General features: G+C 39.2%; 2 protein-coding genes across 4 annotated transcripts; one reads left to right on the forward strand and one right to left on the reverse strand.

Moving 5' to 3' along the window:
* The first annotated feature begins 9039 nt into the window (after positions 1-9039).
* On the forward strand, positions 9040-16769 carry IDNK (IDNK gluconokinase). 2 transcript variants are annotated; one of them, XM_090274211.1, is made up of 5 exons: positions 9040-9167; positions 11108-11138; positions 11476-11562; positions 15256-15299; positions 16066-16769. In XM_090274211.1, the coding sequence occupies exons 1-5, from the start codon at positions 9118-9120 to the stop codon at positions 16409-16411; spliced, it is 558 nt and encodes a 185-aa protein (XP_090130337.1). In that variant the 5' UTR covers positions 9040-9117; the 3' UTR covers positions 16412-16769. The 2 variants fall into 2 exon arrangements, with proteins under 2 accessions (XP_090130337.1, XP_090130338.1); XM_090274212.1 differs by having other exon boundaries at positions 9142-9167; positions 11480-11562.
* Positions 16770-23298: 6529 nt separating this feature from the next.
* Positions 23299-76683, reverse strand: UBQLN1 (ubiquilin 1). Of its 2 annotated transcripts, XM_090274213.1 has the most exons (11): positions 76218-76682; positions 48286-48437; positions 46339-46454; positions 41981-42243; positions 41130-41288; positions 40730-40964; positions 31874-32016; positions 28999-29082; positions 27706-27821; positions 26847-27015; positions 23299-25305 (listed from the first exon to the last, which is right to left on the reverse strand). In XM_090274213.1, the coding sequence occupies exons 1-11, from the start codon at positions 76395-76397 to the stop codon at positions 25153-25155; spliced, it is 1770 nt and encodes a 589-aa protein (XP_090130339.1). In that variant the 5' UTR covers positions 76398-76682; the 3' UTR covers positions 23299-25152. The 2 variants fall into 2 exon arrangements, with proteins under 2 accessions (XP_090130339.1, XP_090130340.1); XM_090274214.1 differs by lacking the exon at positions 28999-29082 and having other exon boundaries at positions 76218-76683.
* Positions 76684-102293: the final 25610 nt, after the last annotated feature.

Below are 102293 nucleotides of genomic sequence, written 5' to 3' on the forward strand. Positions count from 1 at the left end.
TCAACTGCCTTATATCTAGGCCAGACTTTGAATTACAGGTCATTGTAATGGAATGTATTTTCTCTTAGGGCAATCAACTATTCTCACATACTTACTCCTTTTAGCTACCCTTTCAGTGCTCATTAAAATAAAATTTTCCTTTAAAATGTTTAAATGTTACATGGTTTTAATATTTCCTGTAAGACCAGTAATATAACCAAAATTATTTTTAAGAAAGGCTTTTTATTTGTTTTGAAATAGGGTGGGTTCTAGTCCCCTATATAACTAAAAGTAGAATAACTAAATACTATAGCATAATATCCCCTGCCCTGGCTGGTTTGGCTCAGTGGATTGAGCGTCGGCCTGCGAGCTAAGTGTCGCTGGTTCGATCTTCCAGTCAGGGCACATCAGAGAAGGAAAACTCTGACTCCAAAAAACCTCCGCTGCCTTGTGGCATACCTCTTCAGGGGAAAGGCTAAGGGAGTAAACCCCGACAGAAAATCCGGAGCCGGAGTCCCTAAGGCGGTTTGACGTTGTAGTCATCACCGGCAACTCCTGCGGCGCACCTGAAGCCAAGCTATATTGACTCCGTCTTTCCCTTGGACCCTTCAGCTGCGAAGAGAGGGGGGGTCTGCTGCATGGGCAACAGCAGACCCTCCATATCACCCTGCCCAGGCTCTGTAGCTTCAGCTTCACTGGAGAGGACACTCCAGCGTCATCGCAAGATGTCGATTCAACACGGGAGGAGACAGATACCGTGTCACTCCCGAGTCGGACTGCACAGCCATTCTCGGCGGTGCAGATAGACTCTTAAGAAGCTACACCATCGTCTCTCGAGACGGACGGCTGCCGACGACGAGATGGTGCCCGATGGGTACTAGGCTTATTGGGGTGTGGGGGTGTCACTTTGTAAAGTATATGATTGTCTAACCACTATGCTGTATACCTGAAACTAATACAAAATAATACTTAATGTAAATTATAATTGAAAAATAAAAAATTTTAAGTTTTTTAAAAAGAGATATTTGCACACTCATGTTCATGGCAGCATTATTCACAATAGCCAAGAGGCAGAAGCAACCCAGATGTGCATAGACAGACTAATGGATAAACAGAACATGGTGTATACATACAATAAAATATTATTCAGTCTTAAAGGGAAAGGAAGATCTGTCATATGGTACAACATGGATGAACCTTGAGGACATTATCTTGTGTGAAATAAGCCAGTAACAAAAAGACAAATATTGTACAATTCCACTTGTATCTAAAGTAGTTAAGTTCTTAGAAACAGAAAGTAGATTGGTGGGTACCAAAAACTGACGGCAGGTGGAAGTGGGGAGCTGTTATTTCATGAGTACAGAGTTTCAGTTTTGCAAGATGAAAAGTTCTGGATGTACCTAATACAACTGAACTGTCCACTTAAAACTGGTTAAGATGGTAAATTTTATATTATGTGTGTTCTACCACAATTTTTTAAAAGGAAGACAAGCTTATCTTTTTTGCTGATTTGCTCAGTGTGCTTCCATTCTCAAGCTGAAAGAAGCTGGTGATTTCATTTGGAACCTGTGGCATCCCAACCCTGCCATTCAGGACAGAGGAGACATTTCGCCTGCAACCAGTGTGGGTAAGAAAAAACTGAATCACCTGGTTTGGATGTCAATAAATATTCAGAATTTGAACAAAGAACCTTTCACGTGCATGATAATTCTCAGATTTCCTTCTTCCTGACTGGGATTGCCAAAAAAAATTGTGACTGCTCTCCTTGAATACATAGTCAGAACCACATTTATGAGACAGCACTTTTTTTTCTTTTTACTTTTCTTTCAACATCAACTCCCTTATTTTCGAGGGCTTATGACAACGTACTTACCACACAGAACTAAAGACGCAAAAACTTTAAATAAAGTGTTTTATGTTAAGGATCCAGGTTATTTAACATACAGTGTAACTATGCAGGTTAATGGTGGGAGCAGAGGAATATAGGTTAGTAAGCCAACATTTTTCTAGTTTGTCTGAGGCCTAGCAGCCTTTTTGGAGGATTCATGTCACATTCACTCTTATTCAGTGATGGTTGCTTTGCTTCCCCTTTCACTCCCAACACAAAGGCCACACTAAAGGGTTTTTGAAGTGTTGTATGAAGTTAAAACAAAAGTTTGGTTTTAATGTCATATGATAAAAGCCAGAAGTTAAATCAAGAAACAAAACTAGTAAGAATGTATAAAATAAAGTGAATTTTCCAGCAATTTATAAAGTGAGAAACTGTTCATTCCAGTTGCCACATATCACCTCACATCCAAGTACAAGAATTGAGTTAAATTTAGAAGGTAATTACACTTGCTCTGTGACCTTAGGAAAACCTTTGACTTCCATCTAATTTTTTCCACCCACAAAATGATCATTAATACTATATCCTCCTGACTGAAAATATCTGACCATGTTTAAAGGAGAGAGGACGAGCCAGGGTTACCAGAAGCACCGAAACAGCTGTGTGACTGCGCCGGCAGGCTGGGAAGGGCCTCGTTTCCCAGGTCTGCAATCATGGGAGTCAAGAGGCCTTCCTCACTGCTGCCCGGGGCAAAGAAAGGTTCTGCTCCAGGGCTGTGTTCCTCCAAATATTATCCACATGTTTAGGTGGTCTCCAAAGTCTATCAAGTAGCTTTTGATAGTGTGGCCATTTCAGAGGAAAATGTGATCTAATAACTTTGTTTATATAAGATTTGAGAAAGTTGACATTAACATTAAATCACAATTTTCATGGATATCCTTCTAACACTTTTCTAAAGATTTTATTTATTTATTTTTAGAACGAGGTGAAGGGAGGGAGAAAAAGAGAGAAACATTGAAAACATTGATCGGTTGCCTCTTGTACACGCCCCTTGCAGGGATCAAACCTGCAACCCAGGCATCTGCCCTGACAGGGAATCAAACCAGCAACCTTTCACTTTGCCAGGAAATGCCTAACAAGTTGAGCTACACCAATCAGAGCCCTACTAACATTTTAAATATTCATTATATATTTTAAAGTTATATATATATATATATATATATATATATATATATAGTTTTAAAGATTTTGTTGTTCAATTAATCTTGGAATATTTTCAACTCACTAGTATGTTACTACTGGTGTAATATAGTAATAGCTGCTGTAGTAGTTAAGAATAGATTTAAAAACTGAACAATTTTCTTCTAAATTGGTATCAGCTAATACATGCCATTATTATTTCTGTAACATTTTGCAGTTTACAAATGCTTTCAGCTTCATTTCAAACACTATAAGGTAGGTAGAATAGTATTCCCCATTATTTGAAAGAAAGTAAGCCTCCCAAACTTAAGTGGTGTGCCCAGGGTTGAGATAGCACCTGATGCACTAATGGCAGCTCCAGCAAAAATTGAAATATATTTCAAGAGGACAGAGATACTATCATTCTTTTTTACAAAGGTGCATGATTTAGAGAATCTGGTTTTGTTTTTCTTTTAGCACATGATGAGGGAATAATTCCAATTAAACTGCCATCAGAAATGGATTTTTTTGTTTCATTACACTGTTTATGAATTATCTCATGCATAATACTTCTGAACCCCCTGGCTGGTTTGGCTCAGTGGATTGAGCGTCGGCCTGCGAGCTAAGTGTCGCTGGTTCGATCTTCCAGTCAGGGCACATCAGAGAAGGAAAACTCTGACTCCAAAAAACCTCCACTGCCTTGCGGCATACCTCTTCAGGGGAAAGGCTAGGGGAGTAAACCCCGACAGAAAATCCGGAGCCGGAGTCCCTAAGGCGGTTTGACGTTGTAGTCATCACCGGCAACTCCTGCGGCGCACCTGAAGCCAAGCTGTATTGACTCCGTCTTTCCCTTGGACCCTTCAGCTGCGAAGAGAGGGGGGGTCTGCTGCATGGGCAACAGCAGACCCTCCATATCACCCTGCCCAGGCTCTGTAGCTTCAGCTTCACTGGAGAGGACACTCCAGCGTCATCGCAAGATGTCGATTCAACACGGGAGGAGACAGATACCGTGTCACTCCCGAGTTGGACTGCACAGCCATTCTCGGCGGTGCAGATAGACTCTTAAGAAGCTACACCATCGTCTCTCGAGACGGACGGCTGCCGACGACGAATACTTCTGAAATGAAAGGATTGCTTTATGACAATGCGAAGTAAGGATGGTTGTTATTATTTCAATTGACCTGCTTAATGGTTCTAAAGTGAATTGTTTTACCTAATCCTTCAAGTTTTAATGTGGGGAAAAGGGATATCAACCTATTTTAAGAATAATTGACCATGTGCAAACAACTGATTATGGAGTTGGGCTCTTTCACAATAGTTGAAGGGTCTTCGTTTGTTCAAGAATAAAACCAATGGCATGTGGTTGGGCATATATTTACATCACATGCAAATGCTTGTAACAGAACATGAAGAATGACTTTCCAAGGCTGAATGAAGCCAGATTGGAATCCTTCTCTGTGGCAACATATGTGAGCCATGCTGGCTGAGTTAGCATCTGAATGTTGTCACCAATGAGCTGTACATCATTTCTGTACAATCCAACACCATCTGTCAGAGCCTCCTGAACTTGCTGTCAACCTAATGACTTAGCACTGTGAACTTGTGTTCTCTAAACTCATTGAAGTCAAATCTTAGGAAATAAAGCAACAAAGTGTGTTAAACTGTAACTTAAGCTTTTAATCTTTTTATATAGATGCCTCATAAAAGATATCAAACAATGTCATGCTTCCCGTTAGTATTCAACCGTTATCATTTTTACCATCAATTTTTAAAGGTCCAGCTTTACTTTTATTATTTAAAAATTTAAGCTATGGCTGGTGTGGCTCAGTGGATTGAGCACCAGCCTGCAAACTAAAGGGTCGCCAGTTTGATTCCCAGTCAGGGCACATGCCTGGGTTGCAGGCCAGGTCCCCAATTGGGGCCATGCAAGAGGCAACCACACATGGATGTTTCTCTCCCTTTGTTTCTCCCTCCCTTCCTCTCTCTCTAAAAATAAATAAATAAATCTTTTAAAAATAAAAATTTATGGCAAATATATATTTTTAACCAACTGAAAAAGTTTGGCCTTACAAAATCATGGGTAAAGGGTCCACCCAAAGTATGAAATAGTGAAGGAATTTTAATGTAAGAGTACAAAGAGTTCATTGGTATGGTTTCAGATTCCACGATGGAACTAGACTTGAAGAAACTACTACTTATCAAGTTTGATATTATACTAAAAAAGAATTTGGACAACGCTCTTAAAAGGCTTTTATACTAGCCCCACCTCCACGCCCAGTTCCATGCACATGTCCATGTGAGGGCACATTTCCTTCATCCACTTCAAACAAAACATATTGATTAAATGCAGAAGCAGGTATAGGAATCCTCCAGTCTTCTACTAAGGCAGACATGAAAGAGGTTTGCAAAAATAATGCCACTCTTCTCATGAATAATTTTTTAGAAAATAATAATTTTCCCTAAAATGTGTTATGTTACTATGTAATGGGTTTATTATTTTTATTTCTAAACAAATTAATAAATATTTTAAAGTTTTTCAGAGTAAAAAAGAGTCCTAATACCCAAAACTTTCAGCAGTGCCATCTTTTTTAAATTTTTTTTAATAGATTTTATTTACTTTTAGAGAGAGGGGAAGGGAGGGAGAAAGAGGGGGAGAGAATCATCAATGTGTGACAGATACATGGATCGGTTGCCTCTTGCACACCCTCAACTGGGGGCCTGGCCCACAACCCAGGCATGTGCCCTGATTAGGAATCGAACCAGTGACCTTGCAGTTCGCAGGCCAGCACTCCATCCACTGAGCCACACCTGCCAGAGTTCAGCAGTGTCATCTTAAAAGAATGATGGGAGGAAGCCAATGGAAAACTGAAATAAGTCATCTGTGGAGCGGGAAGGAGACTGTGGGCCAAGAGTAATTTAATCTGAGACTCCAGAAAAGGTGAGAAAGTTTGAGATGGTTGCACACAGAAAACCAGGAGGGTGCTGGAAACTAAAGGCTCTCTAGGTTCCTCATAAGTGCTTCCCCTCAGACACCCTTTCTCATTGCTGACCAAGCAGGGGCTTTCTTACCTACAGGCTGCAAGCCCTTAAGCCAGCCTCCTTGTGCCAGAGCCATGCATGTAATAACACACACAGCACCTCACTGAGGATCTCCCAGTCTCCAGGACACCATGGACCTCAGCTGGTACAGCAGTGCCTGCAGTAGACAGACAGGACCTAATACCAGACCAATGTTCAGCCTCAGGGTGGCCCTTGAGTCACAGCAGGTGGCACTCTCTGGAAGCCCTCTTGACCCCACCCCCAAAAAAGTAAAATTTAGTTATTAGGGCCACCTCTGAGTTCTGCTGTCCTAGAAGCACAGAAGGATTATCTCACTGACCAGCTATTTTCAACAGTTATCATCTCATGGCATACATGAACTGTTTACTAAAATTCTGCAACACAACAAAAAATACAATTTTTGCCGACCTGACAAAAAAAAACAGGTATAATTTTGATTCATTCACACTGGACAGCTATTGTTGTGTTGGTTGCTGTCATTTTTTTAATTTGACAGTTTAAGGGAAAAGAGGTCCCTGCCCTTGACTAAATAGTCAGGTAGTGCATGTTTTAAAAAGTTCTGGTGGCACACTAGTTGAAAATTGCTGTCACTGGCAATTAATTGAGAGCAGAAAAGTACTGGATGTCTTTCCTTTGTCCCATCAGATACACTCTCTGCCCTTCTCTTCCCTGCTATGTCCAGGAGATTGGCATGTATGGGCCAACTCAACAGACTGCCCAGGTCTCTGCCTTGCAGTTGGGTTTGGCCACTGGGGTTTGGCTGCTGGCAGATCAGAGGGCAAAAGAGGGAGAGATAGTCACCTATTCTTCTGATTCCCACCCCATTGAGTCAGCAAAGGGTGTTTGCCTCTCTTCCTAAGACATCTCTATCCACTCTGGCTAAGTAGGAAAAACAAAGTCAGTGCAGGGGTAATTGACATATTTATTAGATAAATGCTTTATGTCAGCTTTATCATTTCAAGGATGCCAAGTAATATAAACTTGGGTAACAAAGGAGATTGAGCAAAATGTTGTGGGAAGTGCTTGTAGTCAAACATTTTATCTATCTATTTATTTATAATCATCCTTGATCACTGAAGTAGGATACTCATCTCTGTGTCTTCTGTATGATCCAAGCATAGCATTTATGATGTCTTGAATGATACCACACAATCTTAGGATGGCCCACTGCCCATCAGTAAATATTGACTGCCCTGTTTTCTCGAGATTTCTGTGAAATGCATCCCAGGGCTTTGTTTCAGGTATTCCACCTGGGACAGGACAACCTGGCCGGTAATTCTTCATAGTGGCACTTATCTCTGTTGCACGGTATAAGGCAGCTGATGTAAGTTTTGGGAAGGAAGATAGGGCTACCTAGGCAGCCCCTGAATGTAGCCTTGGCATATAGAAGTCACTTGGGTCCAGCTTCTTGCTCCAAGTGTCTCCAAGCCTCGTGAAATTTTGGTATCTCATCTGTAACTCCAGGTATTAAAATAAGAGCTGAGTCAACTTCCTTGAGAAACGTGTTGATGGCCAAAAGGGAAGTCATCTGTGCTACCATGTAAACCTGGACCATAAACAGTTGGGCTATACCACCAACCTTTGTGGACAAAATATTAATTAGCATACGATGGGACCAGTTGTTAAGTGGCTATATTTGCTACATATGATGATGTACCTAATGGGGAGTAATTTGTATGCATGATGCTCAGGACAGCTGTTGACTTGAATGCATTAAACAGGTTTCCTGTGGCTCTTCGGTGTGAATTGTCTCTGGAGTCTTGATACAAAGCCACTAGTATGTGCATGGTGGCGTGGCAGAGTCCAAGGCAATGAGATGCATCATCAGGTATGGCTGCAATCCTACATGAACTAGATTCATACCCTGTGGACAACCATGATACAACCGAGCCATCCTTTCTCTTGGGATGGTTTTCAATTCTAAAAAACTGACGAAATGCAGGCACCACACTATATAATATGGTTGTACACAGAGTGAGTCAAGAGTGTTTTTGTCAAATGTCATTATACAGGATGAGGACAGCAGGAATATGCCCCTCAGGAATAGGTGGTGCAACATGTTCAACTCGTAGACCAATGACAGGGAGACTTCCCCCAAAAGCTTCTGGTCCAGCATCCTGATTCATCACTGTACAACTGAGGGTATTAAGTGTTCGTGTAAGCAGGTTAGATTCTATATCAAATATTTTAAATGCCACATAATTAACACATTGTTTTAAAGCAAATGGACCCTTCAAAGAGGTGTTCCTTCTCCTTAATTTACCAGAGAACAGGAGTGGATGAAATAGCACAGGCCTACAGCCATGATATGTACTACTATGCTCTCATCTATCTTTGACACCAAAAGATGTCCGCCTCATATTATTGTAACAAATTGCCAGGTTACAAAACACTATGTACAGCAAGATCCCAATGTCATATCCGTCTACCTGTATGGGAGGGGGGATCATTTGAGGAATGGATACTTATTGCCACTGGTGTGGGAAAAGTGTGTATTATCTGCTTATTCTTTTAAAAATAACATTTAACACTTTTTAATTTATTGACTTTTTTAGACGGAGAGAAGAGGGGACAGGGAGAAAGGGAGACACCAATTTGTTGTTCCACCCATCCCTGCGTTCACCAGTTGTTTCCAATGAGGATCCAACCCACAAACTTTGGCTTATTGGGATGACGCTCCAACTGAACTACCCAGTCAGGGATGCCTGCAATAACATTTTAAATAAATCAAATATATTTCCATTTGGTGGTGGACGAGCAGCAGAGTCTGGCCGTCGAGGGCGAAGCCCCAGCAGCCAAAAGGGACCCAGGGTGGAGGACAGCAGGTGGCAGGTGGAGGGGCTGCGGGCCGGCTTCCCGCTCCCCACCCCCACCCCCGCAGGCGTCGCTTGCCCGCCGACGCAGACCGGGGTTTAGCCAGGGACGCGGCGGGGCAGGAGGACAGGGTGCGGCAACGGAACGGGGCGCGGCAGCAGAGGTGACGTGTCCTGACCGCGTGCTGCTCCTCCCTCCGAGCCCGGGAAGGCAGGGCACACGGGTCCCCGGAAGCGGCTGGGAGCCGCACTGAGGCCATGGCGGCGTCCGCAGCGCTGCTGATCATGGGCGTGAGCGGCTCGGGAAAGTAGGTCCGGGAGGGCAGGGGGCAAGAGGGACGCCCGGGAAGAAGCGGTACGGTGCGGGACAGCGCAGGCCAAACCCGTCTCGGCTCCGTGCCCGCGACGACCGGGAGGCCCTGGGAACAGCCCCTCCGCCTTGCAGTAGACTGAGGCTCGGGGCAGCTGCTGCCTTTCCCCACCCTTCAACCTGCTCCCCCCGGGGCCCCCGGCGCGGCACTACATCCGAGACCCGGCGTCTCCCTGCATGTGCAGAGAGGCTCTAGCGAAAGCCGTTTGTTTGTAAAAGAGGGGCCCGCTGGGGTACCTGGCGTGGCGCGGAGGTCACAAGTGCCCGTGTTCGGGGGTGAGGAGGTCAGGTGGGCTTTGAACAAGGTGGAGGGTGCAAAGCCCGAAGCGCGGGGGCAAACCTGGTGCCAGGCTCCTGCAGACCTTTGTCAGGCCAGGCAGAGCGGCAGCTCCCTCCTGCGACGCCCTGGGCTTTCTGGGAATGTATATATTAACCTTGTTTCCCCTTCTCTGATCAGCGTTTATCAGCTAAAGCTGGAAGAAGCCAGTGTTGTGAGGGAAGAGGAACACTGGCTGCCACAAAGCCTCTGCCCAGGCCCGTCTGGCCAAGTTGGGGCTGGCTGGGGGCGCTCGCCTTGGCTTCTTGATTAGACCAAAATCGAACTGTGCCCTTTATCAGGAAAGACAGCCACTGCAGCCTTTGGTGAGAGGAGGCAAAAGACAGAAGTTAACTTAACTTTCAAAGGCCCACAGTATTCTCAATCAGGGACTGCCTGTGTGGTCAAGACTCTTGCTCCAGGAGGGCAGAGCTAGCTTTCCAAAATTATTGTGGCATTTTTAGCCTCAAATCTTGAGAAATTAATTTGGTGAATCTTAACTGAAATGAAAATAAAACATGTTGGCTGAGACTTCCTGTGTATGAGTTGAAGAAGCTGAGGATGTTAAGACTGGCGTGATGTAATAGGAGCTCTGGGTCTTTGTTCTGCTGCTGCTTGTGTGAGTTTTGGGAGCACCCTGTTCCGCCTTGGATCAGATGAGGGGGTTCTGAACCAGATGATTTATGTGGTTATAATTATGGTTATGAGAGTCATGCACTCAGTAAATACTTATTCAACTTGGCCCTTACTCCATGCCACTGACTTGACACAGTGACCAGGACAGAGAAAATCCCTGCCCTCAGTTTACATTCCAGTATGGGCAACAGGCAGTAAGTGAATAAACATGTCTGGTGTGCCAGGTGGTGGTAGGTGCACTAGAGAAAAATACAGGAGCATAGGTGGAACAAAGTGCCAGGCAGAATGGTCAAGGAAGGCTCCTCAAAGGAAGTGGTATTTGACCAAGACCTACAAGAAGTGAGTGAATAAGCCACAATGATAGCTGGAGCAAGGGCACTGTAGGCAGAGGGGATGGCAAGGGCAAAGACCCCGAGGCTTGGTTCCTTCTTGGACCAGGAAGGACACCATTGTGGCTGAATGGTGGGAGATGAGGTCAGAGGAACAATGCAAATGAAGAGCAGTGGTCATACGCTGGGAGGCATTTTGAAGGAAAAGCCAAAAACGTGTTGACAGGCCGGATGTAGGGTAGGAAAGAGGGAGGGAGAAGTTGAGGAAAGTTTCAAGATCTAATTGATCCAGTTTTTCAGTATTTTTCTCAAAAAATAAACATCTATAAAACAGGGTCAAAAAAACTTCAGTTTAATGAAATCTTATATATTGCTTTTTGGGGAAAACAATTACTGGTAACTGGGTAATTATGTCACTTAAATTCCTGGAGGAAACTAAAGTCAGGCTCTAGATTCCAGGGTCAAGAGCATCACTCTCGCTCCTTCAATATCAGTTATTGGTGTTTTAATACCAGCGGGGGCAGCCACCCTTGGATGGAAAGAGGCGCCGCGCAGGTTAGTGTAGAGCAGTCACTTGAACATATGTTCTTTCCACAGATCGACCGTGGGCGCCCTGCTGGCATCCGAGGTAACCTGTTCTAATGACCCCCACGTACAAGTACCATTGTGTTGTCTCATTCCTCTCCCTTTGCCCACCCTTTCTTCTGGCCTGTAGTGGCTTGTAAAACTCGCCACAGCACCTCCCAGGGCTTGTGAAAACCACTGGAGCAATTTTGTCTCTTTGGTGATTACAACCAGTGATGAATGAAAAAAGGAGCTGCAGCAGCCTGTGAGCAGGGATCTTGAAGTGGCATTCCAGACCTTCCTTCTGCACCTGCGGGTTGTCCTTGGGCTGCTGCTGGTGAACAAGTAGCAGGGTGGGCCGCACTGCCTGCCACATACATCCTTTCACTTTGTTCTTAAAGCTAGGATGGAAATTCTATGATGCAGATGACTATCACCCAGAAGAAAATCGAATAAAGATGGGAAAAGGGATTCCGCTGAACGACCAGGTAATCTTCGCTGTTTCCAACACATATATTCCAGCTGAGTGACGCAGATTGGTATCTTTGCGATGTTTGGGATAGTTGAGCTCCTGAGTCATGATGTAACTCATGGACAGTGCTCCACAAGCCAGGCACACAGTGGGGCCTCAGCGAATGTTAGCTTTGGCCCTGACCTTCTCTAACCTCAGCATCGGAAGCAATGCACCCACTCTCTGCTCCGGCTCAGGCAGGGTCTGCCAGAACACTTCGCTGAAGAATTTTAATGTGCAGAATGTAGCCCCTGAAAGAATCTCAGACATGGAGAAGTTCATCTTCCCTTCCCAGGTCCTATCAGCCTGCACTATCACCAGACTTTAGCATCTACCCCAAGCCAGTGATCTTTGGAAATTCAAATCTGGCCCTTTGGAAGTTTTCCAGCAATCTCAGGGTCGATACCAAACACCCAAATGCCTAATCGTGCATGGTTAGGCCAGAATGACCTTGACCCACTCCACTCTCTTTAGCTGATGTGCACCCCTTCTCTATCTCCCTTGGTGCCACCATGGCCCCTTTCAGCTCCTCCAGCCATGCTCCTTCCCAAGGCCTTTGAAATCTGCTGTCCACTGCCTGGAATGTGCTTCCTTCACCTGGCCACCAAGTTAACCCTGCTCATCCTTCACATCTCAGCTCCTGTGCCACATCTTCTCCTCCCTGACCCATTTAAGTAAAACCTCGTAATAAACTCTCCTGGTGACACACCCCTTACTTCTCATGTCCCAGCTACAACTTAGCATTTGATGGTGTGAGAATTTGATTACTATCTATATATGCAACTAGATTTTACCTCCAAAAGGTCAGGGATTGTGGCCCTTTCTATTAACCACTGTACATCCCCAGGGCCTGACACACAGTGTCAGAGAATATCTGTGGCAGATTTGTGAGTAAACGAATGAATGAGAGAAGGAATGAATGAATAATAGCCCTTTATTCGTATATCCACTATCACAAGACCATTTCCTAGAGGTCTCTCTCAAGCCAGATTTATAAACTATGGATTCATTGGCTTAACCAGCTGTAGCCCAGGAGATACTGTGATGCAGGCAAGGTCAAGATCTGGGTCCAAAGGGCAGGGGCCCCAGCCAGGCCCACATACCAAGTATGTCCAAAGGACAGGACCAAATGGAACTGGCCAAAGTCCAGCACTGTTGTTTTTACTTTGTGAACTTGGCTCACACTCAGTTGTGCCCCAATATCTCACTCTTTCCTCTGTCCTGCCTTGAAGGACTTCAGTCACTAAACCATTAAGTAGGTCTAATTCTAGAGCATTCTAAGGGTGCTCTTCTCTGTTTCGGGGAGTGAAGCTTGAGTTTGAAATGATTCAAGCCTTGAAACATCAGAATTAAGTTTGCAACGTTTGACTCTAGAAGATAGGAGTGAACCATAAAAGATAATTTAAACATAATACTGATATTATACTAGAGATAAAAAACAATGTAGGTAACCAAGCTCTACCACTAAGCCTGTGTGACCTTTGGCAAATGGGTTAGTCTCTCAGTAGATCATTCATTGTGCCCACTACTTTTAAGTACTGGGTTAGGTCATCCTTGCATGTAGGAACTATCATAAATGAGACAGCCTTGAACATCAGCTCCAGCAGCATATTATCATAAATCACTAAAACGGTCAGAAGCTATAAAAGTAAAAGTGAAAAATAAAAATCAACATTCTTAAGTAATGTGTAAATTAAAAATGGGAATACAAAATATTTTGAAATGTACAACAAAAGTGCTATCAACCAAAACTTGTGGGATGCAATTGAAACATCACATAGGAAGAAACTTACAGCCTCTACACTTTTGGAAAAACAAGAGTGGAAAATAATGAGCTAAGTGTTCAAGTAGGAAAAAAATAAATAAACTAAAAGGAAGAATGTGATAAAAAGTAGAAAATAGAAATGAATGCTGAAATTAATGGAACATAAAACTAGGTGATAAGCAAAACTAACTGTTTAACAAATAGACAAATCCCTGGTGACACTGGCAAGAGGGGGAAAAAGCATAATTAAGATTAGGAATGAAAAGAGGGTCATGAACAATTTTATGTCAATAAACTTGAAAACAAATAAAATGGACAATTTCATTGAAAAATATAAATGACTATGAGAAAATGGGTTTGGATAGCAGTGATCTGATGGCAGAGACAGTGCTCAGGGACACACAAGTCTGCTTTCACCCAGCAGTGAAACCATGACCTTGCTGACGCTGCATTTGGCTGGAGATCAGAATACCCAGAGATCTGTATATGTGCAGTCTCTTCCTGTTCTCTCAAATGTTGCAGGTACCAAAACTGAATAATGGAAGACCTGAATATAACAATGCTTATTCAAGACATTGAATCTATAATTGGAGATCTCCCCTCAAAAGAGGCCCCAGGCCCAGATGACAGACATTTCTCACAGTTCTAGAGGCTGGAAGTCAAGATCTAAAACAAGGTGTTGGCATCATCATATTCTTGGTGAGAGCCCTCTTCCTGGATTGCAGATGGCTGCCTTCTCACTGTTTTCTCTCCTGAGCAAGGCAGGAGAGAGTGAGCACTGGCTCCTTGGTTTCTTTTTAGAAGGGCACTAATCCCTGCATGAGGGCACCACCCTCATGACCTCATCTAAGACTAATTACCTCCAAACACCATCACTTGAGGGTTAGGGCTTCAACATATTAATTTTGGGGGAGACAAACATTCACTCCATAAAAATAATATATGGTACACAATATACAAAAATAGAATAAGAGGGGAAGCTACTCATTTTGTGAGGCTAATAGTATAACCTAAATATCAAAATTTAATATGGACTGCACAAGAAAAAAATGCAGGTCAGTCTCCTTATATAAATGTAGAAATCTTAAGTAATATGATACTAATCAAATACGTAAAAGCAAGGATTTTTTCTAATGCATCGTTTTTCTGGAACGTGCATCAAAATAATAAAGGATGGGAGCACAGGTGGGGATATAGTTGGGATATAATATAAAACAAGATTGAGTTGAAAATTGTTAAAGCCATGTTATGAGTACATAGAAGTTTGTTCTATGCTATTTTGTCTGCTTTTGTATGTTTGAAATTTTCAATAATAAAAAGGTTTTTAAAATAAATGCATTATGGCCAATCAGTATTTACTCCAGGAAGGAAAACATGTCTCAGGAGGATGTCTTTGTGAAACACTGTAGGGTTTGCAATGTAAACGTCCTCTGTCTTATCTTTCGAAAAATATAAATTCCTCACAACACTTTTATCTGACTGGAGTTTTAGTTCAGGGGGATTTAAAGAATAAGGACCAAAGGGTAGCTGTCCTTGGGGTTCCTGTGAATACCTCCCTGCATCTCAGACCAGAGGCACCTATAGAATCCTGCAATACAACAAAAGGAGATTTGTAAGCATATTAAAACCAGGTAAAATATACACACAACAGGGAGCTTAGATGAGGGAGATATATACCGGTATTTCAGGGTAATTTTTATTATTGTGAAAAGAACCCTCGATGCCTGAATCAGGAAAATGTTTCTGTGCTTAACTGCCCATGACTTGACTCTCAGCCTTGTGTATAGTCTACTTCTCAAACTACTAAGAGCTCTCTGGAGTTAACACTAATGGAAAAAATTAACTATATTTCTGTACAAACAAACAATACCTGGAAAAGTCACTTTGTGTTTGCTTTAATTTCAGGACAGGATTCCATGGCTTTGCAACTTGCATGAAATTTTACTAAGGTAAGAGCATCAGGCCTTAGCATAAGCCAATGAGTAAAGAAGACCCCTCAGAAAGTATAGGAAAAAATATATACTCTTGAAATCACAGCTGACTGATGATAAAGAATCCCAGAAATGGAATGTTTTTCTATCAAATAACCAACCATGATTTTAATCAGCCACAGACATACTCTTATGGTCTAGTTGGGTTCTGGAGACAAAACTAGACAGTCCCACAACTACTACGTGGGAATCTTAGCCATTTGGCTTCTAGGAGCCTGTCTCTTCATTTGAAAAAGGGTTTTAAATAGCTCCTAGTCACAGATTATTGTGAAGAATTAACAAGATGAAGCATGAGTAGTACTTAGAACAGTATCAATATGTAAGTGCTCGAAAAATTTAACATGCTACACCTGAGCCGACCCTCATCCACAGGAGCCAAGTCAACACTCACAGAGCACTTCTGGTATACCCAGCACCTTGATAACCCTTTTCCTTCCCATAGTACTATGGGCAGGTCCTCTGAGCAGCCCCACTTAACAGATGATGAGCTGATGGTCAGGGAAATATATACCTTGCCCAAGATGGTTCAGTTCACTAGTAGATGTTCTTTACCTCAAGGCCAGGACTGCCTGAATCTTGGCCACCGTTCTGTACCACCTTCCACTTGCAGGAAAGTAGTACTCGACTCAACCTAGAACTGACATCAAGTATTTTAAATGTCTTCATTCTTTAGCACTTCTTCCTCCTCCCCTGCTCTTTGTTTTTTGTTTGTTTGTTTTAACAGAGATGTAACTTCAGGACAACATGTGGTTTTAGCCTGTTCAGCTCTGAAGAAAGCATACAGAGACATCCTAATACAAGGAAAAGATGGTTTACTTGTGAAGTATGATGAGCCAGGGAACGAGGGAAAGCTGGCTGAGGTGAAGCTCCTTGTGGTCTATCTGAGTGGGACATTTGAGGTCATCTCTGGACGTTTACTCAAAAGAAAAGGGCATTTTATGCCCCCTGAGTTATTGCAGTCCCAGTTTGATACTCTGGAGCCCCCATCAGCTCCAGAAAATTTCATCCAAATCAGCGTGGACAAAAATCTTTCAGAGATAATTGCTATAATTATGAAAGCTCTAAAATGAAATGTAAGTCGTTTCAGAGCAGCAGTCGAGAATGAACTGGCCATAAATTTCTATCCTATTCCAGACCATGTTCCTGCATCCCTGTTGGTACTAAATTCTAATGCAGGTGAACAAACCATGATGTGTTGAGAAACGGTTGTTTGGGTGTCATTTTAGTAATTTGTGATGCTCTTGTCATCCTGCTCTGGCACATTAGAGGAGAGGGTACTTTGAAAGTAAAGCTTCAACTGAAATTGAAATTCATGTGACCCAATCAAGTGGTCAGAGGATAATATATAATCAATGCTGAGATCATTACCTTATTTAGAACATTCCTGATCATGCTGTATTCTGACAAATAAATGAATCTTGGCTATCATTGCGATCCCTTGGAAATTGGTCTTAGGAGCAGAAATGTGTCTAAAATCAACCACTCACCAGTAAGTCATTTCACATCACATACTTCCTAATCCTATGTCCTTGGGTCACTTCAAGATAAGTACATTAAAAGCCCATGTACTTCAGATATAAAAAACTGCAAAGACAGAACTTGAGGGAATGAAGTGTAGGACTCGCTGACCCAGTCCTGCCCGTCTCCATTTTACAGACACCTCTGTGAGACCAGGCTGGTGTCAGCCCACTTGCCCTCCTACTGTAAACACCATCAGTGATTAAGACACCTAGTGTGGAAGAAACACTAGAGCTGCTACAGCCAAGACACGAAATGAAACCTTCCAATGGGCAGCCACGTGCCAGTGGCAGCACCTGAGGTTGGAGATGCTGCTGTGCTGGGGGCACGCAGCTTGCTGGGCACCAGCTGAGGAAGCTGCAAACTGGCCAGCACGGGCTGAGTGTGAGCCCTTCCCCCCACAGGGCTCCAGGAAGAAGTTTTCTTATCCCTCTGTTCTAACCAGGGCCATGGGAGGTAGCCACTCTATGGGGCTACTGGCTAGCTCTGGCCAGTAAGTGAGTTTCGGAACCAATTAACTTTCTTTCACACAGCCATGCAGTTTTTGTCCCAAGAACTACAAGTAGAACACCTGCATAGGGTGCCGAGTATTGGAAGGGCCCTCTGGATGGATGGACCTTGCCTAAGAAAATGGGGAGCCCTGGATTTTCTTCTCTGGCAGAGTATGTGGGGCACCTCCTGCCTGGCTTCAGTTTACATCAACCCTCATACTTAGGGTCCAGTAGATACACTCCAGCTGGATGAGTCACCCCCAAGCCATAGAGGAAGGGCTCAGTCAGTCCACTGTCCTCAGTGACTCCATACTGGGTACTGTGACAGGCACTCTGGAGGGTTTGAGGGCCTGTAACACAAAGCCTGGCTCTCAGGTGGCTTAACTCTGCAGTGGGGAGATAGGGCATCTCATGTCCTCCAGTACAGGCTGGAGTTCTCAGTGAAGACACTTCTTCCCTCCCCAAAAAAACCTTAAAAAAGAACTGGTTTTCAAATATCCTGCTGGACATTCATGTAGGACCAAATGAAGAAACCTGCTTATAACTGTAAGAGCACAGAATCTAACTCTATTTTATACATAAATAGAAATACTTTTTGCAGTTTTAATATTCACTGAAATTCCCAAGAATGTAATGACAGCACAATTTTATTTTTAACTTTAACAAAAGTTGTTTATCATTTCAGAAAAATCACACTAATTTGTCATGACTACAACACATCAACACCCACCTGCATTTGTAATTCTTCATTCATGGTGATCCACCGATGGGCACAAACACTCAACTACTCAATCACGATGTTTGTCTAGTGTAGCCATTACATATTGAAGCCCATTTGTTTATTACATATTACTTTCTCTTTTTTGTCCTTTAGAGTTAATGCATCATATGTATTATTTGCTTAGGTAAGCTTTATTAAATGGGACATTAAAAAATATTAATAGTTGTTTTAAAAAGACATTGAGTCTGGTGGGGTTGAGTACTATTACTGCTCTGTTCTGAAGCGTGGCCGCAGGGAGGCCAAGGTGTGAGTAAGTACTGCCCTCTGGTGGCCCAGGGGGGTACAGCAAGCACAAGCTGCTCTCCCAGTCCTCAGAACCCCTCCAAGAAGCCAAGGGTCAAGGCCCTGGGTCAAGGGCAGTGAAATGTTGCTCCCCACCCAGCCCTGACCACACCACTGCCCAGCCTCTATGAACTGGGAAGGGGAAGGTGGGAACTGTTTGAAATGACTCAAAATAGATGCCAATGAAAGATTTCCTCAACCCTGCCAATACCACCCGCCACCCCTTCTGGCAATAATTTCCACATTGCCCCCCTCCACTGTTCAAGTTAAACATTTCCCGCTCCTATAAAACGGGGACACCACTTGTCCCATAGATTGTGATAACTGATATACCACATGCAACGTGCTAAAACTAAAGCCTGACACACAAACTACCCAACAAACATTAAATCTTGCTGTACTTGTAGTACCCCCTGGAGTCTGAGGAAGTGTGGCCATAGGCCAAAAACTCCTACTCCTGTTATTCTGACTGTGGGGGAGCTTATAAACGCCTTCTAAGTTTGTCTTAAGTCTTCCTTCTTAATCACTGCCAGGGTCTCCTCCCACCCCTCCCCAACCTCTGACCAGGTCAAATCAGATGTTACAGCAGTGTTATTCACAATACCCAAACGATGTAGGTTTCCATCAGCAGAGTAATGAATAAAATGCAGTACATCCATACAATGGCATATCATTCAGCCTCAAAAGAAAACGAAGTACTGACACATGCTACAACGTGGATGAACCATGAAAACAGGCTAAGTGAAGGAAGCCACACACAAAAGGCCACATACCATGCAATTCCATCTATATGAAATATCCAGAATATGTAAACCCATAGTCAGAAAGCAGACTAGTGGTTGCCAGGAACTGAGTAAGAAGGTCATGATGAGTAACTGCTTAAGGGCTACAGGGTTTCCTTTCTGGGTGGTGAAAAAGTTCTGGACGATTACATGGTCGCACAACATTGTGAATGCACTTTAAAATGGTTTCAATAGTGAGTTCTGTTACATCTATATTAGCATAATTTTTAGCAAAAAAGGAGCTCGCTAACTTTATTACCATATGCTAGAACAGCAGCCTAGAATTCATGCTACCTTTTGGAGACTTTCCCAAATAAAAGGGGCTCAGTCAAGTGCACCTAGTTCCTTCTACAATACTCAACAAAGTAGTTAAGTCACTACTGCCTCAGAAAGAAAAAAAAAAAAAAAGTGACCATTGGAGAAGAAAAATGTGCTCCTTCAACATTTTTCCCCTTCTGGGATCTCAGTGTGTAGTAGATTAAAATCATAAATTCACAAATTTTTTGCAATTCTACCTATCAAGCAGCGGGGCCTATGACCCCCAACTCCGGGCAAGGTAAAACTGCTTGACCATTACAATATGGGAGAAATGATACTGGGCCAGTTTTGGGCCCAGACCTTAAAAAACTGACAACTTTCATTTTTCTTGAAACCCACCTAACCAAGTAGCCCTGTGGAAAGGCTCACATGGAGAGAAACTGAGACCCCAACTGCACTCCCAGATGAAAGCGTGTGGCAATTACTCAGCCAGGCAAATAAGCCCTTTTCAAATTCCCCAAACCCAGTAGAGTTGCTCCAGTGGTATTCACACCCAGCCCAGCCAAAATGCTCATTTGGTAATAAATGACTGGTTTTGTTCTAAGTCCGCAAGCTGTAGGGGTTTGTTATAAAGCACTAGGTAACCACAACACACGGGAAAGTCCCTTTGCTTTCTGGGAAGTATAAGGAGTGGAAAATGTGCCTGAACAGTTTTTTGGTTGGGGTTCGTTTTTGTTTGTTTTTTTAAATCTAGCCCGAATACACAGCAGCTACTTTTCCTATCCCATTAAAGAATTAGGTCCACCATGAGTTTTGGTCTTCTGCGGGAAATTATACTGGGAGCTCCTCTATGCACCTAGCTATGTTCTAAGCATTGACTGGTTGAGGCAGACTGGGTTGTGGATCTGGAAGAGGTTACCTAATAATTAGGGAGGTTGAAATACAGATGTTAACATGTACGAACTGAAATTACTCTCTGAGGATGTGCCTCACCACACTGTCCCGGCTCTGGAAGAACCCTCAAGCTTATTATGTTTAATCTCACTGAAGCGAACATGTTGGGAGGGGGGTGCTGTCTCTACTGCTGAAAAGGGTTGAACACCAAAAGTAGTTTAGATGGGCTGGGAAGGTACCACTCGTACTGACAAGGCAGCTCTACGCTGAGAAAAAGAAACCTTTTTCCCTCACACTTTACTTCATGTAAACAGGTGCTTGTTTATTCATTTGTTAAACCTATTCTGGGGATAAAAAACTAGTGATAACTGCTTTATTTCTCTGTATTTTTTGCTAGAAAACAATTACAGTACTTAATACTCTTCTAAAATCAAGTCTCCCCCCCCCCCCCCCAACACACACACAGGTTCATTGCCATTACTATACAAAATGCTATATAGAAGGTAGGGCAAAAGCAGGTTTACCGTTATTTGTATGGAATACAATAATTAATTAATAATACAATAAACTTTCATATACTCACAACTGTAAACCTAATTGAATTTTAAAGGAAGAATGTTGATAAACACATTTGGTGAAGGCTGAGCGCTGGTTTACTCTAACTTGCTCTTCAGGGAGATGAGAGGAAGCTAACAAAAGAGATCAACAGGCTGGTAGTAAGGTGAAACCCAAGAGAGGTCTTGAAAGCAAGTGAAGAGAGCTTTTCTCAAGAATAAAGATGGTAAGTGAACTGTATTAAATGCAGTTACTTCAGATCCTTCTCATGGATCGGATATTAAACTATGGAAGGACCGTCATTGAAGACAGAGGTTTATAGTGATGAGGGTACAATTCTGGTGAGAATGAACCAAGGAGACAACTAGCAGACAGTCTGTCTTTATCCCACTGCATATCCTTGCCTCCTGTGTCAAACCTTTACCATATAAACAAGGATTTATAGGACACAAAGAATGGGGTGTTAAGTTCTCCACAACACACATCTAAACCAGTCCTTTGCTCCCATCTCTGCTTCCACAGTCCCTAAACCACTTTCTCCCTTGCACAGTCATACCGAACTCCTTGTGTTCTAAACATCCTCAAGCAGGACACTCACACTACAGAGCCTGTTCGTTAGCTGTTACCTCTTCCCTGGAAAACTAGTCACACTCCCAGATAGATATTCTTCAGGTCTCTATTTAAATGTCACCTTCTCATTGAGGCCTTCTCTGATTGCTCTACAGAAAATAAGAACACCTTCTTCTTGAACCAGTCTTTATTTGTCAACAAAGCACTTGTCACTAGCTAACAGAGTACCAGTGTATTGTGTTTATTTTGTCTCTCTACATTCTACTGTGTAAACCCCATATGGACAAAACTTTAAAAGTTTTATTTACTGCTATACTTTCAACAACTAGAAAATACCCTGGTACTCAACAGATGTTCAATAAATGTTGACTTTCTGAAGCAATGGTAGCTTATGGTTGATTATAGAGGAAAGATACAAAGAAGGTGAGGAAAACACAGTGTTGTTTAAATGACAAGAAAATTTCAGCAGAAAACAAACAAAGCCCACCAAAACTGTAAGGTGAATGAGAGGAACAAAATGCAACAGCTGACAGTAAAGGATAAGTAGTTCAGAATAAATCAATTACTGTTTAGCAAAGTTTAGGAAGACTTCGGAACTGAGCCCAGAAGGAATGCAGACTTTATGTAAACTGAACAAGATAAGATGAAATTCCAGAGAAAAGAATACCATGTATAATACTTGAGAAGTAGAGATTTGCTAAGTATAGTTTTCCCTAAGTATGTTCATTGGAAATAGCATTGAAGAATAGTTAAGAATGGGAAAAGATAGGAAAAGGCTGGATTAAACAACTTTAAATAGATTTCTTCAATGCAAGACTTCTTATTGACTTTAACATGTTTAATTTACTATTAATCTCTAAGAGAGGAAATACAGTATGCAGTATTTCCCTGTCTAAATCACACAACCGTTTTTGTTTTGGTCAAGCACACAGACACATGGCCTAGCTTCATTTTTATCAGTAATGTCAGTGACATATTTATCTGTCCTATTTTGCTGTAATTTGCCTAATGTCTCCTCAAACAATAGACCCCTTTCATTACTGTATTTAAGCCAGGTCAAACTCCAATTCTGAATACAAAGAGGCCTGCCGAAGAAATCCCAATATCACAAATATTTCACTTGGGAAATAAATTCCTAAATTATTTTCACCACTCCTTTCTTTATTCAATTTGTAATGATCCAATATGAGAACAATTTAAGCCTATAGTATTTTTAATGCCTTTGAGAATTTTAAGTATTTTGAACTCTTTAAAAGATATTCAGATCCAAGATAAATGTAACAAACAAAATAAAAAATCATACCACTGTTAAGAGCTCACCCAGGGCAGTGCACCACACAGGCCTTACCACCACCTTTATAACAAAGAAATCATGATGCCTTTATTCAAAGGCAAATAACTAGTCAGGTACCAAAAGAAGCAAGCAGAGCCTAGGTCACCTAACTTCCCAGTTGCCTATCTTTTTTTAAAGATTTTATTTATTCATTTTTAGAGAGAAGGGAAGGGAGGGAGGAAGAAAGGGAGAGAAACATCAATGCGTGGCTGCCTCTCGCGTGCCCCCAACCAGGGACCTGGCCCACAACCCAGGCAGGTGCCCTGACTGGGGATCAAATTGGAGATCCTTTGATTTGCAGGTTGGTGCTCAATCCACTAAGCCATACCAGCCAGGGCCCCAATGGCTATCTTTTTAACACATAATACAGTGTATGCATATATTGAAACTGAGGAAACTTTAAAAATTGGTAAATAATCACCTAAAGCATGATAAAATTTGAGGTAAATCAAGTCTTAAAGACATCTTTTTTCTACAAAAGAGGCAAGACAAACCAAGTGTAAAAGCTAGAGATTTATTGTTATTTTGTGATTAATAAACTGTCAGATTGGTTATGACACTATCCCACACTGTTTATCACCATTTGCCAGTACAAAAGTTTTTAAATCAGACTGAGGCATAGGGCAGGAAGAGCAGACACAAGAACATCATCCTTAACAACAACCTCTAGCCATACCTCCACCTTGACCTTCATACATGTTATCCTCCTGGGGAAGTGTCAGAACAGTGTGCGAGCTGGTGGGCAGCCTGACCTCTTGACCCTTTTTAATAGCAAGCAACTTAGAAGTAATGGAATTCACCTTGTATCTCCCTTGCTTTTATTGGTCTGAACTCATTTTAGGTGACTTCAACATTTTCATTTCCTGTACATGAGAGACTACAATGACCTAAGAGAATACTGAACCAGAGTCAGCCAAATTATATTACTGACCCCAAAGTTATGTTTCAATTGGTCCTAAAGGAATGTACCACACCAACAAGTTGAGAGGAAAACAGAAGTTCTCTGGGGAGGAAAGAAAAAAGGCTGTAGAACAGCCAAATGTACTCAACATTGTTAAAACGGCTCTTTGTTTTTCACCCCTGAATGATACTTGTTTACTACACTATTAGCACAGAAATCCTAACAGAATCTTGGTTGCCAGTATTATTTAGGCTGGCCCAATCCAGGATAGATCCCCGCCCCCTCCCTCAAGTTCCCCTTCTCTGAGGCTCTGAAAAGCACAATATTTAACTATTTCTTAATAAAACTACCGAAAACACTTCAGAAACAAGTAGCTCACATATCATTTTAAATTCATGTATTGCCTGTGCATAAGAAATCTGAAAACCCAAAAAGATAGTTCTATTTTTATATGGTGATTAAAAATAACTGAAACATCAAGACACTTTCAGTGAAAGCAACATATTTCAATTACAAACTGTAATGCCTGTTAAACTACCTATGGGAGAAGCTGAAAAGTCCTAGGCAAATGCACTTTTGGGTTATACTACAGCGCTCCTTCAGTCAGCACAAAAATTAAGATAATTTACAATCAATCAGTGAATGTCGAGACAATGTTACATTATGTTGTCTGTACAATTAAATGTCCTGAAAGAGATAATCAGAATCAGCTTTTCTACTATATACTCAACAAATTTGACCAACTGGCATTTTGCTGAGAGATGTTTTATCAGATGCTGTAAGATTCTACACATTTAGGAAATATTTAAATTTAAAGTATTTCCTTATCTTTACTTTTTTGGTTACAAGTGTTTTGTTCAGATAATCTACTGCAGAGTGTTTCTAGAAATGCAGTTCCAAATGTGCATAATATATTGTATACAAATAAAGTAAAACTGTCAGTAGTATAAATCTTACAGCATTTTGTTTGCAAAAAATACATGCCAAAGTCACAATAAGCAATATTGTATCACAAATTATAGAGCGCAAATGATTTGCTTCTTTTAATGCTTTTATTCTACATAAATTACTACTATAGGCTAATGTTTAAAAAGCAAATAAACTGGACAGATGCAGGACAAAAATCTGTTCACCCAACTATAAATGGTGATATATTTTTTAAAACTTACAATAAATGCAAAAGTGTTTGATGCATGCAGTAGCCTTAAATGAAAAAGCATTGATTCCCATTGTTCAACAAAAAGAAAAAGAAAAAGAAAAAAAAAAAAAAAGAACAACAGATAAACCCACACATCTTACTGCACTCCACCTTAAAATGCATCATATTGGGTTTGTTGATAACAACACAAGAGTTCCAAAAGTCAAAATGAAATAAAGCAGGTATTTTAAAGATTTAAGAGCCGTTATCAAAAATAAATTACATTTTTTCAAGGTACAGAAATGCTGCTATGATGGCTGGGAGCCCAGTAACCTTTCAATAGCTGCATTGATATCACCTCCCGTTGCTATCAGCGCCTGCAAGTTTGCTTCACGGTTCAAAAATCCCATTGCACTGAGTTGTTCCAGTTGTTGCTGAAATCTGACTTCTGGATTCTGCAGCTGTTAAAAGAACAAAAAAAAAAAAAAAAAAAAAAATCAACCACAACTCCTGAGCTACAAAAGCACTGGCCTCTCTCTTGAAACTTTTTTAACATACTGAAAAGTCCATTAGCACTTTATTTTGTTATTTTGAAGTAGTCTAATTTATACCTAAACAAGCATGTCAAATAGCTCTCATACTTAAAAATATAGTTTAATAAACCTCAACCATTATTTTATATATATTTAAGTGGCTCTTGAACAAGCAGGAAATCTGTATATGCAACAGTTTAGAATTAGATGATTTATTTTGTAGCAGTTGACCAACTGGGTGATTATAAAAGCCAATATCCTCCTGTATAAAATTCTAAGGTTTTAATGAGACTTAGATTATGGATTCAATTTTTGCATTGGCCAGTCACAGTCTTCAGAAAAGAGTTCCAGTTTCAGGTCCCAAGACTGTACTTCTGACAATTCAGCTGACATATCTTTCTTCAGAAATGAGGTAAGACAAAAATACATAAATAATCAATCAACCTGGCCCACCTGATAATGGAGAGGCCTACAGATCGTTCAACTTTATATTAACAACTTTCTGCCCAAAATCTAAAATCCTTCTTTCGTATAAAGTCCATGAATATTTACTGAGTCAGAAGCTATGCTAGGTATCAGGATACAAATACCTGTTTAACATAAAACCCTCCCCTGTTTATTGTATTTAGTAATGCTTAAGAAATCAGAAAGCATGCTATATTTTTGCCACGTAGAAGTTTGGAGGCAACCTACGGTAAAAGGTTTGAACTGCAATAATCTTTGTATAACTGCAGACTCTTGGCCAAACCAGTAAATGTTTCCAGATGCAAGAACATTATTATCAGCCCACATTTTTTAGACATATTTATGAGGTATATATATGTAACACAAGTTACCACAGGAGGTAGTAGAGGGCAGAGAGAGGTAGTAAGGATTGTTTTCCCTTTATTTTTATTGTTGACACTATTGCAGATGTCCTCATTTCCCTCCGACTTGGCCCCCCACCTCAAAGCCCCAGATCCCCCTTCCCTCCAGCCATCACCACACTGTTGTCTGTGTCTATGGCTTATGCATGTATGTTCTTCGGTTAATAATCCCTTCACCTTCTTTCTTCCAGTCCCACAAACCCCCACCCCTCTGACTGCTGTCAAGTCTGTTCCATGCTTCTGTTTCTAGGTAGTCAGGAAGTATTTGATATAAGAGTTTCTCATTCCTCACTGACAAACCTTTATAAAATCAACATATTTCAAATAGAAATTCCAAAAAAAAAATACATTTTAAAGGCACCTTATAAAAAATAAGGCCAAGTTTTAACACGTCTTCTCTATAACTGAAATATCTCCTTTAGTGTCTAATATAGTTCCAAAGTTAAGAATTTTTATAATGCCTGCTTTAGAATCACTATTAAGACTGTACTTCTATTGAAGTCTAAACCCTAAAGGACTGCCACTTTCTTTCCTTTTTCTTGAGAGGGGGAGGGGATTTCTAACATTAAGGAATGCAAAACACCAGGAGAGAAGAACCACTACCTGAGGATTTACTCCAGCAAGAGCATGCAGCATTTGTTGGATAAACTGCTGGTGTCCAGGTTCGGTGGTGGCCGCCGTGGGACTTGGGTTTTCACTAGGGGCAGAGCTAGAGCTGTTGGTTCCTGAAGAGCCTCCAGTGCTTCCTAATGCCCCCAGGCCAGGAGTAAACCTAGGGAAAGCACAAATTGGTAATAAACCTAAATTCCTGCAAAGCAAGAGGCCAGATCAGGCCAGCCGTTAATAAATCAGCCACATTTTAACATATTAGCTAAGTTATACTCTTTAAATGAGGGTTTTTAAAAATTATTTATTTTTAGAGAGGGGGGAAGCGGGGGGAGAGGGGAAGGGAGAGAGAGGCAGAGGGGGGAGAAACATTGATGTACAAGAGAAACATTGCTCAGTTGGCTCTTACATGCCTCCAATCGGAGACCTGGTCCACAACCCAGGCATGTGCCCCGACTGGGAATTGAACCAACAAACCTTTCAGTTCATAGGCCAGCACTCAATCCATTAAGCCACACCGGCCAGAAACAATCTCAACAAAAAGGCAAAAAGTTAAGTCTAAAACTCTCCAAGAGAGCCCTGACTGGTGTAGCTCAGCTGGTTGGGTGTCATCCTGCAAACCAAAAGGTCACCAGTTCAATTCCTGATCAGGGCACATGCCTGGGTTGTGGGCCAGGTTCCCTGTTGGGGACATGCAAGAGGCAGCCCACTGATGTTTCTCTCACAAGTCAATGTTTCTCTTCCTTGCTTTCTCCTTCCCTTCCTCTTTCTAAAAATAAATACGTAAATCTTAAAATTCTCCAAGAGAGAAAGTTAACTGCTGTACACTTTTATCATCTTCCTCAAATAAGCCTACCCTGGGATGAGGCCGGGGGCTTCCGTTGCTAATGTCTGTAAACCCTGCTGAATCTGCAACAAGGCCTGCATTGCTCTAGGGTTTGACATTGCCGACAATGTATCAGGATTCTGCATCTAAAAAAGAAAAATAAACAGTGGTTATAGGGGAATTACGATCAGTGACAGTAAAATTTAAATGTTTTCGCTGCTATATTTCTGGAGAAAATAAAAATACTCCTTGCTAGATACCAATAATCCATAATTCCTTTCCCAAAATAAAGACAAGCACCTCCTCTGTAACAGCAAACCTAGTATGCAAATTATTTGATCTCCTCCTAAATCCATCATGAAAGCCACTTTTCGAAATACAAGACAATTAGGAGTTCCTCTAGAAGCCACACCTGGTTCCCTTTCTCCAACAGAAGATAAAAGTATTATTTCTAAGAGACAACTTCAAATGCAGTTAATGTAACATGGTAATATGGTGAAAGCCACATATTTCTCCTGACCAAGTGTTATTTGTTGCTTATGTAACAATTTTATCACTAAACTAACTGTAAAACAATAGTTCTCACCTTGAGGTTAATACATGTCCTGAGTTCAGCTTCACTACTTCCAATATATACCACCTGACTGACCAATATAACTAGGTTTACATTATTACAATAGATCAAATATTGGATAATGGTTTGCAGGCTGAGAATCATTTATATAATATTGATAAGCCCTAGAACTACCAATACTGACTTCAAAACATCAAGACTGACTTTTTTATCTTTTTAAATAATAAAATACCATGGCAAGCTGAAATACTTGTTAATAAAATCTGCCTCAGATAACAACACTGACAATTTTAATCTTGCTAATTCTGAGTTTGAGGAAATGAAATCTATCCCCTTGAAAAACAAGTGTTCTAGTAACTTGAAAGAATTAAAACATAACGAAGAAACGAAACCTGTAAAATAGGATAGGGTAGCTCTTTCCCACTTAACTCTAGTTAAACCATAACGCATAACGTAACACAATGAAGTGAAAGAAAATGGTTTATGGTATTAACAAAGCATTCAAAATCCTAAATCCTCAAAAACAAAAACAAAATGGTCCTTTCCTCAGAATCTGTTTAAGAAATATAAGCATAAGCAAAAGGTCAGCAGTGAAATAGCGGTCAGTTAAGATCAAGCTGAATCCTCTGCAAAGCATTGTCAGACTATCCTACGTTTTGCTACCAGCCAAAGAGCAAAGGAAAAGGTTTGTCATCAAACTTTTTCAAACAAATCATTACCAAAGACAGCTAGCATCTTTTCTTACTCACTTGTTGGAGGAAAGTTGGGAGCTGTTGTCTCATTTGTTCTTGAAGCTGAGGATTTCCAGCAAATAGGGGATTATTCAGCATCATCTATGGGGCAAGTGTTCAAACAATTTTAACTGGAAATATCTGAAACAAGCAATGTACCTTGTTTAATAGTCTACCTTCCCCCAACTGCCTAAACTAGCATTTAAAAGGGAGGAAGGTAGAATGTGAATAAAAAGGAAAGGGAAGATACTATCCATAAAAGCGATCTCCAGGAAAAAAAACCAAAAGGCATCTTCTCTGTCAATGAGAATGGTGATTATGATGACATTCAATATCCTAAAGAATAAAAACAATCGTTTTCTTTGGCTTTTCTTTGAGCAAAGGTGAATATCTGTCCTTGAAAGAAAAATGGGAGTAACTGGCATTCACGGGATACATTTTCTGCTACACTGACAGAATAACCAACACATGAAACTATAATTGGCTTGCTTAGACACCTCAACACACAAGTAGCAAGCATGAAGAAAATCTAGATCTGGAATCACTATATCTACCTGCCTACTACAAAACAGCTAATATTAGGTCCAGAAAAATACCACAACAGAACAGCAACCACCTTGCCAGAGAAATGGAGCTGCTAGGTGAAAATCAGCCCAGGACTAGCGTCAACGGATCTCTGGGGAAAGTATTAAAATACTTTAAGACCTGAAAGATGTAAATCCACTTAAGAACACCAAGATTAGCCTCTGGATTTCACCTCACTATCACCAGAGATGAGAAAACTGTCATCCTCCCTAACCTTCAAATAGGTATTAGAATTAAAAAGTCAGGGTCAATATTAACATGATGCTAGATACCTCAAAATAAAATTACAATACACACTCAGCGTAACAGAAACTGGTAAATTCTCATAGCTTTGAAAAAGATAAATTTTGTATCGGTTTTCCCCCAGAGTGAAAAGTCAACTAAGAATGAATTACTGATAGCCTATGTACTGGCCCAAAGTTGCAGGGAAAGATCCTTGCCCTCAGTAGTTAACCATATTTAAGAGTAATTGTGTGTAAATATTCGAAGTACAGAGAATTCTTCTCCCTCCTTTACTTAATTTTTTTTGCAAAGTGGATTATTTAATTTTTTTTAAAGTATCTAAAGCAGGAAGATGTCAAATGATGTTTTATAGATATACAGTATTTATTTCCAAGTGACCAATAAGTTCACAGTAAATAAAATAATACCTACTTGAGATCAACAAACCTGCTTCTCTATTGGCACTGGTCAAAACTTTTTATTATGAACATATTAATGAAGTTATCACATTTATCTTGCAGAATTCATGTTATTTAAAAAAGCATGTCACCTTAATCATTGCTTCCTCAGAAAATCGTGTATCATTTGATTAGGATATCTCTCCTAACTTACCTGTTTATGTCTAAAAATCACAATCAGAATAGACAACTACAAACTTTTAAACTGCTAATAACCAGCGTACATTGTAAATGTTTCTAAATTGTCTATAATAAAAGACACTCATATCTAGCCTTTTTTGTCAACATTTTTCTTTAAAGTAAAATTTCAATAGAAGAAAGTGCTCAAGTTAATTGATAAATGTAGAACTGTTAGTTAAAATGGCTGGGAATGTGCCTGTTAAAGTCAAATTTTAAAGCAAGATGCATATTCAATGTTAATTATTAGTCAAATATACATTTAAAAATGCAAATAGGATCACTCTACATACATAATTCCAAATTTATTTTAAACAAAAGTGCATGTGAATAAAACAGTAGAATTTACCTACAATATAAAAAAACTAAGTGTATATAAAAATTCACCTAAAAACTTGTTCTTGGGAGGGAAGGAGGGAGAAAGGGAGGAAGAAAAACTTAATTCTCTATTTCTAATTCCACAAATTTTAAGAGGGCAGAAGTTATTGCTAAGGATTACAGCTCAAAGATATATGCTATATACTTGAATCAATTAATGTTACAGACTTGAAAACCATTTCATCTCACATAATGAAGAAAGTGATTACCTTCAAAAGCTTTTAGTTTTAGAAATGAAAATAAACTATAAAGCAAACTATTTCAAATTCCTAACACTCTACCAAAGCCATTCTTAAAAAATAGCAAATATAAACTACAGGTAATCAAGGCTTGTTTCTCATTCTCCAAGGTTTTCTAAGCCAATGGTTCTTAACCTAGGGGTATATCAAAATCATGTAGGGGACTTGGGGGGTTTAAAAAAAAAAAAAAAAAAAAAGACCCAATGCAGTTATATAAAAATCTCTCAGGATGGGAAGTTCCCCAAATGATCCTTAACATTCAGCTAGGGTGGAGAGCCACTAATATTTTCTCATTATGATTTCTTTAGTACCAAGTTAGAAAATGAATAAATAAAAGACCAGTATTCAAATTTGTTGGTGGTGGTGATCCATAATGGAAAGAATGAGAATACTGTCCCACAAATTCTCTCTCTGACTTTAATAAACAGTGTCAGGTTACTTTATAACAGCCACTTCAACATGACTATTACTCAGAATTTGTGTGATCTAATAAATAAAAGTATTTCAAGTGCATTAATACCATTCTTAATCACTTTCAAGACTTACATTTAATGAAAGAATCTATCTTTAAAACAGAAAGCAATCCAAAACTTTTGTATTCATCTCCTAAATCAACATATGTACATACAAAGTAAATCAACACCGCATGTCTAGCCAGTGAATAACAGAGATGAGACTGCAAAGAAAGACTCTCCAAAAAATGGAGATGCACGTTACCTACTTTTCTAGTGTGTTATGGTAGTACACAACATAAATAAGTCAAAAATCACAATTATTTGATTAGGCTATTTTAATTCACAATGCACATCCTTTTCAATACACTTACAAACTCACCTGTGCAGCAAGATCAGGGTTCTGGCTTAGTGACTGCATCATGCTTCTCATGTAGGGGGCAGACAACATGTTTTGCATAAGTTGTGGGTTTTCAGTTATTTGTTGCAACAAGCTCTGCATTCCTGGTGTGTTGAACATACTAGCTGAAAGTTTGTTAAAAAAAAATTGTATCAAGGAAAAGATATGTAAACAAAAGTGAAGTTTTAAAACCATATATACTCTGTACATAATTTTAGCAATTGCTAATGAGTATACATATTACTTATTAATTGAACTAATAAAGAATTTTAAAACGAAGATTTCCAAAACTACATGCCCAACATATACCAATAAAGGAGATCTCATGGATTTTAAACATTCTGGTTGTATTCTCAGTAAAATCACACCCAATGGAAAGGTTAAGTTCTATATAGTCAATTTAAGCAAAAATTGGGTATGGTCAAAATTACTATAGAAAAATCCCGTAAGTGAAGAAGTCTGAGCCAACTTTTCCTCCAATATCACTAAACTGGAATCATATGGAGCACCAAATATGCTAACACTTATATATAAGGAAGCCTTCTCATCAACAAAAAATAAATGAAGGCCTCCATCTCACTCTCTTTGCATACTGGCATTCATTGATCAAAATGGCAGACACATTTAACATTTCAGAGACCAGAGAACATAGTGACAAAGTATTGTCTGGAGCCAGATTACCTGGGTTCAAATCTAATCTTACTATGTAATCTTGAGCAAATTATGTGGCTTTTTCATATTTCAGCTTTCTACTCTGTAAAATGAGGTAAACAGTATCTATTTCATAGGGTGGTTTTGACAAATTAGTTAATGTGCAAACTGCTTGTTACTATTATTCTCTAGTTTTTCTTTTTGTCTTATTTAGCACTACAGCAGTCCCTCTCTATATCATGGTTCACTTATTGCGGCCTCACTGTATCGCGGGATTTTTAAAAATATTATATTTGATTATTTATCGTGGGTTTTTCGCTATATCGCAGGATTTTGCAGTACTGTATATGTATGTTGTTAAAGTTACGTAAGGTTTAAGAGTGCAGAATAAATGTAAGGTTCCTACTTCGTGGGGGGATCTAGAATATAATACCCGCGATGAGGGAATACTGTACAGCTAAATTTATGTGAAATCAACTTTCATTGAAAACTAAATAATTTGTTCAATATACATCCAGATTTTTTACTTGCTGACTACATATACTCAAACTCAAATATATTATCAAATTCATGTATACTTAACTCATTAGCTTTTTCATTATCCTTATATTATTCCCTCCATTGTTGTTTTATCAGGCATAAAATATTAGACTCTTTCCACTTATCTTTCTAGCTTATAATTCTGATATTTATTTATTTGGGGGGTGGGGGGAGAAAGAGAGGGAGAAAAACATCATTGTGTGGTTGCCTCTCATGCACCCCCAACTGGGGACCTGGCGTGCAACCTAGTCATGTGCCTTGACTGGGAATCGAACCAGCGACACTTGGTTTGCAGGCCGATGCTCAACCCACTGAACCACAGCAGCCAGGGTTGATTTTTTTAATTTTTATAAGAGTTTATTTGAGTCAAACTGACAATAGACATGGGGAAGTAAGATCTCAAGTGCTTCCATAATTCTGCTGGATTTTTTAAAATAATTTTGTTTTTCCTATTTTTCTCATGTTGTTTCAATCCAGTTTTCTTCCACACTCCAGAGTCCAAGACTATTTTAAGACAGGTTAACAAACATAGCCTGCAGGGCAAATATGGCACAGAACCTGTTTCTGCCCATGAGCTAAAAATAATTTTTACATTATTAAATGGTTAGAGAAAATAAATATTTTTCAATGCAATTCCAATCAAAATATCAATGCTGCATTTCACATAATGAGAATAATTCAAAATGTATATGAAACCACAAAAGACGTGAACAGCTACAGCAATCTTTTTTTTTTTAATTAATTAATTTGTTTGTTTATTTATTTGTAGAGAGAGGGGAAAGGAGAAAGAGGGGGAGAGAAACATCACTGCGTGGTTGCCTCTCACTCGCGCCCTCAACTAGGGACCTGATGTGCAACCTTGTCACGTGCCCTGACTGGGAATCGAACCAGCGACACTTGGCTCGCAGGCCGACACTCAATCCACTGAGCCACAGCAGCCAGGGGCTTAGCCACAGCAACGTTGAGAGAGGTATCACACTACCTGTTATCAAAATATACTACAAAGCTATAGTAATTAAAACAGCATGGTACTGACATAAAAACAAACATATAGAACAACAGAAGAGAATAAAGAGCCCAGAAATAAATCCATATCTATATGATCAATTAATATTTAACAAAGGCAAAACCATACAATGGGGTAAAGATAATCTATTCAATAAATGGTGTTGGAAAAATTGGACAGATATATGCCAAGAAAAAAATGAAACCACCACCTTCTTACACCATACACAAGAATGAAGTCAAAGTGGATTAAGACATAAATGTGAGACTCAAAACCGTAAAACTCCTAGATGAAAACACAGGCAGTAAAATCTGACATTTCTCTAAGCAACATTTTTTTCTGATATATCTCCTTGGGAAAGGGAAACAAAAGGAAAACTAAAGAAAAAGTAAACAAATGGGACATTGAACTAAAAAGTTTTTTCACAGCAAAGAACACCATCAACAAAATGAAAAGACAATCTACTAAATGGAAGAAGATATTCACCAATGACACATCCCATAAGGGGCTGATACCCAAAATTTATAAAAATCTCATATAATGCAACACCTCCCCCCAAAAAAGTCCAATTAAAACATGGGTAGAGGACCTGAAGAGAAACTTCTCCAAAGGGGACATAGAGATGACCAACAGGCATATGAAAAGATGCTCAAGGTCACTAGTCATCAGAGAAATGAAAACTAAAACCACAATGAGATATCACAAACAACTGTTGGTGAGGATATGCAGAAAAGGGAAATCTCATGCACTGTTGGTGGGAATGTAGATTGGTAGAGCCATAAAACAGGATAAAGGTTCATCAAAAAATTAAAAACAGAACTGTCTTATGACCCAGCAATTCCACTTTGCGGGGGCGGGGAGGTCACGCAGTGGGGTGTGTATGTGTGTGTGTCCAAAACCAAAACACTACTTCAAAAGAATATATGCACCTCTATGTTCACTGTAGCATTATTACAATAGCCAAGATAAGGAAGCAACTCAAGTGCCCATCAACAGATAGATGACTGGAACAAAAAAGTGGTAATACTGTACATATATACAATGGAATATTACTCGGTCATAAAAAAAAGGAATGAAATCCTTTTGTTTGGAACAATATGGATGAACCTTGAGAGTACTGTGCTAAATGAAGTAAGTCAGACAGAGAAAGACAAATACCATACAATTTCAGACATGTAGAATCTTGTATAAAAATGAATAAATAAAACAGAAACAGACTCACAGATACATAAAACAGACTGAGGGGTGCCAGAGGGGAGGAGATTTGGGGTACTGGGTGAAAAAAGTGAAGGCATTAAGAAGTATAAATTGGCAGTAAACAAAATAGTCAAAGGAATGTAAAGGAGAGCATAGGGTATATAGTCAATAATATTGTAATAATGATGTACAGCATAGGGTATATAGTCAATAATATTGTAATAATGATGTACGTTGCCTAGTGGGTACTGGAAATATTGGGGGGGGGGTCAGAACACTCTACATAAAGCATATGATTGGCCATCATGCTGTACACATGAAAACTAATAGAAAATAATATTGAGTGTAAACTGTAATTAAAAAATAAAAGTTTAACAATATACCGAGAACCTCGGTGGAGAAAAGGAATGACTATTTTGTAAAATGCAGGAAGTCTATGAAATTTGAGCTTTAGTGCCCATAAATAACATTTTACTGAAATATAGTCATGCTTACTTGCTTACTTTCTCTTGCTGCTTTTTTACACTACAAAAGCAGAATTCAGTGGTTTTTACAGAGGTTGTATGTGACACTATCAGTGCTGCTCAGTGTGCCAGCAATCAGTGACTCAATTATACCTGATGCCATGTGAATTACTTGTAGAACGTTTGTTTCTTTTCTTTTTTTTTTTTCAGTGCACATCAATCATGTCAGAACAAAAAGAGAAAGAAAAAACTGGACTACAAATGTCATGCTTTTAAGACACAATGGAGTATAGTTTATTTTATCACATGTGATGGCAAAACACTATATTATCAATCAATGACACACAATATAGAGTGGGCAAAGAACACAATATAGGAGTGGGCAAAAGTAGATTTATGGTTGTGAGTACACGAGACACTTTATCCTTGTATTATTATTTATTATCGTATTGTGTAAATCTACTGTTGCACACCCCTGTATACTAATACTGCTAGACTAAGCACACATCATGTATTACCAACTCACAAGAAAGCAAGAAATGAAAAACACGAAATTCAAAATGCAATATTCCATCACAGCCAAATTTCTTTACAAAAATAAAATATGAAAATAAGGCTGCACCCTAAGTTTCCAAATGGCTTATTTGTTAGCCAAGCAAGGAAAGCAGTGTACTAGCAGTGATTAGCATGGTTCATTAAACCTTGATTGCAGCAGCCAAATAAATACATCCAGAGAAAATAAACTTGTCTAAAACTAGCCTTCAGGGAGAAGTTTCTTAAGAGTTAAGGACATTGGGCTCAGTATCAATATTCAATTTTTTTAATGTAAATTATTTTTAGTGGTATTCCTTGATTCTTGATGAGCTGACAGACAACTAATACTGCTTGGTTCCTACTTAAGTTGAAGGATAAATGCCAAGTTTGAAGGGACTGAATGAAAAATTAGTCACTATAAACAGTCTACACAGAATATCTACAGGTAATCTACTTCAAGTTGAGAAAACACTAGTTGAGTATAACCTGAAGTAGAATCTGCTAAAATGTGCTATATCTGATAATAATAAAAGCACATGTGGAGGAGCACAAGGATTAGCTGGACAAATAAACAAAACTTATAAAAATACAAGGAGGGTACCCTCAAAAAAACCCATAATTTATTTATATAAAAACTGTGTATTTATTAACTTCAGTCACCTTCAAAGTATTCTCCATTTGATGTAATATACCTATGAAGATGTTTCTTTCCACTGCTCTAAACTGTTTTTCAACTTGTCGATTTAGATGCCTTTTAGTGCATCTGCCATTTTTTGTTTCACCTATTCCACATCAGCAAAACTTTTCCCTTTGAGGACTTTTTCAATTCCGGGAAACAAAAAAAAAGTCACTTGGGGTGAGATCGGGTGAATAGGGAGGGTGGGACAGAGGTCATGCCGTTTTTGGTCAAAAACTGAACACCAGGCACAGAGTGGGCAGGTGCACTTGTGACCCACCCATCATGAAATGGGCAAGCACACTGAAAGAGCCTTCAAAAAAATTCACTGAAGCTGAACACAGCCTCTCACAACGAGATAATTCCGGGTTTGGGGGGACCCCCACTGTATAACATATTCAAAGACTAAGGTTATTCATTGGAAGGTACTCTGGAAATTATTTTGAACTCACGTTCTTCAACCAGGAGGAATGTCAATAGCAGACACCATTTACTTTTGTGAACTAAGCCACAGTCAATTTCATGACTTTTTGTCAGAAATATCCTGACTTACTCAACCACACAGCAACTTGCTGGCTTAGCCAAGTTTTACTGCTATTTTTTTTTTTTTTTTTGTAGCTCAGGGCTAAGATTGAAATTCTTTTGAACCACCTAGCCACAGATATGAAAGACCAAATGACTTTGGAAATAACCTTTTGCTAGAGACTTGGTAATGTTTCTCAATTAATTCAACCCAAGTTACAACGCAAAACAAAATTTACATGAAAAACTCATACTATGGAAAACTCATTTCAACAACCAAAAATGTTCATATCACAAGCAATGTCAAGCTGCTTTACATGTTCTTGTACTGTCAAAAGTTAAAACAAGAAGAACTCCATTCCTACAAATTTGCAATAGATGTATTTTTAAACTTATGCTGGCGGGCCAACAGCATTTTTTGGACCTCAGCACGAGTGCAAAGAAAATTTCCATCATTTCAAAATTCATTTACCTATAATTGAGGCACTATTACCTAACCTTCAAGTGAAAGTGATTAATCTGCCATGACATGCTAAAAGAAAATCTAACAGAATCCTATTAATGTTTACCAACTGATGAATATGCTATTAAAATCATATGCTTTTAGAATGAATACATAGCCCTCTGTAGCCAAGAGTTTTGCATCTGCAAATTCAACCAAACACAGATTGAAAACATTCAGAAAACAAAAAATAAATCCCAGAAAGTTCCTAAAAGCCAAATTTAAATTTGTCATGCACCAAGCACTATGCTGACTCGATGTGAATGAAGTGGTATGCAGGCACACCCTATATATAAATATAGGTTATATGCAAATAACACACCATTTTATATAAGAGACTTGAGCATCTACAGATTTTGGTATCCAGAGGGTCCTAAAACCAATCATCTGCAATACCAAGCAACTGCATTTGAATGAAATAAGTAAAATCTCATTATATAATCAATATTAATAGATGAACATTTATAATTGATTTTTTAAGATTTTAGTTATTTATTTTTAGGGGGGTGGGGGGAAAGAAGAGGGAGAGAACATCAATGTGAGAAACAGCAATTTGCTGCCTCTTGTAGGCGCCCCAATTGGGGATTGAACCCGTCCGCAATCCAGGCATGTGCCCTGACTTTCACTTTGCAGAACAACTCCCAATCAAGCTACAACAGTCAAGGCTGCAATTGATTTTGACAACAGGGAACTGTGTGAATGCCAAGTAAGCAAAAACGTCATCCCTGAAAAATAATTCCATTCCAATCACATGTAAATATGTATGAAAAAATACTACAGGCAATTATTATATTTTTAATCCCAGCATTAGAGAAACGTGCAAAAACTTGTTTTATCTCATAATACATTGTAGTATTCTTGATTTTGCCGCTTGACCTGCAAAGATGTCCTTTAAAGGAAAAATTTGCTGAGACCTACTTTAAATAGAGTATCAATTTGTTAAATAGAAAAAAAAATCTGAAGAAAAAGTTGTAGAACTAATTTGTTGTTAGATAGACAAAAGCTGTTATTGTAGCCCTGGCCAACTGGCTCAGCTGGTTGGAGCGAAGTCCTGTACACCAAAAAAGAAGTGGGTTCGATTCTAGTCAGGGTGCATGTGGGAGACAATGGATTGATGTTTCTCACATCAAAGTTTCTCTTTCACATACAGTCTTCTCTCCCTGCCCCTAAAAAATCAATAAGCATATCCTCGGATGAGGATTTTTTTTTTAATGTTTAAGGTTGTTACTGTAGAAAACCATGCTATGATTTTTTTAAAAAAGTGACTCACTTATCAGAAAATCTGATTAAATCATTGTTCTTGTTGACTCTAAGACCTTTAAAATGTGAATAAGGCATCTCTTTCAAGATTGTTAATACGAATCAAATAAGCACTAAGTAAAATACAGAACAGGATGGCTTGATTTAAAAAATAGTATTACTTCAGATATTAACTAGATTTATTGTGATGATCATTTTGTAATACACAGATATCGAACCATTACACTGCACACTTGAAACTGTTGTCAATTATACCTCAATTTTAAAAGAATGGTTATTAAATTTTTATGAAACTTGTATTACATGCAGAAAGATCATGTCACCTACTGTATTCTACAAAATATATAGCACTGCAACCACCAACTTCCCCTATTCTGATTTTTGCTCTCAGTAATGAATTTTTAAAAATTATTCATCCAGCATCTCATTTTTGCGCTTCCTCTGCCAAGACATAGGCATCTTTTAAAATACAGCCAGTCCCTCTCACCTAAGGGAACTGGTTGCATGCTTTCATTTCTTCTCATTTGTATGCCAAGTATTAGGACTAAAATTAACACTGGCTACCAATGTTAGACCTCATCTTACCATGTAAATACATGAGTAGTTGAGAAAAGGACATCCATTTATTGACTCATCTACAAAAATATGGTCAGAAGTAAATTCCTAACCTATTTATACATTAGACTCTAGCAGTTTTATATAAACACAGATCTTAACCCACTGTGAAAGAGACTGATCAGTAAGATCTGAGGTTAAGAGCTGGGAATTTGATTTTTAACAAACCTGGAGGGTGCTCTGATGCAGCTAGTTTAGTGCTGGTCTCGGAACTAAAGTTTGAGAAGCTACTGATCTAGAATACAAAACCAGACTAAAGCCAGGAAACATGTGCTCTAGTAATATGCACATAGAGAGCTGTAACCTCCATGCGCTTCAGTTATCCTAATACTGAAATGAGACAACCAACCACTTACTTTTCCCAAGCCATCATATGAGAATGCCAAAACACACAACTGCCTCTGGAAATTCTCAATAACCTTCTCTACTATAATTAACACAACTAATCATTACATATTTAAAGCTTTAAAAAAAAAAAAAAAAATCCTTGTCCTGGCCAGAGTGGTTCAGTTGGTTGGGCATCGTCCCGCAAAACGAAAGGTCACAGGTTCAAGTCCTAGTCAGGGCACATGCCTGGGTTGTGGGTTCTGTCCCTGGCTGGTCAGAGCATGTGCAAGAGGCAACTGACTGATGTTTTGCTCTCACATCCATGCTTCTCCCCCTCTCTTTCTTCCTCCCTTCCCCTCTCTCTGAAATCAATAGAAAAAAAAAATTTAACAAATATTTTTATAAAAATCCTTGCAACATGGAAAGGGAGTTCATAAAAGCTATTTGTCATACACCAACAAAAGCACAAAGAATAACAGCATTAAGAAGTTTATTATTCAAATAAGTGAGGACAACAAAGAAGTGTGAGTTGTTATGAACATACCTCCTACTCCAGGTCCCAAAGTTGGTGCAGAAGAATTCTGCCCAGCAGTACCGCTGGGAGTACTACCACCAGTGCCCCCTACAGCATTGGTGGTGCTACTGGAAACTGATGGACTCTGGGGAGCCGGTGGAGCCCATGGGTTGGGTAATGGATCTCTATTTTCTGTTCGCGAAGGCTGACTACCTTCACCTGAGGATGTACTGCTCACTAAGGAAGCAAATGGATTACCACCAAACTGTAATAAAAGACACAAAAATCATAAATAAGCTTTTAAATAACAGATATAAAACTTTTTAATGAAAATCACATTCTCCATATAAAGGCAGCTCTCAATCACACACATATTTGTGTTAAAACAGGAGCTACCCCTTAGCCTGAGCCTCAGAGCCAGTGTTATTACCTGTTCTTGTGCAGCACTCAGCATTGGTTCCTGAATATCTGTGTACATGCGCCGTAATGCATTGTATCCTCCTGGAATGCTTTCCAGGTTACTCAAGGCTCGATCCTGGTTTCTCATCATTTCCTGCATCATTGCTGGATTCCTGGCAAGTTCCAATGTCTAAGATTTCCATTTAAATAAATAAAAAATAAATAAAAAGGCACTAAACCACACATGAATTACTTCAGCTATTTTTTAAAAATATTTATTTATTTTTAAAGAGAGGGGAAGGGGGGGAGAAAGAAGAGAGAAATATCAACACGCGGTTGGTTGCCTTTTGTGCACCCCCAACTGGCCTGGGGACCCGGCCCACAGCCCAGGCACGTGCCCTGACTGGGAATTGAACCAGCGATGCCCTGCTTCACAGGCTGGTGGCTCAATCCACTGAGCCATACCAGCCAAGGCTACTTCAGCGATTAACTGCCACAACTAATTTTATAAAGTTCTTTAATTCTATGAATTATCAATCTTCAATATTTCAATAAGAGAATTATTTTAAATAATTCCTATTGGATTTTGCCTCAAAAAAGCAAGCTAACATTCAAATAATTAAAGAAAGAAGCACTTTATTCTAAGTGGATGCCCATCTCCTGAACTGGAGTCTTTGTTCCTTAAATCTGCAAAATAACTGTATACAAAGATCTTTTAACATATAACAGAAAATTCAAAGTTCATAGAGTCCAAATTAGTGCTTCACTGAGTTTTACTGAACAAAGATCAGGCTTAGCCATACATATAGGACAATCTCCTTAGGTATAAAAAGACTGATAAATATATTCTGGCAAAATGGACTAAAAGAACATTCCACATACTTGTCTCATAATATCTGGATTATTCAGCATATGACTAATTTCAGGATTTCTCTGTATCAACTGCTGCATTTGTGGATTGGCCATAATTAACTGCCTCATCAGGTCAGGATTTGAAAGCATGCTCTGGACAAAGGGATTCTCCATGATCTGGACCATCATCTCAGGATTGGACATAAGTTGCCGCTGCATCTGGCTTTGTAGTTCAGAAAAGTTAGTACTATTCAAACCCAAACTACTCAAACCCGCAAGTCCTCCAAGGCCACCTAAGAGGATAAAGAGAAACAGGACACATAAATAAGTCAGAAATTTTACTATTAACAAGACTGTGCTAAAAAAATGAAGACACAAAAATATTAACTGAATCAATAATCTATTAAAAAAAACCATTTTAAAACAAAAATCAGTCTTATTACTTTTATAAATAGATGTTTAATTTCTATGACTGAGATTAGCCAATAATGTATTCACTCTGATTTAGGATTAAATAATAAAACTATCAACTACATATCTCAAATACAAAAATATACGGTCACATGCCACATAATTGATATTTTGCTCAACAACAGACGACATATATTGTTCAACAATGGTTCCCTAGGATTATAATGAAGCTGAAAAATTCTTGTTGCCACCAAACTCAAGATCAGGAGAAGTGGCTAGAGTTTGAGTTCTGTAAAAACTCTTGAGCAATGAGATTTAGAGAGCAGAGACTCTGGTCATTGAAGACATCTAGATGCTATTAGGGAGACAGGCCCAGAGACGGCATGGAAGCTCGGCTTCTCCTCCAACTCCTATACCTTGCCCTGTGCTTCTTTTCCATTTGTCTAATTCTGAGCTGTATCCTTTATAATAAAGTGGTAAACATAAGTAAAATGTCTTCCTGAGTTTTGTGAGCCATTCTAGCAAATTATCAAACTTGGTCAGAAGCAGATGTGGTCTGGGACTTGGAACTCTTACTTTAAGTTGAAGCAGTTTTGGGACTGAGCCCTTTAACTTGCAGGATCTAACACTAACTCCAGGTAGGTAGTATCAGAGTTGAACTATTGGACACTCATGTGAAATTAGAAAATTGGCTGGCATCAGAAAGGAAGAAATGAGAAATATGCAGTGGATTATACTTCTAACCACCTCTTTGCAGAAGACTAGTTTAAGGTTAGCAATTCACCTATAAACTCTGGATAGAGCAAAGCTGTTGCCAATCAAAGTCAGAAAAGGCCAGCACATACAATGCAATGAAATCATGGAGAAACAATGGATTCAAGAGAATGGTAAGTGCTTATCATAACATGTTAACTTTGTAAAACTACATAACCAACCAAATGCATTCATTCCTCACTTACTGACCACTTTTTATACATGTCGGGGACTATACTACATGTTGGGAATAAGGTGATAAGAAAAGACACAAGAACTACCCCCAGAACTCAATCTAGTGGGAAAGACTGACAAGAAAAAGTACTTCAACAGGGATAGTCACAGGATATTATGGTACTATCTGACTAAGTGGGATGGCTGCTGTCCCACAAGATGGCACTTAATGACTTTAGAGAATGAATTAAGGTGACAAAAAGAAGTGCAGAGCATTGGGAGAAGATTTAATACTAGGCACAACCACCATTATATACAAAAAGTATAGAAATAAATATAAGTATTGATGTATTTTTGAAACAGCAAAAAATTCAGTATGACTAGAATGGCAGACAGCAGTGCTCATTGAACATCCCACACGTAGCCTTTTATTTCTTTTGCAGCTGGGCAGGCCCATGTGACTAATTATGGCCAAAGGACTACAAGAAATGATGAGTGTCACTTCTGGCCAAAGCATAAAAGGTCTAGCTTGACACTCTAGCTGTGTCATCTGCCATGTTTCAAGTAGTACAGCTACAAGATGGCAGAATTCTGTTAGCTTGATTCCCTGAAGTCTGTAGATATGGGCCTCACTGACCAGTGAAAAGCATGAAGGAAAGCTCTGGAGCAAGAATGAAGCTTTGTGGTAATAAACCACTCAGTCTGGGGTTATCTATTACCACAGGGTAGCCTATCCTAACTAATACAACTGTGGTAAGAAATGAGGATGGAGAGGTAGACAAGAGACAAAGAACAGTCACTTAGGATGTTCTTATTCTAATAGTAACAGTGTGGAAATGACCCAGAGCAAACATTACAGATTTTTCTTAAAAGTTGAGGACCTGTATCAAGGAAGTAGCAATAATTAAATGGGGTGGGAGAGAAAAGATGTTATGGCTCAAATGATTTGGTGTGTGTGGGGGGGGGGTGGTAAGGTAGTGGTTTGAGGGGCAAGATGGTGAGTGTTTGCATTGCTGTCATTTTCCTTTGCTTTCTAAGGAGACACACATAAGCTAAAGTTCTTAAGAGAATACCAGATAATAGCAAAGAGAGTTGAATACAAGGCATGGAGTTCAGAAATGATGTAGACTAAAGTATAGATTTGAGAGTCATCAGGATATACAGTTAGAACAATGTCACTCAAAGAAAATAAATGGAGCAAAAGAGGAGAAGAAAGACAAGGGAGGACTCTGGAGAACAATACCATAAGGAACGATGAAGAGAGACCTACAAATGAGACCCAAAAAATGGTCATAAGAAGAACACTTTGTGAAGTATGATTAGCAAGCCACATCTGTACAACTGAAGTTAATTCAACAAAATAATACTAAATGTAAACTGTAGCTTTAAAAAAAATTTTTTTAATGGTCAGAAAACTAGACAAGAGAAAACAGTATCAGGAGTTAAAGGAAGAAAATTTCAAGGAGAGACTGATAAGCATTAAGAGAGATGGATTTAAAATTTCAAATGTCCACTAAGTTTGGCAAACTAAGATAAGAGGTCAACCGTGACCTTATCAGGGCAATTTTCAGTCAAGTGATGAGGACAAAAAATAGGGCATAGACAGAAAATGCCTTTTTCAATGTTGAAAAGGAAAGCAAAAGAGTAAGTGGCAATAAGATTCTGTGGCTTTTACACAAGGGATAGACCTTAATACGAGAAAAGACAGCAAAACGAAAAGCTGAATCTATAGAGTAAATGGATTAATTGATAGAAGGGGGTAGGAATAAAACAAGAAATTAAGGGATGGAGACGAATGATGTCAGACAAATTAAACCAAAAGCCTCCCTAGGTTTTAATTTCTTTGCCTATAAAATGAGGAAATGGAAAGAGATTTACACCACAACAACAGCTTTCATGCATCTGAATGCTAAATACTCTCTCTGGATTATTTGTGTTAATAACTTCGCCATATAAAACTCATCTGCCTAAACCAAAACAAACTCATGCAGCTAAGATCATTTTAGAAAAGGCAACATTTTTAACAAAAATGTGAATTCATGCTATGCCCTAAATGTTTCCAAAATACTTGGCACAGAACTAAGTCACTAAAAAACTTTTTCTGGAAGGAATAAAAGGTATGTATGATTGTTGATACATAAAAACTATACATTAAAAAAATTTTTTTTCAATTGCAGTTTACATTCAGTATTATTTTGTATTAGTTTCAGGTGTACAGCATAGTGGTGAGACAATCATATCCTTTACAAATTGCTCCGCCTGTTATTTCAAGTATCCACCTGTCACCATACACAATTACTACATTATTAACTATATTATTCCCTATGCTGTATTTTACATCCCCATGACTATTCTAACTACAAATCTGCACTTCTCAATCCCTTCACCTTTTCACCCAGTCCCCCTAACCCTCTGCTGTACATATTTTTTTTAAATGTCATTTTGAGGTACTATATTTGTCATACAACTTAAGAACTGAAATAAGCACTAAGCCATATATCTACCCAGTTCAACTATTGTTAACTTCAGAATACTTCTTTCCCCAACAAAACCTACCATAGAACCTCAGTATATAAAACTGATTTAAGTGGTTTGCACTTATACAGGAGATCCTTAAAACGCTCAACTTGCTCCCAGGCCCTGTCCTTTTTGTGTGTTCAGGACAGTTAGAAAATCACTAGTGCATTCAGATCTCTTTGGTTTACAAGTGAGAAAATTATATTCAGGGTCTTAACTTATGATCAACAATTAGCTAATCTTCCTTAGATTCAATTATGTGGTGGTCAGATCAGGTACATATACACTACCTCTTTCATTATTAAAAAGAAATGTGCCACTTACTGACCATTTAATAAATGTGAATGTAAGCTATCCAAGTATCTCTGTATTCCCAACTACTTCCTTAATACCTACAAAAATGACAGAAGCCACAGAAGTTTTTGTTAAAGTGACTTAATGTTTAATTCTGTCATTTTATACAATCTACCCTGGGAAAAGGGGAGTTTTATTTTTTTTCTCCAATCCCTGTAAAAGTTACTAAAGGCACTTACCTAAACCAAAAGGGTTGCTAGTGGCAGAACCAGATGTGGAGTTACTACTAGGAGCTGAAGATGTGGTAACATTGCTTCCATTGGTATTTGTTTGCTGGGATGAATGATCCTGAGGCCTAGGGAAAATAATTAAATCATGCAGTGAACAGTGGAACTATTTCTAAAAGAACCTCTGAAAGTCTGATATCCAAAATAAAGTATAAGTTTTCAGACAAACTCAAATTTTCATAAAGTAAATACCCCGAGGGAACTAAGTATTAGGAACACAATACGAAGAAACACAGTAAAGCCTTACAAAAACCAAATTAGACTTCAATTGCCCCTCGTCCTCAAGTATAATATACATAAATATTGCATTACTTTCAATCATATTGATTACGTAGAGAAAAATAGGTCACCTCACAGAAGAGAACCAATCACCCATCACACTCAAATAGCTCGACTATATAAGCGACTTTTTATCTACCTCCTTCTAAGTTCTTGGGGGTGCGGGGGGAGGGGGGGCACGGGAGGGAGGCAGTCTTGTTCAGTCCTGAAATTGTTAAAAGTAAAAAATAAAGACATTTCACCAAAAGGTTGAAAAATCAACACAAATAACTGATTATTACTTAATATTAAGTAAAAAAAAAGTATTGGAAACCCCTTCCATCTGATACCACTTAAGAGTTCTTGACTCTCACTCACTGCTTCTTTCATTGATTGTTAAGATGCACATTTTTAAATTTTAACTTCTTTGAAATCATGCTGTTTTACAATTGCTGACAAACAAAACAGCTGTCATGTCTGCACACACATTCCATGTAACTTCAGGTGAGTAAGTGATACACTGTTGTACCACATGTTGTATTTAGCGCATAGAAGTGTCTTCAGAAAGAAGACACCACTAATTGGTACTAAAATGAAGTTACTGTGTATACAGAAAAGCACAGAAATTAGAATAGAATGAGTGAATTTCATTATAGTAAACAAATAGTATCTGAATATGGACACAGATAAACTGAGTCAACTCTCTCTTCTCTCCCACCCTGCTTCCTCTCCTGTAGGTGAGGATTTTTTAAGAAAATGGTGACTCAGAAAACGGAGACTCAATGTGAAATACTGAAAGAAAGGCTTTAATCAATGTGTCATGTATATTTTCTTTGCATGTATGCACAAAAGTGATATGATAAATACCATATCCAATTAAGTCTAAAGGAACTTTTTCATTAAGTACAAAAGAAAAATTTTAAGAAAATGTATCAGCTTAATTGGCAGTATTTTTCCTTAGTGACACATAAAGGTGCCTCTTAAATATTGAGGGTGCCTTAGATTTAATTAAACAGGTTTGTGGTTTGTCAAGAAAATGTGTCACCCCTGATCTTGGTCCAAAAATCTCCTTGAAACAAAAAGCATTTCTAAAAAGGTATTAATTGCTTTTTCTGTAATTAAAATAATTTAGATATAATGACTCAGTACAAATGAATCTTCTAAAGTATCAAATGTGTAAGCATTAGCATTACTGAATTAACTTTTTTTTAACGCGAAATTTTAATTCACTTAAATATTAATGACAGAGAAGAACCGATTCCAGGCCCCAGCCCTGAAGATTCTAATTCATACAGGCATACTTTGGAGCTACTGCAAGTTCAGGTCTAGACCACCACAACAAAGTGAGGGTCATAATTTAAAAAAAAATAATAATAATGACAGAGAAGCCCTTTAAAAGAAATATCTTCACCCAAGGATACATTTATTGATTTTAGAGAAAGAGAAAAATTACATTCATTGATTGCCTCCCACATACACCCCAACTAGGGACTGAACCCACAGCCTTTTTGATGTGTGGAATGACGCTCCAACCAACTGAGCCATCTGGTCAGGGCTGACAGAGAAAGCCTATTAAAAGTCAAGACTTATTTTTAAAGCACTCACTCCTGGTTTAAAGCTATCTGTCTTCTAAAAACATACCTGTTTTGCGTTTTGATGACAAGGTGAACAGTAAGTCCATCGTGAATTCCATGCTGACTCAAAGTATCTTGATCTTTTAAAATTTTTCCAGCAAATATCAACACAAGTTGGTCAATATGTGATTTGAACCGTTTAGAGATTTCTTCCTTGAACTAAATAAGATAAAAATATGCATTACAGGTATTTGCATAGCATTATATTGTCTATTTTCTAGAAGAAATATTGGGTTGGCCATGAAGTTCGGTTTTTTTCCGTAAGATGGCTCTAGTAAAGATGGCTCTAGTAGAACGTAGTTGTCTTTCACTTCGTTCGAAACAATCTTGTTAGATTGTATTGTAACAGCTGTCATATCAGCATGCAGTTAAAAAAAACATCAAAATTGGTGCATTTTTGTGTAGCCATTTTAATATTGAAGATGGAAGAAAATATACATTTTCAGCATATGCTTTATTATTTCAAGAAAGGTAAAAACGCAACTGAAACGCAAAAATAGATTTGTGTGGTGTATGGAGAAGGTGCTGTGAGACTGATCAAACACGTCAAAAGTGGTTTGCAAAGTTTCGTGCTGGAGATTTCTCATTTATGATGCTCCACAGTTGGGTAGATCAGTTGAAGCTGATAGCAATCAAATCGAGACAACTGAGAACAATCAACGTTCTACCATGCAGGAGATAGCACCCATACTCAAGATATCCAAATCAATAAAGTGATTGGTGAAAATGAAAATTGTGTCTTTTATTTTATGGAAAAAACTAAATGTACTTTTTGGCCAACGCAATACAGTATTCCCTCACTTATTGTGGGTATTATGTTCTAGACACCCCCGAGATAGATGAAAATCCACGAAGTAGGAACCTTACATTTATTTTAGTGTTTATATATATTTTAAGGCTTTATAAACCCTTCCCACACACTTATAAACAATTCCCAGTCCCTTATTAATCTTTCCCACTCCCTTATTAACCTTTTCCACACTTTTACAAACACTACTTATGTTCTTAAACATAGTCTACCCTCTTAAACCTACATAACTTTAACAACATATGTATACAGTACCACAAAATCCCGTGATATAGCAAAAAATCTGCAATAAATAATTAAATATAATATTTTACAAAATCCCACAATACAGTGAGGCTGCGATAAGTGAACCACAATATAGAGGGACTACTGTACTTCAAAGAGGGCCTTTCTACAGACATTGCAACAATTCAAACAATATAAAGGCGCATCTTTTCTGTGTCAATGTCTTGATCTTACTGGGGAAATGGGAATTACCACCTCACTCATCTTATTGCAAAGATTTTATTATAGGTGTACATATCCAATATTCCATCTTCTGCTAAGGCATAATTTATTTCTTTGCAATGTCCTTATTCTTTTTTTATCAGTAGTACTAAGTGGAGTTCAAGGCACACATAAGGCTCTTACCAAGTCTACAATAAGCTATTTCTCAGACTTCTATCTCCAGCCCTACTCCTTTATATATATATATATATATATATATATATATATATTTAGTGTGTATGCATATGTGTTTGCATATATACACACACACACTGTATGCTGGCACCAATATTAAGTATACTGCTGAATATATATTCTTGGCCTATTATCCTATCACACTGACTTTCCTCCTCATCTCTTTCATTCAACATTTATTAGCAAGCAGTATTATGCAGATGCAAAAATATTAAGCAAAAACTTTCCCTGAAGGAGAACAGTCCAATGAAAGGCAGTGAAGTAAATCACAAAGTATAGAGGAAGAACAAAAGACAGTTAAGAGAAAACGTTTCCAGTGAAAACTGAAGGAAGATTAGAAGTAGCCAAGAAAATCTGAAGAAAAGCTTCGGAGAATAACATGCAAAACCAGACAGGAGAAAAGATCATACTACAAAGAAAAGCGTATTTATTTTATGCTATATCAGTGTCTCTCCTAAGCCTTATCAAAAATTGCTCGTATGCTTAGGCTTTACTCCACTGTCCAAATCAGGAAACCCCAGAGTGGGCTGAAGAATCTCCATTAACAGACTACTTCAAGGAACCAGTCCAATTTCAGGAAAGAATCACTTTTAAACCATTCTACCCCATGCCCTACAGAAGTGGGTCTCCACAGATAATGACACTATCATCAAGAGGGTGTTTTGAAAATATAAGGGGATATTTTTGGTTGTCATAGTACATTAAGTGATGAGATTTTTATAAAATCTTGCAGGGGCAGGGAGGGGGAGGTGTTAGAGGAATATAAACAAAACAAGATAGGCCATATGTCAATCATTGTTGAAAATGAGAGATGCATGAAAGTTCATCACACTTTACCTTTGTGTATGAAAAAAATTTTCCATCAAGTTAACAACACTAAATGGAAGCAGCTAAGCCTTTCTTTTTAAAATCATGTTAAATTATTCTCCAGTGAGTAATTTGGAGCTTTTCCAACTGAACTTCCCTTCCTTTATTTGAGATTACGATATATAATCCTTTTATCTAAGATAAGCAACTTCCAAGTAACTATAAAAACCTTTGTAGAAAACTATTTGCATAATATTCTATATAGAGAGATAGGTCAATCCACAATTTAACCATTCTATTATTAGATATCTCATTTCTCCCTTTGGTAGCGATTAGAAATAATAATGTAATGCAAAGCAGAACACATGGTTTTGTAAAACTTGAATGAGAATGTGTGTAAAATGCAAGTATCGGGTACACAGGTGGTGTCAATAAAGAGCAGTATGTCAGCTCTCTTAATTCTCAGTAACTCTGTGAGGCAGATGGTTTTTAATCCTATCTCAGATAAGACAGGTTCAATATGTCCCTCTTTTCTCATAGTGACACAAGTAATACACTACTTGTAGGATTCAAACCTAGGTTGACTTCAAGGACCAATGTGTCCTGATTAATTATATTTTAATTCTTATGTAAAATGAGGGTAATCTAGATTTGTGTTTCTTAAAATTAGCCAAAAAAATCCTTTCCAGAATCCTTGATATCCCTCACGTCATTCCAAAATAAGTGACTTAACTTTCTATCATACAATTATGTAGCATTTTAGCATATTTTAGGATTTGAAGGTAAGATGCTAGATTGAGACATATTATCTACTCATATCGTTTCAAATCCCAACTAAAACAACAGTAAAAGTTGTTCTTTTTTTCTAGCTTTATGGAGACATAACTTATATACCATACTATTCGCACATTTTGGGTGTATAATTCAATGATTTTTGGTATATGCACAATGTATGCAACCATCAACCAGCAATTTTAAAACATTTTCATCTTCTCAAAAAGAAGCCAGGATCTATTAGCTATCACTTTCCTTTCCCCTCATCACTCCAAGCCATGAGACACTACTAATCTACTTTGTCTCTATAAATTTGCCTATTCTGGTCATTTCACATAATTGTAATCATGTGACCGGCTTCTTTCGCTTAGCCTAATATTTTTAAGGTTCATCAACATTGTAGTACGTGTCAATACGCCATTACTTTTTATGGCTAAATAATATTCTATTGTATGGATATGTAAGATTTTATTTATGCATTCATCCGTTGATGGACATTTGGGTTTTTTAGACTTTTGGGCTATTATAAATAATGCTGCTATAAACATTCATTTACAAGTTTTTGTGTAGACAAATGTTTTCATTTGGGTATATACACAGATGTGGAATTACTGGGTCATATGATACCCCTTGGTCTAACCATTTCAAGAACCACCAGAGTGTTACCCTAAGTGGCTATACCATTACACATTTCCATTAGTAGTGTATAAGGGCTCTAATCTCTGCACATCATCACCAATCCTTGTTATTACTTGACATTTTTATTAGAACCATCCAAGTGGTTTTGATTTGCAGTCCCCTGATAGTTGAAAATACTAAGTATCTTCTACGTGCTTACTTGTATATCTTCTTTGGAGAACTGTTTATTCAAATCTTTTGCCCATTGTTTTAACTGGGTTATTTGTGTGCACTACTGAATTGTAAAAACTTTTATATAGTCTTGATACAAGCTTCTTACAGACATATGATTTGCAAAAAAAAAAAAAATTTAAGGCAGAAACTCAGACTATAAAACAAATTAAGAACTTTTGGTCTCAACTGGAACAAAATTTTGAAGCAGGACATAAAATAGACAGATGGTCAATAAAGTTAGCAGACCCAAATGAACTGAATCCTAAACTGGCAATGAAGAAAATTAAAAGCTAGTTCAAGCCCCAAAATCTGTGTAATTCCCATAAGACTCAGTACTGGTACCATCAGAGGCGAGGGTAAAGGAATGAGAAGTGCCTAACTAAAATAAGGATTATTTGAAAAGTCTAGGAAGCAAAAATGTCCTCACTGCATACTAAGCAAGCAACCACCCCTCCACAAACCCAACAAAAAGGTTAGAAAATTTTTTCTTTCTCTCTGGAAAGGTAAGAAAGGATCTCTGGACTAAAGAACACACCAAGCACATTGCAAGCAGAAGAAAGTAACAGAAACAGACATAAACACAGACATACCAGATGCTGAGCCTTTCTCACTCTACCCTATGCCAAGCAGAAATCTGGCGGGTGGGCCTTCCAACACCCAGATAGGAAATTATAATATATAGTGTCCCAAGGAGACTAATAAAAAAGAACTTGAAAAGATACGGACATAAGAGTTTTCCCCAATTAGTCATCCTAGAGCAGTGGCTCCCAATGGAGGTGGGGAGCATTTAGCAATGTCTGAAGACACTTCTCATTGTCACAAAAGGAGTGAGAACCACTGACATCTGGTGGGTACAGACCCAAGATGCTGCTAAATATCCTACAATGCACAGGACAGCCTCAACAACAAAGAATTACTCAACTCAAAATATTAATAATGACAAGGTTGAGAAACTTTATCCTAAAGCTGTACTTCTCAAAACGCTGTCCCTAGATGATTAACATTCACCATTACTGGGTTAACCTGGTAGAAACGCAGTCTCAGTCCCCACCCTAAACCTACCAAATCAGAAACTCTGGGGATGAGGCCCAGCAATCTATGGTTTAACAAGCCTCACAAGTCATTCTGACACACACTAAACTTAAGACCCACTATCTGGCCAAGGTCTAACAATTTGTGGTTTCTGTTGTTTTTTTTGTTTTGTTTTGTTTTGTTTTTTTAATAATTTTATTTACTTATTTTCAGAGAGAGGGAAAGGGAGGGAGAAAGAGAGGGAGAGAAACAACAATGTATGGCTACCTCTCACATGCCCCCAACTGGGCACCCTGCCTGCAACCCAGGCTCGTGCTGTGACTGGGAATCAAACCAGCGACCCCCCAGCTCACAAGCCAGCACTCAGTCCACTGAGCCACACCAGCCAGGGCAACAACAATGTTTTTAATGTAGACAATAAAGAAACATATTAAGTCACATCTATACAAAAGCAATAAAAAGTGTCTTCAATAAACAAATTACAAAGGGGGAAAAAGAAGAGGAATCCTGTAGAAGAAAATAAAGCTTTTTTAAGCATACATGGAACACATTTACCATAACAGACTATAAACTGGGTCATAAAACTTAGAAATTTAAACTACCTATAATCATATATACATTAGTATTCACTGGCAATAAGGGAATTACACTTGATATCAGTAATAAAAAGTAACCTAGAAAGTCCCTAAGTTAAACAACTACTTTTAAAATAATTCATGGCTCTAAGAGGAAGTCTTGAAAAATTAGAAAATATTTTCAGAACAAAAACAAATCTACAATATTCAAAATTTGTGTGATGCAGCTAAAGCAATGCCTAGGAAATTTATAGCAGTAAAGGCTTGTTTTTATTAAAGAGAAAGGTCACAAATCAGTGATCTAAACTTCAAACTTTAGGAACTAAAAAAAGAAAACATGAAAGCCAAACAAATTAATAATAAGAGCAGAAATCAACAATATAAAAACAGAAAAATCAGAGAAAAATCTTTTAGAACTGATAAATCTCGACCCAGGTTGACCAAGAGAAAAACAGAAAACATAAATTAACAATATCATGAACAACAGAAGGCATTACAAACCTAACAAATACAGGGTGCGGGCACAAGTAGGTTTACAGCCATTCATATGGAAAATTATGCAATAAATAATGCAAAAATAAACTTTCACATACTCACAACTGTAAACCCACTTTGCCCCACCCTGTATTAAAGGGATAATTAACTTGACTTCTGGCCAAGATGGAGACCTAGACTGACAGGCTCCATCGGCTCCATCTCCCTCCACAATTAAGAAGGAATACATCTACCGCAAAACCAGAAATACAGTACATCTACTAACTTAATAAGGGGATGAACTGGAGTAACAAAATAGTTCAGCCAGGCCAGTGTTGTTCAGTTGGTTGGAGCATCGTCCGTAACCAAACGGTCGCCAAATCGATACCCGGTCAGGGCACATGCCTAGGTTGCAGGTTTGGTCTCCAGAAGGGGCACTTTAGGTGAGGCAACCGATTGATGTTTTTCTCTCACACTGATGTGTTTCTCTCCTCTCTCTCTAAAATCAATAAGCATGTCATCGGATGAGAATTTAAAAAAAAAAAAAAAAAGTTCAAAAAAAAAAAAAGAAAAGCAGCACAGAATAGAAATCAAATAGTATACCGGTAAATGTAAAACAAATGTATCAGTGATTACATAACAAACTATATGTTAAAGAGACAAAGAATGCCAGACTGGATTTAAAGTCAATTTCATGCTTAACACGGGGTATTTAAATGCCTTTTAAAAATGACTAGAATTCTCGCCACCCGTATGCAATGTGTTAATATAAAAGCAACTAGGACATTTCAACATTAAGTGTTCAACTTACAAAAGATAAAATTTTGAATGTATCATAATACAGCTTCAAAACATATAAAACAAAAAATAAATACAACTACAGAGAAAACAAATTCTGAATTCAGTAAGAGAGAGTTTAACACATTTACCTCAGTAACTGACAGATTAAACAGGCAAAAATTGTTAGGATATAAAAGACGTGAACAACTTAACAAAACAACCTAACTGGTATGTACAGAACACTGCACCCAACAATTCTTTTTAAGTACATTTACAAAATTAAATCATAAAGCAAGTCAACATATTTCAAAAAGTTAAAATCACACCGAGTATGTACTCTGACCACATTCAATTAAAGAATAACAAAAAGATAAATCAATTAAAGTGTTAGTTCAACTGGAAAAAGTTCTTAAGTGGGACAAAAAATATCTAACCATAGAGGCAGAATAAACTAAATACCATTAACAGAGTAAAAAGATAAGCAACAGAGAAAAAATAACTACGACACCACTAACCAACAGAGTTCAACCAGATTTCATACAGAAAGCCTACAAATCAGCAAGTCACAACCTAATTTTAAAATGTCAAGAGGTTGGAAAAGGAACATAAATGAAATGTAAATGGTCAATGAACATGGGAAAGGGTGCTCATCGTAATTAATAGGTAACTTCAAATTAGAATTAGTGACACACCTGCTGAATGGTTCAATTTAAAAGATTTTGACCCTGTTTGCAGAGGATATGAAGCAAATGAAACCCACATATTGGTAATAGTATAAATTGGTGTATTTTGGATTATATAAAAAATGAATATATGCTTACCCCATTACTAACTGAACTGTGCTTGGGTCTCATTCAATCCTCACAACACAACTTCAAGAAACCAAATTGTGATATTGTGATTTATAAAAAATACAATTTGCTCATTCAGAGGACCAAAATATAATTTTCATATATATTTGATCTTCATCCCCAGTTTCTGGCTCATAGCTACAAAAACCCTTGGAATTTCCTAAGTGATGAAAGTAACAAAGGTATCTTTTTTTAATGTTAATGATGGGACCCTTGGACCCCATCTAAGGATGGGAGCTGGTTGCCAGTGGAACCAACAAGTGATTGGAGGGTTGGAACTTTCAGTGGCCCCCACTCCCCAAACCCACCACCTTGAGAGGGGACAGAGGAGAGGAGCTACAGAGGTTCATCAATTGTTAGTGGCCAATGATTTCATCAACAACGCCTTAATGAAGCCTTCACAGAAAAACAAAGGAATGGATGAGAACTTCTTGGTTGGTCTACATTTCGAAGCACTGGAAGAGCAGTGCACTTGGAAAGGGCATGGAGGCTCCTATGCATCTCTTTTATCTGCCTATTCCTAAGTTATATCCTTTTATAACAAACAGGTGATATAGTAAGTCAAGTATTTCTGAATTCTGTGAGCCTCTCTAAGCAAATAAATGGAACTGGGGTTGCGGGGCAGGTGTCACTGGAACTTTGCAAGTCAGAAATACAGGTAAAAAAATTGCACTTTTGACTGGTGTGTGTGTGTGTGGTAGGGGTAAGGAGATAGGGGGGTGGAGGTTGTCTTGTAGTACTGAACCCTTAGCTTGTGAAATCCTATGCTACTTCCAGATAATGTCAGAACTGAGTTGAATTCTCAGACACCCTGCTTTGGTAATTGTGTGGGAAGCCCATCCTCCACAACACACACTGGAAATGAATCCAAGAACCTAAAAGACAAATCAAAGTCCTACCAGACTAGTAAAAGATCCCTTTCTCTTACAGAATTACAGTGCTGTTGGAAATTATTATCACTGACACTAGGATCCTCCAACCCCAAGGAAGTCTTGGTTCTGATGGATACCTAAGACAACTCAAGTATGTGTATCAATAGCACTTAATGGTGAAAGTTGGAAAATATTATGTGAGAAACGGTGATAGGGGACATATATTCCTAGTACTGTACAAAGGGAAACTGTATAATCTGACTACCAATTTAATTTTACATTTTAAACAACCAATGTCAAACATCTTAGGTATTAGAACCACTCCCAAATAGAAGGCTAACGTAACATTTATTTATTTAATGCTGAGTAGAATGTTTTTTAATATTGTTTGTGCTATTACGGTTGTCCCAATTTCTGCCCCCTCCAGCCAGCCTGCCTCCCCACTCCCCCAGTCAATCCCCACATATTTGCCCATGTCCATAGGTCATGCATGTATGTTCTTTGACTAATCCCTTTACCTTTTTTCAACAAGTTCCCACCTCTCCCCTCCCCTCTTACCATTTTGGTCATTATTTTGTTCCTCAGACTCCACTTATGAGATCACGTTATCTTTCATTGACTAGCTTATTTCACTTAGCACTACAGTCTCCAGTTCCAACAAAGCTGTCGCAAAAGGTAAGAATCCCTTCCTTTTTTCACTGCATAGTATTCCGTTGTGTAGATGTACCATAGCTTTTTTAATCCATTCATCTACTGATGGGTACATAGGCTGTTTCCAAATCTTGGCTGTTGTAAACAATGCCGCTATGAACACAGGGGTGCATATATTCTTTAAAATTGGTGTTTCGGGAATCTTGGGATACATTCCCAAACGTGGTCAAAAGGCAGTTCCACTTCGAATTTTTCCAGGAAACTCCATACTGTCTTCCAGTGGCTGCACCAGTCTGCATTCCCACCAACAGTGCACTAGGGTTCCCTTTACTCCACATCCTGGCCAGCACTTGTTGATTTATTAATGACAGACATTTTGGCAGGTGTAAGGTAACAATCTCTTTGTGATTTTAATTTGCATCTCTGATGGCTACTGATATTGAGCGTCTTTTCATATGTCTTTGGGCCATGTGTATGTCCTCCTTGGAAGTGTCTATTCAGGTCCTTTGCCCTTTTTTTAACCAGATTACCTTCCTGGAGATTAGTCATGAGTTTTTTATATGTTTTGGAGACTAAATCCCTGTCTGATGTATCATTGGCAAATAGGTTCTCCCATACAGTGGGTTCCCTTTTCATTTTGATGCCGATTTCTTTAGCTGTATAGAAGCGTTTTAATTTCATGTAGCACCATTTATTTTTTCGTTTCCCTTGCCCTAAGAGATATGTCAGCAAAAAGTTATGCGAAGTACCTGAAATTTTACTACCTATGTTTTCCTCTAGAATTCTTATAGTATCACGACTTATATCCACTTTGGATTTATTCTGGTGTTTGGTGTCAGTTGATGGTTCTAGTTTCATTTTCCTGCAAGGACTAGTCCAGTTCTCCCAACACTATTTATCAAAGAGAATGTCTTTAATCCATTGTATTCTCTTGCCTCCTCTGTCTAATATTAACTGACCGTAAAGACATGGGTTTATTTCTGGGCTCTCTATTCTGTTACACTGATCTATACATCTGTTCTTAAAACAGTACCAGACTGTAATTGCAGTGGCCTTGTATAATTTAACATCAGGTATTATGATCCCTCCAACTTTGTTCTTCTCAAGATAGTGGAGGCTATTTGTGGTCTTTTTGGTTCCATTAAATTTTTGGAGTATTTGTTCAAGATCTGTGAAATATGCCATTGGTATTTTAATAGGAATTGTATTAAATCTCTAGATTGCTTTGAGTAGTATGGACATTTTAATGATGTTAATTCTTTCAATCTATGAACACAGTATTTGCGTCCATTATTTGTATCTTCCTCAATTTCTTCCTTCAGTGTCCTATAGTTTTCGGAGTACAGGACTTTTACCTACCTGGTTAAATTTATTCTAGATATCTTATTTTTGTTGTTGGTGCATAAGTAAATGGGATTGTTTTCTTAAGTTTCCCTGATAGTTCATTTTTGGTGTATAAAAATGCCATTGTGCCCTGACTGGTGTGTTCAGTGAGCTGGGCGCTGTCCCCCAAACCAAAAGGTTGCCAGTTTGATTCCCAGTCAGGGCACAAGCCTGGGTTGCAGGCCCAGTCCCCAGTTGGGAGGATGTAAGAGGCAGCTAACTGATGTTTCTCTCACACATCAATGTTTCTTTCCCTCCTTTCCCTTCCCTCTAAAAATAAATAAATATAATCTTTAAAAAACATTAAAATGCCATCAACTTCTGAGTACTTATTTTGTATCCTGCTACTTTGCTGAACTCATTTATTAGGTCTAGTATTCTTCCAGTAGAGACTATAGGGTTTTTCATGTACAGTATCATGTCATCTGGGAATGATGAGTTTTATTTCCTCCTTCCAACTTGAATGCTGTGGCTAGAACTCCCAGTACTATGTTGAATAAGAGTGGTGAAAGTGGACATCCCTGTCTTGTTCCTGATCTTAAGGAAAACACTTTTAGATTTTGCCCACTCAGTATGATGTTGGCTGTAGGTTTATCATATATGGCCTTTATTATGTTGAGGTATGATCCCTCTCTATTCCCATTTTGCTGAGAATTGCTATCATATACAGCAGTCCCTCACTATATCACAGTTCACTTATCACGGCCTCACTGTATTGCGGGATTTTAAAAAATATTATATTTAATTATTTATCGCGGCTTTTTCACTATATCACGGGATTTTTGCGGTACTGTATATGTATGTTGTTAAAGTTTCGTAGGTTTAAGAGTGTAGAATAAATGTAAGGTTCCTACTTTGCAAGGGAGGTCTGGAACGTTAATACTTGCAATAAGTGAGGGAATACCGTACCATAAATGGGTCCTGGATTTTATCAAATGCTTTTTCTGAATCTATTGATACAATCATGTGATTTTTATCTTTCATTTTGTTTATGTGATGTATCTCATTTATGGATTTGCAAATACAGCACCAACATCCCCAGGGTAAATCCCACTTGATCACAGTGTATGATCTTTTTGATGTATTGTTGGATCCAGTTTGCCAATATTTTGTTTAGGATTTTAGCATCTATGTTCACCAGTAATATTGGCCTGTAGAAAAAAAAAGCTTAAAAGTCTTCCCTCTTCTTGAATCTTTTTGGAATAGTTTGAGCACAGGTGTTAGTTTTTCTTTGAATAACTGGTAAAATTCACTTTTGAGGCCATCTGGTCCAGGACTTTTGTTTGGGGGGAGTTTTTTGATTACTGCTTCAATTTCATTAGTTGTTGTCAATCTACTCAGATTTTCTGCTTCTTCCTTATTCAGTTTTGGATCCTGATTCAGTTTTGGAAAATTATGTTTCTAGAAATTTATCCATTCCACCCAAGTTGCCCAATTTCTTGGCATAAGTTGTTCATAGTATTTTCTTATAATTCTTCGTATTTCTGTGTATCAGTTGTTACTTCTCTTTCATTTCTTATTTTATTATTTGGGCCCTCTCTTTTTTTCGAGTCTGGTTAAAGGTTCGTCAATTTTATTTATCTTTTTAAAGAACCAGCTCCTGAATTCATTCATCTTTTTATTTTTTACAACTTTATTTATTTATTTATTTATATGGGGGGGGGGACACATCATTGTGTGGTTGCCTCTCACGTGCCCCCAACTGGGGACCTGATGTGCAACCTAGTCATGTGCCCTGACTGGGAATCGAACCAGCGACACTGGGTCACAAGCCGACGCTCAACCCACTGAGCCACAGCAGCCAGGGCCCATCTTTTTATTTTTTAATTTAAAAAAAAAATTTTTTTTAGTCTCTAAGCCATTTATTTCTGCTCTAATCTCGATTATTTCCTTCCTTCTACTCACTCTGGGCTGTTTGTTGTATTCTTATAGTTCTTTTAGGTGTACCGTTAGCTTATTTATGAGATTTTTCTATCTTCTTGAGGTAGGCTCGTAATGCTATAAACTTCCCTCTCAGGACTGCTTTTGCTGTGTCCAATAGGCTTGGGTGTTCATTCTCATTTGTTTCCAGGTACTTCTTAATTTCTTCCTTATCTCATTGATGACCCATTTATTATTTAATAATGTTATTTAGCCTCCATGTATCTGAATGTTTTTGAGTTTTCCTACTGAGGTTAATTTCTAGTTTCAAGTCATTAGAATCCAAGAAAATGATACAACTTCAATTTTCTTGTATTTGTTGAGACTTATTTTGTGTCCTACCATGTGATCTACGGTTGTGAATGATCCACGTGCACTTGAGAAGAATGTATATTCTGCTGCTCTGGAGAAAATGATCTTTAAATATCGATTAAATCCATGTGATCTAGTGTATCACTTAAGGTCGCTCTGGTTGATTTTCTCTGCAAGATCGATCTATTGGTGACAGTGGCATATTAAAATCACCTATTAATGACTGTATTGCTATTGATCTCTTCCTTTATGTCTATCAAGATTTGCTTTCTATATTAGGTGCTCCTATATTGGGTGCATGTTTATAAGGGTTTTATCTTCTTGTCAGATTAATCCCTTTATTATTATGTAGTGAACTTCTTTGTCTCATGTTATGGCCTTTGTTATGAAGTTTATTTTGTCCTATGTAAGTACTGCTACCCCAGCTTTATTAATTTCTATTTGCATGGAACATTTTTTTTCCATCCCTTCACCTGCAGCCTGTGTAAACCTTTTGTTCTGAAGTGGATCTCTTGAAGACAACAAATATATGGGCAGTGTTTTCTTAGCCATTCAGCTACCCTATGTCATTTGATTGGGGCATTTAATCCATTTACATTTAAGGTTATTACTCATTGCCATTTTATTCCTTTATACCTATGTTCCCTCTCTCTTTATTCCTCTTCTTAAAGCAGTCCCTTTAACATAACTTGCAATGCTGGCTTGGTGTTAATGAACTCCTTTAGCTTTTTTTTATTTTTTAGTTTTTGGTCTGGGAAACTCTTTATTTCTCCTTCCATTTTGAATGCAAGCCTTACTGGGTAGAATTGTCTTGGTTGCAGAATCTGCTTTTCATCACTTTGAATACATCACGCCAATCCTGGCCTGAAGTGTTTCTGTTGCGAAATCAGCTGAGGATCTTGTAGGTTGGGTAACTGTTTCCTTCTTTCTTGCTGCATTGAAGATTCTCTCTTGCATCTTTAAACTTTCACATTTTTATTATCATGTGGGCATCTTTTTGGGTTCATCTTGATTGTGACTCTCTATGCTTTCTGAACTTGAGTGACTTTTTCCTTCACCAGGTTAGGTATGATTTGTCATTATTTCTTCAAATAGGTTTTCTATCCCATGCTCACTTCCTTCTCTTTCTGGTATCCCTATGAGGATATTGTTACATTTCATATTGTCTCTAAGGTCTCTTAAACCATCCTCATTCTTTTAAAATCATTTTTCTTTCTATTGCTCTGAAGGGTGTTTATTTCTACCTTGTCTTCCAAATTGTGATTCCATCTTCTGCTTCATCTAATCTGCTTTTAATTCCTTCTAATGTATTCTTCACTTCAGATGTCTGGTAAATTGCTTGTCTTGATTTCATTTCGCTTTTTCTAGAGATTACTCCTTTTCTTTCATTTTGGGATTGTTTCTCTGTCTCCCCATTTTAGATGGCTTTTTGTTTGTTTCTATGTATTAGACAGCTTCTGCTTTGACTCCCTGTCTTTGTGGGGTGGCTTTATGTGGAAGGAGTTCTTTGAGACCCAGTGGTGCAGTCAGTCTTCTTGTCTTCTAAGCTGGATGCTCTAGGAATGTTCCTTTTGTAGGTTAAGTGGGCTCTCCTGCTGTATTTGGGTCCCAACTGTTTTTTGCATGTTTGTGTGTGGGATCTCCCCTCCAGTTGGCTGACTGCAAGACTCAACCCCACCCATCTTGTATGCTGTTTTACAGGTGCTGACCAAATAAAACAGAACAACACAAAAACCAGGACCAAAATAGGCAAAAAAAAAAAAAAGTCCCCAACAGCAAAATCAATGACAATAGAGCAAATAATAAAAATGGAATGAGAAATAGAATAGTAAAAGAAAAATAATAATAATATGAGCAGACCAAAGGAAAGAAAAATGATTATGAGAAGAGAAACATGAAAATAAGGAATAGAAAGTCACCAAAAAAAAAAAAAAAAAAAAGAAAAATATGAAGTATGAAAAGGAAAGAGTAATATAGGAGATATGAAAGAAAAAAATAGTCCCTGGGTGTAATATGGCTCAGTGGACTGAGTGCCAACCTGTGAACCAAAGGGCTGCCTGTTTTAGTCCCAGTCAAGGCACATGCCTGGGTTGCAGGCCAGGTTCCCCCCGGATAAGGGTGTGCAAGAAGCAATCACACACTGATGTCTCTCTCTCTCTTTCTCTCTCCCTTCCCCTCTCTCTGAAAATAAAGTAAAAAAAAAATTTTTTTTAAAGATTAGAGGAAAACGGAAAAATATATTAAAAGGCCATTTAAAAGAAAAAAGTATGAAAATAATGGGGAAAAAAAACAAGTGAAATTCATCTCAGCAGTTTAGTGCTACCGGCTGAGTTCTCCCTTTGGATACAGCTCTGACGTGTGAAGGTTATTTAAGCCAATGTCAGATGCTGTTCCTGTCTAGCCCTTTGTAGCCTGTTCAAAGCTACAAGCCATCCAAGTGGCCTCCTCTGGGATGGACCACGCTGCACTGCAAGTCTGGCTTTTATCAGCACAGGGCCCAGGGATAGGTCAGCAAATGGCCAAAGGCACTGCAGGATCTACCTCCATCTGCCTCTGCCTGTTGGACTGCTTAGTCTTAGTCTAGTCACTGACCTATCTGTTTCTGAAAGCGCTTTTGGCAGAATAAGGAGGATGGGACCCCTGGATCTTCCAAAGGAGTGCCATTCAAATTTCAGGGAAGACAATGGGTATGTCCCCTTGACCCTGCACCACTCGTCTGAGTCTGTCCTGGATTACCCTGAGCCCAGCAGGGCAGAGCCCATAGTAGAAAAGCAGGTGGGGTCTCCAGAGTCCAGTGTTTGGGTCTGCCGGAAACCAGGAGGGTATTTCTGTAGCTGTCCTATGAGGGGGAAGCGGCAATCCAGTTCCTGGGAAAGTGTGGAATGGCCGTACCATAAAGCCAGTCTCTGACACTCCCTAAGGTAGCTTCTGTTGCTACCTCAGCAGGTATCAAGTAGCAGGGTGGGAGAAAAGCAAGAATAAAAAAGATGCAGGGTGGGGCGAGCAGGGTTCCAGTGGGTGGGGAAGTGGAATTCCGGAGGAATTGGTGAGCAGGATTCCAGAGGGTGGGGGGAGTGGATTCCCACCAGATGGGGTAATTGTTTTTCACATGGGAGGGGCTTGCTCTTCTCAAGAAAAATGGCCACTACGGCATCTAGGTATGCCTCAGCACAGGGAACCCAGTAGCCGTTCCCCCACATCTCTCCCAAAGTCTCCCACTCCACACTCTCATGTAAACCCAGTCCACGCTGCCCTCCCTTCACCTGAGCCCAAGGTGAGTAGCTACAAATGAGAAACCTGTGCTTTTGCAACTTAGGAAAGGAAAAAAAAAATAGTGGCTTTGTCTACAGGGGACTTCTCTCCCTGGCAGACAAAACACCCCACAGCCTTTCACCACTGTATGCCACATGGGCAGCTGATTCCAGCACTAGTGTCCTGTGCTTGAGAGCCCAGTCTGGAGTCCAGGCTGCAGTCCTCTCAGAGGAAGGCTCCCACAGCCGAGCCTTAGCTTTGGCCTGCCACCTGTGGGAACAGTGCTGGATCCTTCTGTGACCCGCCCTACCTACCAATCGCAAGGTGGTTTCTACTTGTCCTTAGATAAGTCTCCTCTTAAGGTAATTTCTGGTGGTTTATTTCAGGTGACTCTTCCCCTGTATTTTTATTTCAAGTTTAGTTCTGGGAAGCAATGCAAGAAAGATCCTCCTACTCTGCTGCCCCATAACATTGATTTATTCTGAGTAAATTATCCAAAGCTTGAAAGAAAGTAGCAAAAACCTAGGGACTAACAAATTCAGCTGTCTGCCATTCCATTTGAAACAAACATGAATGAATCGTAATGTTAATTGTACCGTATCAAAGATAGAATATACTTTTCCAAATAAGCTGCATTTTAGCAAATTTTAATCCAAATATGACCAATTTAATGTTGTTTTTGCAGAATGGTCAAAAATTCTAACGTTATTCAGTATCCTTAAACTTACTGTATATTCTGAACCCTAAAAAAGGGTAGAGGGAAAGTTTCCATTTCTACTGGCTTTAAAACTTCCAAATTTTTCTGTAACATTTTTATTTTACTGTCATGTGTTTTACCTACCACATTTTTATTAAACAATAAGAAAAAAAATCAGAAGCTAAGTAGTTTGACAGAAAAAAATGAATTAGCAATCTTAAAAATTCTCAAAGCTGCTTTACAGAGGCAGTATACAATTCTCAGCAGAAATATAAAACTTATTGCAACAAATTATATGAAATGTGTCTGTCTAGGAAAGAGACAAACCATAAAGGAGTTCTGTGACTAGTTATTTCTAGACTACCTAGATATAGAAACACTTATATACACAAACACATACATACATATATATACATACATACTTGTGTTTGTCCTTAAGCCCGTGTGGCCACCACTAATTCAAAATGAAACATATGTGATAGAAAGGTCCTCTAAGGATCAGTATTTCCAATACATGTATGTTTCTACTCTGAGCTTACACTGACAACCTACAGTAATAACTAACAGACCAGAAGAGTTGAAAATTAAAAATAGGTGCTTTCTCAACAACTACATGAATCAAAATTCTAATGTACCTAAAAAATTAAGTACTTCAAGTTACTGATTCAGTAACCCTTCATTTTCTCAACGTCATCCAACGTCAGGTGTTTCATACTTCAGTCAATTCTCCAGCTAACCGAAGTTTATTTATCCCTGTGAAAGTAATTGAAATTGTTTTTCTTTCTAATGACTATAATTTAATTTTGATAATGTTGTTACTGAATATCAACTGCTGTTCTGTAATACAATGATACTGTTCGAGGATCTCAAAGTGTCCTGTATCTGCTTTTTAATCAGATTGTCAGTCTTGACAGAGTATCTCTAAATTTGCTATTGTTAATTTTTGGAGAGCCCCTGGCTGGTTTGGCTCAGTGGATTGAGCGTCGGCCTACGAGCTAAGTGTCGCTGGTTCGATCTTCCAGTCAGGGCACATCAGAGAAGGAAAACTCTGACTCCAAAAAACCTCCGCTGCCTTGCGGCATACCTCTTCAGGGGAAAGGCTAAGGGAGTAAACCCCGACAGAAAATCCGGAGCCGGAGTCCCTAAGGCGGTTTGACATTGTAGTCAACACCGGCAACTCCTGCGGTGCACCTGAAGCCAAGCTGTATTGACTCCGTCTTTCCCTTGGACCCTTCAGCTGCGAAGAGAGGGGGGGTCTGCTGCATGGGCAACAGCAGACCCTCCATATCACCCTGCCCAGGCTCTGTAGCTTCAGCTTCACTGGAGAGGACACTCCAGCGTCATCGCAAGATGTCGATTCAACACGGGAGGAGACAGATACCGTGTCACTCCTGAGTCGGACTGCACAGCCATTCTCGGCGGTGCAGATAGACTCTCAAGAAGCTACACCATCGTCTCTCGAGATGGACGGCTGCCGACGACGACGACGAATTTTTGGAGAAAGAGGTAAATAATCAAGATATAGAAAATCATATAGAACACTGAAAATTTTGGAATGCTTAAGATTTAGTATACAACTGACCCTTGAACATGGGTCTGAACTGCAAGGATGTACTACAAGTAGATTTTTTTTTCTTTTAGTAAGTACCTATAGTATTTCTGGTCCACGGTTGGGAGTCAGTGGACCTGAGAGGACCAACTGTATGCACCAATCTCCATCATTCTACATAGGGGACTTGAACATCAGTGGATTTTGGTATCCATGAAGGGTATTAGAACCATCCCCCATAAATACCTAGGGACAACAAGTTGTAGAGTCAAAACTTTTATGTGGATTTCCAACTGAGGAACACAGAGTAGACAATGGGTCAGTTCTCCTAACACCCTCTTTTCAAGAGTCAACTGTATCAATTTTATGATACCAAACTCAGCTGTTCAGAGCCCACTTCACTTACTCCCTATTCATGATTATTTTGGCGAAGAAATGAGACACACACATGGCTGGGGGGAGGAGAGAAATAGCACTACCATATTAAGGATGTTCTGACACATGCAGACTTGAATTCAAATCTTGGTTTTGCCACTTACTAGCTGTGTGACCTTGAGAATGTTACCTGTCTCTGAGCCTTGGTTTCCTCATCAGTAAAATGGAGATATTTATTCTGCAGGTCTGATAGAAGAATTAAAAGACGTATGTAAAATGCCTGGGACAGTACTCACATTCATGCAGACACTCAAATACTGCTAACCCAATTTTGTGAGGAAAAATTGAATTGTAAGCACTTTATAAAACTGAGTTAATCTGATTTTAAGTGAGCTAAAAGACAGAGGTGTTATTTACAAACACGCTACAATCCAAACTTGCCTTTAAACATCCAGTCTCTCCTCCTTTCTATTAAATATCCTCAGGGGGGAAATAAATTACCACCTCTAAATAAAACATAAGCTCTGAAGATTAAAGCATACACATTAATTTCCTGCAGAAACATGTATTAATAGCATTTAGTAAAAATTTTCTACATACCACAGATGTCTGAACAATAGACTGCATTCAAATATTTACTGTTTGAGTCACAGATCCTTCAGGGATCTGCATTTTTTCTTCAGTTCCTTATAGTCAATACTGTCATTATCTCTTTAAAAAACATCCACACTGAATAAATCATCCTGTGCAATAAATAGTTCAGCCAGTTATCACTCTCCAAATGCATGACATCTGAGAAGTCACTAAGTGAGTAGCCTCATTTAAAAACACTGCATAAATCTTACACAAAGATGTTGAATATAGGAAATAACTAGAGGGCACATAACAGCTATATGAGAAAAGAGCACCTTATACTGGAACACACAGTCATAAATGTTACAGTGCATTATTCATAAAATGTATATTTTTAAGAGTTTCTATGATCTAAATCTGACAAAAAATTAACAAACTAAATGTTTCACTCTTCACATACTATTTAAGCTTCATTCACCTACAAGAATTAAAACTCAATTCACTGGCAAACAAAAGGGTGCAGGAAGAAAGAAATCAATACAAATAAAACAAACTCTTAAGCCAGGTACTTCATACACATTGTCTCAGAAATCCTCCAAACAATATGGTGAAGCATGTGTTATATCACAAGTTTAAAATGCTGTCAGTGAGGCTCACTGGAGTAAAATCACCTTGCCCAAAGTCAGATCTCTCAAATCCCAAGGTTCACGATCTCTCCAAAAAGCAGACAACATTTCAATATACTGAACTGTTATGCCAACACCATTTCCCCCCTTTCTCAAAATAATAAAAATATATACACACAAATAGTGAAACAAGTTCTACACTTGCCAAAAAAAGAAAAAAGAAAAAGATAAAGAAAGGTGTGGGTAATAATCCCATCTGCTTAATCAAAGAAAGAAGGAAATTATATACAGGTACACTTTTCTGGGCAGAATCACAAACTATAGATATAAACTTAGGTTATCAAGTGGGCACCCTTTTTATTTCATACATTTCTACATCACTTGAATTGTCTAATCTTAAAGTAACAGCATATGTAATATATTTATTTTCCTTTGCATTCTGTACTTTTTAAAACTAGTAATGGCTACTGGAGAAAGCTTTAAAGTTTAAAAAACACTTAACAAAAACCAGCTACTTAACCAACAAACCAAGCAGCCTTTGTTACCATATTTACAGGACATCCAACTGGAAAAAAGAGAGTACAGATTTTAATAGTAATAAAAATGTTTTGTCAACAGGCACATGTGTTATTCATACCTATAATGAATGCAATGTTTTATACGCTAACTCCGAAATTTATTTTATCTAATCTTCATTGTATTTTTTTCCCAAACCATTTAGTCCCCTTATACCACACACAGTAATCATCACACTGTTGTCCATGTCCACAAGTCCTTTTTCCACAATCTCTCCACCTCCTAACCTAACCCCCTACACCAGCTGTCATCCTGCTCTCCATCTATGAGTCTGTCCCCATTTTCCTTGTTACTTCAGTTTGTTCATCAGATTCCACATATCAATTAAATCATTTGGCACTTGTCTTTCTCTGACTGGCTTATTTCATTTAGCATAATGTTCTCCAGGTCCATCCATGCTGTCTCAAAGGGTAAACTTTTCTTCTTCTTATGGCCAAGTAGTATTCCTTTGTGTAAGTGTCCCGTAGTTGTTTTATCCACACATCTACTGATGGACACTTGGGCTGCCTTCCATATCTTGAAAATTATAAATAACACTGCAATGAACATGGGATGCTTAGGTTCTTTCAAATTAAGTGTTTTAGGTTCCTTTGGATATATCCCCAGAAGTGGGAGTGCTGGGTCAAAAGGCAGATCCACTTTTAATTTTTTTAATATCTCCATACTGCTTTTCACAGTAGTTGTACCAGGCTGCATTGCTACCAACAATGCAGAAGGGTTCCCCTTTCTCCACATCCTCGCCAGCACTTATTTATTGATGATAGCCATTCTGACAGGTGTGTTGAGACAGTCAACGAAATTGTGATTTTAATTTGCATTTCTCTGATGAGTAGTGACATTGAGCATCTTTTCATGTTTATTGTATGTCCACTTTGGAGAAGTGTCTACTCAGATCCTTTGCCCGTTTTTTAAATTGGTGGTTTGTTTTTCTGGCACTGAGTTTTTTATGTACTTTATAAATGTTGGATATTAAGCCTTTAACAGCTGTATCAGCAAATATGTTCTCTCATTCCGTGGGTTCTCTTTTTATTGTGTTGATGATTTCCTTTGCTGTGCAAAAACTTTAATTTGATGTAGTCCCATTTATTTTTTCTTTAGTTTCCCTTGCCTGGGGAGATATATCCAATAAAATATTGCTATAAGCAATGCCCAAGATTTTGCTGCCTACGTTTTCTTCTACAATTTTTATGGTTTTGAGTCTAACATTTAAGTCTTTCATCCATTTTGAATTTATTCTTGTTTGTGGTGTAAGGTGATCCAGTTTCATTCTTCTGCACATATCTGTTCAATTTTCCCAGCACCATTTATAGAATAAACTATCTTCAGCCCATTGTATATGTTTGCTTCCTATGTTGAATATTAATTGACTATAAAGGTATGGGTTTGTTTCTGGATTGTCTATTCTGTTCCATTGATTTATGTCTGTTTTTATGCCAGCACCAGGCTGTTTTGATTACTATGGCCTTATAGTATAGTTTGATATTAGGTAGCATGAGTCCTCCAACTTTGTTCTTCTTTCTCAGGATTGCTGTTGCTATGTGGGGCCTTTTGTGGTTCCATATAAGTTTTTGAAATATGTCATTGGAATCTTGATAGGAATTGCACTGAATCTATAAATTGCTCTGCGTAGTATGGACATTTTAATGATGTGAATTCTTCCTATCCATGAACACAGTATGTGCTTCCACTTCTTTGTAGCCAATAATTTTTGCATCCAACAGTAGATGTATAGAAGATAGCAGCTTTAGTCTCTAAAAAAAACTCCCAGTCCTAATTTAATGGGATTTTTTTATAGTGGAAGCTGCTTGTACACAAAAACTGAGAGAATGTTATTGCATATTTACTAACTAAACATCACATATTTCTCAGTAAATCACAATGTTAAAGCCCCAAATAAGTACAAAATATTGTAAATAATCTTTAAAACACTATTTGTTCATTCAATAATAAATATTTGCATTATTCAATATGTGCCAACTACAATGATGGGCACCATAGGATTAGGAGGTAAACAACTCCTTCCCTCGTAAATTCTTACAGTATGCAGTAAAAAGGATAAAGTCCACAAAAGCACAAAATGGTGTGAGATTACAATTATTAATAAAATTTAGAATGGTGAGTCCAATCACCATCTAATGAACTAACCTTTAAATAAAAGCCAGACAGAGAAAAGCTAAGGCAACCTGGAGCAGCCAATTAGGTGTGGGCTACAAAGATAGTTACTGGATTTGAATCTAGGCTCCATTATTTAATTGGTTTAGGAATTTGATCATATTATCATTCTAAGTCAGTTTCTTCATTTAAAAAAAAAAAAGGATAATAGTACTTTCATCATAAAGCTGTGAAACCTAAAAAAAGTGCATTATGCTTTGATAAGTCTGGAATAAATATCAGCTATTATGTTACTGTAGTCAGCAGTGACATAATAGCTAGTGAGTGATACTTCAGGGGAAAGACATACAAATGGCTGAAATGTAATGAACAAAGGGAAAGAGGTAAGTGAGAGGAAAACATGAAGTCTAATAACTATGCTATCTCATTCAGTAGTCTAGGCACATGCTGAGCAGTTAAAATGTGGTTAGTTCAAACTGAGATGTGCTGTAAGTGTAAAATAAAATACACCCTAGATTTTGAAAATTTAGTATGAAAAATTAAAAGTACCTCAATTTTTATATCAATTACATGTTGAAATAATTACTACATTAAATAAAACATATTATTAAAATTACAGTAGCCAAAGGGTAGAAGCAAGCCAAGTAACCACCAACAGATAAACAAAATGAGGAATACACATACTTATACAATATTATTCAGCCTTAAAGAGGAAGGAAATTTTGACAAGTTACAATACAGATGAACCTTGAAAATACACTAAGTGAAATAAGTCTGTCACAAAAGGACAAATACTTTTGATTTCACTTTCATGAGATATTTAGTCAAATTCAGAGACAGAAAATAAGAATGTCTGCTGCCAGCAGCTGGTAGAAGGGAAGTTACTATTTAATAGTCATAGGGTTTCAGTTTTGCAAGATGGGAAGAGTTCTGGAGATGGATGGTCGTGATGGATACACAACAATGGGAATGTACTTAATGCCATTAAATTGTACACTTAAAAATGGTTAAGATGGTAAATTTTATGTTATGTGTATTTTACCACAATAAAAATTTTATTTCACTTTTTAAGGAGCTTTGAGCATATTTAAATTACATATGTGGCTTGCATTATGTTTCTACTGAACAGCACTGTAATTATTTAAGTCATGGTAAAAAAATTTTCCAAGAGAGAAGGGTTTTCAGAAACTGTGTGACAAGATCTAGAACAGCATGCCCTACTGCCCTAAGGCAAAAGTCAGCAAACCTGTAAAGGTCTAGACAGTAAATATTTTCAGCTAGGGGCCGTTTGGCCTGTTCTGAAAGCAGCCACTCACAACACATAAATGAACGGGCATGGCAGACTTGTCCCACAGTGGTTCGCTGACCCCTGCCTTAAGGTATCCACTGCAAACAATGGCTTCTACTGGCTCACGCTGCTAAATTTTCAGGACTTTTGTGAGCCAGTTTAATATTGGTAGCCTAAAATCTGCCATGGTAAGAGAATTTACACCATAGAAATCAGCAAACACGACAAATTAGTGTTTTTCCTGAATAACTGGAACATTTACCAGCACTATATACTGACTACATATATGTAAAGAATTAACTTCTCTCTTATGCACTTAAATTATATTAGCTATGAACCATCTTTGAGAAGAATGGATGTCATTCAAATCATCTGTATCTTGTGGTTCAGATAAAGATCCCCTGCTAAGAAAGGCTGCTCTAGAAGAATTAGGCTTCAGCAAATAAAAGAGTGAATGGCCCTGCCCTGCATGGCTCAGTTTGGTTGGGCATTGTCCTGCAAACCTAGAGGTCGCAAGTTTGATCCCTGATCAGGGCACATGCCTGAATTGTGGGTTCTTTCTCACATCAATGTTTCTCTCTCTCCTTCCCTTCCCTCCTTTCTAGAATCAATAAAAGAAAAAAATATTTTTTTAAAGAGTGAATGTCCTGAGGCAGTCAGGAGTTGTGCTTGAAGAGTGGTGAATGAACTAAGGGAAAAACTGTTTAAAACTAAGCTAAGAGAGGAGGGCAGGGAGCCATGAGACTGTATATACTGCACTCAGCAAAATCTCAGAAGTTGGTAGTTATCATTAAATACATATTATTGTTCATAATGATCTACATTCATTTGTTTAAAAAATATTCACTGAGCCCATACCATATGCTAGGCTCTGGTAACAAAGGTGAACAATCATAGATCTTCTCTAGCAGAAAAATAAGCATTAACCAAATAGTTACATAATAGTCACATAAATACAGAATTTAAATTGTGATGATTTATGAGCAAAAACAGGGTGTTGTGAGAAAACACAACTGGGGATTCCCAATCTAGTCTGGACAATCAGGAATATTTCTTTGAGGGATAAATGGAAGGAGCGAAGAGTAGGAGGCAATGCAGGCAGCAAGACCAAATTGCACAAAAGTCCTGAGGCAGAGAAAAAAACGTAATAGCAGGTCAAAGAACTAAAAACTTAATATGGCAAGAGCCACGTAGCCAAGAATAAAAAAAGGCATCAGAATGGAGAGGCACCATACCACACAGGGCCTCATGGCAACTTTAAGTAGTCTAAGATCAATGGGGAGCCATTAGTTTTACCTAGAGAATAACAAAATCTGATCAATACCTTCAGTGACTGCTCTGGGAATGAATGGGGGGCAGGGAGGACAGAAAAGTGCAGATACTGAGCAGTAGGCTACTATAATTTTTAAGCAAGAGTTAATGGTCACCTGGTGGAGTCAATCCTCAATTTTTTGTTAGCACCTACTTAATCTTAATTAAATACTCCACTGCAGCAATCTTTGGTCTCAGGATACCACTCTTAAATTTCAAAACCCCAAAGAGTTTTTCTTTATGTAGGTTACAGCTAATGATATTGCTACACTGATATTGATATGCTACCTTATAAGTTAAAAATGAGAAATCTTTTTAAGTACTTTAAAAAAATAACTTATATTGATAACATTCTTATTACAAAAATTACATTTTCCCAGTGTAAAAAGTAGGACTCTTTTAAATTTTTTCAAATCACTTTAGTCTTGTAATGGAAAACTGTATTCAACCTGTTTTAATATACCATACATTATAGCTTCTGGGAGTGTGTTGTTAATTTATGGAATACTGAATTTTTCTAACCTTTATAGTAAAATGCTCAAAACAGCAATAATGGTGGAAACCTGAAATAGAATTCTAAGAAGATCTAAGGACTTCAAAAGTTCACAAGGCTACACACACACTAGAATTGCTAAAACAAAAAACACCGACACTATCAAATGTTAGCAAGATGTGGCAACAGAAACTCCCATGCACTATTGGGTGGGACTGTAAAATAGTACAAACATGGTTTCTTGTAAAATTAAAGGTACAGTTACCATATGATCCAGTCATTCCACCTGTGTAAGTATTTAACAATGACAGAGAAAAGCATTAGTCAAAAAAAGATTTATACAAGAATGTCCATATTAACTAAATAAAAACAGCCCAGGTAACTGACCACAACAGGATAATGGACAACTTTAGGTAGATTCATACAATGGAAAAAACACAGCCATGATAAAGAAAATACACAATAAGAATGAGTCTCAAAAACATTATGCTACGTGAAAAAAAAGCATTACTTAATGTCCCTTATGGGAAGGCAAAACCAACCCAATGATGAAGAAAAAAAATTTTTTTAAGTGGTTGAAGAAGGAGGGAAGAGTGACTGAACTGACTGGGAAAGAGTAAGAGGTAACTTTCTAATCAATTAAGTTCTACAGTTTTGTGGAAAATCAGAATTATAACAGTGTGCATTTCATTGTATGTCAACCTTACCTAAAACAAAGTTTTAAAAAATTGAACTCGATTAATGATATGCACATTGCTGAAGTACTTTTTAAGGAAAACATGTACTGATATTTGAAACTTACTTTGAAATGCATCCAAAAAATAAAATGGATTTGTAAATGATTTGTGTGACACAGCTAATATAGCAAAACACTAATTGTACATATGGGAGTTCATTTCCCAATTCTTTCAACTTACCTGTATGTTGGAAAATATAAAAATGTTAAGGAAATTTTTCATAGCAAAACTGAGACAATACACACACACACACACACATACATACATACATACATACATACATATATATGGCACTGGCCGGTGTGGCTCAGTTGGTTGGGCGCATCCTACAAAGCATAAGGTTGCAGATTAGATTCCAGGTCAGGGCACTTGCCTGGGTTGCAAGTTGGGTCCCCGGTTGAGGTGCGTGGGAGAGGCAACCAATCTCACATCTATGTTTCTCTCCCTCTTTTTATTCCTCCCTTCCCCTCTCTAAAACTAACTAAATAAAATCTTTATTTTTAAAAAGGTGATTCAGTAAGTGGTAAAGTTTCTCACACCTGATGCTGCACACTACTTACAACTTCACAAACCCCACCACCTTTTAGAATTGTATACACCAATACCCCAAATCATTTACTGTCCCTGAGGAAACAGGTACATTTCAGGAATTGTTTCCTCATAAACTGTTCACATTGTATGACATCCCCAGAGGTCAATGCAATAATTATGAAAATCATTCTGGGATGTATTAAACAACATGCTAAAACAATTTGTTGAATTCTTCAAGATTCATAATTAACTGTAAAATTTATGTTCCTGAATATATTTTAAGTTGTAAGTTACTTCGTAGTCTTCTCCATTAACTCCAATTGTGATCTTTTATTAGACTGCAAGTGCTATTGTAAGAATAACACAGCCATCGTCCCTCTAATATCAAACAAAAACCTAGACTAGTATCTACGATATGACAGATTAAAAAGAAAACAGCAAGTCATCAATGAAAGTCACCCACCTTTCTCCTTAAGCCTAATACTATTACTTATCGTGTAGCTGAAAGAAATTCCTATGACATTTAAAAAAAAAATTACTAAAAAGATTTCAGCCGCCAAAATGCGTAACTAAATGTACACGTGCTTCTCATTGCAAAATCCACCTTAACCCTCAGGCAGGTAAAAACAATGAGTACCCCCCGTTTTCATTCATGAGACAAAATAGCAGACTGGCCTTAAGAAAACCCTCGCCCCAGCCCACAGCCAGACGGTAAGTCCCTTTCCTTTGTGAAGAGCAGCAGGGAGGTGACTGGGGGCGGGGAGCTGGGGGTCGGTGGAGGCCGAAGCCAGGAGGAAGGCGTGGAGGGAAGCGCTGTCCGCGCGTCCCACAAACAGGCCGCGCGGCACTGCCACAAACCTCTGCGGTGTTCCAAAGTACAAACCCACGAACTTGGGTGTGATCTAATTTGGATGAGCCCTTAAAGAATGGCCAAGAACACCTCCGGTAGCGACCCTCTCCCAGGCCCTTGCAAAGCCACCTCCTCCCGCCGCGGGCACAGGTCCTACCGCCACCTCCTCCTCGGCCCGAGCCCACGGCGGCCCTCACCTGCTGGACGGAGCTATTCTCGGGCACAGCGAACTCCTCCTTCTCCTTCGGAGTCTTCACAGTGACTTTCATGATCTTGGGTTCCGCGGAAGCAGCGGCAACGGGGGTGCCGGCACCTTCAGCCGCGGGGGCGCTGTCCTGGGAGTTCGGAGGGCCACCGCTTTCACCACTCTCGGCCATGGCGGCGGCTGCAGTGACTCAGGAGGGAGCAGGCGAACCAGGGGGAGCCAGCAGATGCCAGAGCCGGCTGGCCCGGACAACGGAGAATGCAGGACGAGTCGCCTCAGTGGCAACAGTTGAGGGACCGCCCTAGGGGGCGAGGGGCCGCGACCTGGGTGTGGGTTCCGGCGCAGACCAGGTCCGGCGCTCCGCAGCCGCCGTATGTTCAGACGCCGCTGGGTCGCAGCGACATCCGCAGCCGCCGCCGCTGCTTCCTCCTCCCCACCCCCTCCCCCACGTTCCTCCGCCGGCGCCGCGCGGAGCACGCCGGGTAACGCGGCTAGCTGCGTCGCCGAGTCATGCCCTACCGAGCTGGCTTCGAGTTCCGGCTGTTTCGCTTCCCGTTTCCTGTTCCATGAGTCAAACTGTAGACATGGGGAGTTAAAGACTAAAAGCAGAGTAAGGTGGGAGAGGTCAGTTCCTTTTCTCTTCACTCCTTTCACCGAAAAAATAGATGATTGAGTTCTGGAAGGCACTTTAACAGGCGCACACGGATGATGTCACTGCTAGCGAAATTACTAGAAAGGGCTGGACCACTCGATGCTGAGGTGGTGATTGCGCCTGCGCTCTCGTGATCCGCGTAGTCGCCCCACCCCCTTACGTCATACACCGCGCGGTCGCTCTGGGTGGGCCTGGACATTCTTTGCTTAGCCCCTGGGACCTCAGGGTCCATATGAAGGCAAGAGGAGTGTTTTTATTCCAATATGCTTAATTTTTGTTTACTTAGAAGACTTAAAATGCTTGGTCTTACTGCGCGGAGCGTGGGAATTGGAAGTTGAGTTAATAAAGAAAAGAAGCCCATAACCAAAGATGCGATGCACCTCTGCAGCCACCCTGCGCAATCCCATGGAGTCACTGGTCCACGGCCAGGCCTTCCTGCCCTCGCGTCCGACCAGTTTGTTAGGTGATCAGGCCACCTGTGTCAAATGTGGCCTCCGCTTCCACGCTGACATCCCTGCCTGAGCACCTCCGAATTTTCTGTGAGCTCTGTACCCGAAACTTTCGTTAGAAACTGTGCCTGCCCAACTGGGACAGTTTAATGTAGCCGAGGTGTTCATTTTATATTCTTATATTAAGTAAGTCACTGCCCTATTTCAGACCGTAGGTGGTTTTAAAGATAATTATTCAAAAATTAGTTTCAATGCAATAATGGGTACAAAGAAGAAATAGGAAGTTCTTTTCCCCCAAAGAATTCTGAGTTTGAAATGATGTCATTGTTTGCCCTTAAAGATGACTTGAAAGGAACTTATAACCCAAAACATTTTTATTAATAAAGTGTTAAACAAATGTGAACCCTGACAGCACACTGTGACCCAAATATGCAAATATATACTATTTTCTGTTTTTTAAACCAGCTCTTCATGGAATAAATACTTTTGCACGAAGACTACTTTTGAACAGAGTCCCTTTGTAATCTGGATCTAAGAAGTTCTGAAAATATGAATCGCAATATAGTAATCTGATATTAGCTAAATTTCTAGCAGCATTGTTCAATAACTACACAAGGCTCTCTGCTGAAAGATCCATACTCTGTGAAGGATGACTACTTGCTTATGTCTAGATGTGACATAGTCATTACTTCTCAAGGTAAAAGTTCAACCATTGGACAACCAATCATTTCTGTCTTAGCCCTAAAGTTAATGAAATTGCTCTATAATTATCTAACTTAATTTCTTTAAAATTCTGAAGTATATGCACAATTTATGAAGTAATACAATTTAGCCGTAAGAATATACAGTATAGTTGTTGTAACACTTTAGAAATCTACATTTTAAGGAACTTTTGGAGGTCGGGATCCAGATCAGTGGTCAACAAACTTTCAGGGAAGACTAGATAGTAAATCTTAGGTTTTGTGGGCCATACATGCTCTATAAATACTCTGTATTCCCATATAGCTTTATTTTTGTGTGTGTGTCACTCATCACATTGTGCCTTGTGTTACACTTGTGTGTGTATCTCCTTTATTAGACCAGGTCCTTGAAAAGAGGGATCAAGTCTTAATCACACAGTGCCCAACCAAAATTCACGGCATGAGAACATTTATTATTGAGCTGAATTGTTGAACTGTTATGTTTTACATTAGAGAGGAAGTTCTTTTAGAATAGTAGATCATATTTTATACTCTGGTCCTTCCCAAGATTTATAGTATAGTGACATATAGGTAATAGATTCATACTTACTTTGCAGTAGATTCAGAGGAAGAAAACATTCATTCCCCGCTTGTGTAAAACTTCAGATCTAATTATTTCTTTACAGAGGACAAGTGTATTCAACACACATGTATTGGAATTTGTTCCCCGACCTTAAATGTTACCTTCTGTAGAGTCTGCAATCATGTTGTGTAAAATAAGCAAATGAGCCATGGGGAAATTTTTTATGTCTTTTTAAAGATTTTATTCATTTACTTTTAGAGAGGAAGGAAGGGAGAAAGAGAAGAAGAGAAACATCTATGTGAGATTGGTTGCCTCTCGCACATATCCTGACAGGGGACTGAACCCACAACCCAGGCATGACCTTTTGGTTTGCAGGAACAACGCTTAACTCACTGAGTGACACCAGTCAGGGCCCATGGGGAAATTTGTAGGTTAAGTGTACAAAATCTATTGTATGAAACAAATCATCTGGGAATTCCAGAGAATGATAATGCTTATGGGAAAAAATGCTTTTAGGGTGTTGCAAGTTTTGTAGCACTCAAGGCAACCTATTGAGATATTTTACATAGGAAGCTGAAAGTTTTTTAAAAATGTACAGCCTTACAATCATTCCATTTCATCCAAATAACTCTTATAGCCTTGGTTCCCAAATGAGGTTAAAGGTGAAGACAAAAAACACTGTGGTTTACCTAAATTGTTCTATAATCTATCAGGAATTGTTTAGGGTCTGAGATTTTTTTCCCTATTTATAAACTACATTTCATGAATGCTGGTGGTGGACAAAAGACTCTTAAGTCAGAAGCTAAGGACTTTGCTTGTTACAGCAGTAGCAGTAGCCAGAGTATCAGCATTTTCTTGTGCAAATACCTCCAGCCCTAACTTCTGCAGAATGATACAGAGAACCAGATGACACCTGCATGTGCATTGGGTTGTATTATGAGACAAACCCCAAGTATGGGGAACCCAGACCTTATAAATGGGCAGTAATCCTGCAGCCCTTTGCTCAGGAGAGAGATCTTCAAGGACTATACAAATATCCTTGAAAAAAATAGTCCAGAATAAAGACAGTATATTATTGGGTTGGCCCAAAAGTTCATATGGTTTTTTTCCATAAAAGATACATTTCATTTTAACCAAAAACTTCATTGATTTTGGATATTTTGAGTATGTCGGCTATCTCCCACGTGCTATAATAGTGATTGTTCTCAATGTCTTGATTTGATCGCTATCAACTTAAACTGGTCTACTCAACCATGGAGCATCGTCCAGCAAGAAACCTCCAGCACAAAACTTTGCAAACAACTTTTTACATGTTTCATCAGTCACAGCACCTTCTCCACGCAGTGCACAAATCTTTTTTTGCGTTTCAGTTGCGTTTTTACCTTTCTTGAAATAATAAAGCATAATATGCTGAAAATGTTGGGTCTTTTCTTCCAACTTCAATATTAAAATGACTACACAAAAATTCACCAATTTGGTAAGGGTTTTGTGTTTTGTTTTTTTTTAATGCATGCTGCTGTGACAGCTGTCACCATACAATCTAACAAAATTGTTTTGAATGAAGTTCAAGACAACTATGCACTACTAGAGCTATGTTGTAACAGAGCAGGGGATCCCTCCCCAAAAGTCCCACAGTTCATGGTTTGGGGATGGGGGAAGGAGATAATACAGCTTTTAAGGTACTTTGCATATCTATGCCAAGTTGGTAACTAGATAATAGCTGTGCAGTAGCCCAGGGCAAAAGGGCAGATGATAGGCTTAAGATACTAGCCTTTCCTGAAGGGCAGCTATGCTGCCCCGAGGTAAAAGGGCGGATGACAGACTTAAGATACTTTTCATAACAATGACATACTGTGTCCTGGGTCAGCATTTAAAATTAGGGAGAGCCATGAGGATAAAAGGACAGAAGCCATGCAGTCTAAAAGGGTGTAGACAGGAGTCAGCCAGGAGGTCCAGTGTTTAGGAAGAGAGCTATGATGTAGCAGCTAGGCAGCTTTGTAGGAGAGCTGGTCTGCCATGGGAGAGGGCCCTACAGGCAGAGTGAGTTTAGTAGAGAAGAGGAGGAGGAGCCATGAGAAAGGAGCCAGCGTGAGCTGAAATGGGATTCAGCCATGATGCCTGTAGAGAAGCAGCAGCTATGTGGTTCGTAGTGAAGCTGGTCTGTGGTGAGAAGGGAGACACAGCAAGCAGCTATGCGGTTTGTAGTCAGGGTTTGGCCATGCGGCCTGGGCTAGTAGGAAAGCAGGCACGCTGCTGCTCTGATCATTCCTGCTCTAGCTATGACACCAAGGACTACACCTTGCAAACCCGGACTCTTATTTGGACTCTTGGAACTCAGGACTTATGGAAAGGACATTCTCATAGGACTTGTGCCTTTTCTGGATTTCACCATGATCCAATGTAACATGGCACATGCTTTTCTGGACTATTATATGGAGGCTGCTGACAATGTACCCAGATCCTGAAATAGAAAGCTGATAGATAAGAGATGGGGAATTATTGGGCTTTGTTTTGGTTTATAGCCTTTTGGGGAACATGGGAAGTGCTGCGTGTCATGGGAGAACAAGGTTCCGAGCTGAAGTGCTCCCAGCCCCCCCCCCCCAAGGTTGTAATATTGTAAATAAAGACCTGTTTTTCTCAACACTAATTGTTGGGTCTTACACCAAGGCGCCATGTGAACAAGCCCTGCTTTGGTCAGTAACAACTTACAGAAAAAAACAAATGAACTTTTTGACCAATTCAATAGTTTCCTCCTGCTGCTGTATCAAACTACTACACATTTAGTGGCTTAAAACAACACAGATTTATTATCTTATGGTTCTGGAGGTCAGAAGTCCAAAATGGGTCTTAAAGGACTAAAATCAAAGCCTGTGTTCCTTCTGGAGGCTCTGAGGGAGGATCTGTTCCTTGCCTTTTCCAGTGTCTAGAAACTGCTCACATTCCTTGACCTGTGGCCAAATCACTCTGCTTCCATTGTCAATCCTTTCTGACTTTCCTGCCTCCCTCTTCCCCTTATAAGGACCTTTGTGATGACATTGGGCTCTCCCAAATAATCCAGGGTAATCTCATCATCTCAGGATCCTTAATCACATCTGCAGAGTCTCTTTTGCATGTAAGGTGACAGATTCACATGTCCTGAGGGTTGGGAACTTTGGAGGGCCATTATTCTCCCTACCCCAGGTGGTCAGTGCCTGTATTCACAAGATGTGCAGAAATATGACAAACCCATGAAGAATTATCTCCCAATAATATCCACCCCTTGATTTCGTGGCTTCTGGCCAACTTTCTCATGAGGATGCCACTCTGTTGGTCAATCTATTTTTTAGATTTTTTATTGTTAGAGAGATGAGTAAGGAGGGAGGAGAGAGAGAAACATTGATGTGAGAGAGAAATAGTGATCAATTGCCTCTTGAAGGCCCCCAGCCAGGGACTGGGCCCACAACCCAGGCATGTGCCCTGACCAGGAACCAAACCAGCAACCTTCTGGTCTGCAGGCCGGCTTTCAATCCACTGAGCCACACCAGCCAGAGCTGTTGGTCATTCTGATTAATCTGACCACCAGTGGGTGGAACCAAACCCATTCAATATATTTCATGGAGCATTTAATAAGGCTAGTAGTAACAGGATTCCAAGTACCGTGAGGCCAATCTTCAGTATTAATATCTGTGCTCTCCAGAGGTCCAGACCAATCCTTTGAACAAATTCCATAAACCATCTGGGTCTACTTTGGCTGCTTCCTAAGTATTGTTTTTGTATTGACTTTTCTGCTTAGTCCAAGGCATTAATCTAAGCACAGGAGGATATCTTAGCAATTACACATACTTTGCCATGGCCTGCATAGAGGAAAACTAGGGCAATTATATCAGTCATAACAACCCATAGCAGTGAGTTGAGGCTGACTTATAAATGCCTTTCAGGGACAATGTGATATCATTGATCTCTTCAGCTAAATTGAGGGTAAACTTTGTTCTACCTCTTCTAATTGGATGGTTCTTGTACCAATAACTGCCCCTCAGGCTGCATACAACTAGCAAGTAAGTTATCTCTGTGAGAAACTCCTCAAAGTAATAAAGGGTAGCTTCGTTTTGGATAGTTCTACATATGATCCGAGGGCTCTGTGATCTATCAGTTGTGTTTCCTTAAACACCTGAAGGTTTCTCATGACCACCTGTAAGGTGCAAGCCATTGTTTTTTTCAAGAGGAAGGAAATTAATGCCTGACACCCATCTAAGAAGTACAGTCCTAGGGGCACACATTGTGCACCTGGAAAGAAAGTGTTTAAAATTATTGGAGCCTCACAATGTAATCTAAATCAATTGAGGGGCACAGTGCCTCCATTATGGCCTCCCAGGTGGTTGGTAAGCCTTAAGGTTTCTAGTGCAGTTTGAATAAATAAGTCTAGTCTTTGTTTATGGAGGTATTGCCTACAGGTAGTCAATCTAAACTGTCCTGTTTGTCCATGCCACCAACTGAGTGGCATTCATCCACTCCACAGGATGACTAGTGAAGGCTACAGGAATGGGAGTGGGAAAGATATCTGGAGGTGCTGACAGATGTTTTATATGGGAGGTGCAAGAGATGGGACATCCCCTGCCATTTTCAACTGGCTTCTTGTTAAACAAAAATGGCAATCAGCTGTAGTCAGAGCTATGTGGTAGGGTATGGCAGACCCAGTTAAATGTAGTATTTGCTAGTTCAAGAGAACTATACCTTCATTAGGAATGGCCCGGGGATAGCTCTGAAAGACAGAAGACCATTGATGTCTCTCCCTCTCCCATGCCTCCCAAGGTCCAAGATGTTCATTCTCCTAGTGTTAGACTATTTACTCCTACCACCAAAAACCAAAAACCGTGCCCCATTCCTGTAGCTATAACTTCACCTTCTTCCATTCATACCTGATTCACACCCAGACCTTTTGTCCAGAAGGGTAAGGGCATAGAAGCAATAAGGACATTCTTATAAAACTTATGGAGACCCATTATGTCCCCCATTTGGACCACCATAGGCCATTATAGGGGGGGCTAAGGGAGCAATATACTCAACCATGTACACAACCATTATCCTTACACACTAGGACCATGTCAGTCCAACAGGGGAATCCAAGTAGCTAAACCAGAATTAAGTATGAATCTAAATGTACCAACCAGTCCAACCTGCAGTTGTCATTAGAGGAAAGAAAGAAGGATCATGCCCAGGGTAGCATTCTGGATTTCCATGGAGTTTTATAAACTCCCCACACACATAAACTCCCCTTTTGTCCTCATCATTACCAGGAAGTGGCTAGGAGGAGATGATCTCTTTCTGGGGACAGCCACACTCAGTGACCAAAATACATAGTACTAAAGTGTATGAACTAGGAGGAGGTGAAGGATATAAAGTCAGAGAGTCTTTTGAGATGACTGTGGATAGTACCACAAAAGTCCCGAGTACTTTGGCCATTATCCCATTGTTAAGTGGCTTTTGCAGTTAAAGGTACATCATCATTAGATTGCAAATGGTCCAGAAAGCCAAAAACATGACAGATTAGTTTCAAGGGCTTTAGGGGTATGATTAGAGTCAGTTGGACTAGACCAGTAACACCAAATCTATAAAATTGTCAGCTACCAATAGCCCTGAGAGAGGATCAAAAGTCCAATGTTATCAATGTGCTAGGAGTGGGTGGGGGCCACACTCATGCAGCGTGGTGTCCTAATCCCTGTGAGACAAATGTGTCATCTTTTGTGAGGAGTCCAAGTCTGGCAATCAGTGCTAGTCTTTGAATCAGAAAGAGATTCCTGTACTCTGCCCTCTCTGGGATGGGTGTGGACCATGTCCATACAATGATGGACAGAGGCAGCAATAGTGGCAATCAGGGCAGCTAAAAGCTCTGTCAGCAACTTGACTCCAATTAGTCTCCCAGAAATGGCCTCTACCATGGACATCTATAAGAGAGACCCAAGTGGTTGGGTCCAGAGTTGTGATTTGTTTCTACACTTCACGTCCCCAAAGAGGAGGTGTTTTCAATCTGTCAGTCTGTAGTTTTCCAAGCACAGACCAAAGAGCTAGGCCATTGGCAAGAGCCCAAGAATCAGTACAAATATAACCAGGTTTATCAAGAGAACTACTGGTCAGAGATAAGAGCATGGCCTTGAATTCTGCCCATTAAGTGCAGTGACCATGTCCGCTTTTGGTTCAACATGTTAACACTGATCTGAGACCTCCTAACAGGTTTCAGGGTAGCTTAACCATCAGTGAGTCTTACCCAGGCCCCATTGAATCAGCAGCTTTGCTTCATGTAGAAAAGCAAGAAGGAGGAGGAGCAAATGATAAAGCTTCTCCCAGAGAGATAAGTGCCACTTCTCATATAAAGCCAAGATGCCACTGGACCAGAACAGCAGCATTCTTGAATACGTCATGTCCATTTGACAAGCAAGGCTCACTGAGCCCTTCCCACGACAGTAGTCATTCAGTCCAAGTTGACCCACCCCCAAATGGGAGTACTAGGCTGAGAGTCACAAGGCCTTTATCAGTCAGGCATTCAGTTTCAAGAGCTCAACAGCAATCTAATAGCTGCTTTTCAAATGGCGTGTATGTGATAGCTGTATTAGGAAGGCTATGAGTCCAAAGCCCCAAGGGACACCTCTGGATGGAAGCTGCCTCCTCTTGTCAAAGGCTCCAGTTGGCAAAATCATCAGTCCTGTAAACTTGTAGCTCAAATTGTGGCGCCTCAAAGGCACTAGCTCTTCTCTACTTGCAACTCTTCCCAATCAGGAGAATCTCCCCTGGCACTTAGGGAATGAGGAAATGTGAGTACACATCATTCTCTACTGCATGTTCAGTCATAAAAGTAACAACAACAGTGGTTGGCCTAGAGGACCCCACCTAGAAGATCAGTTTAGCACTCCTTCTCCAGTTGAATCCTGCCAGAGCCCCATTGGCTGTATTCAGGTACCAGCTCCCCCATGGGCCTGGGAGAATGGTGATAGGCTCCTGTATCCATCAGAGCCATACAAGTTTGAATTCCTCTCCACCCCAAAGTTCCCCAGCTTATAGCCAGGCAAATAGAACTTTGGTCCCCCTTGGTGACAGTGAAAACTTGGCCCCTCCCCTAATCACCTCTCCGTTAAAGCAGGCGAAGTTGGGGTAGAGGAGGAGGGCGGGATCAAGAGTCAGAAAGGAGTGACTGTGTGCCAGAAGCAAGGTGCAGTGACTTTGTTTTAAGCAGTTCAGTGGCTGACCACAGCTTAGTCAAACAAACTTCCAATGTTTCCAGTCTACCCAAAGCCCTATATTAGGCAGCAAAGCCCTCATTTGCTCACACTATTTCAGCCTTAGGATCCGTGACAGCCATAGCCACATTTTCCAGCAGTGGCTGGAGTCTGTCCTTTGACTGATAACGTTCTTTGTGGAGTCCACTTTAATCTGGGCAGTTGCTGTCCCCTTATCAAAATAACATCTCTTTAAATTCAACATAAGTGCTAATGGGAGTTTTCCACGATGGCAAAGCTGATTGCAAGAAATTATCTAGATTTCTTTGGGTCTGTTTTTCAATCTTCAGTGGTTTACCTCGTTAGAAAACCCAACCTGGGGCAGTAAGCCTTAATATTGTACTAAACTAAATGCCTCGTTTACGGTTTCTGCAGGAATCAGTCTGCCTCAGGAAACTCTCTGGGAGGTCCAAAACTCCTTATAGCAGTTTGAATGCACTGTAAAAACAAACAAACAAACAAACAAACAAACAAACATGATTCAGACCTTTTACTGTCATTTCTGGATGAATCTAAGAATAGCCTGACAGACTGAGGGAAGAGCTGAGCTTAAGGACAGACTAGCTGATGCCCTTCTTAACAAGGCTTATATGCCCACTCCCTCATCTCCCAAGCCAACCAACGAAGGTTCTAAAAATTTGCCTGGTTTCTGCCCATAGCAGTTGAGAATTTCCCTTCCATGTTTAAGACATATCTGAGAAAAGACTATAAGACAGACATCAAAAAACTTTTTTCTGTAAAGGGCCAGAAAGAAAAGATTTTGAGTTTGCATGACATGTAATCAATCTCTATTGCAACTACTCTGCTCTGGTAACACTAAAAAGCCATAGACAATACGTAAATGAATCAGTGTGAAAACAACAAAAAAATAGGTATTACAATAAAATTTCATTTATGGACATTGAAATTTGAATTTCATATAATTTTTATATGTCATGATATATTCCTCTCTTGATTTTTTTAAACAAAAATGCAAAAACCATTATTAATTGACAGACTACAGAAAAACAGGTAGAAAAACAAGCAGCAGGGCAGATTTGTCCTATATAGTGCTAAAGAATAAGATTCTCAGAAATTAGCATAAATTCAATTAAGAGATGGTAGAATTTAGTTACAGAAAAGTAAAATCATATAAGTACTAAGGCTTACAAAAAGGTCAACTGTTAAGATGTGACAGTTAAATATGTGGTTCAACTTGATTAGAACACTCAGTGCCCAGATTAACCATTATTTCTGGATTTGTCTCTGAGGGTTTTCTGGATGAGACTAACATTTCATTTGGTGAACTCAGTAAAGCCAATGGTCTTCCCACTTGTTGTTGGGCATCACTCAACCTTTTGAAAGACAAATGGAACAAAAATGCAGGCAGGTTGAATTCTCTGCCTCTGACTGACCATTTGAGCTGGGACATCAGTCTTCCCCTGCACTCCTCAACAAGAACTTACACCATTGGCTCTCCATTTCTCAGAATTGCACAACAAACTTTCCTGGGTTTCCAGATGGAAGACAGCAGATCATGGAACTTCCCAGCCTCTGTAATTGCATGAGTCAATTCCTTATTTTATATATATATATTCCATATATATACTAGTGATTCTGTTTCTCTGGAGAACAGACTTCACAATTATGATTATCTTGACTATGTATTATAAATACGTACAACCTTTTTAATATTCCTCAACTAAATTTAGGTGAAGATTCTCAACAATTTACAATTAAAAAAACCCTAGCTTTCTTAGAAGATTAAACATCCAATTTCAATTGTGCATAACCAAGGTATATTCCCTGAAGATATGATTGTATTAATATACACATTGACAGAGATATGATTGTATTAATATACACATTGACAGAGATATGATTGTATTAATATACACATTGACAGAGATATGATTGTATTAATATACACATTGACAGATAGTGTCATAGCCTAAGTGGGGTAAAGAGGGAGTTTAGGTGTGGAGTTGGTAACCTAAATGTGGAAACCAAATTTAATAGCTTTTAGAAGCTAATGAAGGATTTCTTAAATAAAACACAACAAGCAGAAATCATTAAAAAAAAATACTGGCATAGTTAATTGCAGTAAAATAAACCAGTATATCAAAAATTTCAAAAACTTCAAAAACAAAATGAAAAATAGCCATATTTTGAAAAATAAATTGGGGAAACTTCTTTAAAATTATATTTTATTGATTATGCTATTACAGTGATCCCAATTTTCCCCCCTTTGCTCCCCTCCACCCATCACCCTCCACTCCCTCAAGTAATCCCCACACCATTGTTCATGTCCATGGGTCATGTCTATAAATTCTTTGGCTACTCCACTTCCTGTACTGTACTTTACATCTCCATGGTGATTCTGTAACTACCCTTTTGTATTTCTTAATCCCCTTATCTCTTCGTCCACTCTCCTACACCCCCTCCCATCTAGCAACCATCAAAATGCTCACTATATCCATGATTCTGTTTCTGTTCTTCTTGTTTGCTTAGATTCAAGTTGATAGATATGTATTTATTGCCATTTTATTGTTTATAGTTTTGATCTTTTTTCTTAAGTTTTCTTTCATTATTTTTTCAAGCAGATTTCCAATTTCTTGCTCTTTCTCTTCTCCTTCTGACACCCCTATGATGCGACTGCTGGAACATTTGAAGTTGTCCCAGAGGCTGCTTATACTATCCTCATGTTTTTGGATTTGTTTTCTCTTCTTCTTGTCCTGATTGGTAGCTTTTTGCTTATTTATGTTCCAAATCACTGATTTCTCAGCTTCATCCACTTTACTGTTATTTCCTTGTAAACTGATTTTATTTCAGTTAGTGAATCCTTTGTTTCTGACTGAATCTTTTTTATGCTGTTGAGGTCCTGAGTTCCTTGAGCATCCTTATAACTGTGTTTTGAATTCTGCATCTGACAGATTGCTTATCTCCATTTTGTTTAGTTCTTTTTCTGGAGTTTTGACTTGTTCTTTTATTTGGGCTTTTTTTTTTTTTTTTTTTTTTTTTGGTCTCCTCATTTTGGCAGCCTTCCTGTATTTGTTTCTATGTATTAAGTAAAGCTGCTATGACTACCTGTCTTGGTAGCATGGCCTAATATAGTAGGTGTCCTGTAGGGTCCCGTGTGGCACAGCCTACCCTATCACCCAAGCTGGGTATCCAAAATGTGCCTTTCGTGTGGGCTAACTATACCCTCCTCTTGTAGTTGACCCTTGATTGCTGTTGGCAGATCAATGGGAGGGATTTACCCAGGCCAATCAGCTGTAAGGACGGGCTATGACCACTGACCACCAATTACCATCCTCCATGGAGGATAAGTTGTGCAGGGGCAGGGTGGTTGTGCTCCATCGTGCTCTGTAGCTGTCCATGGGATGCACAGTCTCTGGGGTTTCCCAGGTGGTGGAGGCCAAAGTCAGCCCCCACCTACGTTTTTCCTGGGGCCACCCTGCATGAGCTATAAGCAATCTGAGATGGTTGCTATTTGTGCTGGACTTGGAGATTCCCGGGTGAACCAAGCTGTGAATCTAAGCTGTCTGCTGGTAGTGCTGGGCCTGGGGCCACTTAGCAAGAGGTACGGGGGCTGAGGGCTTGCTGAGGCTGGCTGTTGCTTGTTTGATAGAATTTAGGAAGTTGTGAAGCATGAGCCAAGACCAGCCATTCATATGGAAAAGTCACTGTTAACAACGTGGGTGGGCTTAAGTTGGGTGGGACAGTCTCAGGGAATCTCCTGGACAGGGCAGTGTTAGCCAGGTTGATGAAGTCTTAAATATGGCACTCGCTTACCAGCTCTGTGGCTCTGTGGGGGGAGGGTTCAATAAAGGGACACTAGCTTCTGCCCACCTTTCTGTCTGGGGGAAAGCTGTTCCCCAGCTGCCACCTTGATGCCAGACACTTCAGTTCCTCCCGGTATGCCACTGGTGCCTTTCAAGCTGCTACTCCAGTGCTAGAGCTCAGAGGGAGTGAATCTGAGTAAGTCTGTGTGTGGGTTCTTTAAGGAAAACTGCTTGGGACTCAGCAGTTACTTCCACTGACTCAATCCCTGCTGGTTTTTGCAGCCAGAAATTATGGGGACTTATCTTCCTGGCACTGGACCCCTGGGCCTGGGGGCCTTTAGTGGGGCTGGGACTCCCAAGATATCCGTCCTGAATTTTTATCCACCATATGTGGATGTGGGACCAGTCTGCTCTGCACCTCTGCCCCTCCAACCAGTCTGGAAGGTTGTGGTTTATTTAATTCCGTAGTTGTCAGACTTTCATTCAACTCAATTTCTGATGGTTCTCAGTGATAGCTGTTCTATACTTTAGTTTTAATTCTGATGTGGTTGTGCAAGAAAGTGAGCCTTGTTTACCTATGCTGCCAGCTTGACCAGATATTGGGAAACTTTTAAAAACAAGAATTAGTATCTAGAATATATTTTAAAGTGCCTTTATAAAATTTTTAAAAAACATAAAAAGAAAAATGGGAATTCACTCAAATGGAAATCCCTGAGGAATGCTCAACGTCCTTAGTTTATAGGAGGTCTGTCCAGAAAAAGTCCAACCATTGTTGATATGACGAGAACCATTTGCGTGACATCAATGTAACCTGCCAGCCAAGGAGAATGGACTGGAATGTACTTGTGTGAAGAATGATGACTTCACTGTACTAATTAGTGGGGGTGGTACACACCACTGAATGAGCATGTGGACTGTGTGGCCATCTCATTCAAGATGACTGAGTGAGTAGAGCAATGAATCTGCATCCAATTTTGCGTTAAGCTTGAACATTCCGCCATGGAAACTATTAGGATGATTCAGAAGGCTTTCAGGGATTATGCAATAAGTGCAGCAAAATAAGTGTGGCACAAATTCTTCAAAGATGGTTGAGAATCTGTTGAAAGTGATCCATGTTCTAGAAGGCCTACAACAAACAGAACACCTGAGAATGAACATGTATGGGCTGCAATCAACAAAGATTGCAACTGAGCGTGTGAGAACTAGAAGCTGATCTGAGGAATCCAAAAACTACTGTGTCCAAGACTTTGATGCAGGATCTTGGCAGGAAACATGTCCTGGAAAAATTCATTCTGCAGCTTCTTCTCCTACTAGAGCAGAAGGAACATCATGATTCAGTTGCTAATGACTTGATTCAAACCACGACCAATGAATGAGATTTCCTCCAGAAGGTCATAATGGGACGTGAATCATGGGTCTATGGCTATGACCCAGAAAAGAAGGCCCAATCATCCCAATGGAAGTCTCCCGGTTCTCCACGCCCAAAGAAGGTATGGCAAAGTCACAGCAAGATCAAGACCCTGTGAAATGGGTTTTTTGATTGGGCAGGTGTTGTCCATAATGACTATGCCCCTCTAGGCCAAACAATTAATAAGGAGTACTACCTCAATGTTCTTTGTTGGTTGAGAGATGCAATACAACGAACACGGCCGCAGCTATGGGCAACTGGTGATTGGCAGCTTCATCAGGACAACATGCCCACTCATGCATCGTGTCACATGCAGAGTTTTTGGTGAAACATCAAATCACCCAGGTGACTCAGCCCCACTACAGTCCAGATTTGGCACCCTGCAACTTCTGGCTTTCCCAAAACTAAGATCACCTTTGAAAGGGAAGAGATTTCAGACCGTCAATGAGATTCAGGAAAATAAAATGGGACAGCTAATTGTGATTTCAACAAAGGATTTTGCAGTGTATTTTTTTTTCTTTTCTTTTTTTTTTTTTTTTTTTGTAGAAGTGTTTTAAACGCAAACAACAGTTTTGATTTTGAACACTGTCCCTGAAGTTCAAGCTTTTATTGGGAGCAGGTGATGCTCGATTACACAGAGTAAATCGCCCCCACTGGAAACCTCTTGCCACACTGTGTGCCTGACACCACATGGGCAGGGATGAAAAAGAAACGAGGAGCAGGCCCAGTCTGGAGTGCCTTGCAGAAGAACAGAATTAGTTCAGGACAGGAGAGGCTGAGCTGGGATGAGTAGAGAACGCTGCTACATGGTACAGCTGCCGCCCCCACCCCACTCTGGAACCTACCAGTCTTCCCAGAGTCCCTCCTTTAAGCTGTTCAAAGGCTCCCTACTGACCAAGATTCCTCACATGTATGTGTATATACATATGCACTCTAATATTCCTTGGTTCTTCATTTTAAAACTGACCAGTGCTCTTAGGGAAAAATTGTGCGATGCACAAGCATAAAAGGAGGAATTGTAATTCACAGACCTGGCCTCTCCCCTGTCCTTTCCTGTGGTGGGTAGAATTTGAAGGCGTCCACACAGACTCCAAGTCCTGCTGCGTACACCCTGTAGAATGTCCTCCCCTTGAGGGCAGAAGGGAGCACTTTACACAATGGCACTAGCAACCTGAGCCAGGTGTGCTGGCTGCTGTGTCTACCATGCTGTTGATTGGGTTCTTGAGGGACAGCATGTGTGCAATTTAAAATGCCACGGTGCTCCCCCACCACAAATCAGCACCTTCTTATTTTCACCAAGCTATTTCAGGTGGTACATTTTTTTGTACTAGATTCCAGAGTTCTGTAAATGTTGATTCTGACAGTTTTTGCCATCCCTTTGTTGCTTTTGCGGAAGAATGGAGCCCTGCAGTTCCCCATTTGCCCTTTGTTGGCAGTGTCAGCCAGGACATCCATGCATTGTACAGGGTGGGGCAAAAGTGACGTTACAGTTGTGAGTACTCTAAACACAGAGTTTATTCTTGCCTTACTATTTATTAATTATTGTATTATTTTCTATACAATGATTGTAAACCTACTTTCGCTCCACCCTGTAATTGACAGATATCCAAAATTTTAGAAATAAGCAAAATGTAACAGGACCATAATGCAAGGGTCAGGAGCAGAAGCAGAGTGGATAGTGTTGGAAAAGAGCTGAATTCAATTCTATTCATTCATAATTATGCTCTAAAAAATAAGACTCGGGAAAGGAAAAATGAAATAGAAGCAAGAAAGAGAAGACCGGAAAAGGAGAGGAACAGGGCAAAGGGGGAAGACAGGAAGGAAGGAAGCGGATTTTGCAGTGTTTTGAGCAGTGGAAGAACTGTATGAGGTTTCAAGGTGTGCCTACTTTGAATGGGACTGAGCATCATTGTCCTACATACAATGTTTCTTATATCTTGTGTCTTCTTCAGTAAACACCTCTATTTTTCATATTACGTGGCTGGATACTTTCTGGACAGACCTCAGTATGTAAAATACAAATTTAAGCAAGATATCAATTCATACCCATTATACTGACAAAAATAAATCTGACAATAGCAAGTGTTGTTGAAGGTATAAAGAAAAGGGAACTTCCATATACTGCCACTGATAGTAGTAATTGGTATAGCCAGTTTGAAAAATAATTTGGCAGTATCTAGTAAAGTTGATGATGTACGTATCCTAAGTCCAGCAATTCCACTAGATAATATAAATATAGACCTTAGAAAACTCTCCTTGCCCAGGCTGGTGTGGTTCAGTAGATTGAGTGCCGGCCTACAAACTGAAAGGTCAATAGTTCAATTCACTGTCAGGGCACAGGCCTGGGTTGTGGGCCAGGTCCCTAGTTGGGGGTGTGAGAGGCAACTGATAGATGTATCTCTCACACATTGATGTTTCTCTCCCTCTCTTCCCCTCTCTTAAAAAAAGTAAATAAAGAATATCTTTAAAAAAAAAAAAGAAAACTCTCCTATAAATTCACAAAGAGACATGGATAAGAATACTTATAATACTTAAAATGGGAAATAGTCTAACTATTCACTTATAATATTCACACAAGTAGAATACTATAGAGCAGACAAAATGAGAAAACCGATATCAACCTCATAAAATCTCAAAAACATTGAGCAATAAATTCAAGTTGCATGTCCCTATATACAGTACTGTATATCGTTCATAGTTTCAAAATATGCAAAACAGTATTAACGTGTAAAAACATACATAGGAATGATGGAAAAAAAAATCAGGAAAACAATTACCTCTGGGAGAGAGGGAAGGGAAGGAAATAAGAGGAAGGATGTGCTTCAGTTTTATCTGTTTTGTTTTATTCCTTAGGCACATTGATACACAAATGTTTATTGTATCTTTTTCTAATCTTTTATTCCTCTGAAATAGCTCATTACTTTAGAGCAATTCTTTTTAATTTTTAATAAACTTTTTATTAATTTTGAGAGAGAAGGGGGAGAGAGTGAAACAATAATTTGTTGTTCCACTCATTCATGCATTCATTGGTTTATTCTTGTATGTGCCCCCACCAGGGATCAAACCCACACCCTTGGCATATCAGGAGGACACTGTAACCAACTGAGCTACCTGGCCAGGGCCAGAGCAATTCCTTTTAAACCCTTTAAAATGAAGTGGTCCCTCCCTTTTTCTCTTCCTGAAGGAGTCCTAAAGTCATTAGGTGGGTTCCAGAGTGTGGAGATGAAGAGACAGGGGTGTGGCTGTAGGCACTCTCTATAGTCCAGAGCTGGGAGTCAGAGCCTGAGTAGAGTGAGGAGAGCATTCCCACGGGTGGGGGGCGGGGGAGTGTGCACAACACCAAAGGGAGATTAGATATAAACAGGAAAATTGATCGAATAAATACACGACCCTCATCATTTGTTGATTCTGTAAAAAAATAAATACAGATGCTTTAAAATGGAACCATAGCTGCTATTCCAGGAGAACCACCTTGTATTTAGCTATAGATATATCCAACGTCAAGTAATAGAACACTGTGGTGATTGCAGCAGGTGAAGTGAGGAGGTGGAGGTGGAAGACAGTATAAGGGGGATAAATGGTAATGGAAAAAATACAATTAAAAAAAAAATAGAACATTTCCAGTACCCAAGAAGATCCTACCTCTTCCTACCATAATACTCTTCTGTCCACTAGAAGATAAACAATAAAATAACTTTTATGATAATCACATATTTGATTTTGTATGTTTTTATTGCCTATATCAATATGCAATTAAGTTAATTTTGCCTACTCTCAAATTTCATACATATAAAATCACGTTATTTGTATTCTTTTCTGTTTTCATTCTTTTACTTAGTATGTTTGTGAGATCGATCTTTACAGGTGGGGCTTGTTAATCTTATTACAGATAAACTTTCCCCTCCATTTTTTCTCTATTACAAATAATGCTTTTATGAATATCCTTACACACATAAAACATAAGGTTCTCCAGGATATATATACTTAGCAGTGGAATTGCTGTCTTTTGAGTTTGCGAGTCTTCAGCTCTGCAAGATAATGCCAAAATATTTTCCAAAATTGTTACAATTTACACTCCATCAGCTCTGTATGAGAATTTCAATTGACCTAAAACTTCACCATTCTGGTATTATCAGGCCTTTACATTTTTGCCATCTTAGGAGAGGCATATTTTTTCATTATGGTTTGAATTTAAATGAGGCTGGACCAATTTTCACTTTTTAGTTGGCCACTTGGATTTCATTTTATATGAAAAGCCTGATACTCTTTTGCCTATTTTATTCTATCTGGTTTTTAAAATCTGTTGGGTGTGTAAAGGTGTTTCATTCTTACTTCATTTTTTATTTCCTTTACTATTAATAAAGTTGATCAACTTTTTATATAATTATTGGGCATCTGAAGTGCTCATTCAAGTCCTTGCCCATTTCACAGTTCTGATCTTTTGCCAGTTATGTTTATTGCAAATAGTTTTCACCACTCTTTTGCTTGACATTTTATTCCTTACAGCATCTGTTCATGAAAAGAGGCTCTTTTGAATTTAAGGTAGTTAATCTTTTCCTTTATGGTTAGTGCTTTTCTTATACCTTACCCTGAGGTGATGAAGATAGTCTCCGGTTATTAGTTCCTAGAGCTGTCATAATAAATTACCACAAATGGGTGGCTTGAAACAATAGACATTTATTCTCGCAGTTTTGGAGGCCAAAATTCTGAAATCAAGCTGTCAGTAGTGTTGGTTCCTTCTAGAGTTTGCCAGCAACATTTGGCTTCTTTGGCTTGTAGCTGCCTAACTCCAATCTCTGCCTCATATTCATATGGGCTTCTACTTTCTGTTTCTTCTCTTTTCTAATATAAAGACACTGATGGCTGGATTTAGGGTCCGCCCTAATCCAGGATAATCCCACCTTGAGATCTCTATTTTAGGTACATCTGCAGACTCTTATTCTAAATAAATTCACATTCTGAAGCTCCAGATGAACATATCTTTTGAAGGCCATTATTCAACCTACTACAGTTAGGTCCTAAAAGATTTAGGGTTTTGCCATTCACACATAACTCTTCAATCTACCTGTAATTAATTTTTTATGTATGGTATGAAGTAAAACCTTTTTGCCCAATTGTACCAAGACTCTGTATTTGAAAAGAGTTCTTTCCCAACTGATCTGCAGTGACACTCTTCTCAACAAATATTGATACATATGTGCATGGACTCTCTATTCCATTGGTTTATATGTCTATTTTTGAGGCAATAACCACAGTCATAGTTGTTACAGAGGCGGGGTCTCCAAAAACCCCCAGAACCTGTGGGTTGGGGGATGGGAAAAAGGAAACGTTTTAAGATGCCTTTGCATGAATGACTATGGCTAGTACTAGTGTCTGTTAAGCAAATAGCTTTGGTTCTTCCAAGGCCCCAAGAAGATGGGAGGGGTTTTGGACCATGGAATGGTGCAGAAAGAGCATACAGAGCCTGCGGCAAGGTTCTGTGAATGGTCAGAACTGGTTACCACGCCCACTGCATCACAGGACACAGTCATGAATTTAAAATAGGCGGCAACCATTTTGGAGAGGAAGAGGAAGAGAAGAGATCTACACAGTTTGCAGGAAGGAGAAGATCTCCATGAGGCAAACTTTGAGAGGAGGAGAGGAGATCCACGCGGTTTGCGGGGGAAGAGAACTCCATGCAGTTTTGAAAGGGCAAATCAAGAACCATGCGTGATCCAGTGCAACATGGCATACGTTTTCCTGGACTGTTATACAGAGGCTGATGACATTGTACCCCAGATCCTGAAGGAGAAAGCTGACAGATAAGGGATGGGGACCTTCTGGGCATGTTTTTGGCTTCCAGCCTTTTGGGGAGCAAGGGAAGTGCTGAGTCCCTTGGGAGAAGAGGGCTCTGAGCTGAAGCGCTCACTGTTCTCCGCAGGTTGGAACACTGTAAATAAAGACCTGTTTTCCTCAACACTAGTTGTTGGGTTTTACACCAAGGCGCCACGTGAAAGAATCCCCTTTTGTTCTGTAACATAGTTACTGTAATGTAAGAATTCTTGGTAGCTGGTAGAAAAACCCTCTAAAATAATTTTTTTTCTTCGAGTGTCTTGGCTTTCCTTGGCCCTTTCCTTCAGCTAGTTGAGTACAAACAGATATTCTGTTGAGAATGAGTGGTTGCTATAAATCTATAAACCCACTTGGAGAGAAAACCCTGGCTGGTTTGGCTCAGTGGATTGAGCGTCGGCCTGCGAGCTAAGTGTCGCTGGTTCGATCTTCCAGTCAGGGCACATCAGAGAAGGAAAACTCTGACTCCAAAAAACCTCCGCTGCCTTGCGGCATACCTCTTCAGGGGAAAGGCTAAGGGAGTAAACCCCGACAGAAAATCCGGAGCCGGAGTCCCTAAGGCGGTTTGACGTTGTAGTCAACACCGGCAACTCCTGAGGCGCACCTGAAGCCAAGCTGTATTGACTCCGTCTTTCCCTTGGACCCTTCAGCTGCGAAGAGAGGGGGGGGTCTGCTGCATGGGCAACAGCAGACCCTCCATATCACCCTGCCCAGGCTCTGTAGCTTCAGCTTCACTGGAGAGGACGCTCCAGCGTCATCGCAAGATGTCGATTCAACACGGGAGGAGACAGATACCGTGTCACTCCCGAGTCGGACTGCACAGCCATTCTCGGCGGTGCAGATAGACTCTTAAGAAGCTACACTATCGTCTCTCGAGACGGACGGCTGCCGACGACTAGTTCAGATTAGTTTTGAATTCCAACTATTACAACTGAGAAAAGAATTTCCTAGTTTCCTGGCCTAGCAGGTATTTCTTATTAAACAGGGTGACAGATTAGCAGACAATATCTTTGTTCTCCTTGCTGTAGGATGTTAATGTTGCTTCAAAATGATTAATCCTAAACTTGAATTTGATTTTGTTCTTTTGATCTACCTCAAACCATACTGTTCTGTTCTGAGGTGCCTCAACTGCTACAAACTTAGAACTGGATGTTCCCTCAGATCAACCTTTTAAAATAAATTTTTTTTTAATTTATTGATTTGGGGTGGGAATAGAGAGATCAACTTGTTGTTCCACCAATTTATGCATTCATTGGTTGATTCCTGTATCTGACCTGACCAGGGATTGAACCCACAAACTTGGCATATTGGGACAATGCTCCAACAGAGCTGCCCTGCCAGGGCACTCTCTGATCAACTTTGGCGACATTAGTAAAGTCCTTCATTTTTAGGTAATAAATATGTTTTTAAAAGTCAAACTAGAGATACTTGACATTTTTCAGAAGGTACAATAGATCTGTTGCTAAAAGCTAACAAAAAAAGCTGGCAGTTAGTTTAAGAAAGTATTTGTGATAGCTTACCTTTGAAAATTTTCCTTATGCAATTTTAAAATCTTGCATCCCCTTTTATTTTAGGAATGTGTTTCTTCACTCAGTTCATTTTATTCACAGTGGCCCATTTGAAAGTTCTATTATAGTTTAAGTGAAACTCCTTTAAAATAAGCTTCCACACCCTGGCTGCACATGTGGCTCAGTGGATTGAGCACCAGTTTATGAACCCAAAGGTCACAGGTTCGATATCCAGTCAGGGCACATGCCTGGGTCACAGGTTAGGTCCCCAGTAGGGAGCATGAGGAAGGCAACTGATAGATGTATCTCTTATACATTGATGTTTCTATCCCTCTTTCTCCCTCCCTTTCCCTTTCTAAAAAATAAAATCTAAAACATAAAATAAATAGGTTTCCACGCTTCCACATAAAGTTCTTCACTTACAAGAATTATAACGAACAATACTATCTAGAAGGGTTATTCACTTCATCCAAAGGAAGATTATATAAAGTTGATGCCTTTATAGACAGATGGTAACTTTTGTAAGTAACTTATTCTTAAACTTTAAAGTTCTTCTCCTTGGTAACGGTAATTTCCAATGATTTGGTATCAGTATATTTTAGATAGTCACTGTTTAAATATAAATATACATTTTATAATTTCAGGAGTTCTGTGAAAATCATTTACTTTTAGACCTTAAAAGGATTTTAGAGATCTAAGAAAACTTTTAAGTATACTTTATTGATTATACTGTTACAGTTGACGCATTTTCTTTTTCCTTTGCTCCCCTCTTCCCAGTACCCCTCTTCCCTGCAGCAATCCCACCTCCCTTAGTTCATGTCCATGGGTCCTGCATATAAGTTCTTTGGCTTCACCCTTTCCTATATTATTAACTTCTTCCTGTCTATTATGTACCTACCAATTATGCTTCTTAATCCCTGCACCATTTCTCCATTTCTCCTCCTTCCCCCTCTGAGCTAATAACCCTCCAAATGATCCCCATACCTATCATTCTGTTTCTATTCTCATTTGCTTTTTCCTTTTTTTTAGGTTCTGTTGTTAACAATTGTGCATTTGTTGTCATTTTAATATTTATAGTTTTTATCCTTTTTCTTAAATAAGTCCCTTTAACATTTCATATACTAAGGGATTGGTGATGATGAACTCCTTTAGCTTTACCTTGTCCAGGAAGCACTTTATCTGCCCTTCCATTCTAAATGATAGCTTGCTGAACAGAGTAATCTTGGTTGTAGGTCCTTGCTTTTCATCACTTTGAATACTTCTTGCCAGTCCCTTCTTGCCTGCAAAGTTTGAGAAATCATCTGATAGGCTCTTAGGCACCCCTTTGTAGGTACCTTTCTTCTTTTCTCCTGCTGCTTTTAAGGCTCTCTCTTTATCTTTAACCTTTGGCATTTTAATTATTATGTGTCTTGGTGTGGTACTCTTTGGGCCTAGCTTGTTTGGGATTCTGTGTTTCCTAGACTTGTATGTCTATTTCCTTTGTCAAACTAGGGTTTTTTTCACTATTTTTTCAAATAAGTTTTCAATTTCTTGTTCTTCCTCTTCTCTTTCTGGTACCCCTATGATTCAGATCTTGGCACATTTAAAGTTGTCCCAGAGGTTCCTAAGCCTCTCCTCATTTTTTTCAATTCTTGTTTCTTCATTCTGTACTGGTTGACTGTTTATTTCTTCCTTATGTTCCAAATACCTGGTTTCCTTCCCTTCACCATTGGTTTCATGTCGATTTTCTTTCGTTTCACTTAAGATAGCCTCCACTTCTTTCCTTCCATGTTTGCCATACTCAAGCATATTTATCAAGTCTGTGAGCATCTTTATCACCAGTGTTTTGAACGCTGGCTATCTCCTCATTGCTTAATTCTCCCACTGGAACCTTGATCTGTTCCCTTCTTTGGCCCATACTTCTCTGTCTCCTCAACTTGACAGGCTCCTGTGTTTACCTCTGTGTCTTAAGTAGAGCTGTCACACCTATTACATTGTAAGGGACGGAGACTTAGTTATTCGTCAGTGTGGGGTGGCCCATTTCACCATGTTGTGCCACTGTATGTGGGGGAGGGGTCTTAGAGGGAACAATGCTACTTGCTCAGCACTCACCCCTTTTCCAGGCACTTTCCCCACTTCCTGTATGTGACTGATGCTCCTGTAGCTGTTGCCTTGGTTGTGGTTCCCAGAGCAGGTGGGTCTGTGGACATCTTAGGACTATGCCTTTAAAACAGACTCTGCTGAGAGACCAACAGTTTCTTTCTCCACCCCAACCCACACTGGTTTTCAAAGTCAGAAGCAATGAGGCTTTATTTTCCCCGGCACTGGAACTGTGAGCTGCGTGGTATGGTGTGGTGCTGGGTAGTGCTCCCCAGATTCCCCTCCCTACTTTTTTTAATGTGTGACTGCCAGCCTCAGCCACTGTCATGGCTGCTGCCGCACCATGTCCTCTCTGCCCTGGCTCTGCCCCTCTTACCTGTCTGGAGAGTATTTCTTTTTTATATCTTTGTGTGTTGGACTTCCATGCAGCTTGATTTTATGGGCCTTCTGGCTGTCTCTAGCTTTGAGGTAGTTATATTCCTTTAATTGTGGAGGGAGACGCAGTGTGTCTACCTACGCCTCTATCTTGGCTGGAAGTGAAAACTTTTATTTTACAGATAAAGAAATTAAGGTGAATTTTATAGGTGAAATTAAAATTTTGTGAACTTAATGATACTTGAGGAATATTTGGAAAGCTGCTATTGGAAATGACTACTCTCATATGTGTATCAGAAAAAGCAATGGCAATGTAATAATTATCAAAATCTAACATGCTTAAGTATTTCCTGGGGGAGTTTGTTAAAATTTTAGATACCCAGGCCCACCCCCAGAAATAGTGATTCACCATGGCTATAGTGAAGACTGAAATTATGTGTTTTTTACCAAGTAGCACCATGTGGTATGCCATCCTGCAAACACAAATGAATAATATGTAGGCAGATAATCAAAGCAGATAATACAATATGCTTTAACAATTCAGTTAATTAACTACTTGGGTAATTCAATTATAATTGAAATTATTTTGACTGAAGTTCTGTCTAGCTTGTTCATATAAGATGGCATTAGAAATTTGATTTTGTTAATCACAGAGGTGAAAAATATGTTATCATGGAATTACCATATATATTTAATTAGTTAGATTCTTTTTTATTTATTTATTTATTTATTTATTTATTTATTTGTTTGTTTGTTTGTTTATTTATTTATTTTTAGAGAGGGGAGAAAGGAGAAAGAGAGGGAGAGAAACATCACTGTGTGGTTGCCTCTCACTCTCACCCCCAACTGGGGGCCTGACGTGCAACCTAGTCATGTGCCCTGACTGGGAATTAGATTCTGATAATACCTATTCTTAAAGATAAAATTAGGTAAAAAGTTACCTCAAATAGCTCTACCACTTAATTAAACAGATAATTCTTTAGTATCTCTGTGCCACATAGAGGACTATGCACTGAGAATATAGGGAATAATAAGTCACAATTGATACCAATAGCCTGGCCAGACTGCTGGGAGCAGGTGGAGGAGTGGAGGGCAAGGGGAACAGTAGGGGCCACTAGAGATCACAAACTGCCAGAGGCAGTGAGTGGACTGCCAGTGTCCCAGTAACCCAGTCTGAGCCTTGCAAACACTCCTCCCCCATGCATAGTGTCCTGTTCCTGGCTGCGGATCCCCCTGTTCCCAGGCAAGATTAATAGCAGAAGAATTATTGCACTGAGCACCAAGCCTAGCAAGACAACTGAATTGAGGGAAAAGCTCTCCTACCCGCTTCTGGTACCTGATTGGGGGTGGGACCAGTGGAAAACAAGCACATGCACCAGAGGTCAGAATGGCGGCAGGGAGATGTGCTGGACTGAAGAAGCCTATTGACTGATAGCCTGGGGAAAATAAGGGATTGGTCAGGGCATGGACCATCCCAGACTGTGCAGAAGTTTG

Source organism: Furipterus horrens, unplaced genomic scaffold (assembly GCF_987537825.1).
Source record: "Furipterus horrens unplaced genomic scaffold, mFurHor1.1.pri manual_scaffold_4, whole genome shotgun sequence".
NCBI classification, from domain to species: Eukaryota; Metazoa; Chordata; class Mammalia; order Chiroptera; family Furipteridae; genus Furipterus; species Furipterus horrens.

Bases quoted from the DNA above. Each gene is read 5' to 3' on its own strand.
- IDNK (XM_090274211.1), top strand. From the start codon at position 9,118: ATGGCGGCGTCCGCAGCGCTGCTGATCATGGGCGTGAGCGGCTCGGGA. The intron at 9,168-11,107 runs GTAGGTCCGGGA...TTCTTTCCACAG, and splicing joins GGCGTGAGCGGCTCGGGAAA to ATCGACCGTGGGCGCCCTGC. The intron at 11,563-15,255 runs GTAATCTTCGCT...CTTTAATTTCAG, and splicing joins GGATTCCGCTGAACGACCAG to GACAGGATTCCATGGCTTTG.
- UBQLN1 (XM_090274213.1), bottom strand. From the start codon at position 76,397: ATGGCCGAGAGTGGTGAAAGCGGTGGCCCTCCGAACTCCCAGGACAGC. The intron at 46,455-48,285 runs GTATGTTTTTAG...TATTTTCCCTAG, and splicing joins GTCATCAAAACGCAAAACAG to GCCTCAGGATCATTCATCCC. The intron at 41,289-41,980 runs GTATGTGGAATG...TGGAAATCTTAG, and splicing joins ATCCAGATATTATGAGACAA to ACATTGGAACTTGCCAGGAA.